The following is a 136,166-nucleotide window of genomic DNA, read 5'->3' as shown; positions in this document are numbered from 1 at the left end:
GTATCTGGGTGGCACATCACAGTGTTACAGAACAGTAAGAAGCTAGAAAAATTCCAGGACAAGCGGAATGGGGGGACTAGAAAGAGTAGTTTGCAGCAACATCTAGTAAATACTATCTTCCTTAAACCAAGGACACTTGAGAGTAAATGGTTTGCACTCCTCCCCAGGGGGTAGATAGCTTAAATTATCCTACTCAGGAAGACAACAGAAATACAATTAGTGCTATTTGCCAACCATACCCAAGGACAGACAAGAGAATAAATCTCATTTTGGTACATCAACATAAAAGTTGATGAATAGAAGGAAGATGGCGGCGCTGGGTAAACACACCTAAACAAGACCAAGGAAAAACTATAAAACAAATGTCTATCTCCCTAAAACCAAACGAAAGCTGGCTGAGAGGAAGCCCTTCATCTAGACTGAAAGAGAAAGAGGAGAATCCAGGGCACAAGCACTGAAAAACTGAGGTGATTGGGGAAGCTGAGCTACTGACCCTTATAGGTCAACAACCACATGAAGCTACTCTGTCAACACAGGGAGATGGCCAAAATGAGGAAACACAGAAGCATGACACTAATGGGAGAGATGGAGGAGAATAAACTAATGGATGACACACAGTTCAGAATCACATTTATAAGGTTACTCAAGAATCTTCTAAAAACCTTTGAGAAACTTGATGAGACCTCCAAGAAGCTTGGTGAGACCTTCAAGGACCTTAAAGAGAATACCAAAAAAAAAAAAAAAAAAAAAAAAAGGAAAAGGACCAGTCAGAAATTAAGCATACAATCTCTGAAATAAAGAATATACAGAAACTCAACTATAGATCAACAAGAATCAAACCAAAGATCTGGAATATAAGGAAGAAAAAAAATCACCCAACCAGAGAGGCAGAAAGAAAGAAGAATCCAAAAGTGTGAGGACAGTGTAAGGAGCCTCTGGGACGGCTTAAAGCATACCAACATCCGGATTTTTGGGGTGCCAGAGGAGAGCGAGCAGGATATTGAAGGCTTAGTGGAAGAAATAATGACAGAAAACTTTTCCTACCTGGTAAAAGAAATAGACTTACAAGTTCAGGAAGCGCACAGAACCCCAAACAAGAGGAATCCAAGGAGGGACACACAAAGAAACATCATAATTAAAATGCCAAGGGCAAAAGACAAAGAGAGAATCTTACAAGCAGCAAGAGAAAAACAGCTAATTACCTACAAGGGAGTACCCATACGACTGTCAGCTGATTTCTCAACAGAAACTATGCAGGTCAGAAGGGAGTGGCAAGAAATATTCAAAATGATGAACAATAAGAATTTATAACCAAGATTACTCTACCCAGCAAAGCTATCATTCAGAATTGAAGGTCAGATAAAGAGCTTCACAGACAAGAAAAAGTTAAAGGAGTTCATCAACACCAAACCAGAATTACATGAAATGCTGAAGGGTATTCTTTAAGGAGAGGAAGAAGAAAAAGTAAAGGTAAAAATTATGAACAACAAAAAGACATAAAATACATACCTACCAACAAGCGAACCTAAAAATCAAGTGAATAAAAAATCTGAAGAACAAAATGGACTAGTGAATATAATGGAATCAGGGACATAGAAAAGGATTAGACTAACAATTCTCAGGGGGTGAGGGAAGAGATTGGACAAGAATCTAACACCTATGGATGAAGACAGGGGCGGGTGGTAAGGGCATGGGGTAGAGTTGGGGATCAGGTGGAGGGGAGCTATGGGGGAAGAGGGGGTAAAAAGGAACACCTGTAATAATCTGAACAATAAAGATTTATTATAAAAAAAAGTTGATGAATATTCTATTGAGCAGCCCTTAAAACCCTAAACGCCCAGCCTTTAAAACCCCTGAAAAAATGCTGAAACAGGTTTGGCTCAGTGGATAGAGGAGCAGCCTGCAGGCTGAAAGGTTCCAGGTTCGATTCCTGTCAAGGGCATGTACCTTGGTTGCAGGTACATCCTTAGTGGGGGTGTGCAGGAGGCAGCTGGTCAATGTTTCTAGCTCTCTCTCTTCCTCTCTGTGAAAAATCAATAAAATATATTTAAAAAATAAAAATAAAACCCCTGAAAATGAAGGTTCCCCCTCACCCCCCACATATGCCCTAACCTCTAAGGGACCGCATATAACTTGCAACCAGAGGAGCAATGGACAGCAGCTGCTCAGTCCCAGGGTGCTGTCCCTCCAGGGTGCATTCCCTTCCTCTTTTCCTTCCCCCACAGGAATGTAATCCCCTAACTTGTAAGGGACCTCATGAAACTTGCAACTAGGGCAGTAATGGGCAGTAGCAGCTTGTCCCAGGCTAACTCCCTGAAACTGTCTTCAGGGACCCCCTATTCTCTTACTTCCCAATGAGCGAACACAGCCCAGCCTAAGTTCACCTGTTGTTTCTTCTATGCCCTTCCTTGTTTCACTCTCTCCTAAGTATATTTTTGCTGCAATAAAAAATTCTTGCATGCTTTTATACGCTTTGTCTCCTGATTGAAATCTCCCTCAAGAAGACAAAAACCAATGTCTCCTCATCTCTTCTTGTCATCTCCCAGCTGGTAACCCCAAACAGTAGCAACAGCATCAACCACAGCTCACCCTTGCGCTTCTCAGATTCAATTACTTTGTATATTAATTCCATCTTCAAGGTTTCTCCCTCCTGTCTTCTATAAGGAGGTCTCACAGGAGGTACCTGAAGAAGACTTCTGCCCAGGGCCTCAGAAAAAGAGACCCAGGAAAGAATGAACATAAATATGTGAGGAGTATGACCACTGGAGATATCACCTCCAGGATGTGGTATGTAACCCTAAATCAATAACCATTGTAACATCCATGGTGCCTGTTAGGTAGAATACAAGAGTCCAAGATTCAAGAGGTGGAAGGAGTGGCCCTATTTGCCATCAATTCCAGTGATCCACTTAGTGTGCAGTGGATAGAGTCCTGCCAGGGAAAGCCTATGGCCAGGCCTGAAAATTTGTATTAATTAATTAGTTTTATATCCTTATTGTTGAGAGTACTACAGATGTCCCCATCCCTTTTTATCTCCCCATTGCCCTCTTTCACCCAGATCCCACCCCACCCCAGACCTTCACCACCCTGTTGTCTGTGTCCATGGGTAATGCATATATGCACATAAGTTCTTCTTTTTCTCCCCTTCCCTTCCCTTCCCTTCCCTTCCCTTCCCTTCCCTTCCCTTCCCTCCCCTTCCCTTCCCTCCCCTCCCCTCCCCTCCCCTCCCCTCCCCTCCCCTCCCCTCCCCTCCCTTCCTTCCCTTCCCTTCCCTTCCCTTCCCTTCCCTTCCCTTCCCTTCCCTTCCCTTCCCTTCCCTTCCCTTCCCTTCCCTTCCCTTCCCTTCCTTCCCTTCCCTTCCCTTCCTAAAAAAGATAACCTTGCTGGGTAGAGTAATCTTGGTTGTAGGTCCTTGCTATTCATCACTTTGAATATTTCTTGCCACTCCCTTCTGGCCTGCAAAGTTTCTGTTGAGAAATCAGCTAACAGTAGTATGTATGCTCCCTTGTAAGTAACTAACTACTGCTTTTAAGATTATCTCTTTGGCCCTAGCTGGTATGACTCAGTGGATAGAGCATCAGCCTGTGGACTGAAAGGTCCGGGTTTTATTCCAGTCAAGGGCATATGCCTGGGTTATGGACTCAATCCCCAATAGGGGGCATGCAGGAGGCAACTAATCAATGGTTCTCTCTCATCATTGATGTTTCTCTCTCCCTTTCCCTTCCACTCTGGAATCAATCAATCAATCAATAAATAAATAAATAACACACTTTTCTCTTTGTTTTTAACTATTGGCATTTTAATTATGATGTGTCTTGGTGTGGGACTTTTTGGGTTTCTCTTGTTTGGGACTCTGTGCTTCCTGGACTTATAAGTCTAATTCTTTCACCAGTTAAGGGAAGTTTTCTGTCATTATTTCTTCAAATAGGTTTTTAATATTTTACTCTCTCTTTTCTACTTCTGGCACCCCCATAATGCGAATGCTGGTACCCTTGCAGTTGTCTTAGAGGTTCCTTACACTATCTTCATATTTTTTATTTTATTTATTTATTTATTTATTTGCTCATCTGATTTGGTGTTTTTTGCTTTCTCATATTACAAATCACTGATTTGATTCTTGGCATCCTCTACTCTGCTGTTGATTCCCTGTAAATTACTCTTTATTTCAGTTAATGTATCCTTCATTTCCGACTGGTCCTTTTTGATGTTCTCACTAATTTATTTTAAACTCTCACTAAGTTCCTTGAAACTCTCATTAAGTTTTTTGAGCATCCTTGTGGCCATTGTTTTGAACTCTGCATCTAGTAGTTTGCTTGCTTCCATATCATTTCTTTTTCTGGAAATTTCTTCTGTTCTTTCATTTGTGACATGTTTCTTTGTCTCTGCACTCTGGCTGCTTCCCTGTATTTGTTTCTATGTATTAGGTAGAGCTTCTATATCTCCTGGAATTGGTAGAGTGGCCTTGTGTAGTAGGTGTCCTGTAGGCCCAGTGGCCCAGTCTCCCCAATCACCTGAACTGGGCACTCTAGATATGCTCCTGTGTAATTTGTGTGCACTATCCTGTGGTAGTTGAGGCTTACTTGCTATTGGTGTCACTGGGAGGAATTAACCCCTCAGACCAATTGGCTGTGAGGACCTGCTGCAACTCAGCAGAAGAGCTGCTGTGCAGGAGACACCCTATGGAGCAAGATTTGATTTAGTGGGGCTTTGGTGCTCACTGAGTCTGCCTCTTGAGTGTGTTACTTGTGGATGAGTAGAGTTGTAATATAGTATGATCTGAAGCTGTTCAGTGGGTGCACTGGCTCTGGGGCCTCCTGGGAGGTGCAAAGTTAGCCACTGCCTGTGCCCTGCCTGGGGTCACCTAGCATGAGCTACAGAGCAATATGCAGATGGCTACTATTTGTGTTGGGCTAGGAAGTGCCCAGGAGAGGCTAAGCTGGGAGCCTTGGCAAGCTGCAGTTACTGCTAGGACTGTGGGCACTTATAGAGAGGTGTGGGATACACTGAGTCCAGCTGCAGTTGTTTGAGAGATTTTAGGAAGATCTGAAGCCTGAGCCAGAACAGGCCATTTATATGGAAAACATACTGCAAAAAGCTTAAGTGGGGCTGCAAATTGGGTGGGGTGGGATCTCAGGGAATCACCAGGACTGGGCCAATAGTGTGATGAAGACTCAGATATGGTGTCTGCTAGTAAGCTCTGTGTGTGTGGGTGGTCCCAGTACTTTCTTCTTGGAAAAAAAACTGCCTCCAAGTTCAGCATTTTGGCTAATGCCAGACAATTTAGTTCCCCCCTGTATCCTTTCAAGCTGTTGCCTCAGAGCTGGATCTCAGAATGAGTGAGTCTGTATAACTCTGTGCATGGGCCCTTTAAGAGGAATTGCCTGGGACTCCAGCAGCCTCCATGTCACTCAGCCATTTCCCTCACTGGTTTTTACAGCCTGAAGTTATAGGGACTTCTTTTCCTGATAGGGGGGTACCTATAATCTGATAGATAGAGCACCTGAATTAATCTGAAAAATAATCATATTATTTTAAATCCTAGAACACGTGAATAGGGGGTTAAGTTTTTCTTAAGTTTTCTTTCCAAGGCTTGTGCAAAACAATTGAGGAGGTGACCCAGCTGTGAATCCAGCAAGCAGAACAGATAAGCATGGTCAGGCCAACCCACCAGGAGTTAAAACACCATCTCATCAACATCATCTTATCGCCTGATGACTACAATAGCTGATATCTGTGGACCCCTAGGGCTGCATGTAGCACATTAGCCACTTTCCCTCATAATCCTGTTCCCTACACTTTAAAAAAAATATATATATTTTATTGATTTTGTACAGAGAGGAAGCGAGAGAAATACAGAGTTAGAAACATCAATGAGAGTCATTGATCAGCTGTCTCTTGCACACCCCCTACTGGGGATATGCCCGCAACCAGGTACATGCCCTTGACTGGAATCGAACCCGGGACCCTTCAGTCCCCAAGCCGACACTCTATCCATTGAGCCAAACCGGTTTCGGCCCTGTTCCCTACACTTTGCTGGAAAGGCAGGATTTGAAGGCTTGAAAGCACCCTGTCTTCCTGGTTGGCTAGCCTTCACAATAAATGCCTAATATGACTCAACCCTGCCTTCTGTATTGGACACAGCAACAGGCAGCCGAAGCCCAACTAGGGTTTTGCCGGTAACATATTTTGGCCACTTGGCTGGGACACCCTCCTCTGAGCCCTAAGGTCAAACCCCTCGGGGTTGCCTGGACTTGGGCAAGTTCTTGCCGGCATCTGTGGAAACTCCTTAGCAGCTGTTTTTTTGTTTGTTTGTTTGTTTGTTTGTTTTACTCTAAGATTTTTCTTTTATTTTCCCCCCTTATTTTTTAAAAATTAAATTATTATCTGTGTACATATCTTACCATTACTCTAAGACTTTTCTTAGGTGCTTACAAACGTTCCCAGTCACCTTTGCTATTGGTTGAATCCACATTCTGTTTGGGCGCCTATTATCTGTAAGTCTCAAGCACGTAAGCCAGTAGTGGCATATTTAAGGTACCTTCTGTTTCTGTTTGTGAGTGTCAAATCACTCAAAAAGCATAAGGAAATGCTCTGGCAACCCCGTCTGGCAGCCCTCTGGGCTGCATTCTGGCTGATTGGTCCACTTATATTTATGGCTTCACAGTGTGAAGTTCTTGTCTGTGGGTTGTACATGCCTGTCAATATCGTATATAAGAGTGTCGGTGTTGATTGCTGTTTTGTGTCTCTTTGTTGTTTGGTTTCTAATGAGAGTTCTTGTCTGTATATAATGTAACTTGGTTCCTGATGTTCTTTGCTTGCTTTCTTATTTTTTGGGGGACTTAGTTTACTCTTCAGTTTCTACTGAGAAAGAAAAATATGGGAATAATTGTTTAAACTCCCCAAGTATTTATCCTAAAGGGCCGGAGCTGCAGAAGTACCCTTGAATAGGCTGCCGAAGCGGCAACAGTGGAGTGGGTGGCTACTCTCCTTGTAAAGAGAAAAAATAGTACTTTATACTGAAGTGTTTGGAGGCCCAGGAGTTGCTGCAGTAGAAAGCAAAGGTTCTCTGGATTTATAGAAATACTGGCAAGAAAACTCAGGAGAAACGGAATTTGATTAGAGGATTGAATGAGCTAAAAATAATTGTATGGTTTTAGTAACTGTTATTGAAAATATTGCTGATTTTTAACCTTCTTGTTTCCTAGACATAAAAGAACTTGTTTCTTTTCTTAAAGCAATTTGGTAAATTATACTTTGATAAGCAATATTGAGGAATTTATATTTTTCTCCATACATGACCACTCCAAAATTTAGAAACCCTTAATGAGTACTATTGTTCTCATGGCAAGTGTTTGTTTGCATGAGTCCAATAAGAATCTGATTTCTTCACAACAGTCATAAGTCAGTTTCCAATTGTGGTTTTATAAACCAAAACTTTACTGGAATGCCATGTCTGAGAGAGACATGCCAGGGCTCTGGATGTCACCAGAAAGCTCTAAGGAATGAAGACTGACTTTGAAATCAATAAACCCCTTGATAAACAGCCTAGTACCTTGGTCACATGGTTCATGGTGGTTTCTCCAGGTAAGGAACGAAGGTTACTTTCCTGAGAGATGGCATGAAAGGAACCTCAAGACACCTGTGGGGACTTCAGCTTGAGGAATGCACCCCAATTCTGTAGGTATCTCAGGCAAAGCCTGAGGGCGACCATGTGGCTTGGCTTCTTTGCCCCGGGAGAAAACTTTCATGAGATTCCAGCAAAGCATATTTTTTACAAAATAGCCTAAATGATCAACTATCATTCTTGTTGTGTTTATGCAAACAATCAGGCCAAATTGTAACTAGAGTTAATACAGTAAATAAATTGGTCTTAATTTGACTCTTTGATGAAAATGAGGGTGATTTTTGGGGAGAATAATTGTGTTTCAACAGGAAATTATTATTTTTTTAATCTTCACCCAAGGATATTTTTCCATTGACTTTTAGAGCGTGTGGAAGAGAGAAGGAATGACAGAGAGAAATATCGCTGTGAGAGAAACACAATTGGTTGCCTCCTGCACATGCCTTGACTAGGGCCTGGGCTGGGGAGAAGCCTGTAACTGAGACACGTGCCCTTGACCGAAATCAAACCCGGGACCCTTCGATCTGCAGGCTGAGCCAAAACAGCTAGGGCTGGCAGGGTTCTTTGAGAGGGTCTGCAGCACAACTTTACAGCTGGTCCTAAGGGAGTCTCCTTGGTTCCTTAGACCCCCACACAGGCCATAAGTTTAAGCTGAAATGCACCAAAGCAACAGGGTAATGACAAGGGGCTTTGGGAGTCCCGATTATCCAGCCTTTTTTCTATTCCTGTCCAGCCCCACATATAGTAACCACTGTCTTTGGATGGATTGACTTTGGCCCTCAAAATTTGGTGGATCTGATAGAACTCAGCACATAAGGGGAAGATCTGGCCATGTGTGGTCACTTGATGTCCTACCGACAGGTGCTTTATTGCCACCAGAACCGTGTAGCGAGCCAGGGGCTATTTATTGAATGGTGTGCACTTTTCTGAGGCAGATGGCATAGCTTTGCTCCAGAGCTAAGGGCTCTATGTTGGGGCTCCTATAAACTCCACATGGTGCCTTTTCCTACCACTGATACCATTAGAACTGTGGGTACCGCTGCTTGAACCACAGTTTGGACCTGAGTGAGAGCTTCTCCTGTCCCAGGAACCACCCAAACCTGACAGCACTCCATGTGGATAGGTCAGCACAGTATTCTGTTGAGTAATTTTAGGTCCATGTATTCTAGACTTGGAAAGTAAAAATAAAGTAGGATTTTTTTTATTATTATACTTTTTGAATATCATAAGAAGTAGGGCATTTGTAAATATGTTGTGGAGGAAATCTCTTTAACCCACAGTGCATTTTGCAACTGTAAGAGCAAATTCCAGTGACCTGATCTTTTAGGGTGCTCTTCGATTATAGGTTTCTTAAAAAACATTCAAAAAATGTTTTACTTTCTTACCACCTTAAAACAAACCAGCCCTAGCTGGTTTATCTCAGTAGATAGAGCATTGGCCTGAGGACTGAAGGGCCCCTGGGTTCAATTCTGGTCAAGGGTACATGCCTAGGTTGTGGGATCCATCCCATGGGGGGCATGCAGGAGGCAGCTGATTAATTATTCTCATCATTTATGTTTCTATCTCTCTCTTTTTCTCTCCCTTTGTCAGTGAAATCAATAAAAATATATTTTAAAAAATATATATTTAAATATATATATTTTTATTTTGTACAGAGAGGAAGGGAGAGAGATAGAGAGTTAGAAACATCGATGAGAGAGTCATCGATCAGCTGCCTCTTGCACACCCCCTACTGGGGATATGCCCGCAACCAAGGTACATGCCCTTGACGGGAATCAAACCCGGGACCCTTCAGTCCCCAAGCCGACGCTCTATCCATTGAGCCAAACCGGTTTCGGCTATATTTTAAAATATTAAAACGAAAACAAAAACAATCCAAACCAAACAACCAACCAAACCTTCATTTCAGCTTTCCCCATCCACCATCTGTGGTGTAAACACTGCCAAAAGGCAGATTGTTGTGAAAACCTTTACAGGGAAGATCATCATTCTTGAGGGTGAACCCTCAGCTACAACAGAAAATGATAAGGCCAATATCCAGGATAAGGAAGGAATTTCTCCTGGTCAGCAAAGACTGATCTTTGCTGGCAAGCAACTGAGAGATGGATATACTTTGATTAGAACTTTCAAAAGGAGTCCACTCTTCATCTTGTGTTGAGACTTCTTGGTGGTGCTGGGAAAAGGAAGAGAAGTCTTGCAGTGGGAGGAAACGGCAAGGCTGGGGTCCAGAAATACTGCAGGGCAGAACAATGGCAGAGTCGGTCACCTTGATGCGGAGTGCCCTTCAGAAGAACGCGGTGCTGGAGATTTCATGGGCAGCTACTTTGATGAGTATTATTGTGACAAATATCTGACCTATTGATTCAACAAACTGGAAGACGATTAATTGTATATGGATTAATAAAAGGTATGAACTAACATTAAAAAAAAACCACCTTAAGCATTTCAAACAATAAAGTCACAAAAGCATTTTTCAAAGTCTAATTTGTATATATTTAGCGGCCACCATATCTGTTGGCCTTGTTAAATATTCTGGTGACAGCAATAAGAATACAAAAAGGAACTTTGCAGTTAGCATTTTAATGCTTCTCACAAGTGGAATTTTCAATTAGGTCTAGTTCTGAAGGAAATATTAGGTTGAATATGTGGAGCTTTGATTGATAACCAGTCAGAGCAGTAATGAAGCTATCTTTGTATGTCAGTGGTTTTTCTTCAGATGGAAATGTTAGCTATCCTAAAGTGGATCCAGCAACAGCCCAGATGCAGGCGTCTGTTAGGGCATACAGCATGTTCTAAGACAGCAGACAACTAATCTCATTTAATTCCTGAAATTTGTCTCTCTTCAGCAGTTCCTTAATAAGAATTGCTGCATGATCAACTCTTCTTTATTAGAACAGTTTTAAAGACCCTCAATCAGATATGGCTGGCTGAATGTTAAAAAGTAATTAACTTGAGAACTATAAAGATTTGGCTAAATTAGAAAAATAACTACTTTGAACCATCAGCAAAACAACAAGAAAGCCCACTGCATTGGAGAACATACATATTTGCCAATGTTATCTCTGATAAGGGTTTAACATCCAAAATTTACAGGGAACTCATATAACTTATCAAAAGGAAGATAAACAACCCAATAAAAAAATGGGCCAAGGACCTAAATAGACATTTTTCAAAAGAGGACATTCAGAAAGCCAAGAGACACATGAAAACATGCTCAGAGTCACTAATCATCCAAGAAATGCAAATCAAAACAATGAGGTACCACCTCACACCTGTCAGAATGACTATCATCAACAAATCAACAAACAGCAGAGCTAAAAAGGATGTGGTGAAAAAGGAACCCTCGTGCACTGCTGGTGGGAATGAAGACTGGTGCAGCCACTGTGGAAAACAGTATGGTATTTCCTCAAAAATTTAAAAATGGAACTGCCATTTGACCCAGTAATCCCACTTCTAGGAAAATATCCCAAGAAACTAGATTCACCAATCAGAAAGGATATATGCACTCCTATGTTCATAGCAGCACAATTTACAATAGCTAAGATTTGGAAACAGCCTAAATGCCCATCAGCAGATTAGTGGATTAGAAAACCATGGTACATCTACACAATGGAATATTATGCTGCTATAAAAAAGAAGGAATTCTTACCATTTGTAGCAGCATGGATGGAACTGGAGAGCGTTATGCTAAGTGAAATAAGCCAGGCAGTGAAAGAAAAGTACCACATGATCTCACTCATTTATGGCTAATAAAGAACATTATAACCTGATGAAAAAAAAAGATAGGTACAGAGTTAGAGAAGCATCGAACAAACTGTCAAATTACAGCAGGAAGGCTGGGGAGTGTTGGGGGGTGGGAAGAGATCAACCAAAGGACTTGTATGTATGCATATAAGCACACCAATGGACACAGGACACTGGGGATGTGTGAGGGCATGTGCCGGGGGTAGGGGAGCCTAGGGGAAGGTCAATGGGGAAAAAAAAAGGAGACATATGTACTACTATTTGTAATACTTTAAACAATAATAAATAAATAAATAAATAGAATGTCATGCACAAAAAAAGAAAAATAACTACTTTGAAGCTAAAATGATCCTTCAATATATGAAATTTATTTTTTCTTTCCCTTATATATTTTTTCTTATTTTTAAAAGCAGATTGGAAAAGTGCAAAGTGTTAAAAGTAATGTTACTACTTATCTCCTTTCAGAACTCTAAGTACATGCACATGTTTGGATATGTACACACCATTTGCCATGCACAGTGTGGCCTGGTAACTAGGTGAGGATCCTGGTGGGAAGCATGGCACACTCAGGAGAAGGATGCTTGAAGGGAGTTTCGTGGAGAAGACGTAAACAAAGGTCTGGGAAGGTTGGGGTGGTGAAGCAACTTTATGAAGCAATTACCACCTCTAGGCCTGAAGGGACAAAGAGGGAGTAGTACCTGGGATCTGGGAAAAAGCTGTGACCTTGAGAGAGAAGTCAGGCCCAAAATGTGGCCCAGCAGAGAAGGAAAATAACTACCCTGACCTTTCCCTTATCCCTTCATCTCATCTCACGGTGTCTTCCAATGACTAACCCAATTAGAAGCCAGTGGGAAGGGTCCTGGATGGTGCAGTCCATGAGGTTAGCCTCCCAGAGCACACCGCAAAGTGGAAAAGGGCAGAGAGTGGGGAGAGGAAGGGGGAAAAGAGAATGTCCAGTTCACATGAAGAGCTTTCAATGACTATGAATATATGTATGTGTAGTCCTAATTTTGCATGGTTCTGATAAGTGTAAGTTCCAGTTATCACAGTTTTGTTAAATTACACCATTCCCCTAACAAATTGGTATAGTAACAGAATAATTGTACAAACTTCACCGCTAGCTCTTTAGTCCACAGATCACTCAGTAAATAACAGATGTTCATAATGATCACTGACCAATCATGTCACTTCTTTCCAAGTCTGTCAGTGATTGGTCACTGCACATATTATTCAGTTCACAGACAGCAAAGTGTGGAGGTGTGTTGCCTCTTTGTCTTCCACTGATGAAGATGGACTCATCTGTTACAAAAACAGATAATTGAAAGAAGAAATTGCCTACAGATTAAAGTGCAGAAAAGAAACAAAAAGTGGTAACTCCATACATGATGTTTGGATCCAATGTACTAGTAAGTGGAGTATAGAATAGCTGGCTGTGGGAGTGTTTATATTGCCAATGTTTCAGAAACTCCAGATGTGCAGCCAGAGGAACTTAGTAAAGATGAACTTATTGACATAAACAAGTGATATTTCAGAGGAAGTGACAAAAGCAGAAAACCCTACATTGAAGGAATGCTTGGAGATATTTAATGATATTCCAGGTAAAAAGGATAAAGTGTTAGAAGCTGTTATGAACGAACTTAGGAAGAGTATGACAAGATGGAGAGATGGTCCCTCCATACTGAAAGTTATGAGACAAGAAGGGAAGCAAAGCACTGTTTACATTTCTCTTGGCAAGACTTTTTTTTTTTTTTTACAAAGCAATAAGGGACTTTAATTCACAATGCTTCTATTTTAAATTATAATGTACTAAATAATTATTAGTTTTATTTATTTCCCTATAAACTTATAACCAATATTGAGAATTTTTTTTTGTGTGTGTGTGTATATAAGAATGAGTCTTTATTGCTGAAGCTAGTGGCCACATAGCCATCAGACAAGACAGTCTATTAGAACAGTCCTATACAGGCAGGCAGTGTCCCAATGAGACAGGAAGCTGGACACAGGCTGGTTAACATGTACATCTTTCCCACAAAGCAGCATTAGTCTCTGTACCCACAGCTATTATCTGAGCAGCCAAACGCTGGTCCCTAGACTCACCGCCTCACATCATAGCTGTTCCTAAGCTCTATGCCTCAGCAGCTTCTCTAGCCTCTCTGGCTCAGTATCTCCTCTTGTCTCACCTGCCAGCACACTGCCTGGTCTCTGTAGCCTCACATAGTAATATATTGAGAATTTTCAATGTTTGACAAATTTTAAAGATCACATAACAATTGTATTTTTCACCTTTATTTTTTAAACAAATTCTTTTTTTACATTTATTTACATAGAAATAAACTGTACAAAATTGACTTTCTTAACCAAAAATAACAGCAATATTTTCTGTATTTTTCCTATATAAACCATAAAACAAATTTTGTAGGTTTTCTAGGTTTTGCTTATAAATCAAGATGAGGAAGTAGATAAAGTCATGAAAAAAAAAAAAAGATTAAAACAGACCAATTTTTTGTTAGTATACATGGCCTCTGATCCTGTCTTGACCATGAAACAGAAGTGTTCTACATATGCTTGCTAAAAAGCTTATGAAGACATAGGCTCAACACAGGAAGGTAAACAGCAACACCCAGATGGAACAATAGCAGGTTCTTCCTTCAATTTTTAATAGGAACTTGTTTCTTTTAAAAAAAAAATATATATATATTTTATCGATTTTTTACAGAACTGAAAGGGGAGAGTTAGAAATGTCGATGAGAGAGAAATATCGATCAGCTGCCTCTCGAACACTCCCCACTGGGGATGTGCCCACAACCAAGGCACATGCCCTGACCAGAAATAAACCCGGGACCCTTCAGTCCACAGGCTGACGCTCTATCCACTGAACCAAACTGGTTTCAGCAGTAACTTGTTTCTTTCTTAAAAAATATTTTTGTTGATTTTGTACAGAGAGGAAGGGAGAGAGATAGAGCTAGAAACATCGATGAGAGAGAGTCATCGATCAGCTGCCTCTTGCACACCCCCCACTGGGGATGTGCTCGCAACCAAGGTACATGCCCTTGACCGGAATCGAACCCAGGACCCTTCAGTCTGCAGGCCGACGCTCTATCCATTGAGCCAAACCAGTTTTGGCAGTAACTTGTTTCTTTTGCCTTTAATTACTAACATTGCTTTGCACAGTTTTGGTTTATATGGTCATTTTTTAATTTTTTTAAAACATATTTTTATTGATTTCAGAGAGGAAGAGAAACATTAATGATGAGAGAACCATTGATTGGCTGCCTCCTGCACCCCCCCATCAGGGATAGAGCCTGCAACCTGGGCATGTGCTCTTGACTGGAATCAAACCCAGGAACTTTCAGTCTGCAGGCCAACACTCTACCCACTGAGCCAAACCAACTAGGGCTATATGGTCATTTTTTAGAGTCCTCCACAATTGTGCAAAACAAGGACTGCCTATATTATGCTTTGCAATGATTAAGATCCTATAATATGGATAAAGTATTATTTAATGCCCTATTCATGAATATTTAGGTTGTTTCCAATTTTTTCACTAGTATAAGCACTACTGCAATAAAGATCCTTACATGCCAAAGCCGGTTTGGCTCAGTGGTAGAGCGTCGGTCTGCGGACTGAAGGGTCCCAGGTTCGATTCCGGTCAAGGGCATGTACATTGGTTGCGGGCACATCCCCAGTAGGGGGTGTGCAAGAGGCAGCTGGTCGATGTTTCTCTCTCATCGACATTTCTAGCTCTCTATCTCTCTCCCTTCCTCTCTGTAAAAAAATCAATAAAATATATTAAAAAAAAAATAAATAAAGATCCTTACAACATCATTTTGTGCACCTGTATTTTTAGGATAAATTCTCAGAGTGAAGGTTTGTGGGGTTAAAGGGTATGTACATTCACATTTTGATACATATTGATAACCTATTTCCAGAAAGGCTGGCTGAGAGCCAGTTTATATTCTACAATAGTACCTCGAAGTTCCCAACTCTCCATCTTGTTGCAAACAATAAGCATGTATATCACCATTGCCAGTTTAATATCTCATTGGTGTTTCAATTGAATTGCCAGGGAAGATGAACATCTTGAAGAGATAATTTGTAAAAAGAGTTCCTTAAAAGATTACTGGTGTTGAAATTAGAACATTTATTTGTTCTAGGGACACAATGACATCTTAATCTATGACAAACAGCAATAATAATTCTGGGTAATAATTAAGAGTCTGGTGCCTCATTTTATTGATCAAGGTACAAACAAACAATAATTTGAAGAGTGTACAAAAGGTACAACTTTGCAAACATTCACTTATGGGAAAATGTTTTTTTTTTTTAACTTGTTTCAGATTGAGTTCAAGTCTTATTTCAAAAATGCTATTAGAAATATGTTAAAGAGAAACAGAAAAAACCCTCAAATGCAAGAAGTTATGCGATACAAGAGATGATCCATGACAGAGCCTCAATATGAATTTGATTATCCTAGCAGAACCCTTGGTTGTTCCAGGCAATAGGCCAAGAGAGAACTTCCTATAACGCCTACCACCATAGCCATTGCAAATATTCACAACTTAGCTTGAAAACTTCTATGCTAGGAGATAGCATCTACTTATTATTTAAATATTATTTTCTTCCATATTATAATTTTTTAAAGATGGCCAAATGAATTTAATGTGATAATTCCTTCTATGTGCACATGTCAAGAATGGACAAAAATAAGACATAGGCAAAAATGTTTTGTAGGACAGTATGATAAAGAATTTATCAAAAGGCATAAATGATGGCATAACTGCCACCAAAGAATGTAAGAATAAACAAGTAGAAATTTTGGGATGAGACATAAATAGTTAGAAACCCAAATTTAGCTATTTGGAGTTAAAAAGAGAGAGAGAGAAAAATATGGTAAATAAGCAATATTTGAAGAAATACCTGCAGATAATTTTCCATACTTGAAAACAAATGTGGCTCCTAGACCAAAAGTATGCTGAATAAGCAAGATAACTGTTGAACAGATTACAAAGAATTGGTAGAATATCAAAGATAAAGAGGCAACCTAAAAGCTTCCATGGAAAGAGGCAAGATTATCTACAAATAAAAAACAACTATACTGACAGCAAACTGCTTATAGGCAACAAAGAGAATTTAATGGTATAATATTTCAAAGTGCTAAGTGAAAATAATTGCTAACCTAGAATTTTATCTTGAGCCAAACTATTATTCAAGAGTACAGGACACTTTAGAGTTTATAACTAACAGACCCAAACTTAAAGAAACATTAAAGGAGGTACTTTTGTAAGAAGAAAAGTGAACCCACATGGAAATATACAGATATAAGAAACAATGGTGAGTATAAAACGTGATAAAAGTCAGTATATATTTCATTAACCATGACAATAAAAAAGAAAACTAAAACTTAGCAAACTAGGAGAAATACCTTAAAGAAGCCAGGAAGAGCATAAATTTATGAACTAAAGAACAAAGAACAGAAAGGATCAAAAGCTAAAAAAGTTGAGATTACTTTTAAAACAGAATACTATGAACATTATCCCATTAAATATAAAGTTTTCTCTGTCTCAAACAAACAATTTTAAAAACCAGGCTGGTAGGCCCTGGCCAGGTAGCTCAGTTGGATAGAAAGTTGTCCCGATACGCTAAAGTTGTGGGTTCAATCTCTGGCCAGGGCACATATAAGTAACCAGTAAATGCATAAATAAATAAATAGGACAACAAATTGATGTTTCTAATATAAAACCAACCAACCAACCAGGCCGGAAGTGAGATATCCAAATAGAAAGAGAAAAAAAGAAAAAGGAAAATTATGGTTATAAATATATATAAAATCCTTAAATATAAAATTAACACCTATAACTGAACTGTAAAAGTTAAGTGCATATTAACTATATCTTGAGAGCAAGCACAAAAATATTTCAAAGAAGTTTAGTTCAAACAGCAATTAGAAAGCTAAAATAAAATTCTAAAAAATATTTAGTCATTTTTTTTTTAAAGCAAGCAAAAATGAAGAAGAAAAAACAAACACGCACACAAACACCAGAGGAGGCAAATAGGAAATAATAAAGTGATACAAATCTAACCATACCGACATTAAATCTTTTGGGATAAATTCTCCAATTAAAATGTAGAGATGGTCAGAATGGATAAATAAGACCCAATTATATGCTATCTCAAAATAAGAAATTTACTCAAAATAAAGACACAGATGGGCTAAAGGTGAATGAGGTTAAAAGATATAACATGCACAAGAAGATGGGAATATCTATACTATGGTCGGATAAACCAGATTTAAAGAGAACATTACCAGGGGGGGTTTCATCAGATGCAATGGCCAAGTCATCAGGGTGACTTAACAATCGTTAAAGTTTCAAAATACATGAGTCAAAAATTTATAGAATCACAGGGAGAAATAGTTCTTGAAACTGTCTGATTTCAGCAACTGATAAAACTAGAACAAACAAAACATAAAAACAAACAAACAGGATTCAAATCCTGACAGTTTCTTCAATAAATGATGTTGGGAAAATTGGACAGATAAATGCAAAAAAGTGAAACTAGATCACCAACTTATACTATACACAAGAATAAACTCAAAGTGGATAAAAGACTCAAACATAGGTTGGGAAAACCATAAAAATCCTAGAAGAAACTATATGCAGCAAAATCTCAGACATCTCTTATAGCAATTTGTTTATGGATGTATCTCCTAGGGCAAAGGAAACAAAGGAGAAAATAAACAAATGAGGCCTACATCAAAATAAAAAGTTTCTGCACAGCAAAAGAAACTATCAACAAAATGTAAAGGGAACCCACTATATGGGAGAACATATTTGGAAATGATATATGTGATAAAGGTTTAATATCCAAAATATATAAGAAACTCATACAATTTAACAAAAGGAAGACAATCCAATAAAAAAATGGACCAAGGACCTAAATAGATATTTCTCCAAAGTGAACATACAGATGGTCAAGAGCCATATGAAAAATGCTCAAAGTCACTTATCAGATAGATGCAAATTAAAACGACAATGAGATATCATCTCACACCTGTAAGAATGGCTACCATCAACAAATCAAATGACAAGTGCTGGAGAGAATGTGGAGAAAAGGTAACCCTAGTGTACTGCTGGTGGGAATGCAGACTGGTGCAACCATTATGAAAAACAGTATGGAATTTCCTAAAAAGATTAAATATGGAACTGCCATTTGATCTAGTGATCCCATTTCTAGGATTATATCCTAAGAAACCCGGAACACCAATCAGAAAGAATGTATGCACCCCTATGTTCATAGCAGCACAACTTACAATAGCTAAGATCTGGAAATAGCCCATATGCCCATCAGTAAATGCATGGATAAAAACACTGTGGTACATTTATAGTATTTATACTATGCAGCACTAAAAAAGAAGACTCTTTGAGACAGCATGGAGGGACCTGGAGAGTATTGTGCTAAGTGAAATAAGCCAGTCAGAGAAACACAAGTCTCAGATGATCTCACTCATATGTGGAATCTAAGTAACAAAATAAACAGATGAATGGAGAGGATTCAGAGACATGAAAGCATGGAACAGAGTGAGAAATCTCAGAGGAAAAGTGGAGGAGGCTGGGTGAGTGGGAGGTAATCAACCAAAGATCTTGAATGTATATATGCATAACCCATGGACATAGACAATAGAGTGATGAAGGCCTGGGGAAGGGTTGGGGGCTGGTGGAAAGGGTCAATGGGGGAAGAAAGAGGACATATGTAACACTTTCAACAATAAAGATTTAAATAAATACAAACAAAACCTGGTAACTGATAATGTTCTCATGCTTTACTAACGAACAACTTAAAAATGTAATAGAAAAAGTCCCATTCTCAATGAAAAAAACAACAGTAAGGTATTCTAGTATAAACTAAAAGTTAAAAAGCAATTTTGAAAGATATTAAAGAATATCAGTATGTTTTATAATTAAAGAAAAAAAATACTGCTGAAACCGGTTTAGCTCCGTGGATAGTGTTGGCCTGCGGACTGGAAGGGCCCAGGTTTGATTCCGGTCAAAGGCATGTGGGATGTGTGCAAGAGGCAGCTGATCGATGTTTCTAACTCTCTCTCCCTCTCCCTTCCTCTCTGTGAAAAATCAATAAAATATATTAAAAAAAAGAAAAAAAATACCAAAAAATGAAGGGATATATCATGTTCATTTGAGTTTTGTGTGTGTGGTTGTTTTTTTTTAATACTCACTCAAGGATATTGTCCCATTGATTTTTAGAGATAGTGGAAGACAGAGAGAAATATCAATGTGAGAGAATCACATTGGTTGGTTGCCTCTTGCACATCCCTTTCTGGGAATTGAGCCTGCAACCTGGGCATGTGCCCTGGACTGGAATCAAACCCAGGACCCTTCAGTCTGCAGGCGGATGCTCTATCCACTGAGCTAGGGCTAGGGCAATTTTATTATACTACTAGAGGCCTGATGCATGAAATTCATGCAAGGGGATTGGCCCTTGCAGCCCTGGCTTCATCTGGAAAATCATTTGATTGTATGGTCTAATTAGCGTATTATGCTTTTATTATTATAGTTTAGGGCCTGAGGATTACACAATATAGAAAAAGATGAATGGTAATGCATTTTATTCTTATGTGGCTTAAATTTATTAAACACTATTTACAAAAAATATTTTTTATTGATTTCAGAGCAGAAGGGAGAGAAACAAAAACATCAATGTTGAGAGAGAATCATTGCTTGGCTGCTTCCGGCACGTCCCCCACTGGGGACTGAGCCAGCAACCCAGGCATGTGCCCCTGACTGGAATCGAACCTGGGACCCTTCAGTCCGCAGGCCGATGCTCTATCCAATGAGCCAAACCTGCCAGGGCTATTAAACACTATTGGGGTGCCTACTATATTCCAATACTCTGGTAAAATATAAAAGACATAAAAATTGTGTCTCTATTTTCAAAGAGCTCATAAGCTAGATGATGAGAAAAATTAACTTTCAAAAACCACTAAGCAGGTATTTATGGTCCAGGGATAGAGTCCTACCTTTCTGTATTATTTTATTTTCCTGTAGAAAAATATTTGAGTTACATTGTTTTGTTCCTGCCCATTCCATGTGATTCACTATAAATATTAGTATAACATATTTAATTATCTAGAGAGAAATGTGAACTATAAAAATTCTTACACAGAAATTTCTTTTTGGTAGGGAAAATGGAAGTGCATTTTAGTGACTTTCATGAAGTACTAGTACTGGTTAAAAACAAATTCTGCAGTAATTTTTAATTTATGTGAAATAAACTATTAAGCAATCCAATCTTTCAGCTATAAGAGCTTTATCCTTACACCTACCTGAATTTATATCTTGTTAAGAATACACTAGAGGCCTGGTGCATGAAATTCATACACTGTGTGCGCGTGTCCTCAGCCTGGCCTGCATCTCTCGCAGTCCAGGACCCCTCACTCCTTCCCACTACCGTGGAGGCAGGAGAGGCTCCCACCACTGCTGCTGTGCTTGCCAGCCGTGAGCCTGGCTTCTGGCTGAGTGCCGCTCCCTCTGTGGCAGCACACTGACCCTTAGGGGCAGCTCCTGCATTGAGTGTCTGCCCCCTAGTGGTCAGTACACATTACAGAGTTCAGTTGATTTGCATATTAATTAGGGTTTTATTACTGTATAAAGGATGTTTATACAGTAATAAAACATATTTAGCGAACATATCAGTTTTCATTTGTTTTACATCATTTACAAGTTATACATTTTTTCTATTCCCAAATTAAAATGCCAAGTGCTAGTTATAAAATTTGACGGCTGTGAAGTTACACAAAGAAAACCATAAATTAGCTTTAAAATTTTATTGAAATTCAGATTTAGAATTTAACAATTTAATACAATATTATATTGAATATTTTCTAACCAGTTTCTCACCTGCTTGTACATGATATCTGAACACAACGTTAAGAATTGATACTTTTTACCTAATTTTCCATAATATGCCAATTATACACTTATTAAAATCTCAGGTAGTTATCAGAATTTAAAAAAATAAACTCAAATATGGAAAATTTAAGACATTAATAATGCAGCAACTATAATATAGAAAAGAAAAAAATTTATCTTAACTGTTAAAATTGTTAACATTTATTGTAGTAATGCGATATGAACTTTTAACATAATCATATGAATTTTTCATTAAAATGTTCAACCATTTCCTACTGAAGCACGTTCAAAGTTATAAAAATCTTCTCTTTTAAAGTAACTTATACTGAATTAGTCCAAAAGTGGCACTTTAGAGAAGACATTTATTCCACTGCATATCTTAAGTACCCAAGGTGCTGCCTGGTCAATAGCAGGTTACTGAAAAAGTGTGAAGCATGGCTTTCTTTATGGAGTGAGTCGTTTGGGATCACGGGGGAACATTGAGGTCTGACGAATATTGTGCAATCCCAAAAACAGCATAGTCACTCGTTCCAAACCTAGGGAAAACAAAATAAACATTAGTTCCTTTTCTGAAAACCTCTCAGGTTCTTACATTTTGAAAATTACCAACATAATATCGCTGATCAACAAAATAATTTTTCTTGTTAGGAAGGAAAATGACTTCTATTTCAAGTTTATTTAAAATGGAATGTTTTAGGTCAGAAATAGAGATGATGCTTGTTGAGAAGGACAAAATGAGATATCCTGTGAAATGTGAACTACAAAAATCTATGTAAATGTCCAAAATTTATGCCTCAAACAAATCCCCCCCCTACCTATCATATAAGCCTGTATGGTTTCAAATAAGACCAGATTCTAATATAGTTCAAGTCATCAGTATAAGACAAAAGTCATAAACCTGTTCAAGGAAGTTTATTAATGGAAGTACCAGAAATTCGTTGTAGTTTGATAGACATGTAACATGGTAGTTCCTATTATAAAAGACTCTATAGTACATTATTGTACTAAATTCTTTGAGTGCAGAAGAGACTGACTTTGACTTAAATATTATACTACTGGTAAGAATTATGACCAAGTACCATCTACAAAACTAGCAAATGAAACATTTTATGTGCAATTTGATTTATCTATTTCACTAAAGCTGAAAGAAGACTAATATACCACATAAAGAAGGCAAGGTCAGAGAATAATCTTATATAACAACTTTTAATTTTAAAGGAATATACTTAATTCTAAAACAGAAATATAAATAAGAGAATTAACATTTTAATTCTTATTCCTTACCAAAAAACATCTGCAGACATATATTTGAACTTTATATTAAAGTAATTAACACTAATCATTTTTATAATTCAAATGTCCTTTCACAAGTAAAATTAAAATATACATTGCCAAATCAGTCACAAAAGTTTGTAATGTTATACTAACTGGACATTACTGAATACTCTAAGAGAAAATAGTCATAAATGTCTTATTGAGATTTAAACTATATATGTTCAATGTAGTGTTGTATGTAATAACAAATGGCTATTAACAACCTAATGTCCTAGGAAGCTGGCTAACAAGGTTATAGTGCATCCTTTCAATGGAGTCTAAGTAGTGATAAAGAACGAAAAAGCATTTGAGATATTGATAAAAAATTAATAAAAATATAGTAATTGAAAAATGCAAGGTACTGGATGATTTACATAGTATGCTACAATTCGTAAACAATTATTTTTATAAGTGTGTATATTTTTGCACATGCATAGATTACCTTTGCATAGGGAGTTGAATGCATACTCCTCCATACCCTTTTAATTTGAAATTATACACCAAAACCCCCAAACAACTAATAAAAATGGCACAAAACTATAAATTGAGAATTACTTTTTAAGTCTTTGATATGGATATTTAAAAGTTGAGTTAAACATTTACTCATTTTAAATCAGAGAGCAGCAGAGTATACACACTCTAGAAACAGTCCTGAAAGTCAATGAAATGTTACATTTCAACAAATCATTTAGCAGCAATCTGAACTAATTTGAGGGACAGCTTTAATTTGGGCTAATTTGAATGAACTCATGGATGGAAAATACAGGGCATTTCATTTATAAGACATTTTGCTTTCTAACTACTAAGATAAAAGAATGGCTAGAACTTTATTACAATACTAGAGGCCCAGTGCACAAAATTCATGCATAGGGGGAGGGCCCCTCAGTCCAGCCTGCACCCTCTCCAATCCTGATGATCAGCCTAATCTGGCAGTTGGACATCTCACAATCCGGAACCACTGGCTCCTAACTGCTCATCTGCCTGCCTGCCTGATCACCCGTAACTGCCCCCACCCTGTTGGCCTGGTCATCCCCAACTGCTCCCCCTTCCCCCGCCAGCCTAGTTGCCCCCAACTGCCCCCCTGCCGACCTGGTCGCCCATAACTGCCTCCCCCACAAGCCTGACTGTCCCCTACTGACCCACCCCCCATTGCTGGCCTGGTTGCCCCTAACTTTCCCCCCTCTGGTTTGGTCACCCTCTATTGCCCTTCCCTGCCAACCTGGTCACCCCCAACTGTCCCCCGCACCACCAGCCTGGTTGCCCCATGTAGCCTGCTGCTTGGTTGTTTGGTCACCCCACACAGCCTGCTGCTCAGTTGTTTGTTTGCCCCTTACTGACCCCCTCCCGGCCTAGTCGCTCCACACAGCCTGTTCATCATCTATTCGGTTGCAATGGTCACTTAGGCTTTTATATATATTTATACTAGAGGCTTGGTGCACAAAATTCATGCATGGGGGTGTGTGTCCTGCACCCTCTCCAATCTGGGACCCCTCTCACAATCCAGGACTGCTTGCTCCCAACTGCTTGCCTGCCTGCCTTTTTCATTGCCCCTAACTGCTTCTGCCTGCAAGCCTGATCACCATCTAACCACTCCCCTGCCAGCCTGATTGATGCCTAACAGCTCCCCTGCCAGCCTGTTTGCCCCTAACTTCCCTCCCCTGAAGACCTAGTCACCCCTAACTGCCATCCCCTACAGGCCTGGTTCCCCCCAACTGCTCTCCCCTGCAGGCCTGGTCCCCCCAACTGCCCTTCCCTGCAGGCCTAGTTGCCTTCAACTTCCCTCCTCTGCTGGCCTGGTCACCCCTAACTGCCCTCCCCTGCAGGCTTGATTGCCCCCAACTGCCCTCCCTTGCAGGCCTGGTCCCTCCCAACTGCCCTCTCCTGCTGGCCTGATCATCCACAACTGCCCTCCCTTGCAGGTCTGGTCCCTCCCAACTGCCCTCCCCTGCTGGCCATGTTGTGGCAGCCATCTTGTGTGTTGGGAGTGATGGTCAATTTGCACATCACTCTTTTATTAGATAGGATAGAGGCAAGGTGCATGGGTGGGGCCGGCTGGTTAGCCTTGAAGGGTGTCCCAGATCAGGGTGGGGTTCCCTTGGGGTGTGGGGCAGCCTGGGTGAGGGGCCTGTGGTGGTTTGCAGGCTGGCCATGCCCTCTGGCAACCCCAGCAGAGGCCCTGTATCTGGGATTTATTTATCTCCTATAATTGAAAGTTTGTAGACTTGAGCAGAAGTCTGGGCCAGCCAGGAAGCTTGGCTTCCTCCACTGCTGGGAAAACAGAAGCCTCCTGCTCTCTCTGTGGCTGCAGCCATCTTGGTTGGGTTAATTTGCATACCCGCTCCTGACTGGCTGGTGGGCATGGCTTGTGGCTGTAGTGGAGGTATGGTCAATTTGAATATTTCTCTCTCTCTCTCTTTTTTTTTTTAAATATGTTTTTATTGAATTTTTACAAAAAGGAAGGGAGAGGGATAGAGAGCTAGAAATGTCGATGAGAATCATCGACCAGCTGTCTCCTGCACACCCCCTACTGGGGATGTGCCGCAACCAAGGTACATGCCCTTGACCGGAATCGAACCTGGGACCTTTCAGTCCACAGGCCGACGCTCTATCCACTGAGCCAAACCGGTTTCAGCTGAATATTACTCTTTTATTAGATAGGATGTTTTAATATATTTTTATTGATTTTAGAGAGGAAGGGAGAGGGAGAGAGAGAGAGAGAGAAATATCAACGATGAGAGTCTGATTGGCTGCCTTTTGCAATCCCCACACTGGGGATTGAGCCTGCAACTTGGGCATGTGCCCTTGACCAGAATTGAACCGGGACCCTTCATTTTGCAGGCTGATGCTCTATCCACTGAGTCAAACCAGCCAGGGCTATTACAATATTTTAGAACCCATAAGTCAACTGTTCATTTTGTTCTTTGGAAATAAAATTTTTATTTAGTCATAATTCACTTTAAAAGTTCTTATAATTTGCCCAGCTGGCGTGGCTCAGAGGTCATGGTTCGATTCCCAGTCGGGGAACATGCCTAGGTTGCAGGCTCAGTCCCCATTAGGGATAGTGTCGGAGGCAGCCGATCAACAATTCCCTCTCATCACTGATGTTTCTATCTCTATCTCCATCTCCCTCCTCTGAAATTAATAAAAACATAGTTTTAAAAAATTCTTATAATTCAGATTTGTATTACACTTAGCACTTATGGACTTTCTTTTTTTTCTTTTCTTTTTTTTTTTTTTTAAATATATTTTATTGATTTTGTACAGAGAGGAAGGGAGAGAGATACAGAGTTAGAAACATCAATGAGAGAGAATCATCAATCAGCTGCCTCTTGCATACACCCTACTGGGGATATGCCTGCAACCAAGGTACATGCCCTTGACCGGAATCGAACCTGGGACCCTTCAGTCCCCAAGCCGACGCTCTATCCATTGAGCCAAACCGGTTTCGGGTGGACTTTCTTATATGCAATACAGAATACAAAATTTACTTGTTGTAGTCTAATGTTGAAGAAATTTAGTTAGAAATGAATGCATTGCCAACTGAAATCTGGGTTGGGAATATTGTCATAATATTAAAGTAATGTATTACCAATGCCTCCACCAGCATGAGGAGGGGCTCCAAAGCGAAAGGAATCAATGTATGCCTTAATTTTCTCCAAATCTACAAAAAAACAAAACAAACATAATTTACCATTGTATTTAGCTTTAAAAAGATAAAAAAGCAATTACTGTTAAATGAAGAGTTAACCAAATGACTGTTTCTGACAAGTCTTTAACATGTTTAAAATGAGTTATTTTCAGAATAGATATCACTTTCCTAAATACATTTAAATGGTTTACCTATTCCATGATGTAAGGCTCTCTCAGTTAGCAGCTGAGGATCATGTATTCTTTGAGCTCCTGACAGTATTTCTTCTCCTCTCATGAACATGTCATAAGAGTTGGACTGTTTCTGCAGGGAAAACAAACAAGCAAAAAACATTACTTATCAAAAGTGGCTACCAACAAGAACACCTAGCACACAAAACTATTCCATCAAATCAGGAAAACAACTAAAATGCAGACAAGAGGTATGATATAAAGCACATGTGTCAAACACAAGGCCCTCGGGCCAAATCCGTCCCGCCAGGCCTTGCAATGTGGCCCGCACCGCGCTGTCATCACTGCACTCCACTGCGTTTCCATCACAATGACAGTTTATGACTGTTCAGTAAACCATTCGGCCCGCGATTTAGGCTGGATTTTAGATTTTGGCCCCTTCTCTGATTGAGTTCGACACCCCTAATATAAAGGAAGGAGATGGAGGAAAAGAAAAGAATGGACATTGAGTTCAAAACTACAGTTATAAGGCTTTTCAAGAATATCCTAAAAAAGGCCGATAAAATAAATGAGACCTATGAGGATATGAAAAGGGATAAACTAGAAATAAAAAGGGATCAACTAGAAATAAAGAAAACATTGTCTGAAATAAAAAATATTATAGAGTCCTAAAAACAGACTTAAAGATCGCAAGAATCAAGACAAAGATTTAGAACACAAAGAGCCAGAGGACACTCTTCTGCAGAAGCAAGGAGATAGAGAATCCAGAAAGTTGAAGATAGTGTAAGAAACCTCTGGGACAATTTCAAGTGAACCAACATCAGAATTATGGGGATTCCAGAAGAAGAGAGAGAGCAAGATACCGAAAGAATACTGGAAGAAATAGTGACAGAAAACTTCCCCCACCTGGGGAAAGAAATAGACTTACAAGTCCAGGAAGCCTGCAGAACCCCAAACAAAAGGAATCCAAAGAGGACCATACCAAGACACATCATAATTAAAATCCCAAGAGCAAAAGACAAAGAGAGAATATTAAAAGCAGCAAGAGAAAAGCAGGTAGTTACCTATAAAGGAGCACCCATACGATTGTCAGCTGATTTCTCAACAGAAACCATGCAGGCCAGATGGGAATGGCAAGAAATATTCAAGAACCTACAGCAAAGCTATCACTCAGAATCGAAGGCCAGATAAAGAGCTTAACAAATAAAAAAAAAAAGCTAAAGGAGTTCATCACCCCAAACCAGAATTATATGAATTGCTGAAGGGGGTTATTTAGGAAGAGGAAGAAAATAAAGATAAAAATTATGAACAACAAATACATAACTATCAACAAGTGAAACTAAAAACCAAGAGAATTAAAAAATCTGATGAACAATATTAATTGTTGAATACAATAGAATCAGAGGTATGGAAGAGGAGTGGACTGACGATTCTCGGGGAAGGGGTGCGGGAAGAGACTGAACAAAAACTGTGCACCTATGGATGAGGACAAAGGGGGATGGGGAAAGGACAGAAGGTGGGGTGGGAACCTGGTGGAGGAGAGCAATTGGGGAGAGGGGGAGAGGAACACATTTGTAATAATCTGAACAATAAAGATTTATTAAAAAAAAAGTGGCTACCATTTTATTTCTATTACGCATGTGGAAAAAAAAACACCTTTGTTGCATGGAGAGCAAGTTCATTTTACTCTACAATTGATGATGTACCTGCTCCAATGAACATATTGTCTCTCTAACACAGGTTAAATTAGTGAGGTTTGAATAGTGACTTATTTTTTGCCTCTCAGATTTCATACTCCCCTTCTCCCACACCTTCCAACATCAAATCAGAGCACCATATCTAACTTATAAGAAGTGCTGATTCTCATTTTACTTTCTCAACAGAAATGTTTTTAAAGGGTCACTTCTGGAACTTCTAATTAGCAATTACATTTTTTTTATTTTAAGGTAAGCAAATTGAACATCAATTAACCATGCTTTTCCTATTCTCTATCAGGTTTTCACTTACTTTCCCTGTCTTTCAATAAACCAGTGGTTCTCAAAGTGTGATTCCAAGATTAGTAGCTTCAGCGTTACCAGGAACTTGTTAGAAAGGCAAATTTTCAAGCCCTACACCAAACCAACTAATCAGAAAGTCTGATGAGGAGGCTCAGAAATCTGTTTTAGAAAGCCCTCCAAGGGACTTTGGTGCACACTAAAGTTAGAAACCACTACAATGGAAAAATAGTAAAAGAACACATTATTTAGATTCGTTCAAGGTCAAAAATAAATTTTGCTAATGTCTGCAAATCTAGCAATACTATTTATTATTTATATAGTGTTTCTTTCTCAAATCTTCAAAAAATGACACACACAAATGATTTTTAAATAGGTTTTCAGAACAATTTGCTAGAATATTCAGATTTCACTTTGACCTCAACTGACAGAAACTATTCATAATCCACATGACATGACCATTGAAACGGTAAATTATGAATGAAAACCATTATTCTCATTTGCAATTTGACAAAGTAACAATCAAGTTTTCCCTCTTCCCCCAAACAGGTAATTTAAAATCAAATTACTTACAGGATTTCTTGGGTCAGGCATGGTATAGAAAGGTCTTACAGCCAATGGATATTTATCAAGAATATAAAAATCGGTATCATACTATAAAAAGAATAAATACAATTAAAATAGTTTTTAAAAGTTTAATGAAAGTGAAAAGAAGGCTAGCACTTAGGCAATTAATACTTATGTCTTTTCTAATACATATGTTTTATACTTCAAAATTACTGTATTTACACTGTAAATAAAATGAGTATTCTATTTCTTTCAAGTAATATCTGTAGCCTATAGTATTTTGCCATAATGTTGTATATTCTTCCAATACTTAATTTTCTTTTTTTAGGGTGTCATATAATCTCTCTCTAATTTCTCTCACACTGAAAATTATGCTGTGATAAACTTCTTTGATTTTCATTTTTTCCTTTGTTATTCTAGTTCATTTAGTTCTTCATATGTATTTTATAGCTGTTTATGTTAAGTTATACCAAATATATTTGGGTTTTACAAGAATAACAAAAATTTTAAATCTAAAAACTATTTTAGGAAAAATAAAACTTTATCTTCCCAACAATTAAAATTTCAGTCTAGACATCTAAATGAAATTTGGTAGTTTTCTTCAATGAAAACTATAATTGAAATCAATAACATTAACATAAAATTATGACATTTTTGTTAGAATATTTACTATGTGACCTAGATATAATTAAAAAGAAACCAATCACATTTCAACTGTTTTGACGTTAAACATTTTTGCTAAAACTGTACTGTAGAGGGAAGGTCAACAAAACTCTGCTGAAACAGCATTTTAAAGGTATAAATTCAATACTGTGTAGTTTCAGAAATATACTTTAGTTTCCCAGTCAGTTTAACAGTTTAGAGTGCAACCAGCAGGAGGCACTCAAGGACTATTTTCATTTCATCACACAACTTAATTTCTTTAAGCATCCTTCTAAGTTTAGCTTTTATCTTCTCTAAGAACTTCTGAAAATGAGATAGGAAAGTAGCTTTCATATAAGAGGCAGAAAGGAAATTCATTCTCCCTTATCTTGAGGTCCTTTCTAACTAATCTGACATAGATATCACTTTTAGAGATACCTCAGTACAACTAAGTACAAACATTGAATACTGAATTAATCAAACTGTTTGGGCAAAGTCTGTCTGAATATTTTTTATTTTTCTAAGATTGAAAAAAAAAGTGCCCCTGGGTTTTTACTTATTCTGGAATCATAATATTCTAGGAAAATCCATGATACATTTCAGATTTAGAGAAAGAAATCCAGCATGTACAAGAGTCCTACCTTTTCCTTTACCAAACGACCCAACAGTTTTTCATTCGGCGTACTAGAAAACAATGAAAATATGATTAATTCTTAGAGTTATTAAGGCACCACTTCTATTTGTTCTCAAAGAATAAAAAATTCAGCCAAAACCGTTGTTTATTCTGCTCCTTTTTAAAAAGTCAAGTACTACTGAAAACAACTTATAAGTGTACCTGGTATTTAGTAGGTGCTGCTCAATAATATTTAAATAAAACCATAAACATATTTTAGCGATTCACTGATTCAGAAATAACATGGATGATATATATATAATTTCCTACAATTACATATAACAAAAGTTCACTATATGAACACAGGCTATTCTTGGCATTAAATAGTGCCACTTATATGGTCTCCCCTTTTCATTGCTCTAAAATATATTTTTAAAAATTTTATTTCGGAGAGGAAGGAAGGAGAGAAAAGATAGAAACATAAACGATGAGAGAGAATCATTGATTGGCTACCTTCCACATGCCCCACACTGGGGATTGAGCCTGCAATCCAGGCATGTGCCCTTGATCAGAATCAAACGTGGAACCCTTCAGTCTGGGGCCTACGCTCTTTTCCACTGAGCCAAACCAGCTAGGGCTCCTTTTCATTACTCTTTATTAAAAGTTTATAAAGCAAAAAATCACTAATTCTGAATCTTTAAAGTATCTATATAATAAAGAGTTAATATCCAAATTGGTCTTAACTATGTCACAGTAACGACCAATTTGCATATTGACAGACCAGCAGGAGGCTGCGCGCAGCAGGGGGACTTGTGTGAGGCTTGCTTCCCTGCCCCTGGGCCAGAGTCCTCTTTTGCTCCAGGTATATGTGCCAGACAAACACCTCCATTATACCGCGCCCCATCCGAGAGCACTCTGCCACTCTGCTTGGGATGCCACCAGCGCCACCCCCCCCCCCCCCAGGTGTGTGTGTGTGTGTGTGTGTGGGGGGGGGCTGAGGGGTGACACCCGCATGGCTGAAGGCTGGTTCTTGGGACATGGTCAGCAGATGCCAACTGGGGGGTGTGCGCAATGGTGGTGACCCCCAGGAGGGGTCGCACATGCAAATTGAGAGGGTGTGGACCCAACAAGAAGGGCGGGCCCGGGCGAAAGACAGAGAGTGGGTGTGGAGGTAAGGCCCGGGACACCAGTGGATCCTCCCAAGCGCACAACCTCGAAGCCTCCTCCAGCCGCGCAGACCTGGCTCTGCCACTGTGGAGAACATAGGTGACCCTCACACATCAGGAAAGCCACTGCGGCTTTCTCCAGCGACCCATCCATTCATCTGCCCGCTCCGACCCAGATGGGGGCTTGCATCCTGGGCGGAATGCCCGCCCCCCCCCCCCCCCAGCCCCGACTGTGCCTGCACAAGCACACCCATCGCGCAAGCACACCCATCGTTTGCAAATGCCAGAGGGGAGCAGACGGAGAGCCACTTGAGGTGTGGAATCAGGCAAGGGGGCGGGAGGGTGGGGGGAAGAGGGAGGCACTTAACGGGAGAAAAGCCTCGCGTGTGCCTAAATGCACACACACATGCACGTAACATAGCTGGGTCCCCTCGTTGGACATGGCCCCGGGCCAGCTGGACCCTCTCCCAACTCGGAGGGGGCAGGCACAGGCCAACGTAGGCAAGACACAGCTGCTCTGTAGCTTGGCCCCTCAAAGCTGGTGCAAGAGGGGCCTGCCCCAGTGCCCAAACAGGCGGCTACAGGTCCCAGAGAGGAAAGCAGTCAGTACTAACACAGTACGAAAAAGCATAGAATTTTTAATTAGACTGTAAAAAGAGTAAAAGATGAGGGAGGAAGGAGAAGATGGGAAAGGAGAGGAGGGAGGGGAGAACTTTATAAAGGAGCCAGCAGAGAACAGAGTTAAGAAGGAAAGAGGATGTATGAATGAACTGTAGGTGCTATAATAAAAATCAAGTATAGTTGTATACTGGGAACAGATTTTAAAAGTGGGAGTCAGAAAGGTAAGAAGATAAATGATAGTGAATAATTAGGCAGTTAGATAGATAGATATTAAAACATCGGAAGTGGAGAAGAATGTATGGGAAAGGTAGGATGAGAAAGAAAGAGGGAGCTGGTAGAGCTTAAAAGGAGAATGGTAAGAAGGAAGAAATGGGGGAGGGAGCAAAACAGATCCAAGGAAGGAAGTTAAGAAAAAAATTAAGGTGGGAAGAAAAAGGGGAGGGAGAGCAGGGGTAAAGATAAAGGGGGGAAAAATGTGGAGAGGGAGGGTAGGTGAAAGATGGGAAGAAGGATAATGGAACATAAGTAGGAAATGAGGAGGAAAGAAAAGTTTATAAATGAGTCAGTAGGAAAAAGTGTTACATAAAAGAGAGAAAAATTGTGAGAGAGGGAAAAGCCAATAAGGAAGTCAAATACAATTGTGTGTGAAGGGGATACGATTTTAAAAAAAGTTAATAGGGGTGACCAGGCCGGCAGGGGAAAGCAATTAGGGGGATCAGGACAGCAGACAGAGTGGTTAGGGCAGACAGGCAGGAGGGCGGTTAGGAGCCAGAGGTCTCTGAGGACTCCCGGATTGGAGAGGGTACAGGTTGGGCTAACCTGTACCCCCCACCCTTTTCCACGAATTTCGTGCACTGGGCCCCTAGTATTTATATAAACCAATAAAATTTCTATAGCCACTTTAGCATCTACCCTATTTAAGAACAATTTCTAAAATACTTAGAAAAATAATGATAGAATGTACGACTTGCCTTAAGATGTCATCTAGCAATATAGGGGATGCTTAAAACCATATCTATATATATAAAAGCCCAGTGACCAGAACAGTGGAACAACCAGAACAACCAGAATGACTGGAGGCTATGAAGCGCACCGCAGCAACCAACTAGCCTGATCCAGGCCCAATCCCCGACCCCCTGATCATGAGCTGGGGGTGGCTGGCCAACCACCTGCCACCCCCCCCCCCCCCCCCGCCCCAAATGGACTGGCCCAATACATCCCCATTGGGGCAAGCTGTCTAGATTGCAATTGTGCACATATTCGTGCCCTGGTCCTCTAGTACAAATATATTTGTTAAACAAACTAAAATAAAGGGTTTTGAGTAAAATTAAAAAATCCCTAAAAAATGACATAATCATGCCTTTCTCTCTTACATCCATATGAATTGTGATGCCTTAAATATTTTAACTTAAGAACCCTTGAATAAAATAGTAGATAATTTCATCTTTGTTAAACTACATAATTTGTTTAAAAATTAAACACTGTATGATCTGAGTTTAGATAACAGAATACTGTATATCAAATAAAGAATAGTGATTTTTATATATTTTTGGAGATCTTAATATTTTTATGCCTTAATCCTGTGTGGGGATGGATTGAGATTACTGTCTATCTTCTTTAATACTACTGATTGAAAAAGAGAGATAAAATATTAGATGCAAAAATCACAGGCAAAAGTCTCTATATTCTTTAAAGCATTACAAACTAGGGAGAGAGGGGACACAAAACTGGTATTTATTGAAACCTAGGCAAACCACATTAAATCATTATTTCAGATCACATATTAAATAAGAACAGAATCATACAATATACCTAAAAGTTAATAAAAGCTGGGTGAAAAAAGTTATGATTTGTTAATATATTCATTCTTGCATATCTTAAATCTATTTATTAAAGTTTTAAAAATCAGAAAGACAGTCTGGGAGCGGCCAGGCCTGGAGCAGCAGCTGCCAGGCTGGGAGCGGCCAGGCCCAGAGAAGCTGGGTCGGGTGCGGCCAGGCCCGGAGCAGCTGTTGCCAGGCTAGGAACGGCCAGGCCCAGAGTGGCCGGGCCCGGAGCAGCCGGGCCCAGAGCAGCCAGGTCGGGTGCGGCCAGGCCCGGAGCAGCAGCAGCCAAGTCCAGAGCAACTAGGTCAGGAGCAGCAGTGACCAGACCCAGAGCAGCTGGTTGTGGAACGAACCAGAGCAACAGAGGCCAGGCCCGGAGCAGCCAGGCCCGGAACAGCTCGCTCCTCACCTGCCCCTGCCCCTGCCCCACAGCTGTCTCTCAGACATGGCTGGAAACTCTTGCGGGAACTTGAGGGTCTGCTGAATCAAGTGATGAACGCTTAGATCTGGATGTGTTGAGTTAGTATAGCGCTGGGGGGTTGATCTGTGAGTGCCTTGGGTGGGGCCTGGATGAGGCTGGTTGACCTATTTGGAAATGTCTTTAGTGTGAAGTGTATCATTGGGCATGTGGAGGTATTATTGATATGAGAAAATGCTGAGTAACTGATTTACTATCTGAAAAGGGATTTAATAACAGGGAAAGGGAGGAAGAGACTGAACATAAACTGCACCTATGGATGAGGACAATGGGGGATGGGGAGGGGGCGGAGGGTGGGGTGGGAACCTGGTGGAGGGGGGAAGAAATGAGGAACCTTTGTAATAATATGAACAATAAAGATTGATTAAAAAATAAATAAATAAATAAATAAATAAATAAAAACCAGAAAGACAAACCTCAGGTCTTCTTCATCTCCCATTTCAATTCCAGCTTCCCTGAGCATAGCCAATGCTTCACAATACTCTAGTCTTAAAGTAGGCTCCAAAAATTTGAATGGTTCACATGGGAATTGTTTATTCACCGTCTGAATTTCAGTTTGAAATCTATTTGAATAATGATTTAGAGTTAATACTAATGTGAGATAAATGTTTTCCCCACAAGAGGTCACTGTAGCATTATGTTAAAAATCATTAAAGACTTTTTTTTTTTTTTAAACTGAAACTGGTGAAATAAGGAACATATATAGCTTTCACTCACACACTTGCTACAAATTCTTTTTTATTTTAACAAAGAAACATTTTAAACATTTCACAGGAGTCACTCTCTGTGCGATGAAGTAGAGGTTCAGGAGCAGAAGCTCCATGATCAGCTGAGTACCTGTCGGGCTAAACCACTCAGCCCCCTCCTAGCTGGCCCATTGGCAGGGACCCAAGAGCCTACATGTTATCAGTCCTTTGCATTCCACCGATAATTCTGGAATAAGGGACATATGTTGCTTTATTGTTCAAAAGTGACAATAAAGTTTATTTATGAAATGAAAATGCTTTTAGAGCAAAACTCTCTATGTAAAACCTGCCTCAGTGCAGAAATTGCCTCAAGCACTTGGTAGTACTAGCAACAGCTAAGAAAAATATATCTGGTAGGTACTGAGTACTATCTTTGCCACATAAAATCATCATTGAATTAATGTATGTACCAAAAAAATGTTACTAAGAGATCATTTAAGTTAAAGACTAGAGTTTAAACAGTTAAAAGATTTAATACCATTTCTGTCTTACGTTGTTTGTCACCATGGTGGCATTAAAGGATTAAAACTTTTTTTGTAACTCATATCAGATAACACTGGTGGAAACAAACTACCCATTTCATGAGGCAATAAAAACTCAGACTTTTTAACTGCTATGAAAGTAACAGAGGCTCTATTTCTTGAAATAGTCAGGATGTTAGTATAAGGAGAAATATAATCTGGTAAATGTACCCACCAAAATGAGGTTCAGTACCTGAAGCCACAATGGACTTAGATCCAGAACAGTATTTTGAGTGTGGATTTTTTTTCATTAATTAATTGATCATCTAACTATCAAGTCTATATGTACACATATATCCAGTAAAAACTTAGTTTATACATTTCAAGTCAAGAATTGCTTTATTCTGAAGAGCCCAAACTGTTTTGAAATTAACTCCAGTTAGGGATATAAAATACATATATTTTTTACCTCTCTTGAAGTCCTTTGAATATTTGTACTAAAGTGTCAGCAATTTCTTCCATAACTTCATGGTAATGGTAATTAAAAGCCATTTCAATGTCCAAACCCACAAATTCAGTTAGATGTCTGTGAGTATTAGAGTCTTCAGCTCTGAATACTGTAACATTAATAAAAGAAACATAGCAGTGTTTTAAATTTTGGAGAAATTGAGATTAAATACAAAATTCTATTTACTTGTACTCAAATGGTACTATTTTCATTATCATTATAGGTTGGAAAGACCTTTGACAAGCCATCTGTTACAGCAATCTCTTGGATAGTTAAGTTCATAACAAACTCCTACAGTCATGTAGTAAAAGCTATAACAAATGTCAATTAATAAATGAGACTCACAAGAACCCCGAGGGAATGCAAGATCCTGAGGTGCCTTTTCAATAATTAAAAATACAATAGTTGTAGTGAGTTCTCAATTTTATTAAAACTTGACTCAAGATAATGAAATCTGTACAAACGAAGCACCTACTTCAGTCTAGCTTTTATCTTTACTGCACTCTCTTCCTTTCCCGTCTTCCTGACTAGTCCTGTTCCATCTCTCCATGCTCATAATTTAATCCCACCTTATATTTCTCAATACTAACTAGTCTCAATTTTATTTTCTCCCATGCTTTTAACTCAGCTTGCTTCTTCTGACTAGAATGCCATCTCTGTTGTCTTTACCTCCTATCTGTCCTTAATGCCCATTTCAGCTTGAATTTTCTTTCATGGCATCTCTAGCAAACTCCATCTTCTTCCTCTTTTTTACCCTACCCATACCACATAATTAACACTAACCTGCTAACTCTATACCACAATTAGATTATTTGCTGTGAAAATCAGTTTATTCCCTGTGGTTGCAATATATATGCATGTCTTATTGTGTCTTAGGATCCTAAGCAGGGACGATATTGTTCCCATAGCACGCAAAGCATGGTCTGCATAGCAGCAGCAGCAGTACCTGGGAGCTTATGACAATTGCAGAATCTCAAGTCTTACCCCAAACCTGCATTTTAACAAGATCCCCAGGTGATTTGTGTGCACATTAACATTGGATAAGTGCTGGTTGGATCTTCTTTTATTGCACAAGGCTATATATGCAGCAAGTGTTCAGCAAATAATTGCTTAATAAATTCAGAAAATTAAGACATTTAATGATCTTGCCAGTTTCTGTATTAGCAGGTATTTAATTTATCTTAAACTATAAAAAAAATATATAAAATAACTTGGTAGGTTTTTGTTTTTTTAACTTGGTAAGTTAAAGAATATAGTAAAACTATTTTTTTTGCTTATATTGTAATTAGCATCATAAAAGAATTTGTTTCTTGATTATGTGTACATCCTTGATTTTTAGCAAATGTATATATACTAGAGACCTGGTGCATGAAATTCATGCATTGGGGGGTTGTGGGGGAGTCCCTTACCCCAGATTGTGAGAGGGCGCAGGCAGGCCGAGGGACCCCACCAGTGCATAATTGGGGCTGGGGAGGGACTGTGGGAGGGCTCCAGGGCGTATCTGGCCTGTCTTGCTCAGTCCCAATCAGCTGGATCCCAGCAGCAAACTAACCAACCTACTGGTCAGTGTGTCTACCCTCTGGTGGTCAGTGTATGTAATAGTGACTGGTCAACTGTCTGTCCCCTGGTGGTCAGTACATGTCATAACGACTGGTCTATTGTCTGTCCCCCTGGTGGTCAGTGCAAGCGGTTGAGTGGCCTTAGCATATCATTAGCATATTATGCTTTCATTATATAGGATTTTAATATATTTTTATTGATTTGAGAAAGGGAGAGAGAGATAGAAACATCAATGATGAGAGAGAACCACAAACTGGCTGCCTCCTGCATGCCCTGCACTGGGGACAGAGCCCGCAACCTGGGCATGTGCCCTTGACTGGAACTGAACCTGGGACCCTTCAGTCCGCAGACCAACTCTCTATCCATTGAGTAAAACCAGTTAGGGCACAAATATATTCTTAAAAAACATGTTAATATAATTTATTAAGTCCAGACATTTGTTAGTATTTTCTAATGGACTTTAGCATATTATCAATACTAAGGACTGTACAGTTAGTAATTGTAAGAAAGAACAGTTTTGGAATAAAATTGGCAGCAAAGTATACAGAGGTACATTTGTAAACTTACAATAGTAGTAAGGAGCTTTCAAGGACAACAAAATATATTACTTGGAAGACTACAATCACTTTTTCTTTATTATTGATGGAGAGTTGAAAGGATAGTCCAAATGAGAGCTAATTCTATTCTAATTACACTTAAGTATAATAAATAATATTCTTGAATATATTAAGAGTGTGTATATTTTCAAAGCATGCATTTTAAAATGAGATAGTCCCAAGATATATGTTTTCTTCAGCATTCTTCTGTAGGACTATATTTAATGCTTATGATTCCATTCATATGAATGATGCTCAACTGTTTAAAAAACTATTGAACATATAAATTTTTTTTGGGAAATGTCTATCAGGCAACATTGTTATTTTTACCCCCCACGTCTAGTATTTATGTAGTTAGTATAAAAAAGGATTTGAGCTTTAAAAAAGTCTGTGTAAAATGTGTTTCTAGCCCTGGTTGGAGCATCATCTGGTACACCAAGAAGTCTTAGGTTTGATTTCCAGTCAGAGCACATACCTAGGTGGGCTCCATCCCTGGTAACTGACTGATTCAGAGGTTGTATGTTTCTCTCTCATATTGATGGTCTCTCTCTCTCTCTCTCTCTCTCTCTCTCTCTCAAAAAATAAATAAATAAATAAAAATAAATAAATGAAAACATTTTTGGATGAGGATAAAAATAACAATTAAAAAATAAAATAAAATGTGTTTCTAAAACCCTAGCTATGGTACAATTAATTAATTTTGAGATAATTTTAACTATAAAACCTTACCTGGTCCAATACAGAAAACCTTCTCAAAATCAGCACAAATACACATCTGTTTGTATAGCTGTGGGGACTGAGCCAGATATGCATTATTTTTAAAATATGACACAGTAAATACATTGGCTCCTCCTTCACTGGCAGCTGAAATAAAAACATATATGTTACTATAATCAATTGTAAGCTTATCAATGCAAACTTCTAGTAAAAAGTTTATACTTTTGATTCAAGTACTTCACTTAAATAAAACTACACTAGAAAATAAAAAATTGCAGAGAAACCATAGTCTATATATGTTTTATACCTGATTCTAAACAGTTTATATTTAGGGAGATTTGCTTCTTTGGCTATACCTTCATTTTACTTCTTTGGATATATATGCTCCCTTTCTGCATCAATTTAAAATCTATTAAAAGCTACATTACCTTTGTAAAAAAATTTTTTTACAAAGAAAAAAAGATATTTTTAATTTTTCTAATTAAGAATTCAACGTTCATCCTGGCCAGTGTAAATCAGTGGTTAGAGCATTGGCCTGAGCACCGAAGGGTTGCGGGTTTGATCTCTGTCAAGGGCACATATCCAGCCCTGATCAGGGCATGTGTGTGAGGTAGCCAATCATATCTCTCTCTCTCTCTCTCTCTCTCTCTCTCTCTCTCTCTCTCTCTTTCTCTCTCCCCTCTCTCTCTCTCTCATCACCCCTCCCATTCTCTCTAAAAATTAATGGGAAAAATATTCTTAGGTGAGGATAAACAAAACAAATAAACAAAAATAATTCAATGTTTAAATTTTTTATTTTCAACTAAATGCCATTAGTAACACCCCTCCCCACTATTGAATTTTAGAGAGAGTGAAAGGGGGTGAGGAGAGATAGAGAAACATTGATGTGAGAGAGACACATCGATAGGTTACCTCCTGCACACACCCCGACACAGACCAAGATTGGCCCGCAACCCAATTGGGAATCAAACCAAACCTTTGGGTCCACAGGCCAATTATCTAACTACTGATCCAAAACTGGCCAAGACAGTAACACACTTTTTAGTGTTACTTAAGCAATTCTAAAAAGGGTAAAATGATTAAAATAATGTTCTCATATAAGGATGAGAATTCATTTTCCCAACTGCAATATTTAGTATTAATTTTACAATGCAGTTTCCTGAAATAAGGGGATACAGTATTACTGATGCTAATGAGATGGGACTGCTGCTATGTATTATAGTCTTTGAAATAAATAGTCTCAAAGCAATAAACTTTGTGGGATACTTGGGATTCCCAAATTAAGAAACAAACAAAACTAATAGTAAGACCTGTCAGAATGGCCAACATCAACAAATCGACAAACGACAAGTGTTGGCGAGGTTGCGGAGAAAAAGGAACCCTCGTGCACTGCTGGTGGGAATGCAGACTGGTGCAACCACTGTGGAGAACAGTGTGGAGTTTCCTCAAAAAACTGAAAATGGAACTCCCATTTGATCCAGTAATCCCACTCCTAGGAATATATCCCAAGAAACTAGAAACACCAATCAGAAAGGATATATGCACCCCTATGTTCATAGCAGCACAATCTACAATAGCCAGAATTTGGAAACAGCCTAGGTGCCCGTCAGCAGATGATTGGATCCAAAAACTATGGTACATCTACACAATGGAATACTATGCTGCCATAAAGAAGAAGGAATTCTCATCATTTGCAGCAACCTGGATGGAATTGGAGAACATCATTCTGAGTGAAATAAGCCAATCAATGAAAGAGAAACACCACATGACCTCACTCATTTGTGGATAATAAAGAGCATTATAAACTGATGAACCAAAAGATAGATATAGAGACAGTAAAGCAACAAGCAGATTGTCAAATTACAGCGGGGAGGGGAGGAGGATCTGGGGGAGATAACAGATCAACCGAAGGACTTGTATACATGCATATAAGTACAACCAATGGACATAAAACTATGGGGAGGGAGGGGATATGGGGGAGGGAGGAAGGGGGGCAAAAAAAATCATTAAAATATGTAAAAATAAATAAATTAATTAATTAAAAACTTTACGCATAACAAAAAAAAAAAAAAAACTAATAGTAAGTAACTTGGGGAAAACCAATTATTAAAAATAAATTTTTTTAAATGTATTTTATTAATTTTTTTACAGAGAGGAACAAAGAGAGATAAAGAGCTAGAAACATCGATCAGCTGCTTCCTGCATACCCCCCACCGGGGATGTGCCCGCAGCCAATTCCTTGACTGGAATTGAACCTGAGACCCTTCAGTCTGCAGGCCGACGCTCTATCCACTGAGCCAAACCAGTCATGGCAAAACAAATTATTTTTTTAAAATTAAGAGAAATATCTTAAAACATACCTGAGATGATTTTAGGAGTCTGAATCTCCACAAAACCTTTGTTAATTAAAGTTTCTCGGAAAAGATGGCAGACACCAGACTGGAGACGAAAGACTGCCTGGCTAGTTGATGTCTATAAAATAATAATAAATTCTAATTAAATCAACTTGACACATGAAGGAAATAAATAAATACTTCCTGGGTAGTACAGGGCTTACAGAGAACATAATGCCACTTGTAGGGTGCTAGCTGATATTGCCATGAAGGCCCAGAATTGCCAGATTCACCTCCAACTTTTTAAGGAAAGCCATTTAGATCTAATGTGAAAACCCCCATTTTCCAATGATGGCAACAAATTAAAATAAAATAAAAATGACGTGAGCCAAAGAAAAATGTTCTTTGGGTCAAATTCTAGAGGCAAAATCAGTAACATGTGTGAATAGCACAGACAAATACAGTAAGCTACTTAGCTGCTGTGGCCAAAATGATGAAAACCATAAGGTTTCTAGGTAGTATCAAGAGGACTTTTGATTATTGCTAGCCTTTTCTATATACTACAAATTAATGTGGAAAAGTAACAGTTTACAAAAAGCAAATGGTCAGGGGAAACATGGGTGTACAATAAGGGCAGGCCTGTAGATTGCAGAAAAGCTGGAAAGACCTTACAAGGTGACAAAGAACATAAGTTTTAAGTGTAATCTGTTATGTAAAGGAGGAAGATGTGGTCAAAACCTTAAGAAAGAAAGATGACATTGGTTTTACTATAATGATGAAACCACTGAAATCTTTCACTTGCAACCAAGCTAGAAGGGGAAACAGAAGCCTATGAGGTTACTATATAAACCAAAGGGTCAACTACTTTATTATTAACTAGAGGCACGGAATTTGTGCACTCTGGGGGGTGGGGGTGGGAGGTCCCTCAGCCAGCCTGCACCCTCTCACAACCTGGGACCTCTCAGGTGGGGTCCCTAGGCCTGGCCTGAGATCAGGGCCTATTGGGGCTTTCATTCCCTGAGCTGCAGGCAGCTGGCCCCGCCCCCGCTGCTGCCACTTCTTGCCATCTGTGCAGCGTTGCCCCCCCTTCCCCACCACCGGTGGCCTCCCTTTGCAGGCGACAGGCTGCGGTGCAATGGCTTGGCTGGTCTGGGCCAACTGCCTACCTGATCACCCCTAACCACTCTGCCTGCCTGCCTGCTTGACAGTCCCTAACCACTTGCTTGGGGGCAGGGCCAGAACTGACTTCTGGTTGGTCAGCCTCTGGTTATTGCCACCCAGGGTTTTTATACATTAGGAATTCTGTGCTTAGATCAAATTCAGAGGATTGAGGCATTAATTACTAAACTTCACCAGATTGCTCTAAAATCTACACATAATTTGTTTCACAATTTTCTAGTGATATTAGTAGTTATTATGTTTCCACTTGCTTACTAACTTGTCTAAAACAGGTTATCACCTTGAAGCAAGCACTTTTACTGGCTTCATGTTCCTTTGTCTTTTTAAAACAGTGCAGGTCAATATCCTGTGAAATATTATTATACTGTCCTTGTTGCCTGCAATTCTTTTTTGGGGGAGGGTCAGTCGGAAAGGTAAAAGGTTTCTTGTATTATCATACCTACAAATAAGCAAACAACAATCAGTACAATGAGCCCAAGATAGGTATGTTATCCTTGCCCTCCTTGATTTTGGCATAATCATGTCACTTAATAAATAAATGAGGCATACCCTAAGATCAATGACTCTGTTGTCTAATCTTGTATCCTGGTTAACAGTAGCTCTTCCATCCTAAAAAAAAAAAAAAAAAAAAAAAAAAAAAGAGAAAGAAAAACAGATTTTACAATTTTTTCCAGAACACAAAAAGCACGTTTGAAACATATTCTTTTATATATTGACTTAGGAGAGAAAAGGAGAGGGAGAACGAGATAGAAACATTAATGATGAGAGAATCATTGACTGGCTGCCTCCTGCACGACACACACTAGAAATCGAGGCTGCAACCCAGGCATGTGCCCTGACTGGGAATCAACTGTGACCTCCTGGTTCATAGGTTGATGCTCAACCACTGAGGCATGGTGGCTGGGCCAAAAAACACTTTTAGAAGCCATATGTACTTTTAAGTGACAGGTGTGTGTATATGTATATTAACATTAAACCCCAATCTGGATCCAAAAAACCCCACAAGAAGCAGGTTTAGAGAAAAGTTACTGTTTACACATTTAAAAATAATTGACCTTAAAAGAAAGAGATGGGAAGAAGAGAAATGAGAATGAACAGGGATTCTTTCTTTCCATCTCCCACCCCAAAAGCCTTGCCTCATTATTGAGATATCAGAAGAATGAAGTACCTTCATTGATTCCTGAATTTTACCTGCTAATTAAAGCCTGAAGGAACAGATATAAGCTGATAAGTAGTGATTTTCATTGTATGTTCTGGACACCAGTGAGACACCTTCAGGAGTCCATAAATCAATCTATTTTTCATAATATCTTTTCATTTTCACTTTTTCCTAATCATGCTGAGGAGTTCGGCAAAGGCTACATAACGTATGTTATCACATCAGATTTAATGCAGAGGCAAATATGAAGACCTGACTGTTGCCTATTAAGCCAGGCATTACAAAGATCTGTAGATGTATTTATATTATTGTTACTTTCTATAAATTAATATTAAAAATTTGTTTTAACTTCTAATACTGCAAATATTGACAGATATACCCAAAAAACAAAAACTTGTAAGGTCAATTATTTTTAAATGTGTAAAGGGATTCATAATCAAAATGTTTAAGAATTGCTGATGTAAGAATAAACTTAAATAAAAATGAAGCTCATAACAACAGGTACCTTTTATATAGAAATATAAAAGGTACCTGTTGTTATGAGCTTCATTTTTCAGGGCATCAACTTTTCTTTTTCTTTTTTTTTTTTATAAGATGGTATTTTACTTTTTTTTTTTAAATATATTTTATTGATTTTTTACAGAGAGGAATAGAGAGTTAGAAACATCGATGAGAATCATTGATCAGCTGCCTCTTGCACACCCCCTACTGGGGATGTGCCCGCAACCAAGGTACATGCCCTTGACCGGAATTGAACCCAGGACCTTTCAGTCCGCAGACCGACGCTCTACCACTGAGCCAAACCGGTTTCGGAGGGCATCAACTTTTCAATGTTTTGCAAACTAAACATAGAGAGGAAGCATAGTGTCTCAAAAAGTGTAATTTTACCTCTTCTCCTTCCACCTCAGGCCGAATGGCATCATCCAGCTGCAGGGGTAAACGGGGTTCAGCAACACTGATCACATAAATCTGAAAGTGAGAGATTACAAAAAAAGATCATGAAGCACACAAAACCTGCTATTCTTTGCTTTTTAAAAAAAAATCTACAATTGACTTAAACATGAAGGAATATTTGCATACATCTTTAACTGAAACTATGTACTAAATAAAATCAAACAATGTGGTGTATGTTTTTTCACCTACAAAATGGGGATAATAATATTTCTTGCCTACCTCCCTGTGTTGGTGAAATAGTCAAATGGGAAAAATATGCTTTGTAAACTCTTAGGTGCTCACCAATGTGATGGATAAATAATAACTGGAGGTGAGGGGTCTGGGTTTAAGGATTTGCTTTGTCACTATACCTGTTGTTAGGCAAGTCACTTAACCTCAGAACTTCAACATGTACTGTGTAAAATGAGGTTTGCAGTAAAAATCAAGTGGAATAATAAATATAAAAACATTTTCATTTGAAGGGGCCATTATCAAAAGAGTTGTTAACAGCATTTAGCTATTTCTATCAACAGATCTACAGTCAGCCCAACCTGGCTGTACCTCTCCTTCCTTTTCTCATGCTTTTCCCAAATATACCTTCCTTGCTTTCTTTCATCGAACATATTATATTTCCTTTCCTTCTGCTCTCCTCATTGGGAGCACCATACAAGGGTGTCCTTTATGGTGTTAATATCCCTCAATATCCACTCACACCAATTGCATATTTTAGTGCTAAAAAGCGGTTAGGTCGCCGAGACCGGTTTGGCTCAATGGATAGAGCGTCGGCTTGGGGACTGAAGGGACCGGGGTTCGATTCCGGTCAAAGGCATGTACCTTGGTTGCGGGCATATCCCCAGTAGGGGGTGTGCAAGAGGCAGCTGATCGATGACTCTCTCTCATCGATGTTTCTAGCTCTCTATCTCTCTCCCTTCCTCTCTGTACAAAATCAGTAAAATATATTAAAAAATAAATAAATAAAATAAAAAGCAGTTAGGTCATAATGAATTAGTTACTCTTAATGTTACCCCATTAATTGTTCCCAGCTATGCCTAGAAAACCTGCTAAAGCACAAAAGGAAAACAGACCTTATTTAGTTAATTCAGGAAATTATATTCTTCCAGTTGGTAGATCACATTTAGCATTTAGGTGAGACACTTAAAGGAAAACATATCAGAAGGATACTCTAGTCCTCCTCATAGCAAAATAGCATTATTAGTCACCACCTCCAATACCCAAATTGTAGCATTTCTTTTTGATGAGTTAACAGAAAGTTGATCTGTAATGCAAAGTTGGAAAACTGAACAGCTACCTCTTTTATTCTGAAAACATGTCTTTTCATTGATTTTAGAGGGAGAAGAATGGAAAGAGTCATCAAAAGGCTGCGTCCTGCACTTCCCCTACTGGGGATCACGCCTGCAACCCCAGCATGTGCCCTGACCAGGAATCGAATCTGAGACCCCTCAGTATGGGATAACGCTCAAGCAAATGAGTCACATCAACTAGGCTTTTAAAATAGTATTCTTCTGCCCAGCCAGCGTGACTCAGTGGTTGAGTGTCGAACTATGAACCAGGTGGTTACGGTTTGATTCCCAGAGCACATGCCCAGGTTGGGGGTTCAATCCTCAGTACGGGGTGTGTAGGAGGCAGCTGATCAATGATTCTTTCATCATCGGTGTTTCTAGCTCTCTCCCCCGCTCCCTTCCTTACTAAAATCAATAAAAATATATTTAAAAAATTCTTTTTAGAACTAGTAAAAATTCATCATCTCCTTCATTTGGTTGTGAGTATTCTGAACCTCATAGAGTGCTTGGTGCAAAGTATATTTCCAGTAACTGCTGGTTTGAATAAATAGGTAAGTCATTGATTATAAAATTCTATTTAGTATAAAATATTTATGCTTTGTGAGATACTTTATAATCATTTTTTATTGAGGGCAAATTTGTAAGCTCTTTGGGCTTTATATTTATTATCAACATTAAGTTTATAATAAACTACTGGCCCAGTGCACGAAATTTGTGAACATTAAAAGGGAATTAAATAGGGAAAATATTTTAATATTGCTATTTGCCCTTTCTCTATAATAGAAGTGTTAGAGATGAAAGAAAATTAATAAAATGTATATGAAAATCTCCTTCCTGTCAGAATCTGTGGTGCACCGCAGGACCCAGAGTCAAGTCCCTGCCCACCCGCCTGCCTCGAAATCATGTGAGACCCAGACTCGACTGGCCTCACCCCTGTCAAGTCCCACAGGGTGACACTCTATTCACTGAGCCATTTTATATGTATACTAGAGGCCCGGTGCATGAAATTCGTGCATGGTGTGTGTGTGGTGAGATTTGTTTACCTTCTATAATTGAAACGTTATAGCCTTGAGTGGAGGCTTAGGCCGGGTAGGGCAGGTGGAAAGCTTGCTTCTTCCATTGCCTGGGAAACCTAAGCCTCCCTCCTGTTCTCTGTGGCCTAGCCGTCTTGGTTGGGTTTATTTGCATACTCGCTCTGATTGGCTGGTGGGAATGGCTTTGTGGGTGTAGTGGTGATGGTCAATCTGCATATTATTCTTTTATTAGATAGGACTAGTGGCCCAGTGCACAGATTCGTGCACAATGAAAGGAAATTAATTAGAAGAAATATTTTAATATTGCTATTTGCCCTTTCTCTATAATGGAAGCATCAACCAAACTCACAATTGACAATGAGGCCTGGTGCACAAAATTCGTGCATTCAGTGTGGGGGGGTTACCTCAGCCCAGCCTGCACTCTCTCATAGTCCGGGAGCCCTGTGATCCATCGCCTCAAAGAGGTAGGCACTGCCCACCCAGCCAGGGTTCGGTGATGGATTGCCCCCTGTACAGGGAAGCCCAGGTTACCTGCCACAGTGCCACTGGCCGGGTGGCCTGGGCCTTCCTCTTTGGGGTGACCCATCACGGGGCTCCAAAGAGGTAGGCCCTTCCCACCAGACTGGGGCTCCACAATGAATCACCCCTGCAGAGGGAGGCCCCGCCCACCCACTGCAGCCTGCTGGTTAGTGGTCTGGGTTGCCCTCTGCATGGTGATCATGTGATCGATCGCCCCCCATTGAGGGAGGACCTAACCACCTGCCAGTTGGTGTTCTGGGCCTCCCTCTTTGGGGCAATTGTGGAGCCCCCTGATGGATCGATTGCCCTGCTGACTGGTGGCCTGGGCCTCCCTCTGCAGGGCAATCATGGGGTGATGACCAGATCCCTGCCTTGGCTGGCCCGGCACAAGTGCATGTCATAGCATGGTCATCCAAATGGTTGTTCTGCTATTGGTTGTTCAGTTGATTTGCATATTGATATTATACTTTTATTATTATAGATAGGTATATTTAAAAATACTTTTATTTCAGAGAGGAAGGGAGAGTTAGAAACATCAATGATAAAAGTGAATCATTGGCTCCCTTCTGCATGCTCCCGCCCTGAGAATCAAGCCCACAAGCCAGGTATGTGCCCTTGACTGGAATCTAACTCAGGATCCTACAGTCCATAGGCCAATGCTCTGTCTACAGAGCCAAACTGGCTAGGGCCTCTCTCTCTCTCTCTCTCTCTCTCTCTCTCTCTCTCTCTCTCTCTCTCTCTCTCTCTATATATATATATATATATATATATATATATATATAATATTTTACTAATTCTTTTATAGAGAGGAAGGGAGAGGGACAGAGAGTTAAAAACAATGACGAGAGAGAAATAATTGATCAGCTGTCTCGTGCACACCCCCTACAGGGGGTGTGCCTGCAACCAAGGTACTGAATTGAACCTGTGACCCTTCCACTGAGACAAACCGGTTAGGGCAACAATTTTATATTTTGAAAAAAGTTACCTTTTGAACATGTAGCTCTACATCTTGCTGCGTACAGCTTCCAATTTTCTGATTCACTTTTCTCACAACACCTTCTACATCTACGATGCTCTCTTTGTTGATGCTGTCAAAAGAAAAAAAATCCCTACTTTAATCATCTCATCATAGTGTCAGAACTCATTTGGTGTTTCAACAGTAAAACTGAATATATTAGACACTTCTTTAACAGAGTAAACCACTTGAGATAAACCCAGAGTATTTAACAATACACTACTATGCAGCACACCTTGTGAGATTCCTTGAAGAGAAGATTTTCTAGATGCCATCATTTAATTACCATTCATAAAATACTCTGGTTATAAAAGAACCAGCACTGAATCGCAAAAGGAAAAAATCTTTCAATTATTTATTAAAGAACATTTCCTTCCCTATAGTTGAAATTTACTAAGATCAGCATTTCCTATAACAAAAAACATTGGCTTCAATAAATGCAATTACTGGGATGAAATGGAACTAAATAACAGAAGGCAAACTCAAAACATTTCAAGGTAATAAAAAGACATTGGGGAGCTGTGATTAAATCCTCACTGCCTATAGAATATACACTGTCATTTACTGAATTTATGGCAGACAATCATTGGATTGTTAATCCCATTTAAGAATGTCACCCAGCCAGCATGACTCAATGGTAGAGCATTGACTTCTAAACCAGGAGGTCACAGTTCGACTTGCTGTCAGGACACATGCCTAAGTTGCAGGCTTGATTCCCAAGTAGAGGGCGTGAAGAAGGCAGCCCATTAATGATTCTCTCTCTCATTACTGATTTTTTTTTTTTTATCTCTCCCCCTCTCCTCTTTTCTCTCTGCAACCAATAACTTTTTTTTCTGCAAACAATAAAAAAAAAATATTTTAATGTTTATATGAAGCAAAATACACATAGAGTAAAATGAATGCATCTTCTGGGCAGTTTAATTCCATAGCAAACTTGAATTTTGCAGGAAAATCTGCTCTAGACTCCCTGTTTAACTGCTATGTCATTAAACCCTCCTTAACTTTTGTATTAACCTCTCATGGTTCAAATCCCTATCCAGAATCATACAGAATATAGACAAAAGATGTAACTCTCAGAGTGAAAATTCTATGTATTCTGAAGAGGTATTGAGTCCTTCCTTGTGGTTATGGTGCTATTTGACAAGATTCCAGAAATCCAACAATGCTTATTTTACAAAAGAGAACACCACAATCCATTTCAATGAACATGTTCTCAGGGTTGGGAAAAGGATCAAAATAAGAATAGATGGAAAATGGTGAAGAAAAAAAAATTTTCACTTCACTTTGCTCCACTGCCTAAAATTTCAGTGTCTGTTACCAACTACCTTAAAAAAAAAAAAATCAATGGTACACACATAAGTCTTCTGACCTAGGGCTACCACCTTATACTAACTAAACCTGTGTATTGAAGAAACTCATAGTTTATCATGGCAATTGAGACATTTGGTAAACTAAGATAAGGCTCCTCTGTGACCCAAAGGCACAAGAGGCTTCACTTTATTGTTAAAAAGGCTAATACTGGCTGTCTAATGTCACTGAGCCTTTGGTCAATGTGACTACTGCCTACCAGGTGCCCTGTTTGTTTGCATGAGCAAACTGGATACAGAAGTATTTAATTCAGGCCTCTGAAAACTCTGCTGCTCATCTTAGACCTTTCCATAAGGAAGGTGTTTCTTTTTCTTACTGACGAGTGTGTTGCTTCATAAAGTAACCTGACTTGTCCCACTCAGAGCTCAAACTGCACCATTCCACTATTTCCCTGGCCATCTTGGGTCTCCTACCTCACCCTCTCTGATTCCCTTCCAGACAGTCTTCTTCAAGCCAACTCAATAAACACATCTACTCTCAACTAGTATCTTTTCAGAAACAAACTGAAATATGGTAAAGATACTCTGCCTAAGGCTAACTGAAGTTTCAATTACAGAAAACAAAATTTTATCTTCTTTCTCTCTCAGAAGTACCAGATGATTCCTTTTATCCAGGATCTGAAACTTGGAATGAAGCCTAACTTCAGTACTTCATTAATTCAATAATATTACGTGCTAAAATACTTGATCAGTTAGATTAGATAACAACCAGCATTTAAATATTGTTCCCAATACTAAATAACTCCAAAAGAACTTCTGAAAACCTAACCTATTTCTTAAACTAGGGCCAGAGTTAAACTTCTGTAATCACAAATTGGTCTACTAAATCAATTAAAAATAGGATTAACCAGATATAGAGGATGCTTATAATTTTTTTTTTTTGCCCTTTCAACTCAGTATATAGAAGCTACATGTTGTTAATAAATAAAAGTAGCCTATTTAGATATTAGTAAAATCATTCCATTATGTTTAAACCTTGGATAATTTAGTTGTAATATCTCTGTATCTACAACTACATACATACCTATGTCTATATATCTACACTTATATCCTATTTACCCCTATTTATTTAAAGACATAAATGAATTTAGAAGAAAAAAAACCTTAAAATAAAAAAGTCAAATTTGTGAAAAAGGGTCAGACTAGAACTTGCTAGTTAGAACTAATAAAGTTATAGTATGTATAGAGTCAACACAAGAGGGATAGGAATACTTGAATAAACTACTGTCTGTATTAGATAAAATTCCATTTTGTACAAAAAGTCTAATGATTTTAACTAATATTGTATGTTAAGATGGTTTAATACTTTATGTGCATTACGTTTAGAAACGAATGCCACTATATCTGTATTTTGAAAGAAGTTATGTCTAACAGTCAACTAAAAGCCTTGGAAGGAAGATCCATAGTGAAAAGCAGAGAGCTCCTGGGAACTATTTTATTGTATGAGAAATGGATGAAGCAAATAAAACACATCTTTTTTTCAAGAGCTAAGTCAGCTATTTTTATTATTGCCACTGCCTCCCAAAGCACACTACTACTGCATTGTGTTTTATACTGCTTTCATTTCCCAACTACCCTTTTGAGCCTACAAATAATTAATCACTCTACAAACAAGATGAATTAGTATAGCCTTGATATTAAAAATGCCTTGATAGGCACAACAGACTTCATGTCATCCTTTAGAAACTGTCAACCGTAAATTTAATAGTTAACTTCTACCATCTTTAGAAAATAAAATCATAAAAAGCACCATTCTTTACATAAAGTATTTCATAAAAATATTTAGAGTTGGCTATCAAGTTAAAAAACACACACATACTTTCATCGACTTCAGAGAGGAAGGGAGGGGGGAAAGATAGAAACATCAATGATGAGAGAGAATCATTGATCGGCTGCCTCTTACACACCCCCTACTGGGAATCAAGCCCACAATCTGTACATGTGTCCTTGACCCTTCAGTTGGCAGGCAGACGCTCTATCCATGAGCCAAATTAGCTAGGGCTTAACTGATACTAATTACAGGTACAAGGTGTGTAGTACTGAACTATACAATCACAGTACCTGACCTGTCTTCATGGAGTTTTCATTCTAATTGGGAAAATAGTTTTAAAATTATTTTTAAAAATTTAAATTCCTCTTTCCCTCCAACTACTTCCTACCCCAGCTCTTGATAATCTCTATTCTATTATCTGTGTCTCTGAATTTTACTATTCTAGGCCCCTCAAAGAAGTGGAATCATATCTGTCCTTTTGTGTCTGACTTATTTCACTCAGCATAATGTTTTTAAGGTTCATTCACATTATAGCCATATATCAGAATTTCATTCCTTTTTAAGGTTGAATAATATTCCATTATATGTACATGCCACAGTTTGTTTATTCATTCATCTAATGATGGGTTGTTTTAACCTTTTGTTTATTGTGAATAACGCTATGATCTGTTTGAGTAACCGCTTTCAATTCTTTTGGGTATCTACCTAAAAGTGGAATTGCTGAATCATATAAAAATTCTGTTCAATTTTGGGGAACTGTCATATTGTTTTCCAAAGCAGCCGTACCACTTTACAATACCACTGGCAATGCACAAAGGTTCCAATTTTTCCACATTCTCATCATCATTATTTTACACTCATTCATTCATCCATTCATTGGTTCATTACTGATTTTAGAGAGAGGAGGTAAGAGGGAGAGAAACATCGATGTGAGGAACATCTACTGGTTGCCTCCAGTATGTGCCTCAACTGGGTTTCGAACCTGAAACCTGGGTATGTGCCCTGACTGGAATTGAACATGGGATGATGCTCCAACCAATTGAGCCACATGGGTCATGCTATTTTCTGGGTGGGAGAGTAGAGGAGACATTAAAAAAAAAAAAAAAAAAAAAAAAAAATCAAAAGAGAACAGCATTAGAAATACAAAGAAGTAACCTGTTTCAAAAAGGAGAGAACAGTTAATATATCAACTATAGGACTAATACAGATAGAAGATACTAAGCTTTACATATAGGGTTAAGGTAGCTATAGATAATATTATCAACTATTGGGCTGAGTAGTTATCGCTAAACATTTTTTGTAATATATTATAGGAGATTATACATACTTATTACTAAAAATTCCAATCTATATATATAAAAGGCTAATATGCAACATGTCCCCTTGGGAGTTCAACCGGGAGTTTGTTCGCTTGCTATGATGTGTGCTGAGCACCAGGGGGCAGTGCGGGACTAAGGAAGGCCCTGGCAAACAGCTGGTAGGCCCCTATTGGCCCTGATTGCCGGCTTGGACTAGGGACCCTACCCGTGCACGAATTTCATCCACCAGGCCACTAGTGTTAAACAAACATGTAAATTTAAAAATGTAAGTCCCCTATTATATAGCCAACCACTCTTCCTATAATCACTGTTTTACTATTTGGTCTATACACCTCCACATTTTTTCTCATTTGCAAAAAATATGGAATGCTTCATAAATTTTCTGTCATCCTTCTACAGAAGTTTTGTTCATTTTCTCTGTTTTTTAATGTTGAAGCATAGTTTTATTTTTTTATTTATAGTACAATGAAACTTATCTTCATATATATAAATACCTTTACTATCACTATTCCCACATCAATTTCCTTTTATGTTCTAGTCTAGGGATGTCGAACTCAATCAGAGAAGGGGCCAAAATCTAAAATCCAGCCTAAATCGCGGGCCGAATGGTTTACTGAACAGTCATAAACTGTCATTGTGATGGAAACGCAGCGGAGTGCAGTGATGACAGCGCGGTGCGGGCCACATTGCAAGGCCTGGCAGGACGGATTTGGCCCGCGGGCCTTGTGTTTGACACATGTGTTCTAGTCCCTATGTGAAGTAGTTTACATATATACCATCTTGCTTAAACTTCACAAAAGTCTACAAAGTAGGTACTATCACAATTTTACAGTTGAAGAGACTGAGAGTAAAAGGTCAACTAATTAGCCTCAGATCACACAGCTAGTAAAGCCATGTACAGATGACTAGAGAATTGTTATACTTAAAAATTAGTACTACCTAATTTTAAATACTACAGAATGTATCATCAGCTCACTTTGAAATATTACATTCTCAATCTTAGAAGCTTATGAGCTGCCAAACTCCATTATAGTTTACTAGAGGGAGGCCTGGTGCATGAAAAAGCATGTACTGGGGGAAGAGGGGTGTCTCTCAGCCCGGCCTTCCCCCTCTCACAGTCCCGGAACCCTCAGGGTCAGAAGGCGACCCAGTGGTCAGGGGAAGGCGACACCCCCATCACACCTCTGCTGCTGCCATTGCTGGCCGCGCAAGCCTTGGGCCGGCCCTGGGTGGCTGGGCGGCTGAGGGGACCAGGGGCCTCTGGAGGCAGGTGTTTGGAGCAGCTGGATCTGCCTAGGGGGTGGGCCCTGCTGTACTGTGCGCCTGCCGCCTTGGTGGAGTTGAGGGGACTGGGTGCCGCCATCTTGTGGCTGTGGGTGCTGCCAGCTTTGTCAGGGTGTGATGGTCAATTAGCATAGCCCCTCTTTATTAGATAGGATGTGAAAGAAACTGGAAAAAACAGGCCTTCATGAATAATTTTCATAATGCTCAAGAATCATGCTACCTTCTCCAATAATGCTGAGGCATCTTGATGTCCTGCTATTGTTGCCAGCCTCAACAGAAATTCATCAGAATCTTTGTATAAAACAACATAAAGTTATATTTAAAGTTATAGTTAGAAGAATTAATCTCGTTAACTCTCTGGAATTTTGAAACTAGATTTTAGACCTACTTTTAAAGTATATCTTTACTGAAGTTTTCAATACAAATATTGAACTAGACAGGGCCAAATACAGAAGTTCTGTTTCTCCTACAATAGGTAACTGCCTCTTTATAAACCACTTAGTTTCAGAGTTGCAAACCACAACAGTATAATGGTCTCACCTATGTTTACCAACTTATCCACATGATGCTCAAAGGATACCCACATACCAAACTCCCTGTGGACCTTAACTATAGGTGATCTATACATATACTTCCACCAAAGAAGCTGTAACATGTCTCTGTATGCAGCTGTTTATCTATTTTTACTCTCTCCCCAAATTAAGTTTCTTAAGTATTATATGTATCATCGTGTACAAGCCTAATATAGTGCCTTTTCCAGAGCAGGTGCTAAATAAGCTTACTAATTATGTAAAATATTTATTCTTTTGTAAAAGATCTAAAAGTAAAATAAACAAACTTGCACGTAGCTAGGTGACTCATTGGAGAATGGGAAAGATACTTGTGACTCATAAGCTATCAATAAATCACTTCACCACAATGACTAATACGAAGAAAAATTTTTTAAAAATGTATAGAAATAACAGTCTGAAAGTCTTTTTTTCTTATTCCAGAATCCAAAAAATTTTATGTTGGGAGGGAGGCATGTTAAATAATCACAAATAACAAAATATAATTTTTAACTTTAACAACTGCTTTTTCAAATGAACTGTGGTCCTTTTCCCCCCCAGTTTTTTTATTTCTAGAAAAACGATCTTAAATATAATAACGTTACATGCAATAAACACCAATTATTCAATAAAAACGATCTTACATATATTACATGCAATAAACATTAATATTTCAAGAATAAAAGGATTTTAAGTATAATAATATTACCAAAACTGTACTAAAATAGTATAAGATCACAAAAGTTGTAAGAAATACTAAAAATCTGCAAATAACAGGATTACTTCTATTATATTCTAGTGTGTGTGTGTGTGTGTGTGTGTGTATTTCCCCTCTGGCTCTATTTTTATTCAGCAGTTTATGTTTTTCATTATATTCCACAAATGAGTGAGATAATATGATATTTTTCTTTCTCCGACTGGGTCATTTCGCTTAGCATGATGCTTTTAAAGTCTATTTTGAAGAATATGAGACTTGCTCATATCATTTTAAATACACAATTAAGGATCTGTTCTTAAAGATCTCCAGGAAATGAAATTTGCCAATTTTCCTATGTAACTCACTTGGCCGCTTCATTATTATATTCATTCAATCATAAGAAAATTGATCTTTCCAACAAATTGATTACAATAATGTGTTGAAGAGTCACGTGGCACTTACATTCAATTGGTAACTCAACTTTTCAGATTAGTACATTGATGAATTGGATATTCCTAGGAAAGGTAATTTTGAGAAAAACAACTGACCCCACATTAGGCTCTAAATGTTCTTAAGGCAAATAATCAAAAGCCAGAAACTGCTAGCAGTATTATCTAGTCAATAAGGCAAAGATAAAAATCTCAAGTTTAATACTTAAAGTAAATGCTGAGGTAGTTATCTACTTAAGATATTAAAAGTGACTTCATATTTTGCCTTTTAAATGATTAGAAAACCCCAGCTGTAACTATCTGATTTGATATTTTTAATAGCAGAATCCTTGATTTATTCCACCTGGTATATGGCCAGAGGGAATAGAGTCAAATGTAGGGCCTCATAGAATTAACATATAAATACCTTTATTTTCCCCACTTTGTTGTGTAGGAAGTTCACAATGTTTTAAATTCAGTCTCTTAGGGTAGCACTATTCAAAATGGAAAAACCCTGAGAACATGTAAACAGTCCTTAAGCACTGTCCTAGTATACACATTTCATTATATAAAAACCGATCTAAGACAGAATTAAATGATAGAAATGAACTTTTTTTCATGTACGTATTTCTACCCTATGCTATTTTCCAACCAAAGATTCTAGCAGACTGGTTAGTTGGTTCACTAAGCTGTTAGCTTCTCAAAGTAAATGTTACTAAATATTCATTTGAATTACCTCATTCTTCATTGGTCCTTCAAATTTCTGAAGCTAATAATATCTACAAGTAAGAATTTCTTGTTTTATTTAAATAAGTAACAGAATCCATCAAAATTTATATGATGTTCATGTGCTATTTTTAATCATAATAAAAGTGATAATATATTAAGTTGTAAAATTCACAGTGGTTTCCAAATTTTTCTATTCTAATTCTAATTATACTTAGGAAACTAAGGGGTAAAGAGAAATAGACCAGGAAGAGTTCAGAGAAGCAATGAAAATAGGCAGCCTATAAACTTCTATTTTCATGCTAAAGTACAATATATTCTATTGAGCCAGTTGAGGAATAAAGATCGCTGTGCCACAAATATACAATTACTATTTAACCTTGATGTTAGGACGTTATTGGGTCAGGAGTCTATGGGGTAGGGCAGTGTTTCCCAAACTTCTCTCATGATGAGAATCACCTGGTGGAGTTGTTAAAATACAGATTCCTGAATCCCAACGAAGTGTTCAGAGCACTAAGTTAAGTATACAATTTTACCTATATGTTCCCAAAAATTCTAGTTTAGCTTCTTCGTTGGGATTCAGGAATCTGTATTTTAACAACTCCATCAGGTGATTCTCATCATGAGAGAAGTTTGGGAAATACTGGGGTAGGGGAATGTCGAGGGCAGTGGTCGTCAAACTCATTAGTCAACAGAGCGAAATATCAACAGCACGATTGAAATTTCTTTTGAGAGCCAAATTTTTTAAACCTAAACTTCTTCTAATGCCACTTCTTCAAAATAGACTCGCCCAGGCTGTGGTATTTTGTGGAAGAGCCACACTCAAGGGGCCAAAGAACCGCATGTGGCTCATGAGCCGCAGTTTGCCGACGATGGGTCTAGGGTATTTGCAGGGCAAGAGAAACAAAGAGGGAACAGTGGTTAAGGATTCAGTAAGACTGCTAGGAATGGAACTGAGGTTGCATGACATCAAAATGGGACAGAAAAAAATAGCAGAAAATGGGAGATTGCTTTTAAAATAAAGTTCTGGGGACCCAAAACCAAGGTGTGGCCACGGGAGTGAGCTGTTAAAAGTAATGGTGAAGATAGTGGAGTACAAGGAAGAAATTTTAAGGCCACAGAGTTCCATATATATTTGAAAACACTTAAAATGAGAGAATACTATCAGCCAGAAAAACAAAATGATTTTCAGAACTATTTTAGTGTTTGGGCTTTTCACAAACTGAAAGGCTCAATCTTCTCTTCATTTACACAACATCCATAAGCACTCTCCCTTTCTTCACTGCTATCAGAGCCTCCCCCTGTTTAGTATCCACTCTTTACCTGGCCATGTGTTCTAAGGAAAGGTAAGTTCATCCCAGCTCCAGAGTGTCTAGGGTTTAGTCCCAGCTCTTCTGAGAATTTACTCCAGATTAATGGTGTCATTTTGGCATAGTTTTTCAAACTAAAAACTTTGAAGTCAATTTTCATGTTCTTTTCCTTACCCCACACAAAAGCAGTCAGCAGACAGATAAGACTTATGTTTTTACCTAGTACTCACTGACAAATATATTGTCTCTTTTAAGAGCATAGTTTTACTATAACATTATTTTGATGTAAATTATATCCAACACAGCTGACCTATTAGGGATCAATCTGAGCATAATGAGAATTTTGTGTTTGTCTATGCAGATTTCATTAGCGAGAGCCACTAGGTCAATATAGAAAACGATTCTTTGGTGAACTAAGCCATGTAGGAACACATGGAACACACACACTCTCCAAATTTCTATGTGTTATAAGCTACATCCACCCACTTGGTGGTACAACTTTCCTTTGGACAGCTTTCTTTCCCCCACAATTTACAAGCTGCAACTCTTCTGACACCCACTCCCACAAGAACACAACATGTATTTTTAAAGATAAAGTGAGATATTTATTGTTGTACTTCTCACTCATTTAATATGTGGAAAACTATTCTACCTATTTTTTATACTGTTTATTATAAAATGATTTCCCTAATAAAATTTTTGGTTGTGCTATATAACCCACCCTATAAAATAAAAAGCTAATATGCAAATAGACCAAATGGTGGAACAGCCGGTTGGTATGACACGCACTGACCACTGGGGTGGGGGGGAGGGTGGCGCAGATGCTCAACATAGGAGCTGCCCCTTGGTGGTCAGTGTGCTCCTACAAGGGGAGTGCCACTCAGCCAGAAGCCCTGAGCCTGGCTCATGGCTGGCGAGCACAGCGGCTCTGTGGCAGCTCTAAGGATGTCCAACTGCTGGCTTAAGGGGAGTGGGCCTAAGGTGGCAGTCAGTCATACATTGAGGGCTCCTGGACTGCGAGAGGGCACAGGCTGGGCTGAGGGACCCCACTCCCCCAACCCATTACACGAATTTCATGTACCGGGCCTCTAGTTTTCCATATAAATCTTCAATTTCTTAATGCGTAATTTTGCATAGCAGTGATTTTAGGAATGCATCTGTTACATTACAGCAGAACTGACCAAATATGACCACTTTACAAAAAATTAACCCAAAAGGACACCCAGACCTGAATGTCCTAAGATCTTCTCCCTTGCTGAAAAGAGAGCAATTTAGGAGAGGGTTTAGCTGGTACAAGTGTTTAACAAAGAGCCTGATGTGTTAAGGAACACCATCAGTTATCTAGGCAAATCCTTCCTTCCTGTGTCCAGAATCTTAGTAAAGAATAAATTCTAATTTTAATATCTGAGTTGGTGGTCTTGTTTTCCCCATTAATTGCATATACCACATAGCTGCTTCATTGAGTAACTTTGTGTTTTCTCACATATAGAGTGATAAGAATGTGTAAAATGAACTATGGCATTGCTGATGATAAGAAAAGGCAAAAGAGTAAGCAAATATAGATGCAATTATTAAAGTAGTCTAGTGAATTTTAGTTTTCATGTTTATAATTATAACTATATTTTTATACTAAAATTATTAAAGAAAAATAACTTTATAAACATAAATTTCTAGTTTCTAACTACCTTTCCCTCCACTATTTTCCTAGCATGCTTTTTATTTTATTTTTTTAAATATATATTTTATTGATTTTTCACGGAGAGGAAGGGAGAGGGGTAGAAAGTTAGAAACATCAATGAGAGAGAAACTTCAATCAGCTGCCTCCTGCACACACCCCCGCCCCCCCCACACTGGGGATGTGCCCGTAACCAAGGTACATGCCCCCGACCAGAATCGAACCTGGGACCCTTCAGTCTGCAGGCCAACGCTCTATCCACTGAGCCAAACCAGCTAGGGCATAGCATGCTTTTTAAAAGTTAAATTTATTGGGGTGACATTGGTTAATATTGTGTAAATTTTAGGTGTATATCTTTATAATATGACTTCTGTATACTCCGTTGTGTGCCCACCACCTGAAGTCTAGTATCCCTCTATCACTATGTATTTGACTCCCTTTATCTGCTTTGTCCTTCCTCCCAGTAACCATTATTTTGTTGTTTGTATCTACTTCATTATCTCCCCCCCGACCCTAGTATCAATAAAGGTGAAAAAGATACTACACTAAGCATTTCTTTCTACATGTTTACATATTCTAATATCAACAAAACTGTTAAAATTTTAATATTTACAGACGCTTGAATATTAAAGATTTTCAGCAAAACTGGAAACAATTTTGCTGGCCTTCTAGTTGTCAGAAATAATTAGTTGAATTTTACTATACTCAATGAGAAATATGTCCACAAATCTACATAACTACCTACATTCAAATTAGTAATTTTTAAGTTTTGGAAAAGCTGTAATATAAAATTAGATAGAAAAGAGGACAGGCTATAAAGTTGCCACACACTAGTTTTTTGAGTAGTATATCAACAAAATAATGTATATTTTTAAAAAATAAAGCACTATTAAATATAGCACAATGATTTAAATTAAATTGTATAATCATTAAGAATTCAAAATGCCCAAACATGAGAAACCATATATTTTTGCTAGTTAAAAACAGAACCCAAAAGCATCAATTATTTTTTAAAATATTAAACTACTTTTGGATAATAAAAATCTATATTCGAATTCTAAGGCAGGCATAGGCTTGTTTTACATATCAAGTAACTTCTTGCAATGATAGTAAATTAATACCATACTGAATCTCATACTTTTATATTTCTCAGGCAAGTAGAAATAAAGGTTTTTAAAGAACCGTATCCCTTGCCTGCTGCTAGCAGAGGAAGGTGACCAGTGGCAGGGGGCAGCGCCAGACAGACGGCAAGTAGTGGCAGCAGCGTGGGCGAGGCCAGCTGCTGGCAGCCAGGGGAAGGAAACCCCTAGAAGGCCATGATTGCCAGCCAGGCCTAGGGACCCTACCTGAGGGGTCCTCGATTACGAGAGGTCACAGGAGAGCTGAGGGACACCCCTCGCCCCCTGTGCATGAATTTCATGCACCGAGCCTCTAGTTTCTATATAATAAAAGCTTAAGATGCTAAGTGTCCGGTCATCTGTTCAACCAGTCAAAGTGTAATATGCTAATGATATGCTAATGACACTCAACTATTCACTATTATGTGCACTGACCACCAGGCGGCAGACGCTCTGACTGGTAGGTGAGCTAGCTGTTGAGGTCCAGCCCATCAGGACTGAGCAAGATGGGCCCGTCACACTCTGGAGCCCTCCTGCGGTCCCTCTCCAGCTGGCCAACCTCTTGAGTCCCTCCCCGGCTCCAATCGTGCATTAGTGGGACCCCTCAGCCTGGCCTATGCCCTCTCACAATCCGGGACCCTTCGGGGGATGTCAGAGAGCCAGTTTTGGCCCGATCCTGCAGGCCAGGCTGAAGGGCCCTAGGCCTCTAGTTAAATATAATTTAGCATATATGTCTGTGGTATCCAGGGGCTCAAAGGCTCTATATGCAACATTTATTTCTAGGGTCCAAGCTTATTTATACCCCACTTCATAGGACATAGATTGACCTTTAAAGGCTAGATGATATATGCAATCCACAAGCACAAACCTTTGCAGGACTATGAGATGAAATCAACAAACCTAAATACCAAAAGATACAGGTAGAAGAGATGAAAGTGACAGTCTCTGGGCAACATCAATGGGAGGTAGGGAGAGATGGGGTTACTGAACTAATAGTACTAATACTACTGAGTTCACCAGTGAGAAGCCATGTAATTAATGACACTGGAGTTTTTATACCAGAGTGCAGGTATCGCTGTGATACAATAAAACTAAATTTGAGCCCAGCTGGCATGGCTCAGTGGTTGAGTGTTGACCTATGAACCAGGAGGTCACGGTTTGATTCTCGGTCAGGGTACATCCCTGTTTGGGGGTTGGGGATCAATCCTCAGTGTGGGGTGTGCAGGAGGCAGCCGATCAATAATTCTCTCTCAACATTTAAGTTTCTCTCTCTCCGTCTCCCTTCCTCTCTGAAATCAGTAAAAATATATTTAAAACAAAACAAAAAAAACCTTTAACTTTGATAAGTACATCTCTAAACTAAAACCAGTTGCTGAACATCTACTATATTAAAACACTGTGATATGGGATGATAAAACTGAATTTGATAAATAAATCTCTAAACCAAACCAGTGGCTAAGCATCCACTATATGTAAAATACTGTGCTGGAGGAGTCATGAAGGGCCCAAACATAAATTAGTCTTAAATTATATAAGTTTTTAGTTTTTTTGTAGTTATAAGTTGATAATTCTATGTGTGTTAACTCATCTTTGACAGCATACATCTAAAGAACAGACATAAAAATCAATAGAAAAAATATACACTTACTCTAGATTGAATTTCTTTAAAAAACATTTATGCCTATGAAATAGTCTACTAATTAAAATATAAAGATCGTCCATTTTCCAAGTCGTCTTTGATCATTATCATAGAAATAAAATTTCAATTAAATTGAGAAAAACATACAAATGAACAAAACTAGCCATATCACCAACCATTATTAATGTAGAACTACAGTATAACTACTATGCTATCTCAATATCCCATTTCTTGAAAACTGAACAAAACAATGAGCTTCTACAGAAACTCTGAGCCAGACAGCAAGACTTTTGGGGAAACAAAGCAATTTTTACTTTTTAAAAAGTCCTTCAGGAGGGAATCATTTGCAAAACTACATTCTTTTATTTTATACACTTTTATTCAGTTAGAAAACTTGTTGCTCAATATGCAAATCAGATACTGAGGGAGGGAGAGAGGAAATGAAGCTCAAACACCACAAAATAAAGTTGCCTTGCTATGTGGGGGCTGCCAGGCTTTTTGTTACTCTACTTGAAAGTAAATGTGACTTGTCTGTGGAGAGTGCTGCTTCAGCAGTTCCCAATGAATTTTAAGCCTGTGCTCCATATTTTCTCTTTTGTAAGTTTAATGTATTCAGCACACTGAACCGACAATTTAAATAACTACATTTTTAAACAAACGAAGCATTGATGTTAATGTATGAAAATGGTCCAAACCCCTGGGAGTCTTGGTTCCCACCATTGTTTATTCTGACAACAGGATATAATTGCTTACTTACTTGGCAGCAAATTTAACCATCTGCTTGCTTGCATGGTCTCCCACTGCCACAAGAGCCTGGACGTTAAACTGCTGCTGACGTAGGACTAAGAAACACTGCTTCCCTGAATAAGTCAGAAAGAACACAAATGTATTTAGGACATGCTACTCCAGGTTTTACAGAAGGAAAATGCTTATCTACTTTAAATTTGGGTCAAAATTTACTATATTCATCAGGCTCCTAACACACATATGTCTGGCTTTCACAGACAAAATACTCATCCTCAAACTTTAATGAAACCCAATTTCCTACCATGAGTAAAAAAATGCTTTTAACATTTTTATGAGAACACAGGCAAATCACTAATTAAAAAAATATTACAAATAAAAATTTATTTTGTTATTGCATTTATTTATTAAACAAATTTCAAGTAACTTCAGATCACTTTCAACATTCATTCAATAGCTATTATATTCTACAGCCAAAGGCACTGTGCTAACCACCATGGGAGCTTCAAAGTACTAATAAAGAACCAAGTAACAAGAATACATTTTATAAGGGTGATCCATTTTACTTTCTACCAAAGTTAATTTTAAAGAGCATTTAGAATGACAGGCTAGTTTCTTTTATGGTTTATTTCCTTGATCATCTTCCCAATCTTACATCCTTTATAATCATTCCCCAATTTTTCTTTTACTACAAATAAGTTACATTGTCTATGAAAGATCATTCTCTTTATGCCCTGATTTCATTAAAGAACCATCATTCCTTATTCTTAATCTTTCATTAAAGAACCATCATTCCTTATTCTTAATCCTTTGAAAACAAACTATTCATAACAGATTCCAGTAACTATATATCCTGTGACATCCCTTTCTTCCAAAGCAGATTCCTTTTAAGTCTCTGGTCAAGTTTTGGTTAACTATATAATAAGAACCCAGTAGTCATAATGCCAAAACGACCAAAGACTGGTCACCAGGAGGCTGCGTGCTTAGTGAATGCACGCGGCTGTGCGGGGCTGCAAACATGGCAAGGCGCATGCGGGTGGGTGGGGCCGCGGGATTCCGCACTGGGCTTCTAGTTTCCTCATAATACAAGATAAAACTTTTCAAGACCACATTTCTCATCAGCTTGTCTTATAAAACAGCAAAAGATGATTTGATTTTTTAAACTGAGAATTATCCTTTATATTAAAAAGTAGCCTTAAAAAAAAAAAGTAAAAATGCAGGTGGACTTATAGTTATTAGTTTCAACATAGGCTATTTTGAAAAGAAAATCAGATAGTAATCATGAATTTTAAAAAAGAAAGATAGGTTGCAAGCAAAGTGCCAACACAAACATAATCTATGGACATCTGAGTCACATACAGTAGTTTTATCCCTAAATAGACACTTATTTTCTCTTTTTTTTTTTGGAATATGATCCAGTCATAAAGTAAAGTTTTTAAGAAAGTATAATAAATAAATTCAAGGGGATTTTAAGACACTGAATGGATAGATTGATGAAATTAGAAATCTGCAGGTGGATCAAAATGACATTGTCCTAGGACTACTGAAACCATAGCCAGATATTAGGCAACTTGAACAGAGTGTTAGCATGAATTGGAAGGCAACATGATTTAGTAAGTATTTCAGCTCCTCTAACAAGACAGACAGGCAGCACAGACTTAGCTGCTCTACAAAGCCATCATGCAATGAACTCTAATGCCACACAAAGACCTTAAGAGAAAATGGAGAGCTTTAAAGGGCATATAAATGGTGAGCACAGGAAAATGTCTCTGGGTCAGCACTAAGGGGTAACGTTTAGTACAAGGATTTGGTAAAAAATAAAAGCCCTGAAATAGAAAGACTCAGGATCACATTCAGCCTACCACTTATGAAGGAGCCAGTAGGAAAAGTGTTATTCTTTGATTGGTTGACTTCTGCACACACCTGACTGGGCCAGGATGGAACCTGCAACCCAGAAATGTATCCTTGACTGGGAATCAAACCTGTGACCCTTTGTTGCCAGTGCTCTAACCACTGAACACCCCAGTAAGGATGAAGCCTGTGGGAAAATTATTAAATGCTTAATGCCTCAGTTTTTCATCTGTAAAAGGGAAAAAAATAACATATCACTCATGGAGTTTTCTTGATTTTTTTTCTTTCTTAAAAATAAATAAATTATTGATTCTTTATAGAGAGAAAGGGAGAGGGATAGAGTTAGAAACATCAATGAGAGAGAAACATCGATCAGTTGCCTCTGGCACACTGTGTGCCTGCAACCAAGGTACATGCTCTTGACCGGAATTGAACCTGGGACCCTTGAGTCCGCAAGCCAACGCTCTATCCACTGAGCCAAACTGGTTTTGGTGTGATGTTTCTTAAATAATCTTGAAAATTATATAAGTAATATATTTAGAGTTGTAACATTTAATTAATATTAACTATGAATTAAAATACTAATATTAACTAACTATAAATTGGTTATTTATTTGAGGATTATCATTCCTATATCACAGCTGGATTACTATGTGCAAAAAGTGTGTCAGGTGTTTGGAACACAAATATTTGTTAGACACTCATGATAGACCATTATGTGAAAATATAATAAAATCATATATAATCTCTATTTTGTTTGTGTAAGAAGTATAGACATATGAAAAGATGCTCAGAGTCACTAATCCTCAGAAAAATGCACATTAGAACTACAATGAGATATCACCTCAAACCTGTCAGAATGGCTGTCATCAATAAACAAACAAGGATTGTCAAGGGTGTGGAGGAAAGGGAACCCTTGTGTTCTGTGGGTGGGATGCAGCATGAAGTTACCTCAAAAAATGAAAAATAGAACTGCTTTATGAGCCAGAAAATACACTTCTGGGAATTTATCTGGAGAAACCTGAAACACTAATTGGAAAAATATGTACCCCAATGTTCATATGTACCCCTATGTTCATTGCAGCTGTATTTACAATAGTCAAAATTTGGAAACAGCTCAAGTGTCCATCAATTGATGAGTGGATAAAACAGCTATGGTACCTTTACACAATGGACTACTGGGTGTAAAAAAGAAGAAAATTTTACTCTTTGCGACAGTAGGGATGGACCTGGAGAACATTATGCTAAGTGAAATATGCCAGTCAAAGAAGGACAAGTACCATATGATTGCACTCACATGTGGAATTTAATGAACAAAGCGAACTAACAAGCAAAGTAGAGAAAGACTCACAGAGCAGGCAAACAGCTGTGGTGGGGGATGTTGGACAGGGTGGAAGGATTGAGTGGGGGGAAAAAAAAAGAGAAATAACTCATGGGCTTGGGTAACACTGTGGTAATTGTGGGTATCAGGGGGTGGGTGGAGGTAGAAGAGGATATAGGGAGATGAATGGAACTAAAAAAAAAAAAAAAGTATTAACAGATTGAATAAGGGACAAACACACCAAAATGTGGCTACTAACAGGTGGTAAAATTTCAGGGAATTATTTTGTCCTTCATATTTCTCTGTATTTTCTGAACTTTTTACAATATACTACTTTTCTAATCAGAAAAAAAATCTTTTTTAAAGACAAGGACACAATTAGAGAGGTAAGTATAGAAGGTAAGGCTTATATGAGCTGCCTACAAATGACTCACTTCATATTGAGACACACACAGACTAAAAGTACGTAAAGGGATGGAAAAAGATTTTTCATGAAAATGCAAACAAACGCTGGGGTAGCAATACCTATACCAGACAAAATATACTTTAAAACAAAAACTATGTAACAATCAGCCATAACACTAAATCAAAGACACAGACATCCATGTTTATTGCAGCATTGTTTACAATTAGAGGCCCAATGCACGGAGATTTGTGTAATAGGCCTTCCTTCCCCTGGCGGAAGGCACCAGCTTCCCTCCGCACCCAAGACCCGGGCTGCTTTGCTCTAGCTGCTGCCAGGCATCTGGGACCAGGGCTGCTTCGGTCCAGCTGCTGCCGCCACCCACTGGGGGCATGCTCCGAGCCATGCTGTACGGCTGCTTGGAGCACGCCCCCGCGCTGGTGTGTGTGTGTCCACTGGAGTGGGATTCACACACAGTCCCCTCCCGCCCATCTGCACACATAGCTCCTCCTGAGGGGTCGTCTAAATATATAGATAGCTAAGATATGGAATCAACCCAGGTGTGTTTATCAATACATGAATGGATAAAAGAAGTGGTGCATATGTACAATGGGATATGGATCAGCCATAAAAAAGAATGAAATCTTGCCATCTGCAACATGGATGGACCCAGAGTAGTGATTGTCAAAGTCAACCGGTGGTCCACAAGGTTCGGAAGGTTGGTGACTGCTGGTTTAAGGAAACCTTTGGAAGGTAAGAGAGGATGGCGGTAAAGGGTAGAGATCAACCAAAGGCCTTGTATGCATTCATATAAGCCTAACCAAGAGACACAGACACCAGGGGGCTGGGGCAATGAGTGGGGAGGACAATGGGGGGTTAAGGACACATATGTAATACTTTAATCAAAGAGAGAGAAAAAAAGGAATTGGAGCAGCATTTGCCAACCGGTGGTCCATGGACCACTTGGTCCATGAGGTCCAAAAGGTTGGCGACCGCTGAAGAGGGCATTGTGGTGACTGAAATGTCAGACAGATGAAGACAAATGCCATGATTATATGGCATTTGGGAATCTAAAAACAGAGTAAACAAATAAGCAGAGCAAAAACAGACTCATGTTTGTTAAGGAAATTAAGTATGAAAACCTCTCATAACAGTGGTATTTATATAAAGAAACCAAAGTTCATATATATGTAGTCTTTACTACAGAACAGATTTCCATATGCTCTAATGCTATGATCCCCAAAGCTGCTGTGTTCAAAGCACTTTCAATTCTAGAAATTTGATGGATCACTAAATTTTCCCCCCAAAAGATTAAAAAAAATAAATAAAAAATCAGTACTGGTTCCTGGTAAATAGAACTGTCTGCACAGACTACTTCTATCAGGTACTTTGAAACCAAGTTCTCGCAGGTGTTAGTAAACACAATTTTCTTTCTTTGACTCTGGCTGGTAATACAGTGTATTGCATGATCTGTTTAGTTCAATGTTTTGTAAGCTACTATTTAAAAACAAACAAACATTTTTACTGATTTCAGTGAGGGAGAGATTGAAACATCAATGATGAGAGAGAATGATTCATTGGGTGCCTTCCACATCCCTTCTACCAGGGATCCAGCCAGAAACCTGGGCATGTGCTCTGACAGGGAATCGAACCCTGACCTCTTGTTTCATAGACCGATGCTCAACCACTGAGCAACACCAGCTGGACAGCTACTATTTTTATAGACACTGGTGAGTGATAAGGAGAAGCATGTGTACAACACTTTTTATGAAAATTTAAAACAAAGGCTATCCCCATGCATGTAAATGCATCCTCCCCCCCCCACCCCCTGGAAGTGTTCACAAGAAACAACAGTGGTTATTTTGGGGGAAGAGATTGTGATGGGATGAAGAAGCTAGAACTATGAGACTTTTTTCATTTTGTACCTTTTGGCACTATTGAAATTTTATTTTATTCCAAGAAGCAATTACATAATTTCTCCATTTAGAAAAGTCCTTACTGTATTTAAATTAGTATAGAAATGTTGTTCGACAGATAAATCTACTGCTAAATATTACTTATCTTTCTTCTTGGAATTTTCCAACCAGGAGACAGTTTATAGAAAGATATAGAGTCAATGTTCAAAATAGCTGAATAAAGTCACTATTTTTAGATAATTCAAATTAACAATTAAAAATCCATGTTGAGCCCTGACTGGAGTGGTCAGTGGTTAGAGCACTGGCCCCAGCATGGGAGGTCTTGGGCTCCATTCCCTGTCAAGGGCGTGTGCCTGGATCGAAGGGTTGATCCCCAGCCTGGACATGTCTCTGTCACATTGATTCTCCCGCCAAACCCCCCAAAAAAAATCGATGAAAAAAAAATATCCTTGGGTGAGAATAGCAAAAAACTGTGTTGAATTTTGATTCTTAAGGTTTTAGAAGCAGCACTTTATTTCTCAGATTTTCACATAAATACTGTTTTAGAAAAATGTAAAGTTTGAAACCTCCTTTTACACACCAAGAGTACAATCTTTATTTCTGAGCTAAAGAACCAACATGGTAGGCGGTAAGTACAAAAGGTTTATTCTCATCTCCATTGTGGTGTCGGCTCCTAATGCAGAGGCCTCTGCGGAAGAACTAGGCTATTAAAGATGTGAGGCATCTTATGTCCTGATCTCTTTCTACTGTCTTTCAGATTGCCAAGCTCTTGAATTCATTATTTAGATCAGCGTTTTTCAATCGCTGTTCCGCGGCACACTAGTGTGCCACGAGATGTTGCCTGGTGTGCCGTAGGTGCAGACAAGACAAGAATTTTATAATTTTTCACTATTTTGTTTACTTAATAGTTCATAATAAAGTAATTATAGAATACTTTCTTTGTGTTTATTTGATTCCTATTCAAGAGAATTACTTTATATATAGTCAATATAGGCACAGAGTTAAATTTTTTAACATTTTCTAATGGTGGTATGCCTCGTGATTTTTTTCATGAAACAAGTGTGCCTTTGCCCAAAAAAGGTTGAAAAACACTGATTTAGATAATGTACCATAACTTCCTGATTCCCAACATTAACATTTTCCTTCATCATTTATGTTAATCAGTTAGGAAGTTAAGTAGCAAAGACCTTACTATTTTAAATACTTTCCATTTGTTATTTTCCCTAAAGTACTCTCTCATGGATGTTAGTTGATCTGACCTTTGGTGTTAAAATCCTAAATTATCTGTTTACCAAAAATAATTAGCTATTTTGGAAGTAAAGTAAGTTTTTAGAAAAAAGAATATTGAAAGAGAATTATTTAATGCCATGATTTCCATCTAAAGTGTATACAATTTGAAAGGACCACTGATATTTCAATTACTTTTTCAATATGCAGACTTAAACGTTCACAATGGAAACAAATTTTAAAGGTATCATTAAGACCGATAGACAGATATAAAACACTTAATTTTAGGAATGCTATACATAAACTTAGTATAAGAAATCTGATTTTAAATTCTGTCCTTTAAAGCAAACTATACAGATACGTAAACAGACTAGATTTTTTGTTTGCATAACAGGATTCGATACTGTCATGCTTTTGACTCTATGATTTTGACATTTCCATTTCTTTACTTATGGTCTTTCACAGCTTTGCTCTACTTGAAACTGCTAGCATGGTTTGTTTTTTCCCTAAGCCCAGTTTTAATGTGTTACTAATTTTGGAGTTAAAGCACATAAATTATTCCAAATATGTCATATTTATTGACATTTCCAAAATGTAAGACAATGTAAGAAAGGAATAACAGCAAATTCAAAACATAGATTTTATTTATTTTTAGATAATCCACTTTAGCAGAAACAGAAAACATTGATAATCACTATTAACAAGATGTGGAAAAAGTCACATACTTGTGGGATAAATACAAATAGTATTACTGAAAGGTTCTTTTGGTATTAGAAATATTAAGTATGTATATGCATACCCTTCAATCCAGCAATCTCACTTCTAGATACCTATCTTTGAGAAACACTGCCTTATGCAGATCTATAACTAGTACTATGGAAGAAATCTCTATGAAAAATCCTCACTGAAAGTTTTAGAAGATGCAGAATAACATGTAAAATATGATGTCATTTACATAAAACAAATTAAAACACACAAAATATAAAACTGTATGTTCGTGTGTATGTATGGGTACGTGTGTGTGTGTGTGTGTGTGTGTGTGTGTGTGTATGCACATACATACATTAAAAAAGAAGATTTTTGGAAAGGTGCTGAACAAATTATTAAAAATTTAATAGAAAATGTTGAAGCAGAGGATAGACAGTAAAAAAAAGAGTAAATATCACTTCTGTATTTTTTGAAAAACTCATGTAAAAACGTTATTTAGATAACATAGAACACATATATAACCTTAAAAGCAAAATAAGATTTTTCAATTAGAAGTTATAAAGATCAGATTAAATGCAAAATTCCAAAAATATATCTGAAACTTAATCTAGTACTAGTATACTAAAAGAATACCACTCACACCTTTTCCAAATTCAGTTTATTTCATGTATCTTACAAATTGTTCAACATTAATAAACCCATTATTATAAGTCATTTCAATAATATATAATTGATTATTATTTGTGATAGTTATATTCCATAAAGTCTCTAGGAACAATGAATTAGCAATTGAACCATTGCTCCTAGGGAAAATACAGGGTTAGGTTCCCATGAGTCTATTACAATATTTTCATCAGTCCATCAATACACAACCTTATTTGTATGTTTCTGTTTAAATAAACTTTATCCTATATAATAAAAGCATAATATGCTAATTAGACCAGATGTCCTTTCTGACAACTTTCCGGACGAAGCCAGGGCTGTGCAGAAATTTTGTGCATCGGGCCTCTAGTTTAATATATATAGTTAATTCATTAACATAAACTCATAGCTAACAGCACTATACCTCATGCTCACATGAAGCTTATCTAACACACATATTTTCTCTTTAAGGCATATTACAACCTCCTTGCACTTAGGAACACTTCAGTACTATACTTGGGGACCACATTAAACAGCCAAATCACCAACAAAAAGCACAGAACTGAAGAATGTGACATTCAACAGACTGTGAAAAGGACACCTGTTTATGAGAGCTTACTCAAGAAGGCAGAGCTTCACCGTGTTTGACCTGACTGGAAATGTATGCACTGGGCAACTCAAATTTTTTGCCACTGCACACATGCAGGTCAGTATGTCTGTGAATGACAGTAAAAGTGCCACATACATTGACTTTGGGATTATAAACACATTCTAGCAAGTAGGTGAGTTGATAAATACACAATCTATGAACAATGTATTTTTAATATCTAAAAAATTTCAAACCAACACAAAAGCAGAGAGAATAGTATAATAAACCTCTACATAAATATACTCAACACAATTACATTTTGAGAAAAAAAAATTGCTGGAGAAAGGTTTTGTAAAATTTAACATCTACTTCTGATAAAAGAAAACTTGGGCTAGAAGAAAACTTCTTTTAATACTTTTTAAAATATGACATTCTTTTCTAAGGACATTTTATGCAGAACACCTACGGTCATGAAATAACTCAATAAGAGTTTAAATCTCGGCTGTATAAAAAATCCTTAATTGTGGAAATTCCTACAGGACTAGAAAGAACCTAACTAATTATTGTAAGAACCACATATTATAAAATGAGATAAATATTTGAAAGAAAAGTACAAAATGATCATTATGTCTATCTATAATCCTTATGGCCATTCTTGTCTCAGCTTTAACCTAATCCACTTATCTCTCAATGCCTATACTATTTTGAAGCAAATCTCAGTCATGGTATTTCATCTATCCTATCCTATCTAATAAAAGAGTAATTTGCAGATTGACCATCACTCCAACACACAAGATGGCTGCCCCCATGTGATCAAAGATCCTGCCCCTATGTGGACACAAGATAGCCAGCAGGGGAGGGCAGTTGGGAGGGATCAGGTTTGCAAGGGAGGGCAGTTGGAGGCAATCAACCCTGCAGGGGAGGGCAGTTAGGGGTGACCAGGCTGGCAGAGGAGGGAAGTTGGGGGCAAACAGGCTGGCAGGGGAGCAGTTAGACATCAATCAGGCTAGCATGGGAGTGGTTAGGGGGTGATCAGGCTGGCAGGCAGAATCGATTAGGGGCAATCAGGAAGGCAGGTAATGAGCAGTTGAGAGCCAGCTGTCCTGGATTGTAAGAGGGATGTCCGACTGCCCATTTAGACCTGATCCTGGTGGGCAGTTTAACATCCCTCGAGGGGTCCCAGATTGGAGAGGGCGCAGGCTGGGCTGAGGGATACCCCACCCCCCCAAACAAATTTTGTGCACCGGGCCTCTAGTTTTTAGATAATTCTGAACACTAGGTTAGGACAATTTCCATAAGGAACTGTGGTTTGTCTAAACCAGTGTTTCCCAACCTTCTCTCATGATGAGAATCACCTGGTGGAGTTGTTAAAACACAGATTCCCGGATCCCAACTAAGAAGTGCTAAACTAGAATTTTTGGGAACATATAGGTAAAATTGCATACCTAACTTAGTGCTCTGTATATAAAATCTGTCTTAGAGCACTAGTTAAGTATACAATTTTACCTATATGTTCCCAAAAATTCTAGTTTAGCACTTCTTAGTTGGGATCCGGGAATCTGTGTTTTAACAACTCCACCAGGTGATTCTCATCATGAGAGAAGGTTGGGAAACACTGGTCTAAACAACACTTATCCCTCTTTTCTGTTGTTAATGCTAATTCAATGAAACTTTCTACAATGAGAAAAAACTTTCTATATTTGTACTGTCTGTGCAATATAGGAGCCACTAGCCATTGTGGCACTTACGCACTCAAAATACATGTAGTGACTGAGCTATTGAATTTTAATAACTACATGTAGTCAGTGGATAGTTTACTGGGTAACCAGTTTTAGCCTTTTATCTCTTCCATCTCTCTCCCTATCTAAATATTACAAACCCTATCTAATAAAGAGGGAATATGCTAATTGACCCTCGTGCCATCACAAAGATGGCAGTGCCCACAGCCAATAAGGAAGGAATATGCTAATTACTGCCCCACACTCGAAGATGACAGCACCCACAACCAATGAGGGACTATGCTAATTGACTGCCCCCCCCCCCCATATGGTGGCACCCAGTCCCCTCAGCCCTGTTGGGACTGCAGGTGTGGCAGGGTCCAGCCAATCTGCGCACCTGCCTCCAGAGTCCCCCAGTCCCCTCAGTTCCCCCAGCTGCCCAAGGCCAGCCCAAGGAGCAGGCAAGTCTTGGATGGTAGCTGCCCAGCCGCCCAAAGCTGGCACAAGGCTCAGGTAGCCAAGGCCAGTCAAGGTTTGTGCTGCTGGCAGTGGCAGTGGCACAAGTGTGATGGGGGATTGCCTTCCCCTGATTGCCAGGTTGCCTCCTGCCTCTGAGGGCTCCCGGATGTGAGAGGGGGCAGGCCAAGCTGAGGGACCCCCCCTCACCAGTGCACGGATTTTCATGCACTCTGCCTCTAGTATAAGAATATAAACAAATGAAAAGCTTCTAAAAACACTCTTCACTTAAAAAAATTAAACTTCTGAGAAATACTAAATCAAAACCTTATTAGGTTTCATCTGAGTTTTTAAGGTCAACTTATATTTAAGGCTATCTTATAATAATCTAAAATTAGTTAAACAGACTAATATTTTACAGTGACTTAAAAAAGAAAACAGGTGATTTTGTTTTATTTTTAAAGATTTACTTTATTCTGTGAAATATACATAAAACAAAAAAAGTTTAGATTCCTTAGCAAAAGGCCTTTCTTTACTCATTAAATCAATCTTACCTTTAGCTCGGCTTGTATGAACCCTTGCACGCACCCAAACAACTTCATCAGCTTTTTTTTCTGTCAAATTGCTAACCCGAACCAAAACTCGATCTGCAGCAAATAAATGAAACAATTTTAGCAATTCAGAATTTACTAAAAGATCATAATTATTTTGATTTGACAGCAAGCATAAGTACTTGGTATTAGTTTTCAATCTCTGACACCTTCTTAATTTGCGAATTGTACTTTCTAATTATATCTCTAACATCTATACAATTATCGAGGCCCTGACCAGAAGACTCAATTGCTTGGAGCGTCACCTATACACCAAAAGTTTGCAGGTTCAATCACCAGTCAGTGCGTGTATAAGAGGCAATCAATTTGTTTCTCACTCACACTCATTTTCTGTCTCTCCCTTCCTCTTTCTCTAAAATACGGATTGTCAGGAGAGAACTAAAAATAAAAATCTATCCAATTCTTTTATCTTCACTGCCACCATCCCAAAATACTTGTCTAAATCACAGCAATAACCTTCTGATAATCCTAATTCCCTAATTCAGTCTACACTGGAGTCAAAGTGTTACAAAATACATATGTGCTGAACATTTAATTGATTTATAAGGCCAACTACAATCTATCCTCATCCACCTTTGCCTAAGTGGACATGGTATTTTAGCTTGCCTGCCATAGTATGTAAGTCAGCTAGCCAAAGGGAGGTTTCTCTGCCAGGCCTGGATAGTCACGGTGTTATAGGAGAACTGCACGGGTGGAATTTCCGTGCTGCTAGTGGGAATGAGTGATTTTTATCTGCAGAGTTTTATCTCAGTTTAAAGTCCTATTTCCCTTAAACTACCGTATTTCTCGGACCATAAGACGCTCCGGACCATAAGACGCACCAGTTTTTAGAGAAGGGAAATGAAGAAAAAAAGATTCTGAAACAAATAGTGTCCTAAAATATTTTATGTGCATTAAAACCCAACATCACAGTCATAAACACATGTAATCAACCCTGTAAAGTAAACAGCAGCATTTAGAACCATTTTAGAGCAGGGCAAGCACACAGAGACCACACAGAGCCGGGCAAGTAAAAAAACTTTTTTTTTAAAAGTATATGTGTAGGCTATATTTAGACCATAAGACGCAGGGACTTTCCCCCCCACTTCTGGGGGAAAAAAAGTGCGTCTTATGGTCCGAAAAATACGGTAGTTCTGGAAATGTGCAGCTGGGGATGTGGCAGTGCTAAACGCAAAGCTGGTATCCACAGTCTCTGTTCAGTGGTGGAGCTGAGTCCAACAGAGCATCAGGCTGGTTACAGTCCATTGGTCCATTGTGTGAGGTCCACATGACCATGGGCCATGTAGGCAAGTGAAGGGGAGAGTGACTCCTGCAACAAGAGAGCCAGGAGCCCAGCGCACAAGACAGCCTAGAGAGAGAGAACTCTCTTTGTTCAGTTTATGTATCTCACATTTCTCACTCTAGCAGTGGCCATGACTATTCTGGTCAATTACTTGCTCTTAGGTGTGATCGACAGACAAGAACCTTCCCTCATCACCCATACCTTATCAGGCATTCATCTATTGTCCAGACCTTTCCCCCGAGGATCTGTGGGGAGCAGGCCCGAAGAACGTTAAACTGCAGCTTTCTGGCAAAGCTGTACAAATGGCATGTCTTCCCTTTGCTCCTTCCCAATTAATAATGGTTAATTACAACAGTATCAATGGTACCCCATTCTCTAGGACACAGTGACTCAGCCAGAGAAAGGCATGCTGCTCCAACGGAGCTAATCAAAGTCCTTCTCTGGGACTTAATATACAGATACTGGGAATGAAGCTCTCCCCTGGGCTTGCTGAGCTGAGATGGTATAAGCCCAGGGCTGCAATCACCATCTGTCCCACTACCTGAGTTTGTAGGATGAGAGAATAAAGCCAAATAACCTAAGGGAAGCAGAGCCAAGAAATACAGAACTAAAGCTTTAAAGATACCAATTAGGCCTCTAGACACAATCATGCCTTATGCTCTCACCTTTTCCCCCTAGTTATGTAAGCCAATAAATTCTGTTTGTGAGGCTCAACAATTATATCCTCCAATACATCCATCTAGAGTTCTCCAAACAAAACAACTATACGTGAAGATAGTGATATGAGTAAGGCGACCAGACGTCCCGATTTTTAACAATTTGTCCCGCATCCCGAGGTGTTTTAAAAAAGTCCCAATTTTTGGAAAGATTCTTTTAAATCTTTTGGACTTTTTTAAAACGCCGCGGGACACAGGACAAATAGTTAAAAATTGGGACTGTCCCACCAAAAGTGGGACGTCTGGTCACCTTAGATATGAGGCAATCATGATCCAGAAAACATTTTATTTTTTAAATATGTAATAATTTGAATATTAAATTTAAAACTTAAGTATTAATTAAAAACATAGTAATGGATATAACATCACATCAAGAGTAGTAAAAGGTCTCTTTCTCAAGGGTTATGTTGCCTACCTAACAAAGTCTGTCATTATCTGGTGCAGTAAAACCTTGTGCAGTAAGTTATAATATTAAGCAGAGCCCTAGATGGTTTGGCTCAGTGGATAGAGTGTTGGCCTGCAGACCAAAGGGTCCCAGGTTCAATTCCAGTTACCTCGGTTGTACCTCGGTTGCAGGCTCTTCCCTGGCCCCAGCCCTGGTCAAGGCTAATGCAGGAGGCAACCAATTGATGTGTTTCTCTCATATTGATATTTTTCCTGTATTTCTCTCTCTCTACTCTCTCTAAAAATCAATGGAAAAATATCCTCGGATGAGGCTGAAAAACAAACAAACAACCCCCCCCCCCCAAGAAAAAAAACAAACCCACACAAAACCAATACTAAACAAATATATTTATTCTACCTACTTTGTTTAAACATACTTATAATTTGTCTCTTGAAGCAAAGATGCAGCTTAGAGAGAATGTGAATTACAGGAGAATACAATGGTTCACATTGCCAAAAGCAGACAATGAGGAATTTTTAAGCCACTGGGTATCACAAGAGAATTTCTACAAAGCATTGCCAACAGACCTTATGAGTTAAACCAACTCCCAAGTCTGCTGTGTAAACTTAGGCAAAACAAAGTGTGAAAGAGAAAAGAGAGACAAAATAGCTTAAGAATTTAAGACAGATTTGGAAATACCAAAATTGAAAAAGCCAACGACTTACTAATAACCAGGCAATAAAAACTCAAAATCAAATGAAACGTAACACCATAAATCTGAGAAGACATTAATAAATGTCATGATTAGGGTTACTTTACTGGCACTTTGAAAAAGACAGAATAGCAGCCCTTCTTTCATGGGGTATTCCAACTAATCAGCATAGGGGTTCTCAACCTTTAACATATCTACACATTCTTGAGGCACATGTCACATTCTCACCAATGATTAGTGGCAGTAAGTTCAGCTTAAAAAACTATTGCCTCCTCCACACTTTTAAGACACTGGCATTAGAATGAAGAAATTTGGAGAAATGGAAGCATATGGGGAAGGAAACTTTGCCTGAACAAAGTGTAAGGATTTTAGCAGAGATAAAACCAAAGGCAGAATTTTACTGTTAGGCTACTGTAAACAAACAATTTTCTTTCCCTCTGGTGGGGAGAGCTTGTAAGTGGAAAACAGGTGTCTGGATTTGCCAGCCAAATGGGAACAGTAATTATGGCAAGGAGTGATTGGGACTTACGTAATAGACTGAAACTCCAGTGGGCATATTTGTGTTACAGCCGAAGGAAGTCCACTTCAAGAAGATAATTATGCTAAAAACAAAGTCTCAAATGACCCCTCTTGCTTATTCTGGCAGGGGAATGTCATCTCCAAATTATATTGCTTCTACCCCATTTTATATTCAATTATTTTACTTCTCCATCTATATCTTATGAAATGGTATATTTTTTTTGCCCATTATTTTGCACTTTGGAAAAAAGTTGGGAAGGAAAGTGATTTTATGATCATGCAATAAATTGAATCCAAAATCACAATAAAATTAACCCTGTGATATGTTATTTCCAAAGCATAACATTCATAGTCAAGTCTGTAAGTTAGAAGTACTTCCAATTGGCCAGAACTTAAAGATCTGCAGTTGTACCAAAGACTGAAAGACATAATTTGGACTTTGGAGTGTCTACCATAAGAAAAATGATTGTTAAGTAAGATAATCTATTGAAAACACAAATAAATAAGTAAATAAAAACAAAAGGCAAATGTTTACAAATAGAAAATCTACAGGTCTAAGAGAAATAATTAATATGTGACAAATCAATTTCAAAGAAATCTAATAAAATCAAGGGGAGAGTAAAGAAGGTAGTTTCATAAAGCATGTATAAGGTTGTAAATGATTAAGGTAGTTACTCTTAACATTCTTTTATCTCCTGGGCCAGAGTTAAATCTTAAATATTTTACCTAACCTCTTAGGAATATCTTTTTAACATAACATAACTCTTAAAATATACTCATTTAACTTATTTTCTTCCCTTTCTAGATTAGGAACCATAACCAAACTAACATATGTTTATACAGGATTATAACACCTGCTTGGGTTGTTACTGTCATTTACGTTTTTCAAAGTTATGCCAACCTTAATTAAAACTTCAGAAAGAGTTTCCCTGGAATTAGAAGAAAAAAAGCTTTAATTATCACATAGCTACTAACCTGATTTTTCTTGAGACTGTATCATTGAAGATACTCCATATCTTTCTTTAGCATAATCCTACAAAAAATGTTTTGCATTATAACTTTTTATTTAAAAACTAATAGCATAGTAAACACATAAATACAAACAACAATGTAAAAATAAATTCCTTTTCACTATCAGGACCACTTTATTAATTCAGAGAGTCATAGTTTTAAAGGGTGGAAATTTGTCATGTTATTTACATATGTACTCTATAGAAAAAGGATAAGTACCTGGGTTCTGGCTAGTTTGTTTTAAAGAACACTACTCTTGGAGAGATATACCATAAATAATAGCACTCTCAGATAAAATTTACACATGTACAACACAACGTAACTACCTTCCTCAAAATGAGATTAACCCACTTCAAAGCAGGAATATAAATTTCCTCTGAGAAGGGAATAGGATGAAGCACCATTGTTTTATTAACTTCCTATTACAGGAAGAGATGTTCAAAGAGAACCAGCATTTTTTTGGTAAGCTTTCTGAGCACCAGATGTCACATTTTTAGAAACTGAAGATGTTGGATATAAGCTAACTACAACTTTCCATTTGGAAAAGATTAAAAAACAAAACAAACCCCACCAGCTTCCTGTTTCTAAAAATCAGCTTCAGCATGCTAGGTTGCAAGTGACAATGACAAAATATCGAATTTCTTTTTACAGATCTAGGGTTTAAGTTTTTCTTAAAACACTATATTTATTAAAAAGACTAGAGGCCTGGTACTCAAAATTCATGCAAGGTGATGGAGGGGTCCCTCACAGCTGGGACCCCTCAGGGAATGTCCACCCGCCAGCCTAGGGATTGGGCCTAAGCCGGTGATCGGATATCCCTCTAGCAGCCTGGGACTTCTGAGGGGATGTCTGACTGCCTAAATCAGGAGTCATACATCCTGAGGGATGTAGTACTATGCCAGGTGGCAGGCGAACAGAGTGGAGCCTGAATCAGGGTCACTCATGCCACTCCATGCCTGCTGCTGTGGAGTGGGGAGATTCCCGCTGTGGCAGCTGCGCTCACCAGCCATGAGCCTGGCCTGGCTTCTGTTTGAGCGGTGCTCCCCCTATGGGCAGTTCCTGTGTTGAGAGTCTGCCCCCTGGTGGTCAGTGCGCATCATAGCAGATGGTCTTCCAGTTGTTCGTCCGTAAAGGTCGCTTAGGCTTTTATTATATAGATGAGTGACCTTTTTTTTAACCTCACTTAACCTCTAAAATGATCACTAAAGAGCTTTCTAGCTATAAAATGACATAACTCTGCCACGTCTACCTTATCTCTAGAACTGAGCTATCTGCAAGGTTGCGTTAGTTTATATAGTCAGATAAAAAATACCCAAAATAATTTCCTTAGATTTTACATGGTAACTTAAGATATATATGAAATAATTTGTTTCTATCACTTTATAGCTATGCTAGAACCCTCTCCTTTAATCTGGAGGATTCGGGTTTTGAGGTGTTTATACAAAAATAAACCAACCAATCTTAAAGACAAAGATAACCCCACCCCTGGTAAAAAGATATAGTTATACAATGTAGCATCAGGGCAGCATAAATGGATTAGTTCATATTTCAGCAATCCCTATTCCAGCTCATATTCTTACAATGTCCCATTCCTTATATAGTTTGTCACAGGTAGAAAAATTAGGAGCCTGGTAGTGAGTCAAGGCTCAGTTTTAACACCACACATACAACTTGTAGGATGGCATCAAACTTTCACTGAAGGACACCTTGGTGTTATGAATTACCCCACAAGATTTTGGGTCACTTCATCTCAAACGCACTCTCTGTAAGCTTCCTTCCTCACCGAATCACTTATAGGGAGAAAGAAAATAAAAATGACAAGTGTTCTTTACAGCTGTCACACGGAAAACGGCCATTCAACACACTGTCAGGCCGTTTTACTAATAAGCGCTGTCAGTGTCCGAGGTGGTGGTGGTAGATGACGTGAGGGACGGACGTGCCTAACCCGGGAGACTCCAGGGTGACCCCGCGCGGCCACTTCCGGGGCAGGGGTAGGGGCAGCCTCACGTCCACCCCTCCTCGCGGCCCGCTCCCTGTGGGCCAGGCCGGAGAGAAAGCGGTCCGGTCCGGAGAGCGTCTGGTCGCGCTTCTTGGCCAAAGCCCCGGAGTCCCGGCGAGGGCCCTGGGCGCCCGGACCCCAGCCCGCGGCCCGCAGGCGAGGGGCCGACTCGGACCCCGAGGGCAGGGTCCCGCTCACCCCCCCCCCCCCCCCCCCCGCCCGCCCTCCGCGCGCTCCGGCCCAGGGGTCTGTCCTCCCGGCCCGAGGAAGGGGGAGACCCACTTCCGCCGCGTCCATGACTTCCCGCGGCTTCTCCTGAGTCTTGCGGCTGGCGCTGGCGCTGGGCATCGGGGCAACTGGACGGGGTAGCGGTCACCACCCTCCCTCTCAGGCTTCCGTAGGGCAGGCCAAAGGAGCTTCTCCCTCCCGCACAGTCTCCGCCCTCCCTGCGCTTCGGTCACGGCACACGCGTCCCAACTCCGCGTGGAAGGGCGACTCCGGAAATGTCGCGAGAAACGCAACTCTCTCGAGATCCCGGAGAGCTATTTACGCCGCGAGGTCCTCTGGCTCCGCCCCTTCGGGTGTTTAGCTGCGTCTGAGGGAAATCCCGGGAATTGGTAGTGTTTTGCGGATCGGCGGTGAAGGACGAGGTCCCGGGGCGGGCGGTCAAGCTCCCAACTGAAACTGCTGCCCGGCTCTCTTTTAAGCCTCTGGGTCCCTCCCGGCTTCAGCCGGGGACTGTTCCCGAACCTCAGGCTCTGCCTTTCCTCCCCTGGACCTCCCGGCCTTCACCTTCTCAGCGGCAGCAGAGCTGCCTGAGGCCATCGGAGACCTTCCGCTGCTGCTTAGTGTATTGGGACACAGGATTGCTGGGTTACCAGTAGTTGGCTGCCTGGAGGCGATTCTTCCCCCATTTCACTGGCCAAACAAGTCACATGGTCATTCCTGAGTTCAGCAGAGTAGGGTAATTTACTCATTCTTTAGGGAGCAATACTGAATGTTTCTGGTCAATAAAACATCCTATCACACCTATGAGGTTCCAACATAGAGTTTGTGTCACTGCTCCATTTTAGGATTTTTTTTTTTAAAGCTTGTATTCCCTCATTTCGATATTATCCTAATGAGTGAGTTGATGCTCAGAAATCTGAATACAAATCTCTTATAGTGGCCTTTTGCTAGGGATAAGGTTTATTCCCCCCCCCCCCCCCCCATCTTTCTATTGCCCATGCGGCCTTTACGTGCACCCCTTAATTCCCTTTACTTGTTAGGTTATTCTCATTTAGGATATAGCCGTTGCGGAAGATTAAATAGGTACTTCTGCTCTGGCCTTCCTGATAGTGAAGGAATGGAATTTGCCAGATCAACAGACACGTGCCTTATGCTGAGGTGATGGATCTGCTCTAGTAACCTTAGAGCTGCAACTGAGGCTACAACTTCGTTGAATTTGCAGTAGTCTCCTGTCGCCTCCTGACTCTATTTCTGTGGGAGCCAGACTGGTGAAAATAGAAATATGATGGGGGCTATCAACTATCAAATCTTTAAGGATTGCACTAAACTGCTATTTCCCCTGGGGACATGATGTTGTTTATAATTTACTATCCTAAAAGGGGACAAGGGAAGAATTTAGAGGTTTCCTGTTAAGCTTTTTGCAATATGATAGCCTTATCCCATAGGCCAATATGGGAACAGCTCTGGCCATGTCACCCAACCACCTTGCAGATAACCAAATAAGCCATGTAGGCAAGAGCTGGTTTGAACTGCAGCTAATCTGTCTTGGAAAAATGCCTTGTGATCGGCCCAAAACAGAATGGGAGGAGAAGCCATCTTCCACTCACTTCCCTGTTTCCCCTGGGAGACTGTCTGAAGAGGTACAGTCCCTTCCTTCCTACCGATGGAGCTACACAATATGAAACTGCATAGCTGGACACCAGAAGTGGCTCCTGAGCAACAGGGTCCTTATACTGCAATCCCATGACCCCTTTGTTGTCCTTTTTGGTGTGTAGGACAAGGATCACAGGGGCTGACACCTTTGGCTTCTTCTTTTCACTCTCTAAATAAGTAACAAAATGTCTGAATCTGAAAGTGGCCTATTGTCTCTGGCACTGGCATAAGAATAGGCATATAGATCAATGGAACAGAACAGAACCCCCAGAAATAGAGCCATGCCTTTATTGTCAATTAATATTTGACAAAGGAGGCAAAAGCAAACAATGGAGTAAAGATGGTCTCTTCAATAAATGATATTGGGAAAATTGGACAGTACATGAAAAAATGAAAGTAGACCACTATTTTACACCATATATAAGAATAAACTCAAAGTGGATAAAAGACTTAAGTGTAAATCACGAAACCATAAAAAGCCTAGAAGAAAACATAGGCTGTAAAATTTCAGACATTTCTCATAGCAGAATTTTCACAGATACATCACCAAGGGCAAGGAAAACAAACATGTGACTACATCAAACTAAAAAGCTTTTGCACAACAAAAGAAACTGTTAAGCCAAAACTGGTTTGGCTCAGTGGATATAGAGTGTTGGCCTGGGAACTGGAGGGTCCCAGTTAGATTCCGGTCAAAGACATGTACCTTGGTTGCGGGCACATCCCCAGTAGGGGGTGTGCAAGAGGCAGCTGATTGATGATTCTCTCTCATTGATGTTTCTAACTATCCCTCTCTCTTCCTTTCTGTAAAAAATCAGTAAAATATATTAAAAACACACACACGCGCGCACACACACACACACACACACACACACAAAACCTTGGTGAACACGTTGTTTAAAAAGAAAAGAAAAGAAAAAGAAACCGTTAAGAAAATGAAAAGGGAATCCAATGAATGAGAGAACATATTTGCCAATGGTATTTCTGTAAGGGATTAATTTCCAAAATATATAAAGAACTTACACAACTCAACACCAGGAAGACAATGCATTAAAAAATGAGCTAAGGACCTGAAAAGACACTTCTCCAAAGAGGACATACGGTACAAATGGCCAATAGACATATGAAAAAATTCTCAATGTTACTAGTTATCCAAGAGATGCAAATTAAAACCACAATGAGATATCACCTCACACCTGTCAGAAGGGGTGTCATAAAAAATCAAGTGCTGGTGAGGATGTGGAGAAAAGGGAACCCTTGTGCACTATTGGTGGGAATGCAGACTGGTGCAGTCATTATGGAAAACAGTATGAAATTTCCTTAAAAAATTAAATATGGAACTGCCATTTGACCCAGTTATCCCACTACTAGGAACATATCCTAAGAAACCAGAAATACCAAATCAGAAAGAATGTCTGTATCCCTATCTTTCATAGCACAAATTACAATAGCTAAGATCTGGAAATAGCCCATGTACCCACCAGAAAATGAGTGGATAAACAAGCTGTGGCATATTTACACATGAAATACTATGCAGATGTAAAATACAAGGATCTCTTACCCTTTGAGACAACATGCAGAGACCTGGAGAGCATTATGCTAAGTGAAATAAGCCAGTCAGAGAAAGACAAGTATCACATGATCTCACTCATATGTGGAATCTAATGAACAAAATAAACTGTTGATCAAAGTAGATCCAGAGACATAGAAGCATGAAATGGACTGGAATTTCAGAGGGAAGGTGGGGGTAGGAAGAGATCAACCAAAGAACTTGTATGCATACATCCATAACCCATGGACACAGACAATAGGGTGTGGAGGCTTTGGGCAGAAGTGGTAGGGGGGAGTCAATGCAATTATAACGGGTCAATGGGAGAAAAAAGGGAACATATGTAATACTTTCAAGAATAAAGATTTTAAAAACTAGAACTGCCTTTTGACCTAGGAATTTCACTTCTGGGAATATATCCTAAGAAACCTGAGATACTAATTTGAAAGAATATATGCACCCCTATCTTCATAGTGGTGTTATTTACAATAACCAAAAACACAGCCCAAGTGCCAATCAGTGGACGAATGGATAAAAAAGCTGTGGTACATTTACACAATGGAATACTACTCGGCCATAAAAAAGGGACAGTATGGATGGATCTGGAGATTATTATGTTAAGTGAAATAAGCCAGTCAGAGAAAGACAAATATAATGATCTCACTTATGTGTGGAATCTAATGAACAAAATAAACTGACGAACAAAATAGAAACAGAGACATGGATACAGCTGTCAGAGGAGTGGGGGAAGAGGGGACAAGAAGAAAGAGGGTGAAGGGATTAACAAAAAAGCACATTCATCTCACATAGACACAGACAACAGTGTGGTGATAACCACAGGCAGGGGAAGGAATGGTGGGGCTAGGTGGAGGTGGGCAAGGTAGAGGAAAATGGGGACGGAAAGAGACTTTGCTTGGGGGTGATGGGCAGACCATGTATGTACAGAAGTTTTGTTGAGTTGTACACTTGAAACCTGTATAATTTTGCAAACCAGTGTCACCCCAATAAATTTAATTTAAAGAATTTTAAAAAGTGAAAGTAGCTTGTGGTACCTTGGCTGATGGAGTCAACCAGAGCTTGACCTTAGCCTCACTTGTCTTGTGTGTTCCTATCTTGACAGGAACTAATGTGGGGTTCTGCCAACTACTAAATGTGTCAATTCCAGGAAAATGACTTGTTCTAAGGATAGTCCCCCAAGGACCAGTTCTAGGTATTGCTTTTAAGAAGTTTGAAACACCATTGTGATTTCTAATCCTTGGCATAGTATCCTCCTAATCCACCATTTCACTTTTTGTTTTGTTTTGTTAATCCTCATCCGAGGATATTTTTCCATTGAATTTTAGAGAGAATGGAAGGGAGGGGGAAAGACAGAGAGAGAAACATGTGAGAGAGACACATCCATTATTTGCCTCCTGCACTCACCCTGACTAGGACCAGGGATTGAGCCCGCCCTTTACTGGAATGGAACCCAGGACCTTTATTCTGCGGGCCAACACTCTATCCACTGATCCAAACCGGTTAGGCCACCATTTCATTGTTTACATTTCATCTGCAATCTGAAAATATTTCATGGAAAATTCCAGAAATAAACAATTTGTAAGTGTCAAATTGCCTGCCGTCTAAGTAGTGTGATGAAATCTTGAGGCATACCACCTAGGACTTGACTCATCCCTTTGGTCAGGTCTCCACGCTGTATATGCTCCCTGCTCCCCGCCTGTCAGTCATTTTATGGTCATCTTGGGTGAGGCATCACAGTGGTTGTGGTCAAATCACTCTCATTGTTCTTAACAACAGTCCTAAGGCAAAAAGTGGTGATGCTGGAAATTTGGATACACCAAAGAGAAGCTGTAAAGTGCTTCCTTTAAATGAAAGAATGCAAGTTCTTGGCTTAAAAAGGAAATAAATAAATATTTTGCTGAGATGGCTAAGATCTATGGTAATAAGGAATCTTCATAAAATTGTGAAGAAGGAAAAGGAAACTTATGCTAATTTTGCCGTCTCATCAAACTGAAAAAATTACCACCACATTGCATGATAAGTGCTTAGTTAAAATGAAAAGGGCGTTAAAATTGTGGGTGGAAGATATGAACGGAAAACATGTTGCAATTGGTGGCAATGTTGTGCTCCAGAAAACATTAAACCTATACAGAGTCTTCAGCAGGGGATCCCCTGAAACCAGTGATGGCCAAGCCATTCACTGCAAGTAAATGACCCTCCTCAGTAGCCTAACGCTAAGTCACAATGCCTATGTCATTCACCTCACTTCATCTAATCACATAGGCATTGTATCATCTCACATTGTCATAAGAAGGGTGAGTTCAGTACAATAAGGTATTTTGAGAGAGACCGTATTCACTAACTTTTTGTTACACTGTATTGTTATTAGAGGCCTGGTGCACGTGCACCAGTGGGCTCCTCAGCCTGGCCCAATGTGGGCCCCCTCAGGGAATATCGGACTGCCCGTTTTGGCCTAATCCCTACAGTCTATGGGGGTGGAGATGGGGAAACCAGCAGTCCGACATCCCCAGAGGGAATGTAGTAGTGTGTGAAGCAGCAGGCGGCTGGGGAGAAGCCTGAGCCCAAGCCAGGTACTGAGCCAGGTACCTCGCCACTCCCACTCATCCTGGCTCCACTGCGCTGCTGCTCAGTAGCTGCCACTTGGTAACCATGAGCCCTGAGTCTGGTACCCGTGGGTCAGCTGACAGGGGGCAGCTCCTGCATTGAGTATCTGTCTCCTGGTGGTCAGTGCACATCATAGCGACCAGTTGACCAGTTGCTTGGTTGCTTAGACTTTTATATATATAAATAGCTGTCCTATTTATTTATTTTTAATTTATTTATTGATTAAGGTGTTACATATGTGTCCTTATTCCTCCATTACTCCCTCCATGCCCCCCTCATGCCCTTACCCCCTGTCGTCTGTGTCCATTGGTTAGGCTTATATGCATGCATACAAATCCTTTGGTTGATCTCTCCCCCTTCCTTCTGAGTCTGATGGTCTGATCGATGTTTCTCTATCTTTGTGTCTGTTTTTGTTCATCAGTTTATGTTATTCATTATATTCCATAAATGAGTGAGATCATGTGATATTTATCTTTCTCTGACTGGCTTATTTCACTTAGCATAATGCTCTCCAGTTCCATCCGTGTTGTTGCAAATGGTAGAAATTCCTTCTTTTTTACCACAGCATAGTATTCTATTGTGTAGATGTTCCACAGTTTTTTAATCCACTCATCTGCCGATGGCACTTAGACTGTTTCCAAATCTTAGCTATGGTGAATTGTGCTGCTATGAACATAGGGGTGCATATGTCCTTTCTGATTGGTGTTTCTATTTTCTTGGGATATATTCCTAGAAGTGGGATCACTGGGTCAAATGGGAATTCCAGTTTTAGTTTTTTGAGGAAACTCCATACTGTCTTCCACAGTGGCATACTTTTCTCCACATCCTCACCAGCACTTGTTGTTTGTTGATTTGTTGATGATAACCATTCTGACAGGTGTGAGTTGATATCTTATTGTTGTTTTAATTTGCATCTCTTGGATGATTAGTGATTTTGAGAGTCTATTCATATGTCTATTAGCCATCTATATGTCCTCTTTGGAGAACTGTATATTCAGGTCCTTTGCCTATTTTTAAATTGGATTGTTTGTTTGCTTTTTGGTGTTGAGCTGTATAAATTCTGGATACTAACTACTTATTGTATGTATCATGACAAATATTTCTCCCATTCAGTAAGTTGTCTTTTCATTTTATTGATGATTTCCTTTGCGGTGCAAACCTTTTTTAGTTTGATATAGTCCCACTTACTTATTTTTTCTTTTGTTTCCATTTCCCAAGGAAGCATTCTGTGTTTTTTTTTTTTTTTTTTTTTTTTTTTTTTTTTTAAATATATATATTTTTATTGATTTTTTACACAGAGGAAGGGAGAGGAATAGAGAGTTAGAAACATTGATAAGAGAGAAACATCGATCAGCTGCCTCCTGCACACTCCCTATTGGGTATGTGCCTGCAACCCAGGTACATGCCCTTGACTAGAACCCGGGACCCTTGAGTCTGCAGGCCGAAGCTCTATCCACTGAGCCAAATCAGTCAGGGCGCATTCTGGGTTTTAAAGGCCCTTTAGATGACTCTGGTACACACTAGGTTTGAGGAGGGCTGCCTAGTTGTTAAGGATATAGGAACCTGACTAGCCTGGATTCATAGTCCAACTCTACTACTTACTAGCTGTGTGGTTTTGGGTACATTCTAAAACTTCAGTTTTAATCTCCTCATCTATAAAATGGGGATAAACGAGAGATGCAAATCAAAACAACAATGCGGTACCATCTCACACCTGTCAGAATGGCCAACATCAACAAATCAACAAACGACAAGTGTTGGCGAGGTTGAAGAAAAAGGAACCCTCGTGCACTGCTGGTGGGAATGCAGACTGGTGCAACCACTGTGGAGAACAGTGTGGAGTTTCCTCAAAAAACTGAAAATGGAACTCCCATTTGACCCAGTAATCCCACTCCTAGGAATATATACCAAGAAACTATCAATAGAAATACCAATCAGAAAGAACATATGCACCCCTATGTTCATAGCAGCACAATCTACAATAGCCAGAATTTGGAACAGCCTAGGTGCCCGTCAGCAGATGATTGGATCAAAAAAACTGTGGTACATCTACACAATGGAATACTATGCTGCCATTAAAAAGAAGAAATTCTCATCATTTGCAGCAACCTGGATGGAATTGGAGAACATCATGCTGAGTGAAATAAGCCAATCAATGAAAGAGAAACACCATATGACCTCACTCATTCATGGATAATAAAGAACATTATAAACTGATGAACCAAAAGATAGATATAGAGACAGTAAAGCAACAAGCAGACTGTCAATTTACAGTGAGGAGGGGAGGGAGATCTGGGGGAGATAATAGATCAACTGAAGGCCTTGTATACATGCATATAAGTACAACCAATGGACATAAAACTCTGGGGAGGGAGGGCATGTATGGTAGGGAGAGAGGGAGGCAAAAAAAAAATCAATAAAATATATTTAAAAAAATAATAATAAAATAAAATAAAACGGGGATAAAGCCTAATCCTTATATTTTAGGTTGCTATGGTGGTAAATGAATCTATCCAGATAGAATTTAGAACAGTGCTTGGTGTATAATTAATACTCAGCAAATGAACTATTATAATAGTAGATAATATGTAAGTATTGACGCTGAATCTCATTTTAAATGGTTGGGTTTAGATAAAAAGATAGGAGCCAAGCTTACTTTATTTGTAAAGTAAGGACATGGAAACTCCCTTGAGTAAAGTTGAGTATTCCGACCCTTATTTTCTCTGCTTGAAACTCTTTTTTTTCTTCTTAACTTCCTGGTTTATGATTGTGATATGGAAAATGTAGACGGTGCCAAGTTCTTTGGAGTTTATGCAAATAATACATAGCACACATTGTTATGTTGCTCTTCATTTTCTATGAAGGCCCATTGTCATCAACTTTATATCCTGTTCCCATGAGAACTTTACCTTTTCTCCTCTTTGTACTCTATTCTTGATGGATTGTCTAGTTTCTCACCAAGACAACTTACTCTCTTTCTCTGCTGGTCCATTGAAAACCATCTTCTAAGTTTTCCATTGAGGAATCTAGGTAATCCTTCCCCTTGTTTCTCCTTTGCCTTCCATCTGAGGCAATTCCAAGTGCTTTACAGTGGGCACCTGCCAGTAGACACTAATGACATTTTCACTGGCCCAACTGCATTTCCAAGCTTTGTTTCTTTACATTTGATTGTCTTCAGTATTTTATGTGATTTGTAAACACACTGGGTAGAAACAACTAAATAAATGACAAGTAGTAAGATGAATAATAAAAAGTTATAGTTTCATAAAAGGAGAGCGAGTGGGGCCCCTCTCCCAAATGAAGTAAGGGATATCCGTATGTTATGACAGTGTAATGCATAACATAAATAATACATAACATAAGTAGGGGATATCCGTATGTTATGACAATGCTGGCTAGCTGCTACTTTGCTTAAAAATATTCTTTTAGTCACCAACTTGTTTTTGTAATCTTCCCCTGCAGTACCCAATTTACTTTCCCTTCTACTTAACTTCTTAATCACTCTATTATAGAAGACAACCAATCATTTATGATGTAGGCCCCACATCTTGGTGTGATTTCTTATTGCTTTCTCTTCTTCCCAACATTGAAACATCTACCAAAATCTTTCTGCTATTGCCTTGTTAACACTATCCATCTGTAATTTATCTCAAAGACCAGACTTTTTACAATTGTGGAGAACTGGAGAGTTCAAGGTAAATAATAATTCATTTGGCTAGATTATCTCCAATCTTATTTTGTAATTCTATATGTAACTGTAGCTATATTCACAAATTCCACACAGACCTTTAAAGCCCCTTCCACCAATGAATTTAAATGTAAAATGCAAAGCAAATGTAAAGTATACCACACTTTTAGAAGAATTGTACAGGAGCTAGTAGGTGGGGGCAAAAAAAATCAGAATCTCCATAGTGATTACAGGACCCTCTGTCTGACTTCCTGTTCATTATTCAGCTGCTGCTTTGCTATTTTCTGCTTTGTTCACTTTAACTTTGTTCACATTAGTTTTTCATTATAAGCTCCCCATGTTACTATTTAAGGAGTATGTGCTTTTATCATGTACCTTCCCTTTAGGGAATAGTTTTTATTCTTAGAAATGCTTTGCACTGATACCGTAATAATTTTTTAACCTAATGACCTTTACTTATTCTGAATGACTTCATACCCAAAGGAACTATTTTCCATATTCTGAATCCATATTTAAACCATGGGTAAACAAGTTATGCTATATTAAAACACTTAATTCCATTTACTTCTTTATTTTAGTAGGTAACTCTGTGATCCAAACTGGTATTGGTCTTCCTAATTGAGTCACTCAATCCAAATGTTAAGAAAATCTAGTTCCTCACTATTCCCTGATCTGTGGTGGACCATGTTGTTAACGATCATAGCAGCAACATTTCTATCCTGTATGTTCTCTTGCAATGCAACTGTGCTACTCCCTCATCTAGAAGTAGAGTTTATTTTCATTCCCTTTGAATTTAGACTGGCACTAACCTACAGTTGGTCCTCTGTATCCTCAGGTTCCACATCTGTGGATTCAACCAACTATGGATTAAAAATATTCAGGGGAAAAAAAAGTTACTGTGTTACTGACATGCTATGGAGTTAGGCTGACTATGGTTGCATCTGTACTGGACAAGTACAGACTTTTTTTTCTTGTTATTATTCTCTAAACAATACAGTTTTACCACTCTTTGCATAGCATATACATAATATTTGGTATTATAAGTAATCTAGAGATGACAAAGTTTACAGGAGCATGTGCATAGGTTATATATAAAAATTATGCCATTTTTTATGAGTTACTTGAGCATCCACAGAGGTCCTGGAGCCAATGTATTTTGACTAATAGAATGCAGCAGAAGTGATGTTGTGCAACTTTCAAGGCTGGGCCTTAAGAAATCGGAATCTCCTGCCTTTGTGTCTTGGCAAGTTCTTTCTTGGAGCCAGCTGCCATGCTGTGAGGAGGCCCAAGGAGCATTCTGAAGAAGCCTCATGGGGGGAAACCAAAGCCATTGGCCAAAAATCTCAGCTAAGCTCCCAGCCAACATGTGAATGAGGCTTCTGGATGTTGCAGCTAACTCAGGACCCAAGTCAACACTGTGAACTAGAGCTGACTGATCAACTCATAGACACAAGAGAAATAATAAATTGCTTCTATTCTTTAACATCTTTATTGTTGAAAGTATCACACGGCCCCTCCCCCCTTTCCCCCTCCCATTGACTGCCCTTCATCCTACTCCCTTCCCTACCCTTCCCAATAGTGGTTCTTCACTCCACTATTATCTGTGTCCATGGGTTATTCATATATGCCTGTAAGGTCTTTGATTGATCTGTCCCCTCCTTCCCTCCCTCATTTCCGTTGAGGATCCTCAGTGGGTTTCATGCTTCCAAGTCTGTGGATGTATTTTGTTTGTCAGTTTATTTTGTTCATTAGATTCCACATGTAAGTGAGATCATGTGATACTTGTCTTTCTCTGACTAACTTATTTCACTTAGCATAGTACTGCTATTTTGAGCCACTACATTTTGAGGAAGTCTAATGCAGCAGTGCCTGCCTGTCCACTGGACTCCACTTGTCTTGTTTTGAAGCTTTGCACCAAGTGACCTGCTTACCTTGCCACCCTCAGACCTCTGCAAGAAAATGTACCTCACTTTTTGGATCTTCTTCTGGAAGTCATTCACCCTTCAGTGATTATGAAAATGGCCAATTGATAATCACAATAATGATGAACACTTTTTGAAAGCTTTGATTCACCAGGCACTGTTTTAAGTGCAATGTATTTATTAATATACTTAATCTTTAGAACAATTTTTTGAGCTAGGTATTATTATTAGTCCCATTTTACAGATGGGGAAGCCAAGGCACAGAGAAGTACAGTAACTTGTAGAAGTACAGCAGCAAGTGTTGGGGTCGCCATCAGAACTCAAGCATCGGACTCCAGAGCCATATGCTTAGCCATTGCAATGTACCGCCTCCCATAGGCAATGCCTCAAGTTCATCAGGCTCATCTGAAAGTGACTTAGGTAGTTTCTTTCACTTATGACACTTGGTCCTCTTACTTTAGTTGGGAAAGTCCTTTAAGACTTTATTTAATTATGCTACATTCTGGGCTAAATGTAGTGGCTCCCATGCTACCAGTTACACTTAGAAAAGCCTAGTGTTCGAAGTCTAAATGCTTGACAATTTCTATACTCATAGTTCAGGGTAGAGTAGAGCATTTGCCTGGTTTCGCCAGGTTCCTCATCCCCCTGCAGCCACCGCAGAGGGCAGCAGAGTGACAGGCAGGCAGCAGAGAAGCAGAGCTGGCAGGGAGGACCCAGGAGGCACCAGTCTGAGAGCCAGGTGGGCACACGCCACCAAGTCCCTTTGCACCCATCAGACTGAAGGAAGGGGAGACTGCTGCTTCTAATAACAGGGTCAGGGGCAGACATGAAGCAGAGGGAAATGGAAGTCTCTGGGCTTGTTATACTTTGGAAGCCTTAGAACAAGCTCTCAGAGCCACTTGTGGCCCTCCGGTCCCACTTAGGCAGCCGCGTTAGAGATATCACTGTTAGGGGAACTGATTTTGCCTCACATAGCCTTAATGTCTTTCCGCTTCCTATCTGCTGATAGCTACCTGAAGAACTCTGTGGGAAATAAAATAGCTAATTGTAAAATTCCATAGGTCTGTGTTCTCATGCTGCATTCAGAGCAAGGCCTTTGGAAATAGACCATCCTGGGATCTGTGCCCCATCTCTGCTGCTTAATTGCTGTGTGGTTTGGGAAAGTTGCTTTCTACTCTGAACCTGCCTGTCCTGAGTGGTTGAATGGATCAGTGATATTTACCTTGTGTGGTTGGTAAGTCTTACAGGAATAAGTCTTATAGGCAAAGCTCTTGGCCTCAGGTACACCAAGCAACCATTATGGTACTATTATTATTATTATTATTATTTTAAAAAAATATATTTTATTTACTTTTCACAGAGAGGAAGGGAGAGGGATAGAGAGTTAGAAACATAATGAGAGAGAAACATCGATCAGCTGCCTCCTGCACACCCCCTACTGGGGATATGCCCACAACCAAGGTACATGCCCTTGACCAGAATTGAACCTGGGACCCTTAAGTCCGCAGGCTGATGCTCTATTCACTGAGCCAAACTGGTTAGGCCTAGGGTGCTATTATTATATTTACATACACAGGAAATATTGGGCATGTGTATAACCATGAATTCCCATGTGACCTCAGAGCGTAAGCTGCTCAGAGTGAAGCTGGTGTTTCATGCTCCACTACCCAATGTTTGTTAAGGAAAAAGACAGTCATCACAATCTATTTTAGGAAAGTACTATTTTTTAGACCCTTCCCTTTTACTTTCATCGCTTAAATGCTTTGGAACAGTGTGGTATGAAATAGATTTCTATAAGTTTAAAAATAATCTAAGTCTCCATGGAATATTCTTCATCAAAGGAATCCATGTCTCCCTTGAAAGGGTATGCAACGTTCTGTGTCTACATGTCTGTACAGTTTGGGAGGGGGATGATTCATAATTTTTAACAGACTTTCTAAAGGACCCATGCTTGGACCAAAGACTAAGAAACTCTAATATGGAAACAGCCTTTTCAATCTTCGTCTACTGAAAGCAACTTGGAGGCCTTCCCTAAGTTAAGACAAAGCAGGCAAAGCGTTGGAAAACACTAGAAATGGATCCCGTCCTGCAGCCAAGGCCCAGCCTCTTTCCCCCAATGTGTCAGTCCGGAGTGGGAGGCTGGCTGCTCCCAGGGGCACAGGGAATGCTGTGCAGAGGGAACCACATGAGCAAGGAGGTGTTGCCATCTCGAATTACAGCGGACAAAGACTGAAGCCTGGCCTCAGCTGCACCTTCTGCCTCTGGAAGCCACGTGTGGAATAGGCCGATAATTAGGATTTGCTACCTGAAATATAATTCTCGGGATGACGAATATCTAAATTATGTCCCCAGACACCTACCTGAGGCCAAGCCCTGAGGGCTGATGGCCGTCAGGGGGTGCGTGTGGTATTCTCCATTCGGTGGGGATTAATAACTGAGGGTGATATCACCCAGACTCAGAAGTGGCAGGTGTCCCTCCTGCACTGGGGCCTGGCAGCCCGTGCCCTGGGCTCCATGATCTATGCCTCCGGCACAGAATCCGCACAAAGCAAGCACGGCCACGTCAGCATTTGGGGATTTAAGGCCCGCTTCTCTCACCCACTGACCCTTTTCTCCAAATTGTAAGGATGATTCTGCAAATGGATTCAACTTTATTTTTAAAGAAAAGGATGTTGGTATATAAAGTCAATGAAAATACAGGCCTGGGGGAGGGCATTTAAAGCAGTTTAAGAGTTCACTGGGTGATGACTAATTTTGCAATCATTATTACATCTCTTTAATTAACAGGTACTTCATGAATGATGGAGTATCGGACGTGAGCCCGATGGACTGCGTTAAGGAAGCATTTTTGATCTGTGTAAATAAGCCAGGATAAACAGTGGTGCACCTGTTCCCAGCCTGCCTGGGAATATATGAACCTCTGGCGCAGGATGAACGTCTGCCGGTGTCAGTGTGACAATAACAAAACAAAGTTGGCACCGGGGTCAGGAAGTCTTTGGTGGGTGGGAAGCCAGCGTGTGCAGCCGGAGCCCCGCACGGCTGTGTTCTGATGCCCACCAACCAGGAAAGAGAGTCTCAGGTTTCCAAATGATCCCCCCCCCACCCCCCCTCCTCTCACAAAGCTGTTGTAAAATAAAATACAAATCCTTCCTGAATGCTCCTCGCTTCCCTTCCTTTAGGAAGTTTTCAGTCAATGGGAAACAAAGCCTTATTCAAAGGATTAAAACCATAGTCCTTCTATTGTTTACAGCTTCAATAATGTGGCTTTCCTTCCATGGACAAAATTTTCAATTCACAAATCATCTAAAAAACAGGAAATTTTTGGGAAACACGTGCTTATGGTAACAAACAAGGGATCTATCGTGTGGTATAGACGGTTACGAAAAGATGCATCCGATTTTATGGAAGATTTTTTTTTGATGTGCTGTACTTCTAGACGCATTCTAGGAAGATTGCTCAGTTCCCACGCAGCGGGAGGATAGGAGAGGAGGGGAGGCAGATGCTGGCTGTACTCTCAAGGCTGTGCTCCAGGCAGTACGGTAGAGGCAACAGGCCTCTGCAGTAGCCCCTGCTCTCTGCTGTTCTTGGACCTCTGCTCTCCTCTCACCCACAAAGTCCTGCGCTCTCACCACGGCGATGGAGAGAGAAGGGCTGGCAACACTGGTTAGCAGGGCGAGAGGTAGTGGTAGGCAGCTCTGAGCTCAGGCTGTGGGTAGTAGCCATGGGGAGCTATAGAATTATAGAGGTTGTGGAAACAGTCAAGCAGGAGAAAAATAGTGTTGGTGCCAGGGATGAAACAGCAGCACTAAACTATGATCAGACAAACTCACTCTATAAATCTATTTAAAGAAACTATTGAGAAAATTCTTATTAATATTTCTTATTTTGGTGATAACTTTTTAATCTTTTTATCTGTATGCTTGAAGAAACGTCATAGATCCTCCTGAGTAATAATTTTTAGTGCCTGGAATTCCCTGACATCACGATTTTTCCTCAGTTCCCCATCTTCCATTATTCCCTTTAACTTTTATCCACACTTGCAGGAAAAATTGAATTTTAGAGAGAGTGGAAGGGACTGGGAGAGACAGAGAGAAACATTGATCTGATCACACATGCACTGACCAGGGCCGGGATTCGAGCCTGCAAAGAAGGTACATGCCCTTGACCGGAATTGAACCCGGGACCCTTTAGTCTGTGGAGCTGGTGCTCTACCAACTGAGCAAAACCAGCTAGGTCCCAGAAGCTGTCTTAACAAGGCCTCCAGTTGATTCTAATGCACTACCCTAGCCAACACCAACATCTTATCTGTGTAGAGAACCCACAATGTTCTGAGTTATTTTGCATTTTTCACTGTAGTTCTGGACTTCAAAAAAAGTCCAAGAAATAGGCAAGGGAGAGATTATTCTCATTTCATAGATGAAGAAACTGAGCCCTAAGAAATGACTTGGTTTGTCTATACAGTTTTAACAGGATCACCTGCAAAACTTGTTAAAATTGTATATACCCTAGACCTACTAAATGAGAATAATTGGGGCTGAGGCTCTGAAATCTGATTTTTAAAAAGCTTTGTAGGAAATTCTGAAGTTCCCAAAAGTTTGAGAACTAGTTATGTTAGATAGTAGGAGAATGGAAATTAGAACTTATAGTTTCTCATTCCTAATGACTGCTCTTACAGGGTCTCGAGAAGAGTAAGTACAAATGATACTGATCTTTGGTGAAAATAGTTAAATCAAAGTTTCAATAAGTCTGTCACTTTTATGAGACCCTAACTCTATATGCTACCCTTGTAAGCTAGGAAGAATCAGTCTATTCCATTTGTTTGGGGCAAAGTCATATCCGTTTTAATGTGGTTCACACATGTGATTTTTATAAATGGAAGAAAAGGCCCTCCACCAGCAAAAAGATTATGACACTCTTTCTTGTGGTGCTCTGGAACTGAACCCACAATATCTTCAAAGTATGTCTGTATATGATGTAGTTGTGATTATTATGGAATTAACTAATAGACCATCAGTTAAGGTACGGTAGATATTGCTAGTTTGTGATACAGGAATTGGAAAAGTTTTTTTCTGCTGTGGAAATTATTGTCAGACTAGAGGCCTGGTGCATGAATTCCGGCACTGGTGGGATCCTTCGGCCTGGCCTGTGGGGACCAAGATGAAACCAGCTCTCTGACATCTCCTGAGGGGTCCCAGATTGCAAGAGGGTGGTTCTTGGGTGATGCACCCCAGAATCAGGCTCCCTCCTCTCTGGTTCTGGGTGCGTCACCTGAGATTTGAAGCTTCCAAATCACTGCAGCTTGGCAGCTCCTGTGTTGAGCATCTGCCCCCTGGTGGTCAGTGCACATCATAGCTACTAGCCAGTCAGCCGGTTGGCTGGTGGCTTAGGCTTTTATATATATAGATGTTTGATCTATGTGGTATACTCCTGCAATCCTTTACAAACTTTCCTTTGTTTACATCTTTTAATTAAGAAGGATATTTTAGCCTGGCCAGTGAGGCTCAGTGGTTGAGCATGGACCTATGGACCAGGAGGTCAGGGCACATGCCTGGGGTTGCAGCCTAGATCCCCAGTGGGGGTGGGGTGTGTATGCAGGAAGCAGCCAATCAATGCTTCTCTCTCATCATTGATGTTTTTTATCTCTCCCTCTCCTTACCTCTCTAAATCAATAACATATATATATATATATATATATATATATATATATATATATATATATATATAATTTTTTAAAGGCAATTTAAAAAAAAGAAAAAGTCAAGCCAAAAGCAATGGCTGTTTAAACAATTATTACAACTCAGACATCATTTATTTACTGGCTAGACTGGAAAAGATTAACTTCTGAAAAGACTTCTTCAAATTGTCAAGCAACTCCCAAATCTCTCTCTCCTGCCCAACCAACTCCCACAAATTCCAGACTCATAAATTCAACTGTATGTGGAACAATTAATTCTCTTTGAATGTCCTGCAGACATCTCAAGCTTGGTGTGTTCAAAACCAAATTCATTACCACCTATCCATTCTTCCTCCTGGATACACGCTATAAGCTAACGACCGAACCATCCACTGCATCCTCCTAACCAGAGATCTCTAGGCATTGTCTCTGGATTTCTTCTTTCCTCCTTCTGGATAGCCAGGCAGTTCTTTCATTTTACTCCTGAGATCTCCCTCTCATTCATCTCCTCTTCATCTCCACTCCAGCTCTGCTTCAGGCCTTTATCATCTCTTGCCTAAGCTACCATGATGACTTCCAAAGTAGCCCTCTTATCTATATTTCTACCTGACTTCATTTCCCACTGTTCTTACTTCAGCGTCACCAAACTGCTTTCACTTCTTGGTGGTATTTTGTGCTTCTGTGTCTTTGCACATGCTACTTCTGCTCTTCTGGTTTTCCCTTCCCCACCTCCTGCGTGTGGTAAGCTCCTGTTTTTCATGCTGCTGCTCAGTATTCTCTTCTCTATGAAGCCTTCCATGAGGCCTCCTCTCTAAAGTGGACTGTTCCCTCCTCTGTGTTCCCACACTAGCATGTAGTCTGCCTTCATTGTAGTACCTCACTCAATGTGTGTTTACACTTTCTTCCTCCACCTTTCCCTCCCTTTTTTCTTCCTCCCAGGGTATGAGTTCCTTGAAGGAAGGGAACATGTCTTGTGAACCTTTGAATCACCATTTCCTGGCACAGAACCTTTCCCACCAGACACTCAAACATACATGTGTTCAATGAATACCTATCTAGATTTCTGGATTCCAGAGATGGCTGAGGGTAAGAAGAACTAAAACGTATTGAGCAACTATTATGTGTGAAGAGGTTAAAACTCATTTTTTATTTTTATAAATAATACTTTGACCTAAATGTCATTCTAATTATGTAGAATACATATTGAAACTCAGACTCAGCGTAATTATATCATCTGCTTCGGGTCTCACAGTTAGTAAATTATAGTGCTTGGAATTGAATTCAGGCTTTTCTAACTACAAACTCTGTTTTTCCATCCATCCCAAGTGGCCCCTAGTGTCACCCTAGCATAAGTTATAGGTTTTAGGACTACTTCTCACTTTGTTTATTAAAATATTAAAACGTGTCATTTCTAAAGAGTAGTGGTGACATTATGTGTCATTGGTAGTCTTCAAAGGTGGTTCTCAGTGAGTCCTGTCTCCTAGTATTCATGCCCTTTTATAATCCCTTCCCAGGTATCTAGGCTGGTCCTGTGTAGCCAATAAAATCAAGCAGAAGTTGCCTCACAATGTCCTCTTCAAACAGTGGCTCTGAGGGAAGCCAGCTGCCATGTTGCCTGGAACCACCATGTGTGAGAAGTCCAACCTATCCACGTGGAGAGAGATGTCTGACCTAGCTTTCCAGCCCTCCCAGCTCGGGTACCAGGCCTGTGAGCAAAGAAGCCTTCTGAGGTGTCCTGCCCCAGACACCCTCTATTCCAACTGCATGAAACACCCCAAGAGAGAACTATCCAGACGAGCCAAGTAGTATTCTCTCCCAGAGAAACGTGACGGGTAAGAAACTGCTCTGAAGCCACTTAGTTCTATGGTGGGTTGCTAGGCAGCAATTGGAAGCTAGAGCACTAGGATTTATCTTTTTAAAAGAAAATAGCCTAATGTTTATAAGCAAAGGTCTTAAGCTTCTTTTTGTTATTTTCCCTTTATTCAAGTGCGCTCTGCAATATAGGTAGATTTCTAGCTCCCATCCTTAATAAAATTTATGATCTTGAGCAAGGCTCTTTATAACCATGTCAATGAAGGGTTGGACTAGTTAATCACGAAGTCCATTTTAGTTACAAACTCGTAGAATTGCCTTCAAACTACCCGGGAAAAATGAAGTCTTGTCTGCAAATGTTAGCCTGCAGTAAAATGTTACAGGCACAAGAATTTTCAGCAAAGCACTGAATGGCAGGGAAGTGCTGACTCAACACAATGCCGTCTGTTAGCAGGAAAAAAAAAATAAAAGTCAGGGGCAACTATAAATCTGACACTGTGCTACTTCTTCCCGGAGCAAAATTCAAAGAGATCATTATCTGCAACAAAAGACTTGAAAAAGGATTCTTACTTTGGCCCCTTAAAAATCTGTTGTTGGAGTCTGTGGGTGACTTGAGGACTCTTGGCAGACGATTCAGCGTTGCATAGTTGAATCAGTCACCGGAAGATCCACACATACAAATGCTAAGTTTAGGGCAAGTGAACTGTGTAGATTCCTAGAGGAAATAAACTCTCGCCTGAGAACAACAGCTGAAGTAAAATCCCATAAGCCAGGAAAACAGCCACACAATCACAGCAACAGGTGGTAGGCTGCAAAACAAATTTCAAGGTCTGACTCGCACAGCACCTGCTCTAGAACCACCGACGGCAGGGTGGCTGTGTCTGGGCCAGCCTTAGGTCATCCCTGCTGTGCTCTGAGGAGGATTAACTATCTCTATTAGCTAAGTCCTGGCAGGCTAGATGACTGCTTCTCCCAGGGAGTAACCCTTGTGTTCCTGGCCAGGAGGGAAGAAGGAATGAGAGTCTTTGTGAATCAGAAGGGAACATGGAGATGAGCTAGTTTAACTGCCTTGATAGCAGAGCAAAGTGAATCCAGACAAGTGGAAAGTTGTTCAAAGTCACGTGGACCCATGCAAGCAAAACATTACCTCCCTCCTACGTTTTATTATGAAACATTTCATGCCAAACTGGTGTGGTTTGATGGTTGAGGGTTGATCTGTGAACCAGGAGGTCACGGTTTGATTCCTGGTCAGGGCACATGCACGCCCAGTAGGAGGCATGCAGGAGGCAGCCAATCAATGATTCTTTTTTTTTTTAATCTCATCATTTATACTCATCATCAATATGTTAAGCATGTACATCTACTCAGGCATCTTCAAACTACGGCCCGCGGGCCACATGCGGCCCGCAGAGGAGTCTGATCCGGCACGCCAGGTTTTTTGGGCAGTGAGCGCAGCCGAGGTGTTACAGTAGGAATTAGTAGTTCATATAGTCCGGCCCTCCAGCTCTCGAGGGACCGTGATCTGGCCCCCACTTTAAAAAGTTTGAGGACCCCTGATTAACCCACAGAGTCCAGGGACTTCAGAACACACAAGACATTCTCCAAACATTTATTCCACTGACATCAGAATCTCAGCACTCCTTCCTGTCTCAGCACAACGTGGGGTAAGCCTGGATGTGGCCACCGGGGCACTGAGGGAGAGGGTTCCAAGACCAGGTTGACCCAGGAGACTTACGTACCAGAGGCTGGCCACTCACGGTGGATCCACATGGGGTGCAGGGACCTTCTCCCCACCCCACCACTGAATCCTGTGGAAATCACAGCACAGCAGGGACAGGTGGCACCTCACTCACTCTCTGGACAATCACCACGGCAAGGCCTGAAACCACTGGGTCTGATGGTGTCCAGCACTGATGGTGTCTCTTCCTCGGTGAACCTCTGAGACGTCCATGCACGTCCATGGGGCACTTCTCTGCTGGGCAGGCCAGCTGGCCCCGAGCTAGATGGTCTCAGCCTCCCTCTCAGCAGGTGTAGGCGGGCCGGGGCCAGGGACCGGAGCACGGCGGGGACACTTTCGGGAACTCCAGTTTCACTTCTACTCTCTGCTGTGTGGCTCCACAGGGCCGGGGGGTCCCAACGGGAATGTGAGGGGAGGACACCGAGGAGAGGGAGGTGGGAGGAGAGGCCTGAAGGGAGACTCAGAGACAGGAGGGAGCAGCCTGTGGTCACAAGGTCACCAGGACGCCCAGGGGCAGCACCAGGCACAGGGGCAGGGCGGACAGGCCTGCGGAGTCGTGCGAGGAAGCCAGGTTCATCTGGTCAATGACCCAGTCCCTGTAGAGACTGACTTCGGTGTAAACCCCAGGGTATCCTTTGCGACCACAGCCGATGCCCCAGCTCACAATCCCCACCTGAACCCAGGTGTTATTAAACTCACAGACCAGGGGGCCCCCAGAATCTCCCTGGCAGGAGTCCTTCCCGAGTTCGCTTAAAGCACAGACACTCCCTTTGTTGACCAGGTCAAACCGGGTGCCCAACTTCTTCTTCAAGATCTCGTTACACTTCTCATGGCGGATGATCTTTAGCTCAGCCTCCTGGAGCAACTCAGGGACTGCCTCCTTTGAATCTTTTTCCTTCAGTTTACCCCATCCCGTCAGCCAGCAGTCCGTGTCCGTTGGCACCATGAACCTCTTTTCGGGGAAGCACACGGGCTGGATGTGGGCGGAATAATTCACGGGGAACTGGAGCAAAATCAGGGCGATGTCGTTCTCGACGGTTGTTAACATCCTGAAATCTTGGTGGATGACGATGTCACGAACCGGGACTTGGATGGCGTTCTTGGAGGCCGGGTTCACGTGTATGCCCCCCACCTTCAAGATGTAATCCATGTAGCCGTGGATGCAGTGGGCGGCGGTCATGACCCAGCGGTTGGCGATGAGGGAGCCCCCACACATGTGGTGGTCCTTGACCCGCAGGCTCACCTGCCAGGGCCACCGCCCCTCCGCGGCCGGCTGGCCGCCCACCACCCTCGTGGTCTGGTGGCCGCAGCTTGAAGGCAGGTGCTGCGTCGGAGCAGACGGTGCGGGCTGTGTGGGCGCTGCGGGCCGTGTCGTTAGAGCGGGCGGTGTGGGCGCTGCGGGCCGTGTCGTTGGAGCGGGCGGTGCGGGCGCTGCGGGCCGTGTCGTTGGAGCGGGCGGTGCGGGCCCGGGCGGTGTGGGCGCTGCGGGCCGTGTCGTTGGAGCGGGCGGTGCGGGCCCGGGCGGTGTGGGCGCTGCGGGCCGTGTCGTTGGAGCGGGCGGTGCGGGCGCTGCGGGCCCTGTCGTTGGAGCGGGCGGTGCGGGCGGTGTGGGCGCTGTGGGCCCTGCGGTTGGAGCGGGCGATGCGGGCGCTGTGGGCGCTGTGGGCCCCGCGGTTGGAGCGGGCGATGCTGGCGGTGTGGACGCTGCCGGCCCTGTGGTTGGAACGGGCGGGGTCTGGAGGGCCATCGCCGCTGGGTGGGTTAACGCCCGCGGGCTCGCCGCAGGGTCCCGGCGGCCTCCCCCAGTGGGGCGGGATGAGGGTGCCCACAGCGCCGCGCCTCCCCAGCGGCCCTCCCCGCCCGCCTGGGCCTCGGGGAGCCGGGGCTGCGGCAGCAGGAGCAGAACCAGGAGGCCCAGGGCGCGGGTGCCAAGGCCCGGTAACTGCATGGGCCCCGCCGGTGGCCCTCCGCTGGCGCCCCCTCCAGCGGCTGCGGCCCTTGCCTGCCCGGGGGGGGGGGGGGGGGGGGGTGGCGGAACCCTCAATGATTCTTATCATTGATGTGTCTATCTGTTCCTCTCCCTTCTTTTCTAAGATCAATAAAAATATATTTTAAAAAATTCAGAAACACAGCAACATTGATTTTTACAGGGAACACCTGTATACCCATTACCTAGATTCTGCCATTACCTTTTTATAAAGCTTGTTTATTATGTATCTATTCATTCTACCTTATTTTTTTAAAAACACATTTCAAAGTGAACTGCAGAAATCTTTACTCTTTTCCTTAAAGCAACATTATGTCTTATCATTATTTGTCTGTATTATTTGATACCCCAATTTTATACACCCTCTGGAACCAGAAGAAAGTTATAAAAAAAAAATAAAATCACTGGATGCAATAAATGTAAATTAGCACCAGCTAGCTGAAAGGGAACCTGCTTTCTAAGTCGAAGGTCCTTGAGGATTCTCACTAAGAAATTCCAGAGAAGGCAGAAATACCAGTCAATACAGGGCACTGCTTCTGTTGTTTCCTGCACTGGAACCCGCTCTTTCCAGTTCCTGTTGAAATCTTCCCCATTCCTCTAAAAATGACCTCGGATGTCTGCAAGTAACACAGACTACTGTTATATATGCATTCCTGTTTTAGGAAAAAAAGTTGTTAAAAAATACTGAGCCCTGGCCAGTTGCTCAGTGGTTGGAGCCCAGACCTGGACTGAAGGATGGTGGGTTTGATTCCAGGTCAAAGGGCATGTACCTCAGTCGCAGGTTCAATCCTGGCCCCCGATGTATCTCCCTCACATCAATTCTTCTCCTCCTCCTCCTCCTCCTCCTCCTCCTCCTCCTCCTCCTTCTTCTTCCTCTCTTTCTCTCTCTCTCTCTCTAAAAATCATTGGAAAAAGTATCCTCAGGTGAGGAATTAAAAAAATAAAATTCTGAAATGCCATCTCCTTCCCAATGCCTTTCAGAAACCCTGCGTTTCATCTTTCTCATCTGAAATCCACTTTTCCTACCTCATCCTACCTTGACACAGTTGAGTGTGTTTGTTTATCTGTCAGTGCTATTTAAAAAAAATATTTTATTGATTTTTTATAGAGAGGAAGAGAGAGGGATAGAGAGTTAGAAACATCGATGAGAGAGAATCATCGATTAGCTGCCTCTTGTACACCCCCTACTGGGGATGTGCCCGCAACCAAGGTACATGCCCTTGATGGGAATCAAATCCGGGACCTTTCAGTTCTCAGGCCAACGCTCTATCCACTGAGCCAAACCGGTTTTGGCTGTCAGTGCTATTGCCACTGCTACTGCTACCAGTCCTCCTAAGGTGAATTACTCTTTGGAAGGGGCTATAGCTTAAGATTGATTTTGTTATCTCCTGCAGTTCTTTGCATAGAGTCCACATTGAACGTTAAGTTGCTTCAAATTTCAAATCTACAAGATTATGTGCAGGCAGCTTTGTGAAAGTCAGATCATCACGGGATGCCAGAACAGTCGCACAAGGGACTTGACTCCTGTGCAGGTTCCTGGACTTCCCACCCTCAGAAATCCGGCTTCAATAGGTTTGGGGTGGGGTCTGGAATGCTGCAGCGTTAGCAAGTGCCCCCTGGTGATGTGGATGCAGGCAGCACAGGGTTGCACTTGGAGAAATGTGCTGAGAGGCCCACATTACCAGCCAGCCTTACTGTGTGCTAGGCCTTCATCACTTTTAAACCAGCAATACAACTCTTGCCTGTCCCTTCCATGGATCTGGATCAAGGTGTGGCACCCAGGCGCCTGCCACGCTGGGTGTGACAGTCATGGCTTCACCCCTCACCACAGCATGTGCTGCCTGTTACCACTTCTGCTGTTGCCACCAACCCCGAGTTTCCCTTTGTCACTTCCCTCTTGCCACCACCAACTGTCACTGTACTTCTTGCCTCTGACCCTCTAAGGCAGAGTCAGATCCACTGAGGAAGCACATTTTGGAAGCCAGGCAGAGGGTGTCTTCATTCTGACTTCAGGATCCCATGTCTGGGAACAACGGCTTCTGGACCTGGATTCTTCGGAAGCGCCGAAGACCTGTTTAGGAAGTGGCTTGAAGTTCCTGCCACCTTTTATTTTATAACGAGTGGAAACCAAAGTTGAGTAACAGGTCTCTTGCCTAAGCATTCAGGGCCACCACAGAGCACAGGGCAATGGGAAGGAGTGGATAAAATGTGGTTGCTGCCCCCTGCCCGGCCAAGTGCTTCTTTCTGTGTAGGATATGCTAGTTAGCACTGCTGTACTGTCTTAACAGAAAATTTTTATACTGTGCATGCTGACACTCACTTTCTTTTAGGTGGCAAAAGGATAATACTTAGAAAAACTTTGGGCCAGCCTGGCTGGAGTGGCTCAGTGGTTGAGCTTTGACCCATGCACCAAAGGTGACTGATTCAGTTCCTGGTCAGGACACATGCTGGAGGTTTCGAGCTTGATCCCCAGTAGGGGGCGTGCAGGAGGCAGCTGATTGATGTTTCTATTTCTCTATTCTTCTATCTCTCTTCCCCTCTCTCTCTGAAATCAATAAAATAAAAAATATTTTATGGGCCAGAAGAGTTGTTTCACGAAGCATAATCTGACGTATGTTTTGAGTTGAATATACTTGAAATCAATTTCTCTAAGACATTTTAATTCAACCTATTTCTCTACTGTGGTGGTTCCCAAACTACAGCAGGCATCTGAGTCACTTGAGGGCTTTTTGCCGGATTATGCTGCTGCTGCTGCTGCTGCTGCTGCTGCTGCTGCGGAGACCACGCTTTGAGAACGGCTGCCCTAAGAGAAAACAAAATGATAGTACTTTTCCCAACCAATTGCTGATCTGCCTGCCTGTCTTCTCTATCACAATGGCTAGAGCAGTGATTCTCACCACTAGCTCTTCATTAGAATTACCTGCAAAGTCTTTAAAACACAGGGTCTGGGTAGCATGCTTAGCCCCAAATAAATCACAGCTCTGGGATGAGACTTGGGTAATTTTGAAAAAGATCCCCATGTGATTCCAAAGGGCATCCAGGGCTGACAATCACCGGCACACAGGAAACTCTGGCCCTGTGCTCTGTTAGCATATGATTCTCATTTGACAAATACTTATTGACCACCTAGTATATGCCATAGAAAATGATAAACTGTCTGAAAAATGGTCTCTGACCCCAGGCAGAGATACAGCATATACGTGCGCGCACACACACACACACACACACACACACAGCTGGGGTGTGGCAAGTGCTGATTGGAAGGACAAACCATTACTGAGAACAGAAGGCTAGATGATTCCAGGTACTTCAGGGCTGCACTGAAGCCTCACGTTGTTTGTGATAAGCTATGTATGCCTTTGCCACACAGGAAACATCTCCCTTTGGTGGGGAAATTGCTCATTTATTGGTTCATTGAGGATGCTCCAACTGATTCACCATGGTAGGCGTGATTGAACCATGGAGATGATGGAACATTAAATCAATTGCTAGTCAGCTGGCAACTATTCCCTTCTAAGTATGCTATTAAAGCTCGGTTTCAGAAACGCTGGTGTCTTTTCAGTGAAGAAATAAAACATGGAGTATGTGTAGAAACCACTTCAATCTGGACTTTTAAATCAATGTTCCTTATATATAGAAATATCTGAGTTCATTTGTGAATTAAAAAATAAATAACTCAAAATATGTATTTATTTGTTTCTAGTAGAATACAAAATAATTTAATGATTCAAAGATAGTTTCCCCTCAAAGCGGAAAGTTTCTAGAAAGGAGAAAAATACCTGGGGGTGGGGTGCAGGTGTGAGGTTGAGGGGGTCAATGGGGAAAGAGAGGGAGGACATTGGTAATGGTAATACTTCCAACAATAAAGATAAATTTAAAAAAAGGAGAAAAATATACTTTTTGGGTGTTGCTAGTATATGAAGGCATTATTTAATTCATTGTGCTATTTAATTTGGTTATATCTTTTTTTTCAAAAATTTGTTTTTGTGTGGGGAAGTTTTTCCAAGACTAAGAAATCTGCCCATGACAACAGAAGAGAATTGTTTTCAAGAAAAGGAAATAAATACTTTTTAAACTGTTACATTTATTTCCATTTGAAAACACTGGAGGTGGCATTGTGGGGAATAACGTGAATATGACAAAATAACTTGCACTCAAGAAAACTTATAACCTAATCGAAGGAAAACATAAGTACAGATTTGAAGCAAGACATGCCTTTAGAGAAGAATACATTTTAATGAGGTTTCAAAGAGCTGGGAGAAAAGGTCAAAGTTCAAAGGGCCTCAGACAAGGCTTGGAAGTGGGGTTCTGGTGCAGCGTATTAGTGCAGGGCCAATTTTCAAAGGCCAGCTGTTCCCAGTCACACAAAGAGTGAAGATGAGGGTAGATGCAATCAATGGGAAAATTAGGCCATCCTGCCTTATTTTCCTGGCGATGTAGCTTCAAGATCAATAGTTTAGCAATCTCATTCCAGGAAGCAAAATGAAAATGAGTCGGATGCCTTCTTCTTAGTTCACGTCTTACTAATAAAATCCAATTTAAAGGATTTTTTGCGTTGTCTATATGACCATTAATATTTGACAAAAATGCTTCACCTCATTAATAATCAAAGAAATGAAAATTAGAACCGCCATCCAACAACTCTTTTTGGCCTATCAAATTGATAGATCTTAAGTGACTGCCAAGTGTTGGGGAGTATAGGAGGAGCAAGTGTACTCCTTCTGCCTATGTAGTGCTCCCTGGTTAGCCACGGCTGCAGGACGAGCCGTAGTCTACAGCTCTTCTAGGAATATATTTTAAGGAAGAGTGTGGCTATGTTCAAATGCTCACAGAAATATCCCTCTGTGCTTTGTTATTGGGAAGAATCAGGAAAGAAACAAGTGCCCAACAATAGGGTAATGTCTAGAAAAGATTATGCTAGAAGGGAACAGGGGTGACCCACACACCTAGAAACCATAGTCTGGTTTCTGCATGTTTTAGGTAAGTCAGCCCCTTCTACCCAAGATCAAACCCCTTCCCTTCATTTGTTCTGCAGCAGATGCTGCCTGCCTGCCATCGCTCATGCCTTCCCTGCTGTGAAGATGCCTTTCCTCAGCCTCTGAGGTCTCACCCCTTCAGGACCCAGTTTTGTAAGCCTCCTTGCACAATGTTACAAAGCTGTTCTCGTACATAACCCAGACAGCGAGGGCTTACTCCCTCTCTGTTCCCTCAAAGCAATTTTGTTCTCTTCGACAGCCCTTCTCACCTCTGTCCGGAATGATCTGCATATATACACTGAGTGGCCAGATTATTATGATCTATGAACACCTAATAATCTGGCCACTCAGTGTATATCCTATATAATAAAAGACTAATATGCAAATTGTCCCCTTGACCAGGAGTTTGACCATCAGGCAGGCCGGCCAACCACCCATGTCCCTTCTTCCTGATCAGGCTGGCTGGACCCCACCCATGCACGAATTCATGCACAGGGCCTCTAACAGAGACCATAATAATCTGGCCACTCAGTGTATTTTATTTTCCCTAGTAGGTTCTGAACAACTTGAAGACAAGGGCTAATCTTGCTCAGATTTATATCCACCATAGTTATAAAGCATGTCGTATGGATATGGCTGTTGAGTGAACAAATGAGCAAGGGAATGAATGTGGAAGTGCACCTGGAGACGAATTCTGATGTTCTCCCCAGACCTGGGATGAACTTGACAAGTGCTCAGGATGCTCTCTGGTACCTCCCCTTTTCTGGCAGGGATGTGACACCTTCCATCTGAGCCATGGTGAAGGGAACAGTGAAGACCAGGACTGAGGAGCAGGTCTGAGAGGCGAGGCCAGGGTGATGAACCCAACAGCAGTCGCCCCCCTCCTCCCCAACCCTTATCCCCCCTACACCCCATTTAGTGGAAGAGGAGAGATTGGAATTTTAACCCGGGGGCGGGGGGAGAGGGGGTAGGGTCTGATGAAAACCTTGGCAAAGGAAAGGAAGCACTCTCATCAGGTATCAGTTCTTCCACCATCTGTTTTAATCAGTAGGTCTTACAGACAGCACATTTGCCAAAGAAACGATAAGGATGATCCAGATAATTGAGGGGCAAAGTAAAAAGAAAATGTTTTTGTTGGGAGAAAAGAGGTAGTTGAGAGTTTTATTGATGTACCTTGATTTATACATCCCCAGATTCAGCAGACGGCATAAACGCCACTCGGGTTGATGGAGGCGTTGCCTTGATGTTATCAGCGAGGCAGTCAGCAAGCTGAGCCGCTGAACTTCTGTTCAAAAGAGTCAAGCGTAAGGCTTGCTAAGGCATTTTCTGTCCCCACCCGGTGCAACCCATACCTACACGTCCTGTCATACTTAGTGATACACCTGCTGCCCTTTGTGGGCTCTCAGGAAACACCTTTATTTCCAGAACAATGCAACCAATGACAACACAAACACCACTAAGTCAGCTGACACCAAACTGCAGTCCCCTTTCTGACAGGGTGATTCATATTTGTAGGTTGTGCTTTGGCCAAACTCACAAAAGAAATTTTTATATTAAAAAAGAAGAAGAAAAGAAATGTATATAAATGGGAATTCCACATAGCATCCATTCTTATATATATATAAATCTACACTGACTGGCCAGATTATTATGATCTCTGAACACCTAATAATCTATCCACTCAGTGTATATCCTATATAATAAAAGACTAATATGTAAAATGTCCCCTCAACCAGGAGTTCATCCAGCAGGCAGGCTGGCCAACTGCCCATGTCCCCTCCCCAGGCTGGCTGGACCCCACCCATGCACGAAATCATGCACCGGGCCTCTAAAATATATATATATTCTGAGTGGCCAGATTATTATGCATTCAGAGGTCATAATAACCTGGCCACTCAGTGCATGTTTGTATATATTTATAATTTTGCCTCAATGGAGTGGGCTATTTTTATCAGTCAACAACAACAAAAACTGCTTTTCACCAAACAAAAGGTCCGCTCCCTCTGCCAAGGAGCTGTGATTTACAGACCCAGCCTGCGAGCTAGTGGGAAATGCTGCTTGCAGACCTGGGTCATGCGTCGGCTCTGAGGGCCTGAGCTCATGGTGTTCCCACAGACCACATCCACCGAGCGGGGCTCTCGCCCTGGAAGGAAGGATCGGCCCCGGTTTGGAAGGAAGTAGAATAAATAGAACTGGAAGTGGCAAGGTCACCTTTAATATCTTATGGACTGCCCTTTAACAAGCTTCACAATTGCATTGTTTCCTCCTCCCCCGGTGCTGTAAACAGGCAGAGGCGAAGCCGGCTCAGAGCCGAGCGCGCAGAGCCGGAGTGGGAGGAAGCTCCCAGAGCTGCGAGGAAGGGGAGGCTGCGGGCTCCGGCCCATCCCACACGACAGCCTTACAATTGTGTTATGGTGTGGTGGCCAGAAGGGAAAACTGCTTGTTTTCAAAGGAAGGAGTTATATTGTCCCAAATTCCTGTGTATAAAATATAGGACAAACAAGGTTCAGTGGGAATATTGAACTGGAGTGTGTGCAATATATAGCCTTCCACGTGGCATTTCCCTACTAACACTGGAAGTATCGCAGGGTGGTTGCATAAATGTAAAAATGTTATTTAAAAAATCCTTCTCCCCAAGACCCCGTTCGGTTGGTATTCCAAAGGCAGTGTGAGCTCCGCACTGGGTTCTGCCTCACCTGAGCGGTCCTCTTTCCCACGCTCCTCCAGCGCAGGCAGGCGGCTGCCCTCTCCCTCTCTGTGATGTTCCCAGCGCTCTTTGCCTCTTTCCCTACTGAAGCGGGGAGCGTATGTAGGAGGTGTGCAAAAGGCACGAACAAGGTTGGGATGCCAGAGGGTTGGGCACCAGACAGGACTGGAATTTCAGTGGCCTGGCTTTCAGTCATTTTCGGATAGTCCAATGTATTCCCACCTGGAAGACTGTTTGGGTGAGCAGTACCGTCATGAGCAAAGCAGAAACAGAACAATTCAGCCTGGGCTTCCAGTCTAAAGAGGATGACCTCCTGGGGCTTACTTACAGAAAGTGGAAGGGAGCAGGAACCAAGCAGAGCTGAGTTGGTATTTTGTAAAGTGTCATTCCTCCTCTGCGTGGATTCTCCACATTCAGCACAGCTGTCTGGGAAAACCTCCTCCCTTCTATTTTGAAAGTGCTACAGGCTATGAACGGCTGCAGTTTCAAAGGAGTGGTTAAAAGGATGTAAGAAAGCCGAAACTGGTTTAGCTCAGTGGAGAGAGTGTCGGTCTGCGGACTGAAAGGTCCTGGGTTCAATTCCAGTCAAGGGCGTGTACCTTAGTTGTGGGCACATCCCCAGTAGGGGGTGTGCAAGAGGCAGCTGATCGATGATTCTCTCTCATCAATGTTTCTAACTCTCCATCCCTCTCTCTTCCTTTCTGTAAAAAATCAATAAAAATATATATATTTTTTAAAAAAGGATGTAAGAAAGAGACAATGCACCTCTCTATGGCACCTCTCTATGGGGTAGAAAGGGAAAGCTAAAGGGCAATTTCTGTTTCATTTGAATTTGGGGTATTTGTTTACAATTCCAGGATAATAGGAGTTCTTGGCATTGCAGGTAATGGCTCAGAGCTGAGCATTCGTGGAACTGGAGCTGTTATGTGGGCAAATATTTGATCTGTGGATAGCATACCATCAAGAGCTGCTGGTCTCTGGTAAGTGTCTTAAATTAAGTGTCTGGGGAGCAGCCACTGAGACCTCAGTCTAGCCATTCTAGCAGATGCACTCAGCTGACATGTTATGCTAGAGTGGACCTGACCAGGCCCATCATCCTCTGAAGTGCCTCCTGCACTATGATGGCCGGAGACAGGCCCCCTCTGTGGGAGGGGTGTAGGAGGGGTAGGGGTGGGGGAGGGGGGACGGGAGAGGATGAGCTCTCCCCTTTGTCTTCTGCCCACCTGGAGCAGCATGGCTAATTTGCTTGTCTAGCAATGGGAATCCTTGCAATACATTGAGCATGTGCATGCACCCGTGCTCATAGTCACTTCATACTTGCACCTTTTCTGAAAGATGAAGGCAGTAGATCCAGATTGAAAACTGCCCGCTTCTCAGACAACCCCTTCTCTCAGAGGACAGTGGGACCTGAGCCAACTGTGTCAGCCGTGCAGTGTGCTGTGATTCCTCTCCAGATGACAAAATAGCAACACGTTTACGATGAAACCAGGTGCTTTTTTTTCTTCTTCTTTTCCCTTGTAGTTCGTAGCAGGAATCCAACACTATTTACTCTTTGGACACAAGGTCCCCAGTGTCTAGACTATGTGATTGCATGAGGCCTGCTCCCTGCTCATTAAGACTGCCCCCTTCGAAAGGGAATTAATGAGTTTCCAGTGGCCATTTGTGGTGTTTGAGATCCATAGGCATCAGGGCTTGATGCATGGTCCTCATCTCAGCGGGCTCTGCGCAACGATTCTCATCTGTCTTAGTTAGCAAGCTAATTAATCTTGGCTTTGGCCTGTGGGGTACGGTTCTTTGTCCTCTCTCATAGCTTCAACTCATTCCTTTCTATCAGAAGCACTTCTTGTTTCAGGCCCAGGCTCTCTCCCCCCCAACCCCCCATTTCGATCATGCCTTTAAATTATATTACTTTGGTTTTAAACAAAATCTATATTTCTAGTGTTATAGCGCTAGAAAGTTCTCATTCTGAGTTATAATTTAATTATATGGGTCATTAAAGCTTTGAAAGATGCTAAAGGGCAGAAAAGGATTAACAAAGTGAAAGTTATTATTACAAATTACAAATCACTTAGCATTTCAACATCGCTCATCGGATGTGGGCATTTTGTTGAAAGAGGCCTTGTTTTGAACAGTGACTGTGCAGAAGACCTGTGCAAGAAACCCGATTTCTATTGTTAAAGCACACATGGGTAATTACCAATTGCATTTTATATTAATAAGGTGATAGATTTAGAAATGCTATTCGCAGAACACTTGATGCCTTGGCCAATGCCTTACCACTCAAGTCTACACTGTCTAACCACTCAAGTGTATGTAGTTCATCCATGCTTTCTCTGGATGTCAATGAAATGTGTTACACAATGGTAGTAAAGTTGGTGGATATTCTTACTTATGCCTTCTGTGAGCTGTAGAGTTAAACCATGGTGACAACACTGTTGGTTAGGAAGGTAATGAAAACTTCAGGTAGTTTAGGATTATTCTCTTTAGCAAGTATTAGTTAAAAAAGTTAAATTTAGGAAGATGTTACCCAAGTTTTAAAAGTATTTGAATCATGCACGTGCTGCATAAGGTTAATCATGAAACACTGTAAGGCACAAGAATTGAAACATTTCATTGAGTTTCCATTTTTGTGCCTTAGGCAGTGACACCCTGGAAGTAATGCTTGTCTGAAATCAGGAAGAGAAAAATATTTCAGGTTACACGGAAAATAGAGATGGCTGGGAAGTCACAGCTAAGTGATTAGTTGCTTGGGTCAAGTGTAAAGCTGCCAGGTTCTGACGACAGGCCATGCAGTGTAAATGAGAGAAACAGCACAGTTTCTAATAAGAATATTTACTACCATTGTCTCCCCCCCACCGCCCAAACTCCCACTCAGCGTGTCCTGACTTACTTTGCCCCCTTCATCCCGGCCCCTGCAAGGAAGGGCACTGTCTGGTAAGAGAGTACACTCTCCACTGCCTAGCCTTCACACTGGCCATCAGCCCCATTTGATATGGCTAGAAACTGAATGGCTATATTTTGAAAACAACCTGTGATGATGGAGATTGTTAATACTGAGTTGCAAGCCATTGGTTGTGTTTGCCAAGGAATGACCAAGTTCTGTGATAACATAATATAGATAGATGTAATGGCACATAGAAAAATATCATCACTTTGCCCTGTTGATTTTGTACCACCCAGGCATGTAAGAGGGAGAGAAACAAGGTAACTCAACACCAAGGAAACAAACAATCAGTGCTTAGAGTGCTCGCCCGAGTGCCAGAAGGCAGTGAGTTTGATTCCTGGTCAAGGGCATGTACATGGGTTGCAGGTTTGATCTCGAACCCTGGTCAGGCGGTGTGTGGAAGACAACCAATCAAGCGCTCTCTCTCTCTCTCTCTCTCTCTCTCTCTCTCTCTCTCTCTCTCTCTCTTCTCACACCCCAAATTTCCTCCCTTCCAAATTAAAAAATTAAAAAATGGGCAAAGAATCTGAATAGACACTTTTCCAAAGAGAAGAGACAGATGGCCAATAGACAGATGAAATGATGCTCAATGTCACTAATCATCAGAAAGATGCAAATTAAAAACACAATCAGATATCACCTCACACCTGTCAGAATGGCTATGATCAGTAAATCAATACATAACTAGTGCTGGTGAGGAGGTGGAGAAAAGGGAACTCTCATGCAGTTGGTAGGAATGCAGACTGGTGCAGCCACGGTGGGAAACAGTATGCAGTTTCCTCAAAAAATTAAAAATTATGACCCAGCGATTTCACTTCTGGGAATATATTGTATATGAAGAAAACTGAAACACTAATTTGGGATAACATATGCACCTCTATGTTTATTGCAGCACTATTTATAATAGCCAAGATTTGGAACAAGTAGTATTCCACTGTGTAAATGTACCATAGCTTTTTTTTATCCACCCATCAGTAGATGAGTGAATAAAAAAGCTATGATACATTTATACAATAGAATACTACTTGACCATAAAAAGGAAATCTTACCTTTGAGACAGCATGGATGGACCTAGAGTGTATTAAGCCACATGCAATAAGCCAGTTATGGAAAGACAAATACTAAAATACTATGTAATTTCACTTACATGTGGAATCTAATGAACAACAAATTAACAAACAAAATAGAAACAGACTCATAGATACACAAAGCAGACTGACAGCTGTCAGAGGGGAGAGGGTTGGGGGACTGGGTGAAAAAGGTGATGGGATTAAGCAAAGAAAGACACACGCACACAAACAAATGCAGACAATATGGTGACTGCCAGAGGGAAGGGGTGGGGAGACAGAAGAGGGCAGAAAGAGCCTTGACTTTGGGAGGTGAGTACATGATGCAGTGTGCAGATGATGTCATAGAGTTGTACACTTGAAACTTGCATGGTTTTATTAACCAATGTTATACCAATAAATTCAATTTTTTTTAAAAAGAAACAAGATAATTCGTGGTGGTGGGGGAAGCATGCAAATGGGGAGAAATAGAGAAAGAAAAGAATTTGGGAGGGGCCGGATAAAAAAGAGGGAGGAGGGAATACAACCAAACCCCAAAGAATAAGTGGAATGGCTATGAGAAGAGATTTTTAAAAAAATTAATAAAACACTGAGGTACTGTCTAAGTGTAAAAGAAATAAGAAAAGAGAAACTGGAGAAAACGTACTGTGAGGTCCAGTTATCTGATAAGGGAAGCAGATGGTAGAAAGTGGCAAAGTGTCCAGACTATACCAAGTAAATTTTAATGGAGAAGCAGGTTTATTTTATTTTACTTCTTTTGACTTACCCATTAGAAAAAGTCCCTGTTTTATTGATTTCGTGACCATGCAACTAACTATACATAGCTCGCCTCAGAAGGCTTGAATTAATAACGTCTTCCCTTTTGGAACTTAACTGGTTTACTTCAGTTATTTAAAAATGGCGCCAGAACATATAATTTCCCCTAAGCCCCAAATTCTGTTACCCTACTTCGAGGAACTGAGAGTGGTATTTTTAGTAATTTTGCACAGCAGAGTAATCTGTGGAGCCCTGGAAGGGAAATGTGAGTTCTGACGGTATCTCAGCCAGAAACCCGTGAAGCGGAACCTGAGGTCACACTCAGAGCCTATCGGGAATTAAAGGAAGTGATTCCACTTGAAAGACCCTAATGTATGTGAAGACCAAAGAGAAGTCCTTCCCCAGAGCGGGAGGAAGGGAGAGTACAGGTGGGGGGTGCGCCAGGAGGAAAACAGTCATATGCATTGTGTCTAGGTAAGTGATTATCCTGTTGTGTCCTACATTCTGAATCTGAATGTCATTGGTATCCTCTTAAAACTTCCTCCGAATCCATTCAGCTGCCGAAGCCACTGCTCAGTTCCTGCACCGAGCTCTCAGGGCAGGTTCAATATATTTCCAATGGACTGGCAGCGCTGCTGCTACCAAGGCTTAAGCGAGCAAGCTGAGAGAAGGTGACCCTGACTCCAGCCCGACTCCAATCCCAGGGAGCCCTGGGCTGCAGGCCGCATCGCACAGGGACCTCCCCGGGTGGGGTTTGCTTTCAGTTATTTGTCTGAAGAGCACAAGTGGAGCTTGGAACTAGTTATCCTCCATCTGCTTCCTTTGATCCTGTGCCTCCCTCTCTGATAATTTCTCATGGCTTATTAGAGGGCAGGCAGTGCCTTATAAAGATTATGGCTTCTGCTCACATACGGGTCCACCCTGTACTAAATGTGTGGCCTTGGGCAAGTTACTTAACCTCTCTGAGCCTCAGTTTTTACACCCGGGGAATGGAGATAATCATAGTATCTACCTTCTAGTATAAGTTGGCATCAATAAGTTAACAGTGTCACATGCTTGGAACACTGACTACAACGTCCGTTATTAATGTTATTATAAATCTCTTTTTTATTAAAATATAAGATTCCAAAAGGCAGGACAAATTCCATCTCCATTCTCTAGCATAATAGAATATTCACTGTTTATTGAATGTTACCAGATAGTTTAGGTAGGTTTGGTTTTAGAGATAGGATCCACAGTTGCTACAAGTGTGTCTTGGGATCTTGCTAAGTGTTGGATGAACCACAGGGAGCCCTTAGATAGTTTAGTAGTGGAAACTATTATAAAAAGAATAAACACAAAAAAATAAACTTATAGTTTTAATTTGTTTTAAGTGCTTTGGAGGGAAAGACTAGAGTGCTATGAAAGAGAATCTTCTTTCTTCGAGTCCCTGATCTGCAGTACAATGGGGCAAAGATAATAAAAGATGAAAGAGAATTTGTATATGTGCTTCTCATACTATGTGAATAAACATGGGTGATTGAGGTAGAAACATCTGAATAGCTGATCTTTTGCTGGTTCTTCTTATGCTTTGGTTTAATCAGCACATAATGCTCTCTGATGCCCATGGCTGATTAGCTCAATTGGTTAGCGAATGAGGTCAAGGTCACAGGCCAGCCAGGGTCAGTGAACTTTTCTCCTTTCTGTGGCCAGATTGCACCCTTTACCCCAGCCATCTTCCAAAAGTGTGTGTTTGGTCACAGGAAGGCTGTGTCAGGAGAAGGTAGGTAGAGGAGCCCACAAATTACCCCAAAAGAAAACTTCTCTGATAGGAGGTCTCTGCTAGCATTTTCTTAAACTCATGATAGCATGCTGTATTTTATTATTCTCTGTCCTAGGCAGGAGGATGTAGTCCCATTTTTGACAGAGGTAGCCAATAATTTCTGCAACTTTATTTTCTCATAAAACTGTCATTTTGCAGTAAGTAAAAACATTTAAAAAATATTTTTTATTGATTTCAGAGAGGAAGGAAAAGGGAGAGAGAGAGATAGAAACACCAATGATGAGAGAGAATCATTGATTGGCTGCTTCCTGCATGCTCCCTACTGGGACCGAGCCTGCAACCTGGGCATGTGCTTGTGACTGGAATCGAACCTTCAGTCCTCAGGCTGATGCTCTACTCACTGAGCCAAACCAGCTAGAGCAATAAAATACATTTATATATATATATATATATATATATATATATATATATATATATTAATATATTTTATTGATTTTTTTCAGAGAGGAAGGGAGAGAGATAGTTAGAAACATCAATGAGAGAGAATAATTGATCAGTTGCCTCTAGCACACCCCCTGCAACCAAGGTACATGCCCTTGACGGGAATCGAACCTGGGATCTTTCAGTCCGCAGGCCGACGCTCTATCCACTGGGCCAAACCGGTTTTGGCTAAAATATATATTTTTTAAATTGATTTCAGAGAGGAAGGGAGAGGGAAAGAGAGAAACATCAACGATGAGAGAATCAAGAGAATCACCGATCGGCTGCTTCCTGCACGCTCCCCCCTGACCCCCAATGGGGATCAAGCCTGCAACCTGGTCATGTGCCCTTGACTGGAATTGAACCCAGGACCCCTCAGTCCCACAGACTGGCTCTCTATCCTCTGAACCAAACCAGCTAGAGCAATAAATACTTTTAAATATCATCTCCACTGAAGGGTGCTTTTCCATTGGTAATGTGTGTAAAAAGCACCTGGGTTTCTGTTAAAATGCAGAGTTTGGTGCAGTAGGTATGGGTGAGGGGCTTGAGAGTCTGCATTTCTACCAGACACCCAGGTGGTCCTGTTGCCGCTGACCCTTGGACTCCACTGTGGAAGGGCATGGGACTAAAGGGGAGGGAATCAACGCCAAGTCTCCTAAGCAAACCACCATGAGCTTGACCATAGCACAACTTTCTGGGACTATTGACTATTTAAGTTCCTCATGGTTTATAGACAAGCTCTCCCCAAACAATGTTTCCTTTCAGCTTAAAAAAAAATAGTGTTATATTTTCCTGGGAGGGTAAGTCTAAGAGAGAATGCAATCTAATTTTGTTCTAGACAATATATCCACATATAGTACATGCAAAACTCGAGGGGCTAGAGCGGCAGCTAATTTCACGTTAGGCAGCATAAAATGCCTTTGAAACACACACACAAAGCCGTTTATTTTATGGAGGAGATTTTAGTTTCATCTTCAACCTACGCCACCATGTGTGACAAGTGCAATAAAACCTTTTGTGTCTTCTGTATTTATTTTTGGTAATAAAAGGAGACAGCTCCTATCCCCACTGCCCAGAAGGGGCCTGTTCCCCCACTGACAGGTCGACGTCACTCCTATTGATACTAAGATGGCTGTGAGCATGAAGCTGCCAAAGAAACTGCTTCTCTGAGGAAATTCCCAGGAGTGTGAAATCATGGGAATCAAAATGATGGGAAGGTCCCTCCGCACTAGGGAAAACTGCCAGGATTCTTAGCGGGAAAGAGCCGAGATAAACCACCAGCATCTCCCTGGCCGTGAAATGTGAGATGCATGTCTATTACCTTCGGAGACAATGGCTAAGCTCGGCTCAGTGCACACAAACTGCTTCCCTTATTTTCCTCCAATGCTTTGGGTGGATCTACATTTGTAAAATTTGGATTTTTCTTTCTTTCTCAGAACTATTCCTTTAGTAAAAGGCGAACGATTTATGCGATCTGAAGAGAAACCAGAGTATTAAAAGTTGGATTTTTATATTTTAGGTTACTTAGCCCAATCTCAGCATCTAATGGGCAAGGAGATTAAGTCCAGAGGGATGAAATGACCTTTTTAAGGTGTGACATGCGAGCTAGCAGCAGGGCCCAGGTCTCCTGGTCCTTGCCATTGCACCTTCTTGCCTTGAGCGCCTTCAGACAGTCACGAGGGCAGAAACTCTAAATCACACTGATTTGAAGAAAAGGATTTGCCCATATCTTGGTTCTTCAATTTATTCAAGCAGTCGGTCAATCAATACATATTCAATTAGCTTCTACTATGTACCTAGCACTGTTTTACGTAATGTGAAGTAATTTCATATTTATCTATTGGTTCAGATTTGTTGTCAATAAACTACCCTGGGTGAGTTAGGCACTCAGGGTTGCCAAGCTAACTCTTGGAGCCCCGTTGGGAAGTATTTATTATAATAAACTTCTGCAAATTAAAAAACCCTATCATTTTTTACTCCTTTTCACTTCATCTCATTTCCCCAAGTAAATCAGTGGCTAAGACTCTTTCCTAAGTGCCTCTTACATCACTTCTTTCCTTTCTTCATCTGCTTGTCAAGGTCCTGTTACACAACTGTCACCTCAGACCTGTGGTTGAGGCCTGGGTCCCTCCTCCCAGAGTCTCCCCACGCCCCCCACAGCCTTAACCCGTATTTGCTAGATAACTGAAGTGAGTTTGCTACCAGCACCCTAGTTTCCTTCCTATAATCTCTAAGAGTCTTCAAACTTCTCAGTACTCTTCATTATAGCGTTCTCTCCCTTCTAAGTTTCTATAGATGTAAACTAGGGTCAATAATAGTGCCAATAGTTTGCTAGGGTTACTGTGAAAGTTTAGCTATTATTACTGAGAAAAGTTTCAAGTTATGAAATGATTAATTTTATCACCTTTGTCACTTGGTATTACTTTATGTATGCTAGTTTCATTTTTTATTTATTAATTAATATTTTTATTGATTTCAGAGAGTGGGAGAGAAATCAAAACATTAATGATGAGAGAACACCATTGATTGGTTGCCTCTTGCACGCCCCCTATTGCGGGATCGAGCCGCAACCCAGGCATGTGCCCCTGACCGGAATCGGACCCCGGGGCCCTTCTGTCCATAGGCCGATGCTCTATCCACTGAACCACACCAGCTAGGGCAGTTTCATTTTTTAAAACTAAATAATATCTTGGGGAAAGACAATGTTATACCTTTTGGAACTCCCTTTGTCCCCCACTCAGTTGCCTGGCACGAAGCTGTGACCTTAGTGGGCATCAGCAGTAGTGTTCGGCTGGTTCACACTCATTTAGGTTACAGGCAGGGTTCATGCTCATTGCTAGGGCATCTGCTTGTGCCACATAAGTTGACAAATATTTGACTGATTTATGATAACTGGAGTTTGACATCAATTTGATTCAACATCTGAGCTTGGAACGCTGCGAACTTGAAGATGGAGGAAGAGCTGTATTTGTTTAAGGAGTCCCATGTTGGGCCAGACAGGCTACCAAATTAGCCTCTTCAGAAAAAGGCATTAAAATAGATTCAAGGCATACAGGCTTTTTTTTTTTTTTTTTTTTTTTTAATCATTTCCTTCCACCCACATAATATGAGTTCTGTATTAAAAAACAAGTTATAACAGTATAGTTTGAATTCCTCTCATGGCCTACCTATTTATTTCATTATGCCTATGTTTTAACAGAATGTCATGGGGAAGGGAGCTGGAATAATGAAGCACAAAGAGATGGCAGAAAGCTGCACCTGGTACACCTGGATTTCCCCCCGTTCCTGCGCCTCCACCCATGTCCACAGTTGGCCATGTGTGTGAAGCTTTCACTCGGGAACCCTAGCTCAGTGGTCATCAAACTCATTAGTCAACAGAGCCAAATATCAACAGTACAACGATTGAAATTTCTTTTGAGAGCTAAAATTTTTTTAAACTTAAACTTCTTCTAATGCCACTTCTTCAAAATAGATTTGCCCAGGCCATAGCATTTTGTGGAGGAGCCACACTCAAGGGGCCAAAGAGCCACAGGTGGCTCATGAGCTGCAGTTTGCCAACCACGACCCTAGCTGAACAGCAGGCATTGCACATTGATGAGAGTTAAAAAAAAAAAAAAAAATAGGTAGTGTAGTGTTAGCTTCATGCACATCTCGCTCAGCAGGTTCGAATTGGTATTAAATGCTGATGTAACGCTCTTTGTTGAGGTTACACTGTTGGAGAAAAATAGACCCATATCTTGGGATGTTTTTCCTTTGGAAGGAGATCACTTCCTGCTTTTACATGCAATTGCTCCCAAGCGTGGTTTAAAACTTCTCTTTCCCAGTTCACTACTGAATTTCCCCGGAGCCTAACGCGGTGTTGAACTCTGGGTGAGGGAATGAGAGGGTGGACAATTAACTCACCCTCAGACTGGAAGATAGGGAGCGTTGGGAAATCCCAAGGACTCTGCGCTGGCTTTAGCCTCTGAAGTTTGGGACCTGGGCAGACACCATAGAAAAGCTACAATACCTTCATTTCTTGAATTGTTTTGAGTTCCATGGCAACAGCAGTCTTAGACACTGGAGAGAGAGAGGGGTGGGGGAGCTGGGAACGGCTGAGACAGAGATAAGTAAGGATGACCAAACAGGCCTGGGATTTTAGGCGCGACGCTGAACTTGAGAGAAAAGGAAGCGCGTGGGGAGGAATGTCCTAGACCGCATCTGGAGTGATCTCATGGCAGCCCAAAGGCATAGAGGGCCTGGCCGCCAGCTGAACGCTACAAAGGCGGTAGGTGGGTGGATACCGTGCAGGGAGGGAGGGCGGGAGAGAGACCCGCTTCAGCTGTGCGTGTGACTGGCCCGGAGTTCTGGCTCCGGAAAGGAACGCATCTCAACCCACAAAGGCTCCGGCCCAGAGAATGGCCTGGCGCGTAACCCAACGCAGGCCCCGCGGCCACACTGGAGCTTCGGCTTTTGTGTCAGCGACAACAATGGAGGGGGAGGAATCAGGCCACAGGCTCGCGGCGCAGACAGACCGGCTGGTGCGGATGTGTCCCGGCCCTGGCGGCAGCGGGTGCCGCTTTGCAGGCCGTTGCCCGGCAACCGGACGCCGCCCGCCGGAGCCCGCGGAGCCGCTTGAAAGGCGCGGCGGCGGTGAAAGGGGGAGCCGCGCGGTTCACAGGCCGGGCTGGGCGAGGAGGAGACAAAGAACAGGGAGCTGGGGCAGGGGCTGCCTGGGACCGGGGGCCACCGAGCGAGCGCGGGAGGGCTTTGGGAACCAGCCCCCACCCCCCCACCCCCCTTTTTTTTTTTTTGAAGAGCCTGATCTGGTACCCTGTCTGGCCCAACATGGGACTCCTTGAACAAATATAGCTCTTCCTCCATCTTCCAGTTCGCGCCGCGTTCCAAGCCCAGATGTTGGATTAAATGGCCTGGCTATTGTGTAAAAAGTGTAAACAGCCCCGAACAAACAGCAAACACATACCCCGTTCAAGTGGCCAGCTGAAACTCATTTGGTAGGCAGGAATTTTTTTCCAAAGTAGGACCGTGCACCTGGTGAGTAAACAGAGGCGGATGTGCGTACGTGTTGGCTAAAGGCAGTTCGGTATCCGGATGGCATGGTGAACCATTAACGGAAAAACCGGTGTTATTAAGTGTGCAGGTTAGTTAATAGTAATGCAACAATATTTACCTCTTCGTTTAGCCCAGGAGTCTGCACACTTTTTCTGTAAAAGACCAGAAAGTAAAGACTGGTCTTTCCATAGAGCCACCTCTGGGGGGAGGATGTGGCTCTATGGTCTGTTGTTACAACCACTCAGCTCTGCCACTATAGGAGTAAAGGTCAACAGACAATAGTAAGGATTGGGCATGGCTGTGTTCCAATAAAACTTTATTTATGAAAGCTGAATTTGGAATTTTATACACTTTTCCTGTGTCATGGAATATTATTCTTCTTTTGACTTTTTCAACCATTTAATAATATAAAAACCCTTCTTTGCTTGCAGGTCCTACTAAGACAGGCGGTAGGCTAGATTTGGCCTGCAAGCTGCTGCGGTTTGTCATCCCCCGGTGCTGCCATGTGGGCCAGAGTTACACAATGAGAAATTACTTGGTATACAAGCACTCTCTTTGCAACTTTTCTGTAAACCTAAGATTATTCCACAATAAAAAAGTCATTTAAAATATTTAAATAGGAAGCTCTTAAGATTAAATGTTTGGAAAGGAATTTGTTGTGAGGAGTTGTGTGTGTATGTGTGTGTGACATAAAGGAATGTTTTTCTTAGTATTTATGGACATATGGTACTAAGGCCTCCCAAAATGAAACTCTTTGCTATACCACTATATTGGTAACCAAGCCACTTACATCAAACAGCCTGAAAACAAAATAGCATTCCAATAACCAGGAACCTGAGGGTAGGGCAAAGAATATTTTCAGCTCCCTCTGAGCCAGGATGGGAGACAAAAGGACAGAGAATCAAACCCATTTTGCACTATTAGGAAACTAGAAAATTCTTGGCCAGCTCAGTTTTAACCGCATACTCACATATGTGTGCACACACCCTTTTTCTTTCCTAATCTGGCTAACCTCTGCACCAAATAGAGCACACTTAAGACTTTGCCTTACAAACCAGGATCTGTATTTCTTTCCTGGTTTTACTGGTTGTATGAACAGATTATCCTCTGTATTTGTCTGAGAGTGGAGCGGCGTGATATTACAAGACTCTCTCTTGGCCTTCCTTCAAATTGAGCTCTAGCATATTCTGTCTCAGGCTGAGCACTGCTGATTAAGAATGGAAGACCATGCTGGAACCGGTTTGGCTCAGTGGTAGAGCGTCGGTCTGCGGACTGAAAGGTCCCAGGTTCGATTACCGGTCAGGGGGATGTACGGTACATTGGTTGCGGGCACATCCTCGGTGGGGGGTGTGCAGGAGGCAGCTGGTCGATGTTTCTCTCTCATCGATGTTTCTAGCTCTCTAGCTCTCTCCCTTCCTCTCTGTAAAAAAATCAATAAAATATATTTTAAAAAAAGAAAAAAAAAAAGAATGGATGACCACACAGCACAGGAGGGCCTTTCCCACAAAGCACACCTGCTTCCTGACTGCCATACTAGAAGGGTGTGGGGTGCTGTATAAAAGTCTATTGGGAAAAAAAGAAGTCTATAGTAGCTGATTGGCATAACACCAGGCATGATGGGCAGAGAGAAGCTCAGTAATGGGAGCTGATGCTGAAAGTGAGGAGGCTTGCAGTAGTGTTTCTTAGCCTGATGTGAAGCAACTGGAGGTTGACTCCCAGGGATTTTCCATCAACCTATCTTCTAGGTGTTTGTTTTTCTTTTTCTTTCTGGCCTCACCCTCTCAAATACTCCATGTTGAAACTTTATTTGAAATTTGTTTTTTCAACCAGAGACGTTTCAGGATGCATTTATTCAACAACTTTTTTTTTTTTTTTTTTTTTGAACATGGGCTTGTCCTGTGCCAGGAATTGGTCCTGGATTGGAGCTGGGGATGGAAGATAAGTAAAGACAGCTTCTAGCCTTCAGTGTCAAGGGGCTCGGGGTGCAGACAAGGCCAAGTTCTTCAGTGTTGTTGGTGGACAGCAGCATCAGGGTCATTAGGAAGGTTTTATTTACAGACACAATCTCCTGGGTCTACCCTTATACAAAATCTTTGTATAAGGCAAGAGTATTTTTTAGCAAAGTCCTCAGGTGAATATTATGCTCACTAAACATTTGAAATCCACTGGAAATGTGACTAGATATGAAAATGTTTTAAGTATAATGAAGGTGATATAACTGGTTGTTATAGAAGCACAGAAAAAGGGTGAGGATAGGGTCAAAAGGGAAGTTCCCTAAAAATGACACCTGCGCCTAAATCTTAAGAAAGGGAAACAAGAGTGGGAGTGAGGATGAGGAATAGTGTGCTAAAAAGAATGGGAGCAGGAAGCAGAATCCTGAAGTGTGAAAAGCCACACTTCCGTATGCAGCTGGAGTGTAAGTAGCAAGGGGGAATAAATCTCTAATGGTGGACCACAAGCTAATGCCTGAAAGCAAGTGTGTGTGTGTGTGTGTGTGTGTGTGTGTGTGTGTGTGGAGAGAGAGAGAGAGAGAGAGAGAGAGAGAGAGAGAGAGAGAGAGAGAGAGAGAGAGAGAGAGATTGTGGAAAACCCATTTCTAGCAAGGGAATCATTTTTTTTTTATAGCACTCTGCTTAATTATAAATTCAAGTCCATTCCCCACAAAAAAGTACTGGCTTTTGGTAAAGATTAGGACTTTTCCTTCATATTATATTCCCTATACCACAGGCACACAGAATGAAAATATGTTCTATGTCAAAGGATGATAGCAGATAAGGGCTTATCACTCTGCCTCCAGACTCAAACATTCCTGGATTGAGAGGTATCTTTCTCTCCATTAGAATAGGGCTGTGAGTCTATGATGTGTAACCAAAGGAGAACCTGGGTTATCCTGTGGGGCTTTTAGGAAGGCAGGCAGTGCCTCTGTTTGTGGGGGAATCGTCATGAGGTAGTTATGGGGAAAAAGTATTTTCTTCCTGGACTTCCAACCTTAATTTCTAGCTTGGCCTATCACTGCGCCTTCATCACTATTTCTGTCTTCCAATGTTTCTTTTTCTGGACTTTAGCAAGTGGCCTTGGCATTGTAAGATGTTGATTCTTCTGAAAATGAGGTGATTGAATACCGGGGCTTATCTTGTTTCCCACGGTTTCATGTTTCCTTCCAGGTTGTTCTGGTTTCTTTTGACTACCCTATTTTAGGAATGGGGCATTTTGCTTGGTCAAGTGCAAGAATTAATGTAGCCAGGGAGCTAATCTACACACACACACACACACACACACACACACGCACACACACACACTACAAACCTTCTAACAGCTGCAGAGACCATTATCTGTGTTGTTTTTCTTCACCCGCTAGAGAAGAATATCAATTCATCAAAGCAGTTGAGGACACTTGAAAAGTTAGCACTGACCATTTGGCTCCTGGAAGAGAGAAACATTTGTTTTGTGCTAAAAGTGACCCTGGGTGTCTTTCAGCAAGAAGCCATAGATTTAGGTGAAAGCAAAGCCCTATCCTATCTACTTCCACAAAGCAGTGTGAAAAAAAAAAAAAGCCCAGAGTATTTTAACCTAGGCACAACTTAGGCAAGATAATTCTTTTCTGTGGAAGAGCTGTTCTGTGTCTTCCTTTGTGATATTTTGGTTTAAGCCTCATCATTACTTTTTCGTTGTTTGGATCTAATTGCATTAAGTAAGATAGGATGCTTAGCAGCATCTCTGGCCTGATGCCAGTAGCAACACACACTGCCACCCCCGCCCCAGTTGTGATCATCAAACATGTTTTGAGGCATTGCCAGATGTGCCCTGGGAAATAAGATCGGCCCCCGTTGAGAAGCACTGCTCTGGTACAGTCGCTTATCACTTTTAATAAGTCATGCAGCACCCACAGTGCTTACGGGAGTGAGGGGAGAGCAGGATGTTCCAGTGGCCGCATAGTTGTGGTTGGCAGCTTTCATGGGCAGATCCAGCTTAAGTGGACACGGAGCACAGCTTCACCTCAAGAATGTGACAGTCACAGCTGCGAGTTGCAGGGCAATTGAAAGAAGCAAATCCTTTTGGATAGGATATCTGTGAGCATAATATGTGGCGTTCATGGTTTTCAGAAGTAGCTTTAGTATTTTTCCTTCTGAGGCTTGGTGCTGCTGTTATCCTCAAGCATATAATTGCAATTCTTCACAGTTCATAGGAGTTGCAGGAGAAATATTTTCTCTCCCTTCCTGTAGTTTGTGGGTCTCCTTAACAATATGCTGGCATGCACAAAAAAGGGAAACTCACCTGCACTTCCAACTGGTGGTATTGGATTTTACCCAGAGCCAGGTCCCATGAATCCTACGGTGAAAACAAAGCTATAGACTGATACATCCTTCAGAAGGAAATTCCCATGGTTCCAGGCCCTTGGGCGGGTCCCTGTGCTGATTCTGGAGGAAATCCATGCAGCTTTCTCCAAACTGTGCTAAGCCTTTCCTTTGCTCTTATCAGGATCGCCCTCCCTTTTTATACAATAAGGTTCAAACAATGAAAACGCAATGGCGAGATTTAGACCAAAAAGTCACAAAGGAAGGAAATTTTGAATTACTGCTTTCACTCAGGCTCTCATTCAACAGGTCCCAGCGTTATCAAAGGATCGGGGAATCGTATTACATCCCACAGCATGTAATTATCTGCCTGTGCTATTATAGGCTCAGAATCTTAAACCATCTCAATCCCAGAACTGTTAGGTAGAAAATTCCAGAGGACTAGCCAGGATGTCTTGGAGATTCCGGAAATAATTTATGGGTTCAACTGTAAGCTTCACTGAATGCAGTTAAGATTGGTGGTTACAATATCTTTGGTCTTTGATCAAATTTAATTTGGTCTAGACTTTAATGCCACGCTTAGATATCCCGACCTTCTTCCATTTTCTTGTTGTCATCATAATCAGACATGCATTGACACATTGACATTAATATGCAGGGATCCAGTTGCTTTCATCTTCCCAGCACTGACGTTAGTTATGCCGCCTTAAAGCAGCAGTTTAAGTCTGTGAGGGTTTTTGGTTTTAAGTCAGTTGTACGTTGGTGATTGTATAATAGTTTTACTGTTCTCATGGGTGTAACTTAACACTATTGGGTTTACCTTGGTATGTGAGGTAGTCATAACAACATTAAACTTCAAAACCTCTAGGACAAAAACTAGGGTGTGAGTTTCCCTAGCCCTTTGCAGAGTGTAACTTAGCTGGGAAATTGCATTTCAATTGAACACTTAATAATGAGTGTGGAATGCCTAGCACGACGCATCTTGACACTTCTTATTAAGCATATAAAATTCTAGAATAAAAGTAATATCGCAGAGTCATTTGGTTATTAAGGCAATAATAACATATCTTGTCCTGATGATAAAGTTCCCTTTTGTTAATAGTGTTCCTCCCCCATTTAATAGCTGCATTAAGAAAGCTGTATAGCCCTGGCTGGTGTGGGTGAGTTGGTTGAATGTCGTCTCATTCACTGAGAGAGAGGTCATCGGTTCGATTCCTGGTCGAGCACATGCCCAGATTGCTAGTGGGGGCTGGCTGATTGATGTTTCTCTCTCATCAATGTTTCTCTCTTGTTTCCTCTCTCTTGAAAATCAATAAAAACATTTTTTAAAAGATGCACAATAAATTTACTCTGAAAAGACCACCAGTTTCACATTATTTTCTTTCGTAAGATTCTTACCACTATGTCTAAAGCTGGATGACAAGGACCCACCTTCAGGGTTTGTAAATACAAAGATTTCACATAAATAATTGATCAACTAAAGACTTCTTAAGTCAAACCTAGAAGGATATATTTCAGTGCTTATTCATAGGTGATAGGGTTACAGGTGATTTGTTAATTTTTTTTAATTTGTGTTTATCTGTGTTTTCAAAATGTTCAGCAATTAATATATATTATTGTATATTTTAAAGGCTTTATTATTAGAAGGTTAATGGATCCAGCTTCCTAGCTGTTCCAAACTATTCAACCACAAAAATCCAGTAAATTTTTTTTTCCATTCCATGAAGATAGTTTGATTGCTTAAATATACATAAAGACAGTATTTTCATTTCTACAGCTTCTTTAGCAAAGAAAGGAGCAAGTCATTCTTAGCTTTTGGTTTAGAATATTCCTAGTAAGATGTGTGTATATTATGAATTCATTTAAGCATCTCTGGTGGATCAAATTGAAACAAATGAAAGAATTCATTATGCACTCAATTGACTTGCTTTTTTAGACTAAATGATGCTTAGGATGTATTCATATAGATTTCTGATAAATGCTTTTAATTCGCTTAAATATGATTTAAGAAGGTCATATCTACACAAGAGCAGCCTTGAATTGTAAAGGTATGAGTCAATGAACACAGCTAACTGCCACTCAATTTACTATAACCATTCTTGTTTTTTTTCTGTGCATTTATTACTACTCAGCTTAAAAGAAAAAAGAAAATGAGAGGAAAAAAAAAACATGAGTAAGAAGCAAAAATGCACATTAATAGCTAGTTAGTCAACAATGTATGTTGAGTACTTAACTATGCAAGTCATTTGCCTGAGTGCTGTGGAGAGTTTGAAGCCATGCACATTTCCTGCCATTTCAGAGCTGCCACCTGATAGGTGCTTAGTAAACACTGGTTTTGAGTGAATGCATGAATTTTTAAAAGATAAATTATGATAATGAATAAATAAATGTAGAAATTCAGAGAAGAGCCTGACTGGGATTTGTGAAGTTTCCACCAAGAAGGTGATCCTCAGCTTGGACTTGAACTATGGGTATTGCTTAGGTGGAGAATCCAGAGAGTAGAAGCCTCCACTTTAAGGCCATGGATTCACAAAGATCAGATGTTTCCTGAGTAGGAGGGGATGTTGTACTTAGGAAGAGAGAGAAAGTGGTCAGATAGAACTGCTCAGCTGCAGAGATAAACCCAGATCTGCTCATTCCACCTCTGTGTTTGGTGGACTCCAAATTATGTCTTGAGGGGACTCTTGAGCCTATCGTCAGGGAGTTCGTTGAGGTCTCTGGCCTTCTGTGTAGTTTCCCATTCTTGTCAAGGGTAGTGCTCCACGCATTTTGATTTAAGCTGATGTAGTGCTCCAATTCTAATGCCCTTTTTATATTTAGCTTCAAAAGGTTTTAAAAAAATGAACAATAAGAGTTAGATGTGTTCAATATCAAGACTCAAAGAGGCAGGTACAGACAGTCTGTCTCTTTAGTTAGCTTACATTTTGTTGGGAAAAGGGATACATACATAGAAAATAAAAAAATAGCAATGCTAAGTACACTCTACTAAGATCCATATGAAAGGTTCTGATAGCATGTTTTTTTAAAAAAATATATATATTTTATTTTAGAGAAGGAGAGAAACACCAATGATGAGAGAATCATTGATCTGCTGCCTTCTGCATGACCTCTACTAGGGAATGAGCCCACAACCCAGGCATGTGCCTTTGATTGAATTGAACCTGGGACACTTTAATCCACAGGCCAATGCTCTATCCACTGAGCCAAACTGGCTAGCACCTGACAACATGTTAAATTCACAGTAAGTGAAGAGCATTTACTGTTCTAGACAGAGTCTACCATGTTCTATTGTCCCTCTTAAAAGGACACATTTCAATGGTGCCAAGGAAGAAAAGACAACTCACGGAAGAAAGAAAGGAAGAAGCTGGCTTATTGGAGAAAAGCTATTCAAGCTATCTGTAAAACTAGAAACTTATAGACTTGTTTTGAAGTCTACTTTTTCTGAAATTAATGTACTTACTCCAACTTTCTTTTGAGTAGCATTAGCATGGTATATATATCTTTTTCTACCTTATTTTTTCCCTATTTTTTTCTGCCTTCTCTAGTTTTAATTGAGCGCTTAATATGATTCCATGTCCTTTCCTCTATAAACTAGAAACTTCAAGATCTTTACCTAACTTTCTAAGTTTTTATAAAACATATTAATCTTCCTTCTCAGTGGATTAGAATAGGCTTAAATATGGTTAAGTTAATGATATCTCGAGGTGACAGGCAAGTTAAATGCTGGATACACTGCCCTTTGCTTGAGGATCCCATAGCTAAAGAGGTCATCAGCAGATCTCCAGGGAAAGCCTGCAAGGATACTTAAGCCTGCCACAAAAATAAACAAAGGCCCACATGCTCAGAGTCTAAAACAGAGTTACAGCAAGCGAACCTCATGATATTCAGATAGTGTCTAAGGGAATGGGTAGTATCTGCCCATTTGCTTTTTTTTTTTTTTTTTTTTTTTAAGAGTCCTAGAAGGCCACGCTTGTTTTAAGCAGCTGCAAAAATAGATTTTTTAGAGCAAAATCAAGATTTGTTGGAACATCCTTGTTTTCATCAGATGCTCTATGAAGCACTCAGGAACAAATGTGATTTTTGTCTTTAGGAGCTGCTCAGTAAAAATGTAGATATAAGATATCTTCTTGCAGAAATATAATGTGCTGTCTTTTGTATAAGAAGATACTGTTTCTGACCCACCATTACTTATTTTGAGGCTTTCTTCTTTCCACATACTCTCACCTTGCTATCTTCATAACCAAATATGTAGATGCTGAAAGAACAATTTATGGAACCAAACAAAATGAGATGAGGTGCCTGCAGTAAGTTTATTGCTCATGCTTTTAGAATTTCAGTGGTCTATGATAGCCAACTGAATTAACCAGCAAAAGATACTTATATAGGAAAAAGCTTTAATCTGGTTCAGGTAAAATAAATACTTATATGCCTGTAATTGTTCCTGAATCTTTGCAATATATACATTTTTTAAAACAGCTATCTTGAAGTATAACTGACATATAATAAACTGCACATATTTAAGTATACAATTAGATAAATTTAAATATTTTATACACCCATGTAACAACCACCACAGTTAAGTATCTTGTTTAATGAACAAATATCTTAGGATTTTCCATCTATCTTTCTGTTATTGATACCTAGTTTAATTATTTTGTGTCCTAAGAACATACTTTATGTGATTTCTATTCTTTTAAGTTTGCTTATTTGTGGCCCAGAATATGGTCTATCTTAGTGAATATTCCATGTGAACTTGAGAAGAATATGTGTTTATTATTTTGAATGAAATAGTCAATAAATGTTAATTAGTACAGTGATGGATGGTACTGTTTAGTGCAACTATATTCTTCTTGATATTCTGCCTGCTTGACCTATCAATTACTGAAAAATGGGCATTGAAGTCTCCAACTGTAATATTTGTCTATTTTTTCTTGAAGTTCTACCAATTTTTGCTTCATGTATTATAATGCTCAGTTGTTAGGTGTATGTGTGGTGAGGTTTGTTTTATTTTCTTGGAGAATTTACCACTTTATCCTTATGCCATGCCCTCTTTTTTTTCTATTAATCCTCACCTGAGGATATATTTCCATTTATTTTTAGGGAGAGTGGAGGAGAGAGGGAAAGACAGAAAGAAACATTGATGTGAGAGAAATACAATGATTGGTGCCTCCTGCAGGACCTAGGTCGGAGAGAAGCCTGCAACCAGGTACGTACCCTTGACTAAAATTGAACCTGGGACCCTTTGGTCCCCAGGCAGATGCTTTATCCACTGAGCCCATGCCCTTCTTTATTTCTGAAAAATTTTCTTGTTTTGAAGTCTACTTTTTCTGAAATTAATGTACTTACTCCAACTTTCTTTTGAGTATGGTATATATATATCTTTTTCTACCTCATTTTTTCCCCTATTTTTTCTGCCTTCTCTAGTTTTAATTGAGCACTTAATATGATTCCATTTCCTTTCCTCTATAAACATAAACTATACTTCTTTAAAGAATTTTTTAAAATATATATTTTATTGATTTTTTTACAGAGAGGAAGGGAGAGAGATAGAGAGCTAGAAACGTCGATGAGAGAGAAACATCGACTAGTTGTCTCTTGCACTCCTCCTACCGGGGATGTTGCCGCAACCAATGTACATGCCTTTGACCGGAATTGAACCTGGGACCTTTCAGTCCGCAGACCGACGCTCTACCACTGAGCCAAACTGGCTTCGGCTAAAGAATGTTTTTAGTGGTTTCCCTATAGTTTGCAATATATATTTAAAATAAATCTTTTAAAATATTTATTAAATAAATATGAGGTCCACTCTCAACACAGCACAACTTCATAGGTTGTTGGTAATGAATTCTTTCAGCTTTTTTATGTTTGAAAAAAATTTATTTTGCCTTGTTTTAAAAGATATTTTCCCTGCATATAGAATTTGATATTCACAGTTTTTTTTTCTTTTAGTTAAAGATGTTGCTCCACAGTGACTTGGGAAGAAATTGAAACAGTCATCAAAAAGCTTTCAGCAAACAAAAGCCCAGGGCCAGATGGCTTCACAGGAGAGTTTTACCAAACATTCAAGGAAGAACTAAAACCTATCCTCCTCAGACTATTCCAAAAAATTCAAGAGGATGGAACACTTCCAAACTCCTTCTATGAAGCCAGCATCACCCTAATACCAAAACCAGATAAAGACAACTCAATGAAAGAGAATTACAGGCCAATATCCCTCATGAACATAGATGCCAAAATCCTCAACAAAATTCTAGCAAATCAGCTCCAGCAGAGCATCACAAAGATCATACACTACGACCAAGTAGGATTTATTCCAGGAATGCAAGGTTGGTACAATATCTGCAAATTAATAAACGTGATACATCACATAAACAAATTGAAAGATAAAAATCATATAGCCATATCAATTGATGCAGAAAAAGCATTTGATAAAATCCAACACCCTTTCCTGATAAAAACTCTCAACAAGGTGGGAGTACAAGGATCATACCTCAACATAATAAAAGCTATATATGATAAATCCACAGCCAACATCATACTCAATGGGCAAAAACTAAAACCATTCCCTCTAAGAACAGGAACAAGACAGGGATGCCCACTATCGCCACTCCTTTTTGACATAGTACTGGAAGTACTAGCCATTGCAATCAGACAAGAGGAGGAAATAAAAGGCATCCAAATTGGAAAAGAAGAAGTAAAGTTATCCTTATTTGCAGACGACATGATATTGTATATAAAAAACCCAAAAGACTCCATTAAAAAACTAATTGGCTTAATAAATGAATTTGGCAATGTAGCAGGATACAAAATTAACGCCAAGAAATCTATGGCATTTCTATACACCAACAGTGAATTTATAGAAACAGAGACTAAAAAAGCAATTCCATTTACCATTGCACCAAAAAATTTAAGATACCTAGGAATAAACTTAACTAAGGAAGTAAAGGACCTATATGCGGAAAACTACACGACACTGAAAAAAGAGATAGAGGAAGATGTAAACAGATGGAAGAACATACCATGTTCATGGATTGGTAGAATCAACATCATCAAAATGTCCATACTTCCTAAAGCAATCTATAGGTTCAATGCACTCCCTATTAAAATACCAATGGCATATTTCACTGACCTAGAAAGAACTCTCCAAAAGTTCATTTGGAACAATAAAAGACCCCGAATAGCCACAGCAATCCTGAGAAAGAAGAGTAAAGTAGGAGGGATCTCAATACCAGACTTCAAACTGTATTACAAAGCCACTGTTCTCAAAACAGCCTGGTACTGGCACAAAAACAGACATATATAATACAACTAAATAAAAGGAAGATGAATGATCCAATTAAAAAATGGGCAATGGATCTAAATAGAATATTTTCAAAAGAAGACAGAAGGAAAGCCAAAAGGCACATGAAAACATGCTCAAAGTCACTAATTATCTGAGAGATGCAAATCAAAACAACAATGCGGTACCATCTCACACCTGTCAGAATGGCCAACATCAACAAATCAACAAACGACAAGTGTTGGCGAGGTTGTGGAGAAAAAGGAACCCTCGTGCACTGCTGGTGGGAATGCAGACTGGTGCAACCACTGTGGAGAACAGTGTGCAGTTTCCTCAAAAAACTGAAAATGGAACTCCCATTTGACCCAGTAATCCCACTTCTAGGAATATATCCCAAGAAACTAAAAACACCAATCAGAAAGGATATATGCACCCCTATGTTCATAGCAGCACAATCTACAATAGCTAGAATCTGGAAACAGCCTAGGTGCCCGTCAGCAGATGATTGGATCAAAAAACCATGGTACATCTACACAATGGAATACTATGCTGCCATAAAAAAGAAGGAATTCTCATCATTTGCAGCAACCTGGATAGAACTAGAGAACATCATGCTGAGTGAAATAAACCAGTCAATAAAAGAGAAATACCACATGGCCTCACTCATTTATGGACATTAAAAAACACTATAAACTGACAAACCAAAAGATAGATATAAAGATAGTAAAGCAACAAGCAGACTGTAAAATTACAGCGGGGAGAGTAGGGAGATCTGGGGGAGATAAGAGATCAACCGAAGGACTTGTATACATGCATATAAGTACAACTAATGGACACAAAACTCTGGGGAGGAAGGGTATGTAGGGGGGGGCAATGTTAAAATATGTACACAGATAA

The 136,166-nt window shown here is 40.5% G+C and overlaps 2 protein-coding genes and 1 long non-coding RNA gene across 4 annotated transcripts; 1 reads left to right on the top strand and 2 right to left on the bottom strand.

Moving 5' to 3' along the window:
- Window positions 1-20,278: 20,278 nt before the first annotated feature.
- On the top strand, window positions 20,279-25,597 carry LOC118709469. The gene is made up of 3 exons (XR_004984973.1): window positions 20,279-20,367; window positions 24,714-24,718; window positions 25,584-25,597. It is a non-coding gene; the product is annotated as an uncharacterized LOC118709469 (long non-coding RNA).
- On the bottom strand, window positions 21,189-81,594 carry DARS1 (aspartyl-tRNA synthetase 1). 2 transcript variants are annotated; one of them, XM_036421578.2, is made up of 16 exons: window positions 81,364-81,593; window positions 79,047-79,104; window positions 74,401-74,493; window positions 63,029-63,131; window positions 48,360-48,462; window positions 44,476-44,556; window positions 42,978-43,037; window positions 41,277-41,388; window positions 38,929-39,063; window positions 36,005-36,152; window positions 34,745-34,891; window positions 30,266-30,308; window positions 28,989-29,069; window positions 26,443-26,554; window positions 26,192-26,263; window positions 21,189-21,824 (listed from the first exon to the last, which is right to left on the bottom strand). In XM_036421578.2, the coding sequence occupies exons 1-16, from the start codon at window positions 81,427-81,429 to the stop codon at window positions 21,733-21,735; spliced, it is 1,506 nt and encodes a 501-aa protein (XP_036277471.1). In that variant the 5' UTR covers window positions 81,430-81,593; the 3' UTR covers window positions 21,189-21,732. The 2 variants fall into 2 exon arrangements, with proteins under 2 accessions (XP_036277471.1, XP_036277472.1); XM_036421579.2 differs by lacking the exon at window positions 28,989-29,069 and having other exon boundaries at window positions 81,364-81,594.
- Window positions 81,595-102,184: 20,590 nt separating this feature from the next.
- On the bottom strand, window positions 102,185-104,544 carry LOC118709738 (serine protease 44). Its single transcript, XM_036422000.1, has 3 exons — window positions 104,466-104,544; window positions 103,332-103,966; window positions 102,185-103,288 (listed from the first exon to the last, which is right to left on the bottom strand). Exons 1-3 carry the CDS (start codon window positions 104,542-104,544, stop codon window positions 102,452-102,454), a joined length of 1,551 nt encoding a protein of 516 aa, XP_036277893.1. The 3' UTR covers window positions 102,185-102,451.
- Between the last annotated feature and the right edge of the window lie 31,622 nt (window positions 104,545-136,166).

Source organism: Pipistrellus kuhlii, unplaced genomic scaffold (genome assembly GCF_014108245.1).
Source record: "Pipistrellus kuhlii isolate mPipKuh1 unplaced genomic scaffold, mPipKuh1.p scaffold_m20_p_7, whole genome shotgun sequence".
Classification (NCBI taxonomy): domain Eukaryota; kingdom Metazoa; phylum Chordata; class Mammalia; order Chiroptera; family Vespertilionidae; genus Pipistrellus; species Pipistrellus kuhlii.
Note: the sequence above shows the minus strand (reverse complement) of the source record. Positions and strands in the feature narration are given on the sequence as shown.

Bases quoted from the DNA above. Each gene is read 5' to 3' on its own strand.
- DARS1 (XM_036421578.2), bottom strand. From the start codon at position 81,429: ATGCCCAGCGCCAGCGCCAGCCGCAAGACTCAGGAGAAGCCGCGGGAA. The intron at 79,105-81,363 runs GTGGGTCTCCCC...CATTTTTTGTAG, and splicing joins AAGTCATGGACGCGGCGGAA to GATTATGCTAAAGAAAGATA. The intron at 48,463-63,028 runs GTAAGTAAGCAA...TTCTTTTGACAG, and splicing joins ATGGTTAAATTTGCTGCCAA to CATCAACAAAGAGAGCATCG.
- LOC118709738 (XM_036422000.1), bottom strand. From the start codon at position 104,544: ATGGGGAAGATTTCAACAGGAACTGGAAAGAGCGGGTTCCAGTGCAGG. The intron at 103,967-104,465 runs GTATTTCTGCCT...CCCCCCGGGCAG, and splicing joins GCAGTGCCCTGTATTGACTG to GCAAGGGCCGCAGCCGCTGG. The intron at 103,289-103,331 runs GCCCGCAGCGCC...GCTCCGACGCAG, and splicing joins CCGCCCGCTCTAACGACACG to CACCTGCCTTCAAGCTGCGG.